The 113,362-nt window shown below is 45.9% G+C and overlaps 2 protein-coding genes across 6 annotated transcripts; one reads left to right on the top strand and one right to left on the bottom strand.

The window, feature by feature from the left end:
* The first annotated feature begins 19,786 nt into the window (after positions 1 to 19,786).
* Positions 19,787 to 70,882, top strand: LOC128560111 (solute carrier family 23 member 1-like). Of its 5 annotated transcripts, none has more exons than XM_053553612.1 (12): positions 19,787 to 19,936; positions 26,684 to 26,827; positions 29,486 to 29,643; positions 45,509 to 45,668; positions 56,640 to 56,821; positions 58,556 to 58,673; positions 58,872 to 59,028; positions 59,741 to 59,994; positions 64,677 to 64,841; positions 65,092 to 65,200; positions 65,279 to 65,374; positions 66,975 to 70,882. In XM_053553612.1, exons 1-12 carry the CDS (start codon positions 19,895 to 19,897, stop codon positions 67,211 to 67,213), a joined length of 1,824 nt encoding a protein of 607 aa, XP_053409587.1. In that variant the 5' UTR covers positions 19,787 to 19,894; the 3' UTR covers positions 67,214 to 70,882. The 5 variants fall into 5 exon arrangements, with proteins under 5 accessions (XP_053409587.1, XP_053409588.1, XP_053409591.1 ...); XM_053553613.1 differs by having other exon boundaries at positions 26,687 to 26,827; positions 66,975 to 70,881; XM_053553616.1 differs by having other exon boundaries at positions 59,741 to 59,824; positions 66,975 to 67,168.
* A 7,196-nt stretch (positions 70,883 to 78,078) lies between these two features.
* STRA8 (stimulated by retinoic acid 8) lies at positions 78,079 to 107,382 on the bottom strand. The gene is made up of 8 exons (XM_053553977.1): positions 107,185 to 107,382; positions 105,415 to 105,490; positions 104,827 to 104,911; positions 100,481 to 100,717; positions 99,347 to 99,614; positions 83,112 to 83,185; positions 80,429 to 80,540; positions 78,079 to 78,147 (listed from the first exon to the last, which is right to left on the bottom strand). The coding sequence occupies exons 1-8, from the start codon at positions 107,374 to 107,376 to the stop codon at positions 78,079 to 78,081; spliced, it is 1,113 nt and encodes a 370-aa protein (XP_053409952.1). The 5' UTR covers positions 107,377 to 107,382.
* Positions 107,383 to 113,362: the final 5,980 nt, after the last annotated feature.

The following is a 113,362-nucleotide window of genomic DNA, read 5'->3' as shown; positions in this document are numbered from 1 at the left end:
CTCTAATGTTAAAATTAGACTACCATACAGTTTTGGAGGTTTTTTTGAGACAGTGTCTCACTTTTTTGCCCCTGGTAGAGAGCCATGGCATCATAGCTCACAGCAACCTCAAACTCATGGGCTCAAGCAATCCTCTTGCCTCAGCCTCCCACATAGCAGTGACTGTAGGCAGCTGCCACAACACCTGGCTATTTTTAGACACTAGGGCCTCACTCTTGCTCAGGCTGGTCTTGAATTCGTGAGCTCAAGCAATCCACCTGCCTTGGCCTCCGAGAGTGCTAGGATTGTAGGCATGAGCCACCGCACCCACCCCACCATACAGTTTTAACTCTCTATGTAGAAACAACTTTGTTTAATGTTTTTGGAAAGTTGCAAAAATAGTACAGAGAATTCCTACCTATCCTTCCCTGAATGTCCCCCAATGCTAACATCTTATCTAACGTCCCCAAATGTTAACATCTTATCTAACTACAGGACAATGATCAAAACCAGGAAATTAATATTGGTACAATATATATACAATTATATTTATTGGATATATGTTTATATACTGTATATTACACACAAATGTGTGCATATATTTTCTAACAAAATTATTGAGAACCATTGTACGTAATTTGCAGTCATTTGGATTTTCTTTTCATGAAGTTTTGTTTGGGTTGTTGGCCAACTTTTCTCTTGGATTGTCTAATCTTTTTATAATTGAATTTGTAGTTTCCGTATGGTCCTTATTCACTGAGAATTGTTGTTAGGATACAATAATAAACCTGAACGTTTTAGTGCAATTAATGTATTTGATGAGAAATACCTATATTTTACAGAAACAAGGATCAGTGTAGAAAGTGACATTTCTACATTTTTGCAGGTTTCTTTAATGATGGAGGATAAGTGAATCCTCATGCCTGCTTCCTTATTCGATTTGTTTTGATATGGTTTTTGCTTTTCTTTTCTTTTTTTTTTTAATAGAGTCTCTCCCTGTTTCCCAGGCTGGAGTGCAATGGTATAATCCCTACAGCCTCCAACTCCTGGGCTCAAGTGATCCTCCTGCCTCAGCCTCCCACGTAGCTAGCATAGAAGTACAGGTGCGTGCCACCCATGCCCACCTATATGATACAGTTTTTTTTTTTATTTGACTGGTATTCAGTGGTGTCCTGGTACCAGAATTTATTCAGCCATTTTCCTGTTCATGGGCATTCACTTTGTTCCCATTTCTATGGTTTTTGTGTTGGTTTTGTTACCAGACTAATGGTGAAAGGTTCATTTACATGTTAAGGGGGGGAGTGAATGGGAAGTGAAGAAATGGAGGGAGTTAGAAGAGACTAACCCTTTTAGGACTTGAGAGTCTTCGTCTCCTTTGCAAATAGCACCAGAAGTTTTATTATTAACCCTCATTCTTCATCCCTTCATGTGTTCGCCCTCACAGCTTCCGCGGCAGTAACTCTGACTTCTCCCATTGCTTGTTGTTATCTTCAGCGAAACCGCTTACCTGTTACGCTCTCCATCCCTCTTCTCCAGTCTAAATGTGAGAGTCTTAAACTAAAGAATACAGAAAACCACAAACTCGAATCTTCTTTTGTAATTTTAAATGGATTGTACAGACGGCAGTGGGAGGCACGCTCTGTGTCCTTAAAGAATTCTTTCAGTGATGCCTGTGATGCCTCCCTCTTCGTATGTGGTGATGACCTCATTTCCTTCCTTCCTTCCTTCCTTTCTTCCTCCCTCCCTCCCTCCCTTCCTCCTTTCTCTCTCTCTCTTTCTTTTTTTTGAAATAGAGTCTCACTTTGTCTCCCTTGGTAGAGTGCTGTGGCATCATAGGTCACAGCAACTTCCAACTCCTGGGCTTAAGCGATTCTCTTGCCTCAGGCTCCCGAGTATCTGGGACTACAGGTACCCGCCATAACGCCTGACTATTTTTCGAGACAAGGTCTCGAGTGGTGGCTCACACCTGTAATCCTAGCACTTGAGAGGCTGAAGCGGGTGGATCGCCTGAGCTCACAGGTTCGGGATGATTTTCTTGCCTTGCCATCAGGACTAAACTTTCTGTGTCCAGTAGTTGCCCTACTCACTGTGGACAGGGGGAACTCTGGGCATTGGCAAACCTGGATCCAACTTTTGTTGAGCCTCTAACTGCCTGTGCCTGAAAAAGTTATGTCATTTTACTGTCTGGACTGTGATTTCCTCATCTATAAAATGAGGGATTAGGAGTAAGTGATTTTGAAAATTCTTACTTGTTAACCGGGCGTTGTGGCAGGCGCCTGTAATCCCAGCTGCTCAGGAAGCTGAGGCAGGAGAATCGCGGAAGCCCAAGAGCTAGAGGTTGCTGTGAGTCCTGTGACATCATGGCACTCTACCGAAGGCGGTAAAGTGAGACTCTGTCTCTACAAAAAAAAAAAAAAAGAAAGAAAATTCTTACTTGTTCTGGTACATTCCCATTCTGATACTTGTGACAGTGGCACTCATTTGTGGTCAGGGCCACAGGAGCCAAGTATGACCAGGGAGCGTGGCAAAATAAGCTTGCCCACATTGAGATATGGTTTGCAACTCACCAACACAGCGTGCTACTGAGGCCTCCAAGACCTCTTGGCTCAGCCCCATCTCCTAAGCTCTTTTTCCAGGCTGCTTTTTAGGACCCCAGCATTGGTTTATGGATGAGTTAAGGTTCGGAGCTGATCTGGAAAGTCTGGGATTGGGGATGTGGGAGGAAGATATGGAGCCAAAGAGCCCTGAAGAAGTGAGGTGAGGTTATTGCACAGAAAACATCCCTTTACTGTGTGATCGACAGTGCCCCATTCAAGTCGTGCACAAGGACAGGGTGGCTGAATGGCAGGTGGGTTCCTGTATGAGCCCCTAAAATTAGCAGAGGTAGGGCTCCACTCCAAAACTGTGACAGTATCAGCAAGTTAATTAAGAAATCTGCCAGTAACGATGAGAAACCTGGCCCATTGCCCATTCAGATCAGCACCGCTAAAGACGAACTAGAGGGTGTTTGTTGAGAGCTGAGCTAAGTCAGACGGAGAGAACAGCTCCCCAGACCAGCCCTCAAGTCAGATATTCAGAAAATTTCTCTTCTTGCTGCATATGCTCTCAGATCAGATGACATTTCAGTGGAAACGGTGTAGGATTTCCATTTAAGTATCCAATATCACCAGTTTGCATCGTGCCTTTTAATTTTCTTTTAATTCAGCCCACTTATGTTTCATAACATTTAATTCTGAATCTGGTCCTTGTAGGTGGATACTGCCATATTAGGTTTTAGATGCTGAAAGGAACGGTGATGGCAGAAGAAAGGGGAAGGATGTGTAGGGCACTAGTCAGGGAGGTGAGCAAGTGGGGAAAGGAAGAAACTGGGTAGGGAAAAGCAGTTGGGGGAAACGTAGCATGTCCTTCCTGGGAGGTGGACAGCGGGCCCTGGCCAGCTTCTGTTGGGACAGGGGTAGTCCTGTCCCCGCGCCAGGCCTCATACTCAGGGATGAGGAGCATGTGAATGGCATTTTTCTCTGGGCTAAACTGCTGCGTATCTGGCTGCTGGCTGGCCATTTCCACTCAGATGTCCACTGTTCCTTCACAACTAACACGCCTGAAACCTTCCTCCATTTTCCCCTACCCCGTTCCCTGACCCTATCCTGTTTGTAGGCTGTGTCAGAACTGGAGAGATGCGTGAGTGTGGGCAAAGCCACTCCGGGGAGCAGGCCTGGCTTCAGTGTGAGTGTCCCTGGGACGCGCTGCTGTAGCGCTATCCGCGTGACCACCTGGCACAGCAGCGGACATACTCCTTATTGTCACTCGTTGTTATCAAGACTTCAGTTTTGATTGGTAGTGACAGCACACTCTGTTCACACATGCCCACCTGTCATTTGCTTTGATGATTTTTGTCTGGGTCACTATTTGGCGGCTGTGCAGAATATTTTCCAATTACCCTTCTCCATCCTGGGCTCTGCCCCAGGAGGCCGACCTGCTGGGGCTACATCAACAGGTTCCTGTGCACCTGGCTTCGGTTGGAGCCAATGGGGAACACCAGGAGAAAATCAGAGGGAGGAAGGAGAGTGAGACTCTGGTCTTTAGTCTCCTGGGTTCTTACCTGGGAGGCACTTCAGGATCCCTCCAACCAGAGGTCACACACTTGCAGTCATCTTCCTCAAAGCAACTCTTTCCTCCTAAGAGCCAGTACCCTTCTCTCTCCTTGTCCTTGAGCCTAAGGGTCATTCCTCCACTGTTACCAGCCCTGAGTTATTTAATAACCATTAACGATCTCCTGTATTCTACCTCCCCCTCTGTAAACAATCTGATTCCGTTGTGCCATCTGTTTTCTGTTGGAGTGTGAGTGGGGGAGCATTGGAAAACAGGGGCAGGGGGCTTGTAGCCTACAGAATGCCCAGGCTGGCCTGAAACTCCAGGCCTTAGTGATCTTCCACTTGCAAAGTGCTGGGCTTAAAGGTGTAAGCCACCGTATCTGTATTACTATTTGATTAGTGTCTGTCTCCTACAGCAGATGATAAGTTCCATCAGGGCAGAGACCTGGGTGTCAGTTTTTGCTCACTGTGATGTGCTCATCAACTGGCAGAATGCTCAAGTCATACTAAGTGATAGTAAATGCTGCATAATGTGTTGAATAAAGAAATGAGTGGGGGGCAGGAGGAAGGAAGGCTACAAAGAAGGAAGACAGGCCTCTTTAATAAGCAAGCTTGAAGGCAGCCTCAAGCTGGCATTCTTTTTTAGATTCCTGGTATTAGTTGATGGGGCTTTGTGGATCGAGAATAATATTTTTTCTCTCCTTGGAGGAGAGAAGAGGAATACACCTTTTGATTAAGGCCAGGATTTGGTGCTAGCCCAGAGAAATAGCATTAGAGGCCTGGGAGGTCACCTGTGGTTGGCAGCCAGGTAAGCCAAAGCCTCAAAGCCCCTGAGATAGCAGACAACTGAAGTCAGGCCTTCCCTGGCCAGCCCCGGCCAGCCCAGCCTGCCTTTCCTCCTGCCCTAGATGTCAGCACCATGGACAGGACTCCCGGAAGGTGGGTCTGTTGAGACTTCTGGTGGGGCAGAGTACAGGTGATGCCTGTGACCAGGCAGAAGGGAGCTGGCCTGTGTTTCTCCAGTGAGAACTGCTGCTTTGTTCTCTAGCACCTGTGGCACTGGCAGGCTGCAAGGGGATGAATCAAAGGACCTCTCCTCCTACTTCCCTGAGATCAGCCTAGAGAATGCTGGCTGGAGGCCCAGTCATGGGTTTTAGTCTTTAAGTGCTACTTACCATGCAGTGACCCCCTGACCCTAGTGGGAAGACTGGGGTGGGGGAAAGCTGTCTGGTGGAACTCTCTGCAGGGGTCTCCTGCAGCCAGGACTCCTTCAGTTCATGTCTACCTATCATCTCCCCGTCATTCCCAGCAAACATCTGAGCCACGAGGGGTCATGTACACTCCCGAGAAGCAGAAGGAAAGCTGGGGGCTCGCTCTCCTGCCTTCCCCCAGGCCCATCCACACAAAGGGTCAGCACGGGCTGCTCTGTGTCTTAGTGTGACTTGGGCTGTCAGCTTCACAGAGCCAGGGCGGGGACACAGAAGGGGCAGCTTCAGAGCTGCCCCTTGGCATCTTCTCCTGAAGGAAGCACAGGTGAAGAAGAGGGTGCCAGCCAGGATGAAGGCCCATGGCCTGATCTGTGGAAGCCATCCTTGGAGGGCTCAGGGGTTACCGGACAAAACTGCTTGAGAAAGTTGAGGGGCATCCCCTGTCATGGTTCCCTGGAATTGAGCCTCATGGTGTGTGGCATGGTGAGGGCTCACCCCCTCGGACTCTGAACGGCAGCCTTGTCCTACAGGGACAGGTCAGCTGTGCTGCCTGTCAGCTGACATTTCATCTGCCCCCAAAAGGTGACCCTAGAGTCCAGAGAGTTCAGGTTCAGTCCCTGAACCTGCCATAAATGTTCTTGGAGCTGAAAGGGGGAGGATAGAGACCTGCGGACAGGGCTGCTTTAGCACAGCTCAGGGGAACTGGCTGGAACTAAGAGAACTAGTGCCAAAAGGGAGCAGCCCTCCACTACTGCAGAGCACATATTTCTGGGCAGAAAACCCCAGGAGGGATTCTATTACAGAACATCCCAAATGATCTCAACGATGTCACACTCCATACCCACCGTCACCAACATGGAATATAGATCTGCCCCACCTTCCCTTGCCAGGCCTAGAGTTCCCTCACGTCTGTGCTGGGAAACAGTCTGGGAAGAAAGTGTGGTGTAAACTCAACAAAAGGACCGTGAAATGGTCACCCACAGAACCATGCTTTGAATTGCAATGTGAGCACTTCAGTGAGACATGCGAGGGTGATCCGCGGGGACAGCAAGCGCTTAACCTGTCTCTGCACCGTCAGCACCGCCACACCCAGGTCTTCCACTTCCAGACCTCTGCCTCTTCTTTCCAGCCTACTTCTTTTTAAAGCTCCCCCTGTATGAACAAGGGCCAAGCGTAAGTACAACCTCCACATAGCACATTTTTCTTTGTTTTCTCCAACTATGATTTTTGTGGGGTGGGGATGTCTATTTTATTCTCTAGTGTGCTAAGTGTCCTAGCTGGGTTTGCTGGAGTGATCGCTGGTCTGGGAACAAGTCTTCTGCTAATTATTGGAGGCCTGGTGACGATCCCGAGCGCAGGGCGATTCACCTTTCAGTGTGCAGGAGCTGGATGTTCTGTTTCATTAGAACAACTGACTTTGGATTCAAAAGATAAAGGGGTCAGGACCTCTCAGGAGGGATGCCTTGGGAAGGATGGTGCTGCCACTTCTGAGACAGGAGGCAGAGGAGAGCTGAGCTGGGGCTCAGGCAGGAGGCACTTACTACAGAGGGTCACCCCAGCCTGGGTCTTGGCTCATTCATGTGCTTCTGCTTTTGACTTGATGCCAAAACAAATACTTCTACTTCCCAAGGCTTCTAAACCTCCACTTCCACTTGTAGAGGGTGTGATGTAAGTTTGAAATTTAACATGCCCTCAAAAATGCTTACAGCTGAACCTGATATTACATGCATTTAAAGTTCGTCATTCTTTCCCACCTACACACACACACACACACACACACACACACACACACTGCACCCCACCAAAGACCCTCTGGTCAATGAGGATACCTCGGCCAGTGAAATCACTTTTACAAAGTCTGTCTTCGAAAAAGCATGCTTGACCTGGTACGGTACAGAGCTCTCAGGCTCCATCTTGGGAGCTTTGACTGTGCTCGAGACATCCCTCAGAGCATCGTTCTGGTAAGTGGGTTGCTCAGGACACTCATGGTCATGTCTCCTGCAGCAACTGATGCAGTTTTTGGACTTCTCCAGGACATCAGATCTGGGGCAGGTAAAGATCCAGCCCCCTGCACCTTCATGGTCCTGGGAAATAAAAACAAAAGTAAGACGGTACCACAGGAAAGTAGTGTGTGCCCTCATGCAGGTGTATGCATGTTTCCCGCAAAGAAATTTCTAGAAGAAATTCTCTGAGGGGCTATTTCACCTTTTGAAATGGATATAAGGCAGGCCGGGCATGGTGGTTCACACCTGTAATCCTATCACTCTGGGAGGCTGAGGCAGGTGGATTGCTTGAGCTCTCAAGTTCGGGACCAGCCTGAGCCAAAAATCGAGACCATGTCTCTACTAAAAAAAAAAAAAGAAAAAGAAAAACTGAGGCAAGAGGATCGCTTAAGCCTGAGTTGGAGATTGCTGTGAGCTATGACACCATGGCACTCTACCCAACAATAGCTTGAGACTCTGTCTAAAAAAAAACAAGAAAAGAAAAGAAAGTGAGATTAAAATGGATAAAAGCCTTCTAAAATTTAGAGAAAAGCCAGTCCTGTGACTTCCCTGATGGCAATGGCAGTGGTAGCTCCTGCTTTGGGGGTCTGCACATCAAGCGGCCACACTATCAATCCTGAGCTCAGGCAGAGAAGACCTGGGCTGGCCTGTTCTTCCAGGGATCCCTGCTGTTTAACAGCCGAGCCTCCGACAGTGGAAGGAGGATATTGAGGCCCATCGTTTTATGGACAAAGACCTGGCCCAAGAGATCAAAGACACAATATAATGGCTGAGATATGCTGAGTAACCTTGAGTAGTAATCTGAGTCAAGTCTGGTTGCTATTGGCTGTGTACCTCTTGTGCCCACCAGACACTGTGTGGCAGGGGAGTGGTGAGCAGTGAGACTTGGAGAACACAAATCTCAAAGGGCATTAGAGAACATGCCAAGGATTAGTTTCACTTTATCGTCAGGGCATGAGGGAGTCAGGAAGAGTCTTCAAAAGGGAAGGACATGACCAGATTAGTTTTTTAAGATGTGCATGGTGGCATGCTGGCACCTGATTGCTGTGCATAAAATCAGCTGGAGGAAGAAAATAGGGTGTGATGTGACACGGGGAAGACCAGCATAGAATTGAGAGAAGAACAAAGAAGTGGCCGAGACGGGATTAATAGAGTTGCTACCATTAGAGAGAATTGGACACACACGAAAAATATGTAGAAGGCAAATTTGGTAGCATATGGAAACAATTGCGTATGGTGGACCAGTTGACAGGCTGTGCCCAGGCTGTGGCGGGTGGGTTGTGGATGTCCGGGTCATTCACTGAGACAAGGAAACTGATCACATGGGTTCCCTCCTTCTCGGGGCCTTACTTTCTTCTATAGTTCCTTTCAGCTTCATAGTCTAGATTTCTACTTTCCAGGAAGAATTTGTCTGCAAGAAGGCAGAGGTGAAAAAAGGGCGAGGAAATAAACACTAGCAGGCCCTGAGGTCAGCCCTTGAACATCTTGTCAGGCTGGCATTCAGTGGAGGACGGAGGACAGGTGGGTCTGGTCAAACCACTGCTGGGAACCATCTGTGTGCCTCGCAGGAGAGGCAGTGGGCTGCTCTTCAATGTGCAGCCGGGGGCCCCGATACTGCTCAGCCCCCTTAGAAGTGACTGAAGAGAAGATGAAGATGCAGCTGTGTGCAAGATGTATTTAGGTCAAACTCCTACAGAGAAGAATTGAGCAAAAAAAAATTAGAATTAAAACAGGACAGAGGCCAAAACCACTATTCTCTTTTTACAAAGCCCATCCTAGGAATTCCGTATATGCAATAACTTAAGAGTGTCTCTGGTCCTGGCTGCCACACTTCTCAGCTGAAGCTGATTCAGGAAGAGGAGCTGGAGCTGCACTCTGCACTCTGCTTTCTGGGAGGGCATGCAGGAGCCGGAAGGACATGGAGAGCTGGGAGGACATGCAGGAACCGAGAGGACATGGAGAGCTGGGAGGACATGCAGAGACAGGAGGACTTGGAGAGCTGGGAGGACATGCAGAGCTGGGAGGACATGGAGAGCCAGGAGGACATGGAGAGCCGGGAGGACATGGAGAGCTGGGAGGACATGCAGAGCTGGGAGGACATGCAGAGCCGGGAGGACATGGAGAGCCGGGAGGACATGCCAAGCCGGGAGGACATGGAGAGCCAGGAGGACATGCAGAGCCAGGAGGATATGGAGAGCCGGGAGGACATGCAGAGCCGGGAGGACATGGAGAGCTGGGAGGACATGCAGGAGCCAGGAGGACATGGAGCGCCGGGAGGACATGGAGAGCCGAGAGGACATGGAGAGCTGGGAGGACATGCAGAGCCGGGAGGACATGCAGAGCCGGGAGGACATGGAGAGCTGGGAGGACATGCAGAGCCGGGAGGACATGGAGAGCCGGGAGGACATGCCAAGCCGGGAGGACATGGAGAGCCGGGAGGACATGCAGAGCTGGGAGGACATGCAAAGCCGGGAGGACATGGAGAGCTGGGAGGACATGGAGAGCTGGGAGGACATGCAGAGCTGGGAGGACATGGAGAACTGGGAGGATATGCAGGAGCCGGGAGGACATGGAGAGCTGGGAGGACATGCAGAGCTGGGAGGACATGCAGGAGCCGGGAGGACATGGAGAGCTGAGAGGACATGCAGGAGCCGGGAGGACATGCAGAGATGGGAGGACATGGAGAGCTGAGAGGACATGGAGAGCTGGGAGGACATGCAGGAGCCAGGAGGACATGGAGCGCCGGGAGGACATGGAGAGCTGGGAGGACATGCAGAGCTGGGAGGACATGCAGAGCTGGGAGGACATGCAGAGCCGGGAGGACATGCCGAGCCGGGAGGACATGCAGAGCCGGGAGGACATACAGGAGCAGGCACTCCAAAGACGGGGCTCCACCCCGCCCAGCCACATTCACTCTCTGGATGGTGAGGGACTGGTGCCAGCGTGCCACTATGTCATACATTGGGACAGTGCCGTGAAGGGTCAGACCTTGGCATCCTCCTTGCGATCTGGTCCTCATGTGGCATTGAAGGAGGCAGCATGTCAGGAAGACACACTCTGATTCTGTTCCTTCTGTGCCACGTGACCACAGTCACTACTGGAGAACTCTCCACGATCCAGTGGCTCCTTTCGTCTTGAGGTGTCCAGAACATGTATATATTTCAGTCACAAATGCAGGTGGACAAAAAGTAAAAACCATTCATTTTTATATGAGCCTCCATTCTGCTGGGGTGGTGGCAGGTCTTGCCGCTCATGGGATTGATGTTCCAGAGGACTTGGGTAGTGCCAAGACCTTAGAGAAGGTCCCCAGTCCTCATAGGTGTCCCCGAGGTGTCTGTCATCTGTGTTCACATGTGTCCCTTCAGGGCCATCAGCCATCCTGACCACCTCTCACTCAGGCTTGAGGACCCAGGAATTGTTCAGCAGCTTCAGCATCCTCTAGGGCTCTGTCTGTGGCCCTGGCTACCTGGACTCATCACACAGATGTCCCTTCTCTGGGGTCTTCTGTCTCATCTAGACTGTCACCCAGGTTGTGGAGCACAGGCTCCAGGGGGGACACCAACACCTTGCTGTCTCCATTTTCCCTCTCACTGTTCACCCCTCCTCCACCTGCCAACCTAGTACCTGCAGGGAGAAGCCCTGTCTCCATAAACAGTGCGATTGCCAAGGCGTCTGACACTAGATTTTGCCTTTGCCCTGCCACACTCCTCCTCTGAGGCCACGATCCCAGGCCTCACTTTCTTCTAAGAGAAAGGAAGGTAGGAAAGAGGAAAATACTTGCAAGAAATTAGTTGTAATTTCTAAACATCATTGTTCCTCAGTCTTCTTCCTAGTAAGTCTTGCATCCCTGCAGAGAAGGGGAAACGGGGCTCTGCCCAAACTGAGTCTCTCTGGTCGCTGGCTGTCCCACTCACACTCCAGCTCTGGGATGAGACTTTCCTGGGACCTCTCAGGACAATGAAGGAAGCCTGAACACTGGGCAGGATTCTGTCCTCCTTCCTGGCCTGGTGCCCGCCCCTCTGCCCTCTCTCACTCTCTCCCACCTTGCTGTGGGTTCACATTCCTCCCCAGTCAGTCTGCACTGGCCTGGCCCCCTGGCTGTTTGCTGCATACTGGGGACCCTTAGTCTCAGCTGATAAGCTAGAGGTGCCCCCACCTGATCACCAGCGACACCACTGTCTCTAGGCAAGAGTGTCTGTTGTCCAACCAAGGAGTCCATCTGCCTGTCACCTAAGCCGATCAACAGAGAGGTGGATGAAAGATCAATAGGTTGACTTTTATTTTCAGAAAATTCAGCAATTCTGGAGAACAGCAAGGCTACTCCTCGGAGATCTGCTCTTCTTTGTTACGGTCATACTCTCACAGTGAAAGCAAGCAGCAGCTTTGTTATTATTCATCATAGTATAGGTGAAACAGATTGTCCTTCATAGATTACAAGGTTACACAGCATCTCCCTATCTTCAATAGTTATATCTTCAAAGCATTCTGACTCTAGATTAAATCTATAGTTAGTCACTACTTTATTAAGGGCATTACTCAGTGTACTTTGTACACTGGGTCCTTCACTGGGACCATGGTCCTTGGAGCATCCAGTCTCTTACCTTTATCTATAACAGAAGGTCTCATACATGAACAAACCACCCCAGATGGCGGCTCACTGGCTCACGTGGCCCCAGCCGTGCTAGTCCAGCAGTGCCCTGCCTATAATGGTTATTTAGGATATCAGGGGCCGCCATCGGGTTGGTTCTTTTAGAAATTCCCAGTTTGGGGCGGCACCTGTGGCTCAAAGGGGTAGGGCGCCGGCCCCATATGCCAGAGGTGGTGGGTTCAAACCCAGCCCTGGCCAAAAACCGCAAAAAAAAAATTCCCAGTTTGGCATAGAAGGCTTAAAAATTGTCCTTCATGCCCTTCTCTTTCTAGATATTTTTCTGGGAAATCAGGAATTAATTTGGTTCACAGCCTCTAGCAGTCTCCACCCTGCCAAAGGCCCTGGGTCTGCTGAAGGCATGTGCGGAGTTCCGGGGGACACTGTCCCGGGAAGCCCGGAGGCATACGCTGAACCCGGAGGTACCAGATGGACACCATTCTGCCAGGTCCCCATTGCCACAACAGCATGACTATTTCCACTGGGGACCAATCGCTGCTGAAGACGTGCTGTTTTTGAGGGGTCTCCACCAAGGGAGTGAGTCCCTACACTGAAGGGCAGGACTCTCAGTCTCCAAAACCAGGGGTGTGGAAAATTAATCCTTGCTCTTAAACTCAAAAAATACAGGTTCCTGTCAGCTTCCCTTGAAGGTTGTCCTATGGGACAGGTGGGGAGAAAAGAGGAAAACATGCATTGATAGTTCAAAATTAATGTCCACCAACGCCCCTACGCTCCTGTTTGTGGGAGGCAGCAGATAATCATCTTCCTGGTTTGTGATTAGCAGGGGAGGCAGAGGTGGAAACTGCCTCTTGGGCAGCCAGTGACGAATACAAAGCAGATTCACGCCACCATCGTGGTTTTCACTGACCACGCAGCTGCTCCTGTTACTGCACAGGATTTGCATGGGCAAACAAATGTGCTGACTCTTCCACCCAGGACGCTCCCTGTCATGGTCACTGCGGGGAGTGACCGCCTCCTGCATCCTTCCCCTCCCTTTCCTCTGGGAGAGCTGCCCCTTCCCCAGTCTATGTGCTCCATGGGGAGCTGCTGCTCACAGGAGCCCACTGCCCACTCAGTCCCTGGTGGCTGCCTGCAATCGTGGGCATGTAGTCCAGCCAATCAGCTCCTGTCTTCTTGGAATTTGACTTTTGAGTGATGGCAAAAGGAAGAGAAGATGGATGGATCTAAGTCACCTGAAAGTAATATCCAAGAGAGAAACTCGCAGATTCCTGCCCCATGAGCTTTAGAGCCACCATCTCCATCCTTCCCAATGCCTTGTTCAGCTCATTCCACCATGAGTGGGAAGGGGGTAATCTCCAGAGAGCGCAGGAATTCCACCACCTTGACCAATCAACTTGTTCTGCAGCCTTTGCAGGGAGGCCCGTGGCTACTAGGCTGGCTACATGTAGCCCCTAGCAGAGGAACTCAAGTGAACTCTCCTCACTGCCAAGCTACAATCCTCATCCCAGGAGGAGCCATAGCTTCGTTACCATAAGATGAGACCTGGGTAGGTCAGGGAGACTATGTCCCTACACACAAGGACACATCTTCTTTCTCTGGAGACACTGCTTTGCAGAATACCACCCTGCTCTCCTCACTTGCTGCAAATGATTAGAACTCCTACTGCTTGACATCTGCATTCTTTTTCATGGAGAGTCATTACTTGCCTGATTAACAAGTCCTGATGTTTGGGGGGACCCTGTGAGCTCCCCGTATTCTCCAGATACATGCCCAGAGTTTGCTTGAGCTGGTCAGAGTCAGTGTCTCTAGCCTATAACCAAGAAGCCCGGCTCATATCCTCTGGTTACACCTATCAGGTGCCCTATGATTTCCAATTTCTCTGACATGCAGGCAGAAGCTGGGGGACACGAGGGTTGCCAAGAAATCCTCTAGGCTACTGCCCTCTGATGTGGGTAATGAGCTGACAAAGCTGGCTGCAGGCTGGTGCTCAGGCCCTGGTGAACATGAAAGGGGCACGCCCTCGGACACCTTCAGAGTGAGAGGCCACGCCAGCTGTGTCTCTACATAAGAATTCATTCCCACTTCCCCAGGCGCTGCTCTGTCCTGCTCACCCTCTACTCTGAGACTCAGTGACCAGTGTGGGGAACCCTAGTAGGCCACACAGAAGAGCTAGAATCCTGAAGACACCAGAGCTGGCCATAAGACCTGCCTCTGCTGAGAAGGAGCAGCTTGGAGCAGCAGTGAAATTTTGGCAACCCATTCATTTTCCAACTTTGGAATCTGCCTGATTATATTACAGTACTGATTTTCAACCCTACATACTCATTAAAATAATCTGGGATTTAAAAAGAAAGCTGCTGCTATGTGTATGGGGCCAATGAAGTCAGAACCTCGCGGGGGCAGGGGGCAGGGTAAAGCAATAAGTGGCAAGAGAATCCTTGGGCTGGGACTTCCCACTCATTGAACACGGAGGAGCTGATCCCAAAGCGTTGGTAGGAAATCCCCCCGGCTCTACGTCCTGGCCCCGGGGAGCAGTTTGTTGGTGCCTCTCTCTGAATTTCTCTTCTGAGTCTGCTTGCTCTTGCCTGGGGTCCTCTGCCACTGTCCTGAACATTTGCTTTTGGTTCCTGCCTTTTCTAAATGAAGCTTTGCTAAGATGGATTGGGTGACTTTGCTCCATAAGCTGACTTCAGACCTCAGTTCCACACTTACCATCGCTTCCTGGTATCCATGCCAGGCTTCCAGGACCCCACCTGGATATTTATTATTCCCTGGACCCTGCTTGTTCACCAGAAGAACTCGCAAACACAGAGACACAGACAAGCTGAAGGGTTAGCAGAAGCAGTTACACAAGAGCAGAGGTAGGAGATTATAAACGGCAAATTGCCTATTATGTTTCCTGCTGAATGGCCCTAGAGGAGCATCTGCACTCAAGGGATTTGGACAGGCAATCCCAGGTTGCGAGTAAGAGATAGGCTCTATAGGTTTGTTCTTAAGTTGAATTTGTATGTAAGTTGGAACAGGTACATTCACCAACTAACCTGTAATAGCCTTCCTTCATAAGTGCAAATTGTTAGTCAGAAATGTCTGTAGTATGTTTAGAACCAAAAGAGAAAAGCAAAGCTGATATCAATTGAAGAGGAGAAAATATAGAATTTAAAAACTACTTAGTTATAGTAGTTTCTATTTACTTAAATCATAACTACATTGTATATTATTCAAGGCTAACTAAAGATGAAAAATTACATGCTAAGGGTTTTAAAAATTGAGTTTTTATTTTTAAACCCATACTATGTTAACTATGGACTTTGGGTGATAATGGTGACTTTTCACTCGTTTTTGCTGTGAAACTAAAAATTTCTCCTTAAAAAGTCTGTTAAAACATAAGTTTTTGGGGTGGCGCCTGTGGCTCAGCGGGTAGGGCGCCGGTCCCATGTGCCGGAGGTGGCGGGTTCAAACCCAGCCCCGGCCAAGAAAAAAAAAAACATAAGTTTTTGGAATGGTGTTTTAGAACAGCAATCGGCAAACTTTTTCTGTAAAGGGCCATGTGGTAAATTATTTTAGGTTTTGTGGTCCTGTCACAACTGTTCATCTCTGCTGGCATAGCACAAAAGCAGCCATGAAATTATGTAAATGAATGGGCATGGGCGTGCTCCAATAAAAATTTATTTACAAACATAGGCAGTGGGCCAGATTTGACCCCTGAGCCATAGTTTACCACCCACTTTCTGTAAGCTGAGATTCAATTAAGGACGAAGGTGAAAATTATAGCCCATGGGGCGGCCTCTGTGGCTCGAGGAGTAGGGCGCCAGCCCCATATACTGGAGGTGGCAGGTTCAAACCTGGCCCTGGCTAAAAAATGCAAAAAAAAATTATAGCCCATGAAGACATAAGTCAAGCATTATAATTCACTTAAGGCAGATTTCCCAAGCTGTACATATCAAAATTTGAAGTAAATAATCTTGCAAATACAAATCTGAAATTCCACAACTCCTTTTCTGGCGAAACAAGCCAAAACTCTAAGAAGCTATTTGGAAACCCCACCCTTCATGGCTAATGATGATTTCTTGACCTTTCAGATCAAGAATATGTCAAGTTGGGTATTCATTTGAATGAAACTTCATACAGACAAATGGCCTTTAAATTGTTTCCCTGATGATTATATCAATGTGCACAGCTATGATTTAATAAAAAAAGAAAGAAAAAAAAATAATAAATTGTTTCCCCAGTATCCTCTTGGTTTTTGTCACATTTTAGACAAATATTTGTGTTGTGGGAAAATACACTGAGGTTGTCAGCATTGTTTATTTATTTATTCATTTATTTATTTATATTTGAGACTGGATCTCTCTGTGTCACCCAGGCTGGGATGCAGTGGCACATTATAGCTCACTGTAACCTCTAATTCCTGGGCTCAATTGATTTCCCTGCTTTAACCCCCCAAAGTGCTGGGATAACAGGTGTGAGCTACCCTGCTCAGCTATTTATTTTTTTTTTTTAATTTAAGTTATTTTTGATGCTCTTGGAGTTCAACAATCATTGCTGGTAAAGGGTAAAAAAAAAAAAGCCAAGTGCTTTGTAAGTAATTCTACACAAAAAGAACTGTCTAGGGTCAGATGTCAAAGTGTAAGTTTGTAGATTGTTTTTTCTGGTTGCCAATAACAACAACAACAACAAAATCAAATTGGCATAAGCGAAAAAGAAAATTTACTTACAGATGCATACAGCTTGATGGGTCCAAATAGCACTGAGATCCAGACTGCCCTGTCTCGGCTCAATTCTCCATGTTTGCCTTTGTGTCATGGGGAGAGGACTCCACAGAGCTATAGGGAAGCATCTTCCAGGTTCAAGCAAAAAAGAGAGAATCCCTGTCTCCCCAGAGTGCCAGCACACGTCTCTGCATCTCATCAGCTCTCGGGGCCGCGGCCTGGAGACTGCGGTTCTCTAAACGCACCCACCCTCCTTGGATCTGGCAGTTCCAGAGGTGGAGATAACTGTGCCTCAAGCACATGGAGTCATTGCTGCAGATCAGGACGGTTGTCCAGAGGAAAACGAGAGAATGGATTCTTCAGTGGCAAAACCAAGAGCTGCCACCTATAGCTTAGTGACTTACTATTGACAAACTCTGCTGGCTCCTTCCATCTTGTTGTGAGATGCGATTTGCCCCATGGTTGTCTCCTGGCAAACACCTTCCTACAAGAGCCAAATACCGATGTATCTGACCTCAACAGTGAAAAGGTCTAGGCCAAGCCTTGCTGCTTAGCCCACCCCGCACGTAAAGCTAATGCATCCAAAAGGGCTGTCGCGTGTCATCTATGGGGAGGGCCCTTGGCTTTCTTCCTCCACAGTGCATAGCACCTAAGGAACTGCTTCAGATTTGGGATTATACATTTGTACGCTGTCTTAGTTCTAACTACTGTAACAAAATACCATAGACTGGGTGGCTATGGATAGCAGAGGTTTATTCCTCACAGTCTGGAAGCTGGAAATCTGAGATCAGGGTGCCAGCATCGTCTGGTGGGGGTCCCTTTGCAGGTTACAGACTGCCGACTGTGTCACATGGTGGGAAGCGGATGGGAGAGCAGATGGGGTCTCTTCTAAGGACCCTGATCCAATTCATGAGGGCCTCACTCTCAGGACCTAAGACATCTCAAAGGCCCCACTTCCTAATATAATCACATTGGGGTTTAGGACTACAACGTATGAATTTGGGGGGGGGGTGTGTGTGCAAACATTCAATCCATTGCCTATGTGAAAATACAATGGAAGCATTTTGACTCCTCCCAGTGTTTGTGGAAAGATCATGGTCTCCCAGAGGGATCACCTATTCTGAAATGCCCCTTGTTCCTTGACTAACTACTAGAACTAGATTTCTATCACTGGCAACACCAGAGTCATAAATAAGCTCGTGTGACTGTGTGAATGCACACTGTCGCCTCACAGCCGTGTGTGCAGGGGTGGCAGGATGACTTCAGCTGGGGAAGGATGGTGAAGCCACCAGCTAGGCAGCAGAGACCGAGAGAGAGCCATGAGGGACGCGGTGGCTTTAGAGTAAGAGAGGGTGGCAGAGGCCAGGCCGGGCCACTGATGAAACCACAATCTGCAGAAATGACTTCTGAAAGGGGAAGATAGAGGGGCAGGAGCGCCAGCCTGGCTGGCGGGGTGAGGACTGGGAAGGACAGCAGAGGTGACCACGAGCCAAAGTGTGAATACAGAGAGGACTTGTAGAGAGAACCAGGTGAGACAGGAGTGGTAGGCCTCAAGGAGAGGACTTGAGGATGAAGAAGGGGAAGGTTCTAGAACACACCAGACAGTGACCAAATGACATAGGTAGCTGGACACTGTCTTTAAGACTTCACTCAGTTGCATGCAGCTAGCCCTGCCCCCTTTTACCTCATGCTCCAGGGGACTTAAACCAGAACCCTGAGAATGGGTGAGCAGGGGAGGGCGCAGAGCTGAGAGAGGCAGGATCATACATGTGGAGAGGGCAGGTCTTTGAGAAATCCCCTCTTCCACATCACCCTTAAAGGTGACAGGGACAAGCAGTATCAGACATGAACGCAGGTGTGCCCATGCTGGCAGGTCTGTGAGTGGTGGATCATGGCAGGTCCTGGCCCGGGGGACTGCACACCTGCCATATTCAGGGGACTTTGCTGCCTTCCTGTCGCTCAGCAGGCTCCCTTTTACTTCGGAGGTGAACTTGGGGCCCTGGACACCGTCACTGAAGGAGCCACGTTTCCATGGTGCCTGTGCTTACTGAGTCTGAATCTGAAGCTACACGGAGCCCTTCCATCTTCAGACCCAGAAGGTGGGATGTCTCCATAGCTGGCACCCCACGGTCTGTGGTCTGTGACTGCCTGGGTTTGAATCTCAGCTTCTGCATTTGCTGTGAACCTTGGGCAAAGTGTAACCCATTAACACCTGAACTTGTAGGTCTGTAAGCTGCCAATGCTAGGTTTGTCGTGAAGATGAGAGGAGAGGACACTAAACAGAGGCACAGGGCACGTAGTTAGGTGTTCAGGAAGCGTCAGCTACTTAGTGGCTTCGGACTCTGCCATCTTGGCTTTTCTGCTGCAGCCCAGGCCAGGTCTGTCTTCTTCCCCTTCATATGTTGCATTGTCCTGTTTGCCAGGGCTCCCTGGGGACCACCTCCCACTGGCTTTTCTGTGGGCCCCACCATGTGTTTCCTGAACCTTGGGAGCCAGTGCCACTCATTCCAGAACATTCTCTTGCTTTGGACTCTGTGGAGTACCGAGTGCCCTGTGTGGAATAACAGCAATGCTACACCTTCCTGGATGTCTCTCTAAAAGGTGACTTATCAGACGTTTCGGAGTCTTCAGGAGACATGCACAGACGGGTGGAAGCCTTTTTTCTCAGGCTCTCACCTGAGCCCAGAGCCCGTGAAGCCATTGCCCCACCGGGAGCCTGAGCCATGGCCACCAGGGTGGCAGGTACTTAACACTCCTGTCCTCATTAGTTGTGTCAATAGCGCAGCTCTGGGGACAGGCTACTCAGGCAATTTTGCAATAATTTCCATTCCAGTTCAACCAGTCACCAGGAATCAGCTTAGAAAACTGAAAAGCCTCTATGTTCAACCCGAGGCCTCACCCTTACCCCCCTCACTTTCTGCTCCCTGGAAGCCGGTTTTCAGACCATACTCTCACGCCACACCCTGAACCGGCTGTACTCTGAGTTTTTCCTTAGAGCCAGGGGGGCTAACTTCTCTGCACTTACCCTTTTAAACTTATCGACTTAGGAAACATTTGCCACAGCTGAATGCACTTTGGTCCCCTGCAGGACAGCTGGAGGCAGGACTCGTTACAGACGGGCATGCAGGTGGGACCTGGAGGCCCCTCCCCAGGGCAACCCCGGCAGTCCCCGCCCTCGCTGCCCTCGGCCTTAAGTCAGCCAAGGAGAAGTTAATCCTCCTCTCCAGAACAGCTTCACCCCTTGTTCTGCGTTCTTGCTGCCCCAGAGGAAGCCAGGAGGTTGCCCGTCCCAGTGTCCATGAACTCTGCCATCACTAGCAGTGCGCACCCCGGCCCCTCGGTGAGTGCTGCTGGGACAGGAGGGACGAACTTGGGGCAGAAGAGGGTCTTGGTGTGGAGTCCCCCGGCCCTGGCTGCTCATTAGTGCCAAGGCAGCCCTCAGCTTTAGATGAGGGTTCAGATCGTGGGGAGGGGGGCAGCTCCCTCCACCTCCACCTGAGCTTGTCCCCTCTTGGGCACCATCAATGGACAGAATCTGCCCTGAGTACTTGACCGAGTGAATTACTGTGGAACAGGGCAGAGTTGGAAGGTTGGACTTATGCATTGGATCTCAGTCGCTTCCCCTGTCTCACAGGCTGGTCTCTGCTGAATCCACAGTCCAGCTTCCAGGTTTCCCCCCACTGGGATTTCTCTTGTCTGAAGCCCTTTCTGAACCGCAGTAAAGGGAGAGAGAGAGGGAAGCAGGAACTTTTACTAGAAGACCAGTAGCCCTAGGAACTTGGTGAACTTGATTTTGTTCCTCACAAGCCAATGAAACAGGCTGGTCTGTTCCCATTTTGTGGGCCAGGAACCTGAGGCCCAGAGAAGTGAAAGTCACGTAATCCACCTGGAGGCCCCTCCAGCGAGGCCTTTGGCCCTGGCCTCAGCACTTCCCTAGCCTACTGTGGCCACCAAGCAGTAACAGGGTAGACTGAGTGCCGGACTCTGTTCTTGCCCCTACTCCTGCAGGGGGAAAGGGCCCCTCGCCTCCCGGCCCAGCCAGGTGTTTGGGGACAGAGGCTGCCCACACCCTGAACTTGGTTCCCTGGACCCCAGCTGCCGGCCCCAGCTCAGCCCACTTCTGCTCAGCTTTGCAGCCGAGTTCCTAGCAGTCTCTTCCGTGAAGTGTCTAAGGTCACATAGTGCCTGGAAGAGAGGGCAACCAAGTACTGCCCGGGTCACCTGGGGAGTGGGTCTGGGCATCTCCACCCCTCCTCAGCACCTGTTCAGCACCCAGATCAAAAAGCTGCTGTTCTGAGGTATTTCTGGTGTAGCTGCGCTGGAGCCCCTCAGGGATGTGAACGTGTGGAAGAGCTTCCCAGCCCTGAAAGCATGTGGCCTGGCTATGTAAAAATGGGGGGTGTACAAAAAAACATTTCTAATACGAGGGAGAAAATGGCAGATGACATCCCAGAGAGAAGAGTGTGCTGGGGTGCCAGACAGAGAGGTCACCAGGCGTCGGGGAGTCTGGAAAGGCGACGGGAGGCATTTGAGCTCTTCCCTGGAAGGAATGGCTACAAGAAGCAGGTGGTGGGGCTGGGAGGGGTGAGCAAAGGCACCGAGGCAGGATCTCTGAGGCCACACCGGGAGACCCCACTGGGGAAAGCCAGGTGAATGGGAGTGTTAGGAAATGACCTAGGCCCCGTGGCGCCTTGGAGACCAGAGGGAATGGAAGGCTGTGTAGGGTACGAACGGTGGCAAGTACAGGGGTCCCCCGGGGGCCCCCAGCCTGGCCCCCACTGCTCTCCTTGTGCTGTTTATCTTCTCCTGAAGCTGGAGGATGTCCCTGCATGCTCAGGGCCATACTTGCAAGTAACTTCCCTGGACACCACAAGAGAAAGGTTCCCCTCTATTCCAGGTACTACGTGACCTTACACAAGACAAACCCTGTGACCTTGCTAAGCCTCAGTCTTCTCATCTGCCAGTGGGAGGCAATGAGCTGGTGGTGAGACTCAAACAAGAAGGTGCCCTGGAAGCTCTTTATAAACTGAACAGTGCTATCAAATGCCAAGCCTCAGCAGATGCCTCTTTTGATTGTGAAATTACGGTCTGCACATTGAGTGGATAGACTCACCTCCAACCGGGAGAGAGGCTGGTGGCACCTACCACCTCAGTGCTGACGCAGTTCTCCCTGGCTGGGAAGGGGTAGAGAAGCCAGGCTTTCTAGCACACCTCTGGGACAGTGTCTGCCACCCTACAGCCAGCTGCTGTGGGACCAAGTCTTAAGCAACTGATACAGTATTCTTGGCTGGAAGTTATTCTGTCCCAAAAATGGGACCCCAGTCTCTCCTGGCTTGTAAGGTTTCTGTGGAGCAGTCTTCTGTCAGTATGATGATTTTCTTTGTAAGTTACTTGATGTTCTTGTCTTACCACTTTAGGATCAACTCCTTCACTTTTACTTTGATTAGACCAATGACCAAAGATATCCTGTTTGCAATGGATCTTTCAGGAGTTCCTCAACCTACTTACACCTGGATGTCTAAATCTCTAGCAAGATGGGGGAAATATTCCTCCTTTATTCCCTTAAATTGGTTTTCACACTTGTTTGCTTTTTATTCTCCTTTAGGGAAACTTGATTCTCATGTTTGGGTGTTTTACATAATCCTATATTTCTCAGAGATTTTGCTCATTTCTCTTGATCCTTTTTTAAATTTTTGATTGGGTTAATTTAAAATACTTGTCTTAAGCTTTTCAGTAGTTTCTACTGCTCTGTTTAATCTGTTAAGATTTTTCACCACATTTTGAAATTCCCTAAGTGACTTTTTCATTTCCAGAAGTTCTGATATATATATATAATATTTATCTTTTTAGTGATTTTTTTTCATTCATATCCTGAATTTTCTGTTTGTTTCTTTGTGTTGATTTTCAATTTCTCATTGATGCCATTAAGCTTGCTCTTGACCCACATTTTGAATTCCATATCTGCCATTTCAAAAATTTCCTTTGAGTTCAAGTCCATTCCTGGAGAGCTATGTGATCCTCTGGGACGGTGTCAGAGGAGGCTGTTCTTTCCCATTTCCAGAGATCTTCTGCTGGTTCCTTCCCATCTGGTACTTCTTCACCCAGTTCAAAACTGACAGCTTTGTGGTTCACCTGTTCTCCCCTACTGGGACCTCTGCTGCTCAGGGTAGAAAGACAGAGGTGTGCTGCCTTGTGGCTCATGTAGGGAGGTGCCCACGGTGGTATTTCTGGCAATTTGGGTTAGTTGAATGTCAGACCCCTGGGAGAGTGTTCAGGTGCCCATGGTCTAGGACTAGGTTAGGTAATAATCAGACCCCAGGCCCTGGATGGTTTGCTTGAGAACTAGGGAAACCAGGCTGAGAATATGCCGGCAAACCTGCCTCAAGCCTCCTTGAGTTCAGGCTCTGGCTGTGAAAGTGAGGAGCAAGGTGATCTCTGGCTCTGGAAGAATGCTCAGGGCTGTGACTGAAATGCTCGGAGGAGAGGTGTGGTTATGCCAGGAACTTGCCTCCAGGGAGAGGCTCCTCCCAGAGGAGACAGGCAGTTCCCGGAAAGCACTGCTAGGCCTGCCCTCCCTCCATGGAAGTGGTAGCATTTGTTCTCAGGGCATGCAAAAGCCGTTGCTGTGGCTTTTTAGAGGGAAAGGAGTGAGCCCCAAGCTCCATGGAATCCTGGGTGTGATAGGGGCTCTCTCAGGGGGGAGGGCAGCTGCATGAAGTGCCCTGGTATAACATTCCCCTGTGGAACCCTCACTGTTCCCAGTGGAGACAGCCATGGCTGCCTCTACAGCAGTGGACAGGGAAGGGAAGGAGGAGGAGAAGGCCCTAAATTGCAGGGAGCTTGTGCCCATGTCCCGTTTGTCCTTAGGGGCCCTCTGGGGTGCTGCACTCTCATCTCAGTTGGAAGCAGCCCACCGGGGTGGAGGAGGGCATGTAGAGAGCCAGGGGTCAAGATTCCTGGGTTGAAACAGCTGCAAAAATGCTACCTGTCTGTGATGAGAGGGGAATGAGCCGTGCCCTCCAGGCAGAACAAGGCACAGTGAGCAGAGTACCATCAGGGATGCATTCCCCCTGCAAGCCTAGAACTGGTTGGCCTGCAGCTCACCTGCACCAAAATCTTGTACTTGGCAGCAGAGGCAGCTATGTGGAGGCAGCTTGGGTGGCTGGAGGAGGGGAGTTCCCCATCTCCATGACCCTTCCTGGAATGCCCAGCTTCAAACTCTCAAAATGGTGCTTTGGGCCTGTCACTGACAGTGCGGAGACCTCTTCCAGGCAACAGCTTAGGGAAGATGCTGGGTTGAATACTGTCTGCTCTCACCCTGTGGGTTGTATCCCCACCACAAGAGATAGGATAGTTGGGCTCCCCTGTTCCTCTTGAGCAAGGGCTGCAGCTCAGCCCCATGGTAGGATGGTGCCTTGCCTTACACTCGCAAACACCTTGGGCTTGTGACTACAGAGGGTGGGACTCCCTCCAGGCAAACAGCATATGCGAGATGCAAGGGCCAGTGCTGGCCACTCTCAACTTGGTTCCATAGCAGCATGTAGCAGGAGGATGGTTGAAATTGTTCTAGATGTGGGTAGGAGAGCTTGGGGCTCCCTATTGCTCCTTAGCTGGGCACGACTGTGTCTACCAGAATTCAGCTCAGCTTCAAACTCCCAAAATGATCCCCTGGGCCTGTGTATACATTTTTTGGCACCCTCTGTGCCAAAAAGGGCAGGGTCCTTTTCAGACAGGTTGCACTGGGAGGAAACTGTGGGGAGTACAGTTTGCTTGAGTTGATCCCACAGCAGCTGGCTGCAGGATGGTGGGCATTGTCCCAGAGGTGTGCTGGAAAGCCTGGCTTCTCCCCAACCAGGCAGGATGGAAAGCCCCTCCCCAACCAGGCAGGAACTTCATCAGCTTTGAGCCCATCCTGAGAGCAGGGCAAAGATCAGTGTTAAACCCTCCAAATGGTACCTTGGACTTGCAACTAAAAAGACTCAGCAAGGATGAGAGACTGTGGGCAGTGATGTATATCAGTGGCTCAGTCTTCAGAGTAGCCCAGAGCAGGGCTGTGGAGACCCTCCAAGAGATTCATGGGAGGGCCTGGGCTCCACTGTCTCTCCTTGGAGCCCTGCACGGGCTTCAGGCACACTATGGTTCTCTGTTGCCTAGGCTCTCAGAATGGCACCAGCTGAAGCTGTTCTAGGCTTGGAGACCTTGGCATTCCATATGAGTTCCCCTTCTGGAACAGTGTCTCTGTGTAATCTCTGAGCAGCTCCCTGTGTTAGTCCAGAGACCTGCCTGGGCAGAGGGTGTTTCTAGATTGTAAAAGCTCCTTTACAAAGCGGGACCCCAAGGGCTTCTCTCATTATTTCACCACATCCAGGAACTTTGCCCGGTTGTGAGCCAGTCCCTGGCTGGGCGCATTGCCTCTTCATACCCACTTTTTGTTTTTCTTATCACTTCCCTGGTGAATCCTAAAATTCTCTCCTCAGTGATCTGCTTGAAATGTGAGAAATGCTTGCGGTTCTGGCTCCTCTCCATGGTGGAGGCGTGGGCTACCTGCGTGTGGTTGGCCATCTTGATCCTGTCTCAGTGATCTAATAGGCAGAGGGTGCTAAAAAAATGTATATACAATTTAAGAAAGGGAAAAATCGTATTGAAACTATAATAGACGAGTCATATTTGACCTCTGCGATTACAAGAGGTGCTCAACTGTGAGTTGCATTCATCTTTTGTTATTAGTATATATTATTACAATTTTAATATAGTTTTAGTTTTTTCCTTTCTTAAATGTATGTACATTTTTGTGACTATATTAATATTTCACATTTACTCCAATGTCGTCCCAAAATATAATTTTGAGTATTTTTCCTGTGGAGGAAGGAGCCCACAGTGCCCGTGAGTGTTACCATGTCACCCCAATCCAGAAGTGGTTCTGAGCGGGGACACTTAGCAAAGGACACTTAGACATGGAGCGGGTATTACAGTAGTGACTTCAATATCCTTTCCTTAACTGTCTCTGTGACAAGACCAGAATACTATCAGGGATGTGTCATTGGACAGACCCTGCCCTCTGTGGTCCGACCAGGCCCAGGCCCCCTGGGGCACATTGCACAGAGTGGCCCGATCTTCCTACATGGCCTGGTCACCTTCTGGCCACACTGGAGATATACTCTTATGTTGTCCTCACCCATGCACACATGTCAGCCATAAGTGTATGTTTAAAGCCCTTTGAAACCATGGAAATATGAACACATATTGTAATTATAAAAGCTAACATTTCCTGGACCATTACACCGTACCAGGCACTGAACTATGTGCTCCAATTTAATTCTCTCAACTATCTGTCAGGGAGGTTCTATTAACATTTCTTTTATATAGATTAGAGAATTGAGACTCAGAAATATTAGATGTGCCCACGGTTAGTAAATTATACTGCCTGTAAGATGGAGGAAAAGTCTGCAATTCAAAGTCAATTTGGGTTAAACTGGGAGGAATGCTTGTGGCTTGTGGCACTAGGTCATTCTATATGTGCTGCGCTCGTTGACATTAGCCTGTTACATTCCTTCACTCATCCACTCCCTTGGTCTGCAAGTCTGCACTGAGCACAGGGGCTGCACTAGCAGCAGGGGTGAGTGAGGAGAGAAAGGCACAATCCCTGCATCCTGGCACCTGAGAACCCAGCAGAAGAGATGGATAAGGAAACCATCCATTATGATAAACGTACTGTGAGGAGGCCTTTGGCAGGTGGCAACACAAGTCCGCGTGGGAAACCTACGCATTTCAACTTTGGGGTTGGTCCCCATCTCCTCCCCCGCACAGCTGCTTCTCTGCCAGGGCTCAGGGTAAGGCGCCCACTCCCCTGGTGTGGCCCTATCAGGGATGTGTCTTGGAAGTGGTAGCATTCCGAGGCTCTGCTGCAGAGCAGAACAAAGAAAGTCACTGGCCTTTTCAGTCTGGACCTAAAATTCCCCAGCTAGACAAGAATTTTCCTATCCCACTGTCTCTTGCCTCTGGAGGGCCATCCGTCTGTCCAGTTGAAGTCAAGAGATCCACTTGATTCCTCTTGAAATGCCCAGAGATGTCCTTCTCCTGTCCCCAGCAGATGGCTGATGGTGTGCTCGGCTCCCACACTGATGACCAAGGCAGGAAGAAGGACGAGCAGCCCGGGAATCCCACCAGCAGCCTGGCCTATAGCATCTTGGACGTCCCTCCGTGGTATCTCTGTATCTTCTTGGGGATCCAGGTAATGCCTTCTCGGTGTGGAAAAGTAGGGGGTCCAAACAGGCTCTGCCCCCAAAGCCATATCAGCACGCAGCCAGGTCGGATCATGGACGTCAACACCTTTGGCGGCTGTGACTGTTGTTTCCCATGTTATTGTCCTCCAGGAGAGCTCAAAGCTCCTCCAAGGGGCAGTCTCTCCCCAGGGGGTTGGGGATGGAGGCAGAGGATTATGGGAGGGATTTCCCCCCCACTCTAAGCTGACTGGTCAAATCAAGGACACTGGCTAGGATGTTGTTCTCCCAGGTGGGGTCACTGGGCTAGTTAAAGGCCCAGCTCACTTGGGTCACGCCAGAGAGGCCCAGGCCACCTCTGCTTCCTTAGGGCAAGTGCTGCCCTCTGTAACTGCTCTTTCCAATTCAGCTCCCATCAAAATGCCTGGAATTTTATAAGATCAAGAGATGTATATGATAATGAGAGTTCACCTAGAATTATATGTTTGGTTAGCCAAACTTAACTTAACATGGTGGGCATGACATGAGATAGAAAATAAAACATAGGTAGATTTGTGGCCTAGAGAATATAATGGCCTGTACTGAACTCGCTGGTGGCAGGTCAAGGCAGCGCTCATAAGAGATTAGGAAGGATTGTTGGAATAATAGCAAGAATTGTCCAAGTGCCCCTACAATATGTAGGCATTTCTTCTCTGAAAACCCTCCCCTGCTGTCTTGTCCAAGGGGGGCATCTAACCCCTGGCTGACCATAGTTCATCTGTTGAACCTGCTGGATTAACCAAAGAAAGGATAAAACATGGGGGACTTTGTCTTCTAGTGGGAGTTCAAGATCTCTCCTGCCTCCTACACACATCCCTGCCCCCTTACTCTACTGCCAAAGAGCAGAGCTGATCATATTGGTCAGATTATTCCAGGACATTCATTGAGGGGATTAAGCACAACCCCATGGTCCTCTTGAGACATTGCTCAAAGTGGTAACAGGAGCTGCTACTGTCCCCTTAAGGAAGACCTGGCCATTTCTCTTTCGCTTTTCTGCAACTTTGACCCACATGGCTGGAGAGACAGGGGAACCCAGGCCTGTGGGCGAGATGTTCTCTTGCTTTCTTCCTCTGGCCTGGGAGTGGGGTATGGTCCTCTGTCCCATTAGGATGGTACATTTTGAGACTGAACTTTGCCTGGGGGTGGTGTGGAAAAGCAAGGCTGTGCAGTGCATGGATAACTTTTAGGTTTAATTTTCTTAGGAAAAACAACTTTTCCAGTGGTTTAATTTTGCTCACATTGAGGTTTGGGATCAAAGTCCTAACTATCCTGTTTCCCCAAAAATAAGACAGTGTCTTATTTTAAGGTGTGCTCCCAAAGATGCGCTAGGTCTTATTTTCAGGGGATGTCTTATCTTTCCTGTAAGTAGGTCTTATTTTCAGAGGATGTCTTATTTTCGGGGAAACAGGGTAGATAAGAACTTAATTTCCCTACTTTGCCTTCTTTGAGTGTAGATCTCACTCAGTATTGTGGGGGGGAGGGGTGTCTGGGACAAGTCAGGAGCAGGTATTCTAGGTCTTATGGCCTCATTCCATCTTAATGGACCTGATGGCAATTCTTGTCTGAGCAACCCCTTGTGGTCAATGAGCTTTTCATTTTCTTCCTTCTTTCTTTCCCTTTCTTCTTCCTTGTCTCCCTCTCTTCCCCCCCACCCCCCACCAGATGCTCTCCTTTTTTATTGTCTTGATGGACTGAGCAGCCTGGCTGTCCTGCTTGGGTCATGCCATGTGATTGCAGGATCAGATGGAGAACCTCCATTATCAGGTGAACCTGCAGGGGTACAAATCAGAGTGCTTCTGTTAGCACCAGGAACACGAGGCTCTGTGGAAATGCTGGCAGAGGTATGATCGAAGGTGCCAGAGAGCAGGTTGGATTGGAGCAAAGCAGAGAAGCAGGTGGTTTCACGTGTCTGTTCTCAGAATGGTTGGTTCCGTGGCTAGATGTGTGGGAGGGCTGGAGCCACATACTGGCCTTGACCCATGAATGTCCTCTAGACTTGGCCAAACTTTCAGCTCTGCAGCTAGAGAATATGAGGTGGTGACCTATTCATTTATTGATTACTTGATTCCTGATCTATCAATTGATCAATCAATCAATCTATCTATCTTGTATATCTAATTTACCCCCTTTGTAGCCAAGGCCATCTGCAGAGGATTCAGCCCTGCCCTGAATTCTGGGTCTAATTCTGTCCTGTCCAGGGGAACGCAAACAGTCTTTGGCCAATCGCTCCAAGCTACTGTTCAGGTCTTACTGGTCAATGGTCTGCTCCTGTTACTCCTTTGACGACAAACCTCCTGCCTTGTTCTTGCTCTTAAGGCCCCAGCTTGGTTCCTGTTGGGCCCTCCTGTGCTTGTGTCTTGGCCTTGGTCTCTTCCCTAGGATATCAGTTCAGAATGCCAGGACCCTCCCATGAGCCCAGGCCCTCTGGCTGGGTCTCTGCTTCTTGCTGCCTGGCCTTCCTAGTCTTCCTAGGTTTCTGCCTGTGGGTCATGGTTAGGTGTGTCTGAGGGGGGATGGGGAGCTCTAGCCTCTGGCAATAGGAAGCTCCTCCACCTCATTAAGGTTGGGCGCATACTCATCTGTGCAGCCCCAGAATCGCACACCCGGATACTCTCATTCTCTGTCCACAGCACTTCCTCACGGCCCTGGGGGGACTCGTGGCCGTGCCACTCATTCTGGCCAAGGACCTGTGCCTGCAGCATGACCCCCTGACCCAGAGCTACCTCATCAGCACCATCTTCTTCATCTCCGGTATCTGCACTCTCCTGCAAGTGCTTTTTGGGGTTAGGTAAGTAAAACCACTCACCATGTATTGTGACCATCACCTACCAGGGTGTTGCCAACGTTTGTTTGACTGGTCTCTGGAGAGATGTTAGGAAGCTGGTGTGGCATAACTGGGGGAGCATAAGGATAGGAGTCAGGGCCTGGGTTCAAGTTCCAGTGCCATTGGTTACTAGCAACATCAGTTAGGATTCTTGATGGGAAGTAACACAAATCCAGATTAGTTTAGGCCACAAGTTATTGTTTATTAACGTATAAGATTAAACCAAGAGGAATAAAGGAGGGTGTCCATGCCTCTGGAGCACAATGAACCAGGCCTTCAATGCTGCTGGACTCTCTCCCACTCTTTTCTCTGCTCAGGCCTGACCCTGATATTTGCAAGACCCTCAGCAAGAGTACAAATAGAGACCTACCTGCCCCATGTGCAAACACTGAAAAGTTATAAATCCAGCTGACAAACTCTGATGTGAAACATGTTCTCATCATCCCACCCAGAAGGCCAAGTCTGAGTTTAGAGTGCTCCAACTCCTTCAAGTTTTGCTTTGGGACTTGGTACCCCAGGGAAGGCCAGCCCAAGCCTGTGGCCTTGTTGCTTCGCTCCCCACCTCAACCTTTGCCCTCAATCACAAGTAGTCTCATGCACGTGGATGTGGACACTCCAACCTGCACACCCAAGTTCCATTTCCTGCCCCCATGACAACAGGTTCTCCACACAGCTGCCCTACACAGCTGGCCCATGGCCATCCTTCAGGCCTGGTGTGTGCACACACTTGCATCATTGTCTGCCCTCAGTGGAGTGGACCTGCAGAAGATACCCAAAGAGATGCAGGGCCATTTTGGCAGAGAATTTTAAAGACTCAAGGGGCGTGGGACACAGACTTCAGGTGGGCGCATCCTATAGACTCCTCCCCGAGGAGACAGAGTGGCTGCTCTAAGGCATAGGGCTAAGAGTTGGGGGCTCTTTTCTCTGGCTGGAGGGCAAGACTGTCTCTTCATTACTCAGCCCGTACAGACACGCTTCTTGTACACGTGTATTGTCAGTGCTCTCCAGAGAAGCAGACTAGTAGGATATACAGAGATACATATATAAGAGGATATTTATTACAGGAATTGGCTCACAAGGTTATGGAGGCCAGAAAGTCCCATGATCTGCTGTTTGCAAACTGGAGAACCAGGGAAGCAGGTTGTGTATTTCAGGCTGAGTCGGAAGGCCTGGGTATAAGATGGGATGAGGGGTAGCAGGCCAGTGGCATAAGTCCCTGTTGAGTCCAAAAACTTAAGAATCAGGAGTACCAATGTCCAAGGGCAGAAAAGATACAAATCCCAGCTCAAGGAGAGACAGAGAGCAAGAGAGAGAGAAAGGGAGAGAGAGAGAGAGAATTTGCTTTTCCTCTGCCTTTTTGTTCTATTTATGTGGATTAGATGGATTAGATAATGCCCACTACATTAGTGACAATGATCTTTACTCAGTCTACCAGTTCAAATGGTAACCACTTCCATGGACACCCTCACAGATACACTATGTAATGTTTTACCAGCTAACTGGGCATCCCTTAGCCCAGTCATGTTGACACATAAAATCAACCGTTACAATATGACTATGGGCAGGGCTAACACTTACCACCCAAAAGCAAGTGAGTGCTGTTCTGGCTAGTCACTCACTGCAAGATTCCAGGGAAGAGCTTTGAAGCCAAATACCCAGCCCTGGACCTGCCAAGGCAATGAATATGGCAACTCCCATTCCTTAAAGTTTCCCAGTGAAACAGAAGGTGTGTTCTGTTCCAGGTAGAGATAGATATGTGGTTTGGGACTTGTCAAATAAAGCCAGTGTATATATGTGCCCCCACTCCCTTACAGTGTCATTGAGATGATCAATGGGTGTCATCAGTAGAATCACTTTTTTCTTTTTTTTTAACTATCAAGTCCTTTGTGTTCGTTCATATGTGGGCTGCTAAAATTAGCCTGAGTAAAATGGAGTCCCATTATTCTGGCCTGGGCAAAATTGTGAAGCCTGGGAAATGTGTCTTTGGAGCCGTCCCCCTCCTCTTCCACGTATCCTCTCTTTTCTCATTCTCTGCCTCCCCTCTTGCCCGTGGCGACTCCGTAGAACCCCACAGTTACCACGTTATCAAGAAATTCTTCTCTGAAGGGTTTTCTGGACCTTTTCTATTCGTCCCTCTCACCTTCTTCTTTTATATTTATTTAGCATCTAGTCCAAAGACAGATACAAGTTTTGTGCAGCCTGACCTGTATACAGTGTTTGGTGTCCCCTTTAAGAGAAAGAACAGATAATTATGAATATAAAATCATGTACGAATGAGAATACTTAGATTAAAAAAGTAATCACAACAAATTGCGAATTTTAAAAAGCCAATAAATACCACAAATTTCAAAAACCATCACAGCATTTTAGTTTGTCTTGACAGTCACCTGTAATACAACTCCCCTCCACAGTTTATCATTTCTTACTCTTCTGTCACCTCATTTTGCAGAAAGAAAGGAAAGATACTTCAGGATGGGTGAGTCCCAAATCATGCTAACGTCTTTAGCCTGAGGTGCGGGCAGAAACAAACTTGAGTTTGATTCTGCCCCTGCCAATGGGAGTCCCTTTCAGATTCTGAAGGGTAACTGCCTGAGACAGGTTGTAAAACCTGACTGAAAGCTTATGAATCAAAGGCCAAGTAGATCTGATTGCTGGTTATCTGCTAACCAGTATTTAAAGATATGCAAAATGCTGATGTTGCAATAAGGTTTCAGAAGACATTAGCAATTAAAACCATGTTGAATACTCAGAGGGGGATAATGAGAAGCAATAATCCTGCTTTCGGTATAAGAATGGACAAGTGCCTTGCCCAATGTGGCAGGCAGGTGTAACTCTTGACAGCACGGACAGCTGCCTCCCTGGTATGATTTTAGGGGTTTTAGGTATATATCTTAAAGGCCTTCCTCACTTAGGTGCTGACTTCTGAAATTCATGCTAGGAGATGCATCACCATCCATTTCAAAATAAGGCATTAAGTTTAAAAGGCAATCACAAGAGGGAATAAAATATTGACTCTATGTAATTCCAGATTTTAACTCATCTCTGGAATTATTCATGGTTTTTGCCTGGTAATTTCTTTTTCTGAAGTGACCCCAGGCAATATATCTCCCTTTTCATTATCCCTAGAATAGCTCAAATGGGGAGCAGGTATGCCCGGCACAAAGCGATCCCGACGTCTTGTGCTCACTTGCATACAGTTGTGCCAGAGCCAGCCCTGGCCCTGGTCCTTTCATTCTCTTCTAGCTAAGCCCTGCCTTGCCCCAGCTCACCACCTGTCCCTGGTTCTGCAGGAAGGCCATGCCCATCACTAGGGCTCTGCAGCCACATTGCCCTGCCTGCTCATGGTGAGGTCACCGGGTGCACCCCTGGAGCTCTGGCTGCAGCAGGAGAGTGAGCCAGTGATCAGCCACTTCAGAGGAGCTGGGGCTGATGTGACTCAGAGGGGCCAGCTGGGTTTCAGCCAGGTGGTTATCAACAGAGCAGGTGTAGGATGAACTTTCCTATAATTTATCAGGTCCTTGCTTGATGTGGGGAGCTCGGTGAAAAAAGGAACCCAATAGTTATGTTTTACCATTTGTATGAATGTCTAGGTGATTATATATTGGTTTCATTGTAGTATTGAGTACATTGGATACTTTTCTTCCATTCTTGAGGAGGTTGAGGGATGGGGAGGAGGAAGGCTGGGAGGAGGGAGGGTATTTGGGGGACCTCTCCTAATGTACATAATGCAAAGGTACATTTCAAAACTATTAAGAATAGAGTATAAATGTCTTAACACAACAAATAAGTAAGCAAGGTGATGGTTAAGTTAATCAGTTGGATGTAAGCCTTCCACATTATATATCAAATCAGCACATTGTACCCCACAAATGCATTCATGTACACAGTTATGATTTAATAAAGAAAAGAAAAAGGAACCAAGTACTTTGTCCAATGGTGAAGTAGTTGGGGCTCTTGGGGTGCCCAGGATTTCTGATGACACAGTGACCCTTTTACATTTGGGAGGAACTAACCAATCCCATCTACGTCCCCGAGGCTCTGCTTCCTGACCTGTGTCAAAAGAAAGTTCCAGTGACATTACCCTTTGCCCACGTGCTGAGTTGGCTCCGAGAAGGGAACATAGTGATGATAACACAGCTGAGGCTGGATTGCAGCAACTCAAGTGCCAGATGCATCTGTCCTCGACTGGCGACATCTTCCCCATTTACTCACAAACCTCCCAAACTTCACATGTCCCAGCGCCAGACCTCATGAGTTTATCCTCTCCAAGTTCCCAGGTGCTCAGAGCACGTTCCCCTACCTAGTGATATGTTTCATGTTCTCCCCACCCCCGACAACAGTTCGATTTATTTTCGCTCAGAGACCTCAGGTTTCTGTAAGGAGAAACTATTGTTTTTTATTTTTCCAAAGCCTTAAAAATTAAATTAGATAAAGTGCTTAGCTCTTTGCCTGGCCCTGAAAATTTATTCATTTATTCCATTATATATATATATATATTGAGCCAGCATCTCACTCTGTTGCCCAAGCTAGAACACTGTGGCATCAACCTAGCTCACAACAGCCTCAAACTCCTGGGCTCAAGGGGTCCTCCTGCCTCAGCCTCCTGAGCAGCTCAGGCACCCGCCACAATACCTGGCTAATTTTTCTATTTTTAGTAGAGACAAGGGTCTCATTCTTGCTCAGACTGGACTCCAACTCCTGAGTTCAAGCAATCCTCCTGCCTCGGCCTCCCAGAGTGCTAGGATTATAGGCTGAGCCACTGTGCACGGCCAGAAAATTTATTTTTTGCACTAAAAAAAGTTTTTACTATATATACACTTTTGTATCTTTTCCCCTCTTTAAAATAATATTTAAAATAATTTTAATTGTGTCAAAAAACCATAGCTCCCCCTCTTTTTAAAAAACATAGCCAATGCATTATAAATATCTATCCATATAAACAAACACATTTGTGCAATAGCATTTTTTAAAAGCTGGTCATTTATTATAGTAGTCCATAGAGTAAATATATTCTAGCTTATTTAACCATTTCCTAGTAAAGGACATTTAAGCTGTTTTGAGTTTTTCACTATTGTTACAGTGACCAATGTAACTCCTGATTATGAGAGACATAAATTATTTATGTGCTGATACACATTTATCTAGTTAAAGACAGAAAAAAGGCTAGAAAAAATGCTAAAGATTTTTTTCTGGGTAATATACTTTACATGCATATGTGTGCAATAAAGTTTATCAAGCAACAGATAAAAAGAAGCCTGGAACAAAATGTTAATTGTTCTTTGTGAGTTGTATAATTAGAGGGACTGAAATTTATTCTTTACATTTTCCTTTATTTACTTTTCTTCAAAGTACACATATTTTATAACTGGGAAAAATCTAGAAAGTTTCAGGGGAGGCCAAGTGTGGTAGGCTCATACCTGTAATCCTAGAACTCTGGTAGGTGGATTTCCTGAGCTCAGGAGTTCTAGTTTCAGACCTGAGCAAGAGAGAGACCGTCTCTAAAAATTAGCCGGGTGTTGTGGCGGGCACCTGTAGTCCCAGCTACTGAGGACTGAGGCAAGAGAATTGCTTGAGCCCAAGAGTTTGAGGATGCTGTGAGCTATGACACCATGGCACTCTACCAAGGGTGACAAAGTGAGACTCTGTCTCAAAAAAAAAGAAAAGAAAAATCTCATGTGGTATGAGCCATACTCTTTGAATCAGTGCCTAGGAGGTCTAGAGGGCACTGTTTGTGACTACCTTGGAGGGGGCTCGGAGACAACTGCCCAGGCTCTGCAAGATTTGTAACTTCACCTGCTGTTTACCCTCATCTCCCCAGTCTGTTTCTGTGTGGTGATCAGCATTAAAGCCCATGGAAACAAAGGGGCAGGCGTGCTCATCTTTGGTTCAGAACAGAAGGGAGGGCCAGAGCAAAGGCTCCCACTCTAGTGCCAGTTTGGGAGGGGTGGAGTGACAGGGACACTCAGGGTAGCAAGCCGTGATGAGTTTGAAGAGGTGTCCACTGCCCACTGCCCACCAGAGATCTTCCTCTGCTTTTCTTCTAAGTGGAGACAAGCACTCTCACCCTAGGTGATTGTCTGTAAATCAAAGAGGCATTACTTGCGTTATGTAACAGAAGTAACATATTACTTACATAACATTAGGAATGTTAGGCATTACTTATGATGTGTCAACATGATCCTTATGATTTCATTTTCTTTCACAACCCTCAGTCCCACCACATGCTGGCATACTTCCCATCCTCCTGTCTTCCCACCCTCCCAGCAGAATTCAACATTCAGTGTTTACATAGAACACCTGAAATGCTGTTTGGAGTGGAATCACCAGGTTCCTTTCCTGCCCAACTTTCTGTTTTCCCTGGAGTTAACATCTTTCTTGCATTTACTATACAGTAGAACCTCTTACATTGACCACCCAAGGAACTGTGGCAAACTGGCCAACGTAAAAAGGACTGATACGTACATGGGGTGCATGTCTGGTCTATGAACATCAGGTCAACTTAAGGAGCTAGTCCATGTAGGGGGGGGGGGTCAACTATGGAGGTTCTACTGTATTTAATTTTCTGCATACTTACTTATAATTCAATTTTAAATGCTCTGCCTATTGTCTGCATTGCATGTTAAAAATTTCATTCCCATCAGGAGAATCCACTTCATCTTCTCGATGAACTACCTCCTGGTGTTTTCTTACTTGCTGCAATCTGGAATGCGCGCTGTCTCTTCCTGGTGCTCAGCCATCATCCTGAGATGTTTCTTCATCTTTGTCCTGGGAATTCCCCGTAGGCCAGTTGTCTGTTGGATCTCTTGTTCCCATGTCTTCCTCTTTTGCAGGGTGAGGGGGGCATATAATCCAATAGCTCACTGAGAGAGAATGCTCGAGAACTTAATTTTGCGAGACTCTGCATGTGTGAAAATGTCTTGATACTACTCTCTTGATTGATAGCTTGGCTGGGTATAAACTTTTAGGTTGAAAATAAATTTCAGAATTTTTGAAAGCATTATTTCAGGGTCTTCTAGCTTCCAATATGATTTTAAGAAGCCTTAAAAAAAGCCTTATGTACTGTTTATTCCCACCACACATACACACACTGGAAGCTGGAAGGATTTTTTTTATAACTCCAGCATTGTGAATTTTTAATTATGTCTCATGGCCTGAGTTTTCATCCATTGTATGTTATATTCACAGGCCTTATATGAAAAATGCTTGTCCTTCAGTTTTTTTGAGTTTCTTTCTGAAACCCTTATTATTCACATGTTGGACTCCCTGGACTAGTCCTTTAATTTTCTTATCTTTTCATTCCTATTCTTGCCCCTGTAGAGAGATGAAACTACATCAATTTTATCTTCCAACTCTTCTACTGAGTTAATATTCCTTTTTATTCATCCTGTTCTTATTTTTTGAATGCAAAATTCCTTTCTTGTCTTTCAAAGATATAAGTGAGAGTGATTTTTTAAAAAGTTATCATCTCCTTGCAGGAGAAGTTACCTTTATCTGTCTCTTTATGTGGGTCCCTGTCACCCAACATTCCCTTGATTGTACAGCTGTGCATTTTTAAGAGTGGGATCCTAAACATTTGACTGGAAGTTCTGAGCCTGAGAATGGGTCTTGTTGACCTTGGGCTTCACTGTTGCCTGATCTGTAGGAATGCCCCACAACCAACTGCAGAAGTCACAGTTCACAATGCAATCTTCAAATGGTGCTATGATCTAGCTGGGGAGACCCAAATCTCAGCATCTTTACACTTTTCCGCTCATACTGCTGCAATCTCAGAAAAGGATCTTCCCATCTATTGCCTGGAAGGTAAGGCCTGGCTGAAGTTTTCTGGAAGGTGAATGGGAAAGTGAGCTGGAGGTTTTAGTGTTCAGTGTGCGTACATTAAATGAATTACCTGTCTTCAGTACGGTGTTGCTTCTTCCAACTCTGCCTGTTTTCTTGCAGCCCAGAGACCCTGCGTTTTGCCTTTTCTAGAGAATAAACTCCTCATCGTCTGCCAAGAAGTCACTGGCCAGTGCTTAAAAAGGACTGAAACCTCTTTCAGCTTCACATTTATCCCTACTTTGAGAACCAATTCCTGAAACTATGTGTTTTTCAGAATATTGCCATCTACCTTTTGCTAGCAGAGGATTCTGCTTCTCCAGGGATGAAGCTGTCACTTTCAGTTGTCACTTTCCATCTGCTTTTCAGCTTCCAAAATTCTGTTGCAATTGTCTACTGCTTGATTCTCTTTATCCTTGTGATTTATGCCTCTAAAATATATTCTGATGTTAATTTAGTGGACTTTTAAGAGGGGGCAAATGTGCAACATGAAATTTTTATCCAGAAATCAGTGTTTTCCTTATTTTACAAGGAAATCAATACAGATAAAGAATGTTAAAACTTCATTTTTATGAATTGGCATAAACATTTTGTTGTTGTTGAGACCGAGTCTTACTTACATTGTTGCCCTTGGTAGAGTGTCATGGTGTCACAGCTCATAGCAACCTCAAACTCTAGGGCTCAAGTGATTCTCTTGCCTCAGCCTCCTGAGTAGCTGGGACTGCAAGCACCCACAACACCACCTGGATGTTTTTTTAGAGATGGGATCTTGCTCTTGCTCAAGCTGGTCTCCAACCTGTGAGCTCAGGCAATCCACCCACCTTGGCCTCCCAAAGTACTAGGATTATAGGCATGAGCCACTGCACCTGGCCTACCATAAACATTTTTAATGTGTCTTTAATTTTGAATAAGCTACTTTTGTCCTACAAAAGGTTTTTTTTTTTTTTTTTGAGATAGAGTCTCACTATGTCGCCCTCAGTAAAGTGTGGTGTCATCACAGTTCACAGCAACCTCCAACTCTTGGGCTTCAGTGATTCTGTTGCCTCAGCCTCCCAAGTAGCTGGGACTACAGGTGCCCACCACAACGCCCAGCTATTTTTGATGTTGTTGTTGTCATAATTGTCATTGTTGTTTGGCAGGCCTGGGCTGGGTTTTAACCCGCCAGCTCTGGTGTATGTGGCTGGCGCCTTAGCAGCTGTGTTACAGGCGCCAAGCCAGGTTTTATGTTTTTATGGCATTTATGGTAAAAATTGATCACTGTTGCCTTTTCAAACTTAATCTACTCGTAGGCTTAGAAATTCGTTCTATATCTAATAGATAAGAAAAATATTACCTTATTAAAAAGAACCATGTTAATTAGATTTTTAAAATTTATTCATTGAATTCATCTTGTATGTCATGAAGTGAGGTTTTAAATTTATTTATTTTTCCTCCATAAAAGGCAATTTCCTCAACATCATCTGTTGAATAAATATCCATTTCTCACTGAGAATCATGACTTTATTTATCACACATTAAGTTCTCATATATTATAGGTTGTGTTTCTGAGCTGCCATTTTCCCCATTAATCTCTTTGTTATGTCTTCAACCAGTGCTGCACTGTTTGGAAATTAATAACTTTCTAGTGTACTTTGTCTGGCTAGGTATGACTTTCCTTATTACCATTTTTCTTTAAACATCTTTCTAAATTATTCTAAGTTTTTCATTCTTCCAGATTAATTTGAAATGCACTTTATGAAATAAAACACTCTTGTTGTGATTTTGATTATAATTGCATTAATTTATTGATTAACTTGGGATAATTGGCTTCTTGATAACATTGCGTTTTTCTTTCATGGAACATGATATATGTCTCATTTATTCAAGTCATTGTTTTGTCTTCTATTAGATTTTTGTTAGACAGTGTTATCCTACGTTAATCTATAATGTGGCTGTATCCTTTTTAATAGTTTGTTAGCATACCTGATAGTTTTCACTAGCTTCTTGCAGAAGGGGTCCTCAAACTTTTTAAACAGGGGGCCAGTTCACTGTCCCTCAGATCGTTGGAGGGCCGGACTATAGTTTAAAAAAAAAACTACAAACAAATTCCTATGCACACTGCACATGTCTTATTTTGAAGTAAAAGAACAAAACGGGAACAAATACAATCACATCCCCTCATGTGGCCCGCGGGCCGCAGTTTGAGGACTCCGAGAGCTTGCCCTTCCGGTTGCAGGATTTTGTACAGGCCTGAGGGTGGGTGACTTCCTGTTCCAGCCACTGGCTTTTCAGTCTATGCTACAGAGTCATTGTGTTTGTAGTTCTTCTTTGGACAGTGTGATTTGTAAAGATCACTTACTTCCTTCATCACGAACAGTTTCAAGCCCTTTTATTCTCTCCACCCGTTTATGCTTCTTGTAAAGTGACTAAAAACTTGAGAATTCTAGGATTCCCAGTAGCTTCCCCTTCCTTCTTGTCTCATGAGCCAACACTGTTGTCTTGGAAAGAATGTTTGCGGTTGTGGGCCCTGGACAGCCTGCATCTGCCTTATCTGGAGTGCTGGTTAAACATGCTCTTTTCTGGGCCCTCTCCCAGACCCTCTTAAAGATCAGAACTCACCAGGTTCTGGAAATGTTAATAGAATCCCCAGGTGATTCTTGTGCACATTAATGTTAGGGAATCAAGAGAGACTAAGACAGGCTGGGAAGGTGGGTGAATCAGATGACGGCCTCCTGGCAGTGTAGCCATGGACTTGGGGAGATAATTGAGGAGGTCACCTGCCAAGTTCTGTTTGGGAGGGTAAACCATGTGGCAGGTAATCAAGAATATCCTCCTCAATCATTCTCATCAATGATGTAATTAGTAGCAATTATGCCTGAGCCTTGGTTTTGGCTTCAGAGGGCTGTACAGATGTTTGTGCGTTCCCCAGGGGTTCTAATGACATCTGGAGGAGGCAGATCTGACATGTGTAATCATCACCAAGTTGCCCTGAGAGCGCCCCAACTCTCCCGTCATTTATTAGGCCTTTCCGACCTCTGGGAGACGTGCAGGTCCAGCCAGAGAAGTCCAGTAGGTTTCACTTTGTGTCCTCTCAGCGGCTGTCCAAATTCAGTGGGCTTATTTGCATTTGATTTTCTCATACAATCGCTAAACTGTCAGTGACAAATGGTGACGAGGAAAAGCCCAGGTGAACTTCAGGATTCACCTTAAGTGAATTCACCTCACCTGAACACCGAGGCCCAGCCTGGGACCTGATCAGTGTCTCCCTCCTGTGTGGGTGATACATGTATGAGCACTGCCTGGCTTGGAAAACATGTAATTCTCAAAACACTGTTGGAAGCAGGTATGCTTATTCGGCTTATTGTACAGAGGAGGAAACTCAGGCATAAGAAGATTAAGTAAATCACCTGTTTTCCATTAAGTCTTGTTTGCTAAATGTCTTATTTTATTTAGGCTGCCATAACAAAATACAATAGACTGGGTGGCTTCAACAGAAATTTATTACTCTTAGTTCTGAAAGCAGAAGTCCAAGATCAAAGCACCAGTGCTGCTGGAGTTTCCAGTGAGGGCTCTTTTCTGATTTGCAGACAGCCACCTTCTTGCTGTGTCTTCACATGGAGCAATAGGAAGCGGGGAAGTGAGAGTCTCTTATCATAAGGGCTCCAATCCCATCATGGGGGCCTCATCCTCATGACCTTGCCTAAACCTAATCACCTAAAGGCTTCATCTTGAAATACCATCACCTTGAAAGTTAGGCTTCAACATATGAATTGTGAGTATGTGTACATGTGTGTGTTGGTGGGGTACACGAGCATTTGGTCCATAGAAGTAAGTGACTTGTACTTCCCACAGAGGTCAGCAGTTTTGGTGTGTTGGTAAATGGAGGCAGTGTAGCAGGTATTCCATTCTGAGAGTAACTCAGGTACCTGTCTCCTAAGAGGAAGATTTCTGGTAGGTCAGAGAATCCTTGGGTCTCCAGTAATTGAAAGGCCTGAATGTAGTCAGTCTTCTATAGTCACAGCTTCCTCCCTGGATGCTGTGGCATCATTGGCTGAAATCAGAGGTACTAGCAACCTTTCCCTCAGTGCCTCAAGGTCACCTGCTATGAGTGGGCACTGACAGTCATTGGTGATTCTTTTCCTCAAAAAGATGAGAGTCTCAAACGTAGAATCAGATATATGAATAAACAATCACAAAACAGCATAGCAAGTGCAATAACACGGTTACAGTCTCAGTGACGTGATAGCCAGAGGCAGGGGCAGTTAACTTTGCTTAGGAAGTCAGAGAGCTGTGACAATTGAAAAAATGCCAGAGAACCAGCTGGAGATGGGGGCCGGGGTAGAGAAAAGACATGGAAGATAGAGGCACACCCATATGTAGTGGGCACCTACCATAATTCTGGCATGATGGATACCGTGGCAAGTGAAGTCAGACATGGCCGTTCGACATCTCTGGTCCAACATCCCTTCCTCATCCCCATCCTAAGCTAGGACAGTCCTCTCTGTTATATGCTTACAAAGCACCACGTAACCTTCTTCCACAGCACTTAATCGGAGTTAGCAGTGACACACTGCCCTTCTTTGCTAGAGAGGAAGCTTCTGTCTGCAGGAATCATATCTGACTTTCCTTATCCCCTATGCCTGGAATGTAGTGTGCACCTCCCAGAAGCTGAGGTCAGGCTGATGTGCATGATGGATGGGGTGGGGCTTTTTGCCTAGTTGCCCCCAGCTCATCCAATCCATGTCACTCTTTCTCTCTCACAAAGGAGTACATGAGAGCTCAGAGGGAAGGGTGGAAATATAACTACTTGGGATACTTCCTGAAAGTTAGATGTTCCCATTGTATGGGATTATGATTATTTCATAATCAAATGGATTATGAAATGTCCTATCTAATCATTGGCATAGATTCAAATCTTTAAGTAGTTTGTTCTAACTGCAAATTCTGTTATCAGTTTTCTTACAATAAATTCAGTTGCAATTTGGCCCATGATTCAGACTTTGTGGTCAGGGCTCTGCCACTTGCTGCTGAACCCCACCTGGTGCCTCTCCCAACACCAGTTTCCTCAAACACCAAGAATGTGGTATTGCCTCGCCCACTGGGAAGGGTTCTTAAGATAATGATATGAAAACCCTGTATAGCTTTAAAATACTATGTAAACTGAGAGATGAATATTATCCCCAAAGACACATTTCTGTGGCTTTGCCAAGCCAAACCCAGACTTAAGATACATTCCTGAGACTCTGGATGGTGACTCTGCCTCTTGTAAGAGAACACGCAGGGCCTTGTTGTAAAGGAAAACGCTGTTTCCTCCTCTTCAGATGTGAGCACAAAGATGGGATGGTAGAGGGTGGAAGGAGAAGTGGGGTGGATGTGGAGAGTCTGCCCACGTTTTCTACGGGATATTATAGGGGTGACAGTGGAGATTTGTACCCAGATCCCAGGGCATCTGCGCCCAGACCAGCTCTTCTATGGTGGTTACACCAGGGTGTAGGTAAGATGGGGTGGGGACATGGTGGCTCACGCCTGTAATCCTAGCACTCTGGGAGGCTGAGGCAGGTGGATACTTGAGCTCACAAGTTTGAGATCAGCCTGAGCAAAAGTAAGACCCCATCTCTACTAAAAATAGAAAAACCGAGGCAAGAGAATTGCTTGAACCTGAGCTGGAAGTTGCTGTGAGCTGTGACACTATGGCACTCTACCTAGGGCAACAGCTTGAGACTCTGTCTCAAAAACAAACAAAAAAAAACATAAATAAAAAAAGATGGGGTGGGGAGCGGGATGGAAAATGAAATTGGGGGAACTGAGTATAGAGTGGCAGGTCCTTGCTGTATCATGACATTTGTGAGCTCCTTAAATCCTATTTGGAACAATACAAAGTATAAAGAAATAGCTAAAGCTAATGTATAGGACTTGTCAGCAGTTGTGAGATAGTACCCAGGGCACTTCTTCCAAATTGAATCTAACAAAACAAAAACAGAATGAAAAACAGAAAAGGTAGAGAGAGAAAGAGAGCAAAAGATTTGAAATAGACCCAACAACAATACTAGAAAGATAATTTTCAAAAACAATTAGTAGATTAAAGTAAAGTGACTCCATCCCAATTAACACATGTGGTGACACCACGGGGAGAGCCAGGCATCAAATGTTGGACCTTCAATATTAGCATTAGCACTCAGAGCACTCAGAGTAAGCAGATCCTGCTACGTTAAGGGCTAGAACAGAAGAAATATGGTGACTAAAGGGAGGTAAAGCTAACACTGTGAAACACGGAAGGGCTGAGTGGATGCCAGACCAACAAGTCCTGATGCAGCCTCAGATCATTCTACAAACACAGAAGAAAACCAGGAACATGAAGACAAATCTTAGAGGACTGACCTGCACGACATGGAAAATGTCTAACGACAGGAAAAAAGGTCCATGTTTGAGCAGCAGTTATTTGGAGGGAACATTTAAGAAAATGTCCTGACATTGAACCTTCTCAGGAAGTACCCACACATTTCAGGAAACAGTAAAATAAGGAACATTGCAGCTATCTACTGAGCTCTTATATGCCCTAGACATGGGGGTAAGCATTTATACATATTTAATCTTCATAACAATGTTTGGGGGGAGCACTAGTATCTTTATTTGATTGAGGCTTGTGGCAGTTGGCAACATGCCAAGGTCACACTAAGGAGAAGAGGGAGAGGCCGATGGAGACCCCCCTTTAGTTCACACCATGCTCTTCACCAGCGTCACAGGGCACTGAAAAGCCCAGCGTGCATCCTGATTCTGCCACCTGGAGCTCTGTGGCCTTGGGCACCACATCCCTTATCTAGAAAATGACAAGGCTAGGCTAGATAAGTTTCCAAGGGGCTCTTCCAGGCGAAAATGCTGAGTTTCAAGAGAATATTAGTGAATAGTGATAAATAGTGCTTGGGCACATTTAAAAAATAAGGGTTGCACTCATGGTCGCAGACGAAATCAATTATGCCATAAAAAGAACACTGAGATATAGTCAAGGTCACCACAGAAGTTAAGTGTAATGAACAAAGAAAGCCTCGGAGTGCAACTTGAGTGTACATATCCCAAACTTGTAACAGAGAAGGGCATGAAAGAAAAATGAGCAGAAATGCAAGAAATATCAAGAGTTGTAGTTAAAGACTATATCCAGACTTGGAAAATATAATTGGTTAAGATATAAAAGGGTACAGAAAGGAGGTTATGGGAAAGAAAGGGAAATAGCTAACAAAAGGGATGGGAGAAGGGAGAGGAATGAATGGAAAATGAAATTGGAAGGTCTGAGAATAGAATAATGAAGGAAGAATTTATTGCTACATTGTGAGATCCTAAAGATAGAATATGATAATACATTGAAGCAAATAAATGGAAAGAAACTCATCTTGCTCTTGAACATAAAAGATATTTAGCAATTATGAAATGGCAGAAAGCCCACATATCACATTATCCCAACCACATATAATAATCTTGAAGGAAAATAACACAAATGAGTTAGAAAAGTGCTCAACTACTTGAAAATTTTGGAATATCCCCTTATATTTCTGGGTTGCAGAAAAATCACTGCATACAATAACAAAATATTTTTTAAATGAAAATGAAGCTTGCTATCCTAAGTAAAGAATTGTTGTAAATCAATTTGACAGTATCCAAATTCTGTGTAATGAGTAGATAGCTTATAGACAAGGAAAAACAGATATAAAATCACACGAGTGAATGTACATCATTCACGGCTTACAAATTAACACTTGTTAAAGTTTCATTGCATGCCCATAAAACTAGAAAAAAAAGCCAAAATAAAACTCAACATTGCTAGGATTTTAGTGGCACCAGGTTCAGTGCTGGAGTGTTAGAAATGAAAAAGAGTGGATCCCTGCCCTTGTGGAGCCCCGTAATAAAGCGATGGTTAAGACGACAGGGACATACGAACATACATGGTGGATGGTTTGCTTTTGATCCCACATGCTTTGGGGCCAGTGGCAGGCTGGTGCTAGAAGGCCTTGTGGGTAACAGCATCCTTTCTCCCCCCCGCCAGGCTGCCCATTCTCCAAGGTGGAACATTTGCGTTTGTGGCACCCTCTCTGGCCATGCTCTCCCTTCCTGACTGGAAGTGCCCCGAGTGGACGCTCAATGCCAGCCAGGTGAACACCAGCTCTCCAGAATTCACTGAGGAATGGCAGAAGAGGATACGAGAGGTAACAGGGGTAGGGGTGTGGGTGGGAGAAAAGGAGGGGTACACAGCGGGGACTGCTGGATGGAGTCATCTGTTCAGCGTTCATTGTCAACTCCCTGCCAGGCAAGATCCTGGGCTTTAAGATACTGTCATAGACAAGACAGACAAGGATCCTGCCCACATGGAGCTAACGTCCTAGCGTGTGTCTGTGGGAGGGTGGAAAGAGAGCGAGAGAGAGAAATACCCCCAGGAAGGAAATGGAAAAGGCAAAATTCCAGGAGAGTTATAAGTGCAATGAGAAAATAGAACAGGGTGATAAGTGAGAGGGAGTAGGCTGCTAGGGTGGGAAGGGTGGGGAGTGAAATGGGTGTGCTTGGAAGCACACTGCAGATTTCTAGCCAGTCCTGGGAGGCAGAGAAGGCAGGGGGTAGTAACACTGTTGTGTTTTTTTTTAAGAGACAGAGTTTCATTTTATTGTCCTCAGTAGAGTGCTGTGGCGTCACAGCTCACAGCAACCTCCAACTCCTGGGCTTAGGTGATTCTCCTGCCACAGCCTCCCAAGTAACTGGGACTACAGGCGCCCGCCACAACGCCTGGCTATTTTTTTGTTGCAGTTTGGCCGGGGCCGGGTTCGAATCCGCCACCTTTAGTATATGGGGCCGGCACACTACCCACTGAGCCACAGACGCCGCTCTAGTAACACTGTTTAATATTAACTTCTCAAACATCATTAGGTAAATATCTGGCAGATGCCAAGCACCATGCTAAGTACTCAAACTACAAAGGGGAGAGAAACACATTATGGTGGTGGTGACAATGGTGACGATGATAGGTAGCAGGAGCAGATGACGGTTACCGAGCACTTAGAACAGCGGTTCTCAACCTATGGGTCGTGACCCACAGGAACTGCACTAAAGGGCCCCGACCTTAGGAAGGTTGAGAACCACTGACTTAAAGTCTCTCAGGCTGTCTACCGCCAGTTTTTTGTACATGCCCTGTGCTCATGAAGCCTGACCCTTGCTAAATTTAACTGTATCATCAGGGAGAGGCCTGGTGGCTTTGAAGAAGGTTCTCAAATTTGGTAGAGTTCCAGGTTGGTTCATCTAGATAGTACAGAAAGAAGTGAGCACTCAGGATTCTTAGCAGAGAGATCAGCCACACCCTTGGGGCCAGCAGACTCAATAGCTTCCAGACTCCAACATCCTCACCTGAAGTGAGTGGGTGGAGGGGTGACTCGTGGGTGGGATACAGTTGTAGGAAATCTTGTACGAGAGAGTGAGGATCACTTGAGATCTTTAGGGAGTGCAACCATCTACTTTTTAGCTCAACCTGAAACACAACACCTCGGCCTGCAGCATCTGCACATGGGTTGGCTTAGAACTATGCCTGGGACCACCTGCTCTGGAGCATAAGTAGCATTGCACAGCACCATGTGCTGATGGGGCTCCAGGACACTGTAGTTTGCCCAGGCTTCATTTATAACCTTCACACCAACTCCCCCAAGATCACTGGAACTGGGAGAAGGACATTGTTGTACAGAGAGCTATGGACCTAGAGCTGGGTGGATTCCCTGGATATCTCTGGGAGTCAAACTAACAAGTCTTAAACAAGCCAGGGCCCATCCTGCAACCCACTTTGACCCATATGAAATTCAAAGGAGGAAGATGGAACTCGGAGGAAACAATAGTGAGATTCCTATTCCTGCCCATATTTGATTAGTGAGAAGGGGCAAATTTTACAAAAATCTCAGTGTGTAGCAATACTACTCTGAGCTTGATGATACTGTTCTATTTTTATTTTTCCCCCTTGCTTCCAAAGTTTCAATTGGTGCCTTTTAAAATAATTTTATTTTATTTTTTTTTAGAGACAGAGTTCCACTTTAGTGCTCTCAGTAGAGTGCCGCGGCGTCACACAGGTCACAGCAACCTCCAACTCCTGGGCTTAGGTGATTCTCTTGCCTCAGCCTCCCGAGTAGCTCACCATAACACCCGGCTATTTTTTTGTTGCAGTTTGGCAGGGACCGGGTTTGAACCCACCACCTTTGGTATATGGGGCTGGCGCCCTACTCAGTGAGCCACAGGCAATGCCCTAAAATAAATGTTTAAGTCTAACAAGCATACAGAAATGAACACCAGAAATTTCCACGTCCAACTTACCCATGTCACCCAGCTCAGAAATCAGGATGTTACCAACACCCCAGAAGCTCCCTCACACCTCCTTCCATTCACCTCGCCCACAGAGTAACTGCTATCCTGACCTCTAAAAGCATGGATTAGTTTTGCCTATTCATGAACATTGTATGTGGAACCATGTAGTACATTACATTTGCAAGATTCTTTCATATTGTTATGCGTAGTGCAGATACATTTTCTTTGGTGAATAATGTTCCATTATATGAATGTACTACAATTTATCCATATTTATCCATCTGTGTTATCTAGTGATTTTAAGGGTGACACTCAGTTATTTGCTGTTTTAAATAGTGTTGCTATGAATATGTGTGTTCTTGAACATACAAGTACAAAGATACATAGGTACTTCCACTGAATACACACCTAGTAGTGGAATCACTGGGTCTTGGGGTGTGCATGTGTCCATTTGGTGTGTTTTATAAGCACTACCAAATACGCTGCCAGAGTGGGGTTTCCAATTTATCCTCCCACCGGCAGTGTATGTGAGCTCTAGTTATTTTACATTCTCATCAACATTTTCTATCTTTTTCCTTTTAGCCATCCTGGTGATAAACTTGCATCATTGAGTGATTTAGAGGTAACCATCATTGCTCCTCCAGCAGGTAGTTCTACTTGACCTCCTTAGGCCATTGTTCCCCAGGCTTACCACATTACCTGGTGACTGACTTCAATATCATGATACAGACTTTATTAGATACCATCATTTCCATAATTTTCATTTCATTGAGTATCACATCAATGATCTATGAACTCACAATTAGGACCATGAGCCATCACAGTCTAACATCAAAATCCAAGGAACAGACCGTGTCCCAGAGTGCCAGCATCACAAAGCTCCGTCTTCATTGTCCATTCAGCGCAGCTAACCATACTCTGGCTGCAGTTTTATTAATACGACAACATAGGCCAGGTGCAGTGGCTCATACCTGTAATCCTAGAACTCTGGGAGGCAGAGGTAGGTAAATTGCTTGAGCTCAGGAGTTTAAGACCAGCCTGAGCAAGAGCAAGACCCCATCTCTACTAAAAGTAGAAAAACTAGCCGAACATTGTGGCTGCTGCCTGTAGACCCAGCTGCTCGGGAGGCTGAGGCAAGAGAATCACTTAAGCCCAAGAGTTTGAGGTTGCAGTGAGTTATGACACCACAGCACTCTACCCAGGGTAACAGAGTGAGACTCTATGTCATAAAAAAAAAAAGAAAAAGAAAGAAAAGAAAAAAGAAAAAAAAAAGACAACAGCATTACATGTGTTCCAGTTTGGTAGAGTCAATTCTGATGCCAGGAACTTTTGTCCCAGATCGAAGATATAACAAGAAATACTGCTTAGAAATAATTTTATTGCCAACTTATTTTAAATGTAAAGGGCAAAAATAGCATCATTTGGCACAGGAATTTGGTGGCTCCAGCTCTTTCTGCTACTGTCTTTCTTTTTCCCACTGGGAGCTCTTGACCCATTCCCTTGCTTCTATGACAGGAGGAGTTTTTGAGTCCTTTCCTGCAATAGTGGACAGCAAAAGCAACACTGTTAAACCTCTTCACGTGTCCTTCCCCAAGGTACTTTCAAAGGCCTTACTTAATATGTATACGTAAGTGCATTGTAACTGGGTCCTCTCCACTGGGTAGGACGTATCTTGAAAATACCAGATTTTCCAGTCCAGCCCATAAAGGCCATCAACGTTCCAACAAGTGAAATCAAATGGATTTATATTATTCCTACCCTAGGAAAGACAATCAAATCCCCAGTCTGGAAAAGTAGGGTTTCCTTACCACCTTATTTTTCAAAATATCCCCGAATGCTCCACTGGTGGCCCTCCTACCCTACAAAGCCAGCCCTTTATGCTTTCGTCACCAACATTTAATTGCTTGAGGCACACGTTCCCATTTTTCAAAATTTACTGCTTTGGGGAGATGATAGGAAATATGGCAAGATCACTTGATATTGTATTTCTGGTCCACTCTTGCCCAGATCATACTGTTGAGAAGTAACCATGAGATGCTGATATCCTGATATTCGTGTTGGTGGGCAATCTGGGTTGCCAGTGTTTTTACAAGAGTCTGGGCCAGGTCTTTAGTTGTGGAATGGCCAAAGTCAAACCAGAAACACTGTCAGTACCAGTTTTGTTTTTTTTTAAATTTTTACATTTCCCATGTTCTATGATGTGTCCAGTGTAGGCAGCTCTATGGTGGGCCATATACACTTAAAGTATATTCTCCCATCAAAGGCACATGAGCCTGCTGCTGTTGGCAATCTGAGCCCTCCTGGGCAACATAAGTGGTTCAGATGGAGATGGGGATTATGGTCTTTGTGAGCCCAAGGTGTCATCCCATGGACTCTAGTGACTACCCTCAAAGTCATACATCCCTCCTTTTGTAAAGACAAAGGAGCATTGGCATGAACAACCAATATCTGAGATTTAACTACAAAGTCCTATCCCACAGAGGGAGGGAAAATTAGATAGAGCCTTCTGTGATTTGCTTGCCAGATTAAACAGTTACAGCCCAAGAATCTCTGTAATTATAGAGGGGATAATTTATGTGGGTAGTGTTTATGTGTGCACAGTCATCACATCACCCATAACTTGGTCCATTAGTCTGCCTTAGACTTGCCATACTTCTCTCATTGGGGTTTCTGCTGGCTGGGCAGAATGTCTCACATTTCCAGGCCCAACCTTTTTCAGTTAATTGAGTAGCACCTCAGTAAGATGCCAGTTAGTGCTTTGGAATTCAAAGATTCACACAATGGGACCCAAAGCTCTTGGTGTAAGGTTGTGTCTGCTTTAGAGGACAGGAACTACCACTTGCTCGTGGATCCTAAGAACCTCTCCTGTGTGTAGCTGTTTTTTCTTTTCCTGAAGATAACTATTTCCCTGAAATCAGCAAATTTTTTTGATCAGGCCATTCCTCATTTGAATGTCTTTCTGACATCACTCAAGACATAATTGGGAACTCTGAACTTAAGTCATTTGGAGCCAGTCAGTAGTGGTCTAATCCAAAAGAGTGCCCAGTAGTGGACTTCTTAGTAATGTTCTGTCAAAGAGAGAGAGGTCCAGTATCTTCCTTAGCCCACCCCTGCACCCAAAGCCCTGTGGCAGTGCTGAACATGAAGCTTTTGCAGGGCCATTCCCACTCAGCCCAGACTCTGTCTCCTACGCTTTCAATAGCTTGGGGGCACTGTGTCTGTAAGGATGTAGTAGACCAGCCTGGGCCCTAACTTGTGAATTTCAGACAGAATCTTCTGCCATTCTTCTTTGCTTTGAGAAATGGCCTTTTTGCATGAGCCTGCACTATGACACACAGCCCAAAAGTGCGCCTGGATGTGGGTGGACTCAACTAATATCATCAGATCTCTGCGTTTCCTTTTTATCTCAGGGTGGACCCAAAGATAACAAGGTGTTTTAATCTTTAAAGAACCATTCCATGCAATTGCAGACTAAGATACACCCAAAAGTCTTCCCTTATTAGACTGGCAGGCTGTAGAGTTTTGCCACATTGATTGGCCAATCTCAGAATGGCATGTGTTGTAACAACTTTTCCAAATCAGTACAAACTTCTTCTTCAGTGAAGCCTGTTCCTATTATCTCATCAAGAGAATGAATCACAGCACACATGTGGTTTGTGGGTTTGTGGGTTTTGTTTTTTGTTTTTCTGCTGTTCTCCCATGGGAGCCTTTACTGGGCTTTGGAAAATTCAAATGAAAACCAACCTTCTGCTCTGCTTGATGCTGGGGCAGGGTTTCCCTACATTCAGCCCTAGTTCTTTACACAGGTCTGTTGCCTTCATACTGTCCAAGAAAGATCCAGCAAGTTAATTTGTCTTGATTCCTACCTCACCACTGCCACATCCCACATCTTCCCTGTGTTCTGATACAGTCTCTGCCTCCCTGCAGTGGCTCCACTCACAGACCTTCGCTGCATTCCAAAGCAGTTGTCCTTTGTTTGAGGACAGTGGGCAACAGTTATAGAAAGGAGTGTCCCTGGGGGCTCTGAATAGCATAGCCCTGGGTTCCAAGTGACAGAGGCATTCATATTGTCTTCAATATATTTACTATTTACTTTTGTGCTTAGAGTCCCCTAAAACAGGAGCCTGCAAACAGTGAGTTTTGGAACAAATCCAGCTGGTGGCCTGTTTTTTAACTGCTTATGAACTAAGAATGATTTTTATATTTTTAAGTTTTTTAAAAATTACATTAGAAACCACACATGGCCCACAGCATCTAAAATATTTTCTTTCTGTACTTTTATAGAAGTAGGCCCATCCCTGCTCTGAAACTGAGGGGGCAGGGCAGTGGGCTCCTCTCTCCCAGGTTTGAGGGTGTCAAGGCCACTAATTTTCTCCACATCGCCCCCACATGTCCATCATGGTGAACTACAAACCTAGAGTTTTGTCTGTGGTATTTTAGCTCCCTCTGCTGGTCCACTGGTTTTCACAGTGCTATAAACAAGAGAAAGTTCTTAACAAGTTGCAGTCTAATTTTCTTAATTGATTGACGATTGGTTTAATTCACAGTGTCACCCTATTGGGACGGAAGGCAGATTCTCCATGTTTCACTGAGTTCTGTTTACCCACATGTGTCTCAAGGATTGAGACCATGGATGGCCAGCAGACCATCCTAGTCACAGGCATGAAAGTGACCCAAATGCGAGTATAGAAACAATAGAAATGTTATCACTCACTAGGATACAAGAACTAATGGAGAAGTCAAAGCGAGCTGTTTTGAGGAAATGGTGGTAACAGAAAAAGTAGAAAACTGTGGGAAGAAATGGAAAGTTCAATTTTCAACATATTTGACCAATTTTTTTTTTTTTTTTTATTGGGGATTCATTGAGGGTACAATAAGCCAGGTTACACTGATTGCAATTGTTAGGTAAAGTCCCTCTTGCAATCATGTCTTGCCCCCTATATTTGACCAATTTAAACTTCACTTTCTAGTATCATGGTCTGAGCCAACTTAGACCCCACTCACATGACCAACACATGAAAATGATGGACCAACTATGTTTTTGAATTTATGCTCAAGCTCAAAACGAAAGGAAAACCTCACTTTCTAGAAACAAAGATAGGAATTATAGTCAGAATCAGTTTATGATGGTAGGATAAAAAGTCAGACGCAGATACAGGACCAAAGGTAGGAGTTTGGGTTTTAATGACCAACAAGATCCTGAAAGAGCATCCCCTTTAGTGTATAGGGGCCTATGATAATCCCACCCTCCTAGGGAATCAAGAAGGAAACTTTTATTCTGTCCAAGGATCAATGGGAGGAGTTAGAACATGGAATCACATGAGAGAAAAAGACTTCAACTCTGTGACATGGGTGGGAAGGGTAGAAAGATTCTTAAGCTCAGAAATTAAAGTAAAAACTGATCTTGTTAATTAAATACCTTTGGTTTTCAGCAGAAGAAAATGTAAATTTTTTCTTTAGTGATATTTCCGCATTCTAAGGCACATAAGACTCCCACAAGAAAAAAACAAGCCCCCTGAAGATGAGCCCGCAGACATAGATTTTATCATTTCACACAAGGCAATAATGTACTATGCAAGAGAATAAGTAGAAATAAGAGATAATAGAACAGTTTAAATGGGAATATTAAATCAGTACTTTAAAAATAATTAATGAGGGCGGCACCTGTGGCTCAGTGAGTAGGGCGCCAGCCCCATATGCCGAGAGTGGCGGGTTCAAATCGAGCCCCGGCCAAACTGCAACAAAAAAAAAATAGCCGGGCATTGTGGTGGGCGCCTGTAGTCCCAGCTACTCAGGAGGCTGAGGCAAGAGAATCACGTAAGCCCAAGAGTTAGAGGTTGCTGTGAGCCATGTGACGCCATGGCACTCTACCCGAGGGCGGTACGGTGAGACTCTGTCTCTACAAAAAAAAAAAAAATAAATAAAAAATAATTAATGAGAGGCCAGGCATAATGGCTCATGTCTGTAATCCTAGAACTTTGGGAGGCTGATGCAGGAGGATTTCTTGAGGCCAGGATTTCAAGACCAACCTGAGAAAGAGAAAGAAAAAAGTAGAAAAATTATCTGGGCATGGTGGACGTCCTTGTTGTCCCAGATACTCCAGAGGCTGAGACAGGAGGATTGCTTGAGCCTAGAATTTTGAGGTCACAGTGAGCTTGTGATGATGCCACTGTACTGTAGGCTGGACAACAGAATGAGACTCTGTCTCAAAGAAAATAAAAAATAAAGAGAATCGAGAAGCAATAGAACCCCTAACTAGAAGATAAAATGAAATAAGAATAAACAAATTTGAAAATAGAACCAAATAAAAATTTAATAATAAAAAGTCATTGTAATAAAAAAATGTAATTAACAAGTTAAACAGCATTTAGACACAGCTGAAGAGAGACTAATAAACTGAAAGATTATCTGAGGAAATAATCTTGAATACAGCCATTAAAAATAAAAATATGGTAAATATGAAATAGAAGAGGGAAATGTGAAACAGAGGTTAAGAATCATGAAGCTATGCTTGTTTGTGCCTGTAATCCTGGCACTTTGGGATGCCAAGGTGGGAGGATTGCTTGAGTCCAGGAGTTCAAGACCAGCCTGAGCAACATAGCAAGATCCTGTATCTACAAAAAATTAAAAAAATTAGCTGGGCATGGTGTGCCTGTAGTCCTAGCTACTCGAGACGCTGGGGCAAGAGGATGCTTGAGCACAGAAGTTTGAGGTTATAGTAAGCTAGGATCACACCGTTGTGTTCCAGCCTGAATGACATAGCAAGATCTTATCTCTTAAAAAATGTGAAGGTAGAACGAGAAGTCCAACTTGCATCTAATAAGAATTCTTAAAAGTGTAATGAGAAAATGGAAAAGTGGCAGCACTGGAAGAGATGTAATGGCTAATGATATTTTAGGACAGATGAAAGATATGAATATTGAGATTAAAAGCAAGCACATCAAGTCCTAAGGAGAATAAATAAAAGTAAATCCATCTTTAAACACATCATAATAAAGCTAGAATACCAACTACAAAGAGAAAATCTTAAAAATAAGAAACAAAAAATTACCTATGAAAGAATAGCAATTGGACATTCAGCAGTGTTCTCACTAGGAACAATAGACACTGGAAGGAATGGGATATTTTCAAAATGCCAAGAGAAAAATTGTTAGTTTAGAAGTTAGTCCCAAATGTAGAATTCCACATCATGCAAGATTGATGGCAAAATAAGGACATTTTTGGATCAACAAAGATAAAGCGAGCTTATCAGTGATAGGCCTTTTTTGAAATAATTACTAAAAGATAAACTTCAAGAAAAAAGAAATGAAATCTCAAATGAAAGAGTGGTAGAAAAGAAGCTATAGTGAGCAGAGGAATAGATGGGTACAAACATGAGTGTAAGTGTATTCACCAGCTGCCATAACAAAATAACACGGCCAGGCATGGTGGCTCATGATTGCACTCCCAGCTACTTAGAAGGCTGTTACAGGAGGATCACTTGAGTGCAGGAGTTTGAGACCACCCTGGGCAGCATAGTGAGACAAGAACAAAAGCAAAAACCATAGACTGGGTGGCTTAAACACAGAAATTTATTTTTTCACAGTTCTGGAGGCTGAAAGTCTGAGATCGGTCTGTCAACATGGTCAGGTTTATAGCGAGCACCTTTCCTTGGTATATGGAAGAAGGGAGAGAGAGGGAAAGAGCATAAATCGCCCTCTTCTTATAAGGGCACTGTATCCATGTCTCACCTTCATAGTCTCATCTAAATATAATGTGGTTCCAAGTTTCCATCTTCAAATACCACCACTTTGTGGGTAAGAGCTTCAACATACGAATTTTTGAGGGGGACACAAACATTTCCTCAGTAGCGTTGGGTAAATCTAGATTAGGATTGATTGTAATAAAATATTATACAAATGTAATAATATAATAAAAATGTAATAATTACCAAAAGCAGTGGAAAAATTAAGAAATATTTGTCAACAATAGCACGGAAAACAGAAGAATGGTGGTAGAAGTTAAAGATTTCTAAGGTCATTGTATTATTTGAGAGGAAGTTACAAATCCTTTGTTAAGCATTCACTTCAGAAAGCTAAGAAAGGCTTCTAGAAGAATAATATAGAAGATATAACATCCAAACTAGTAAAGTAAAAAGAGGAAATAAAGCAAAATCAATCCAGCGGATCAGAAGTTGGCAATCCACAGCTTAGGAGCCAAATCTGGCCTGTCGCCTCTTTTTGAACAGACAGCCTACAAGCTAAGACTGGTTTTACATTTTAAATGGTTGAAAAAAAAAAAAGAAAAGAATATTTCATGACATGTCAAAATTATATGGAATTCAAATTCCAATGTCTATAAATGAAGTTTTATTGCAACACAGTGACATTTATTTGTTCACATCTTGTCTGGAAAAGTTGTGGATAGAGCCTGGATGGCCTTAGGGCCTAAAACAGTCAGTCTATGGTTCTTTACAGAAAAAGTTCTTTACAGAAGAATGTAGGAAAACAGACAAATACAGCCTAGAGATGTTGAACACACTACTGAGCGTGCTAGTGTTATAAGTCATCACCATAATTCTCATGATGACCATGATCAATAAGTAACTATGAAAGTAATTGAAAATTTTCATGTAAAATAAAAATGCTCAACAACCAGCTGGAAAAAAAAGACTGCACAGAACAGTGAGATGGGAGCTCTCTCCTTTCCTCAGCTGCTTTGGGGTCCAACCTTCCCCTCCAATGCTACCTAGGGGTGACCAGATTTAGCAGAAGGCAGGAGCATCTGGCTGGTGGGGTGGCCTGGGCTGGCTGAGGCCCACACTTTGCTGCAGGCTCTGAGGTACCTGAACACTTCCTCTCCGGCAGTTGCAGGGCGCCATCATGGTGGCTTCCTGTGTCCAGATGCTGGTGGGCTTTTCAGGCCTCATCGGCTTTCTCATGCGCTTCATTGGCCCTTTGACCATTGCTCCGACCATCTCCCTGGTGGCCCTACCTCTCTTCGATTCTGTGGGCAACGACGCTGGGATCCACTGGGGGATTTCTGCCATGTAAGTACTGGTGGTGAAGGAAGTACCCTCCAAGCTCTTTCTGGTGGAAGATTACCACTGACTATATATATATATATATACACACATATATTTATATATATTTTTTTTTTGAGAAAGAGTCTCATTTTGTCACCCTTTGCAGAGTGCTGTGGCATCACAGCTCACAGCAACCTCAAACTCTTGGGCTTAAGCAATTCTCTTGCCTCAGCCTCCCAAGTAGTTGGGACTATAGGTGCCCACCACAATACCCAGATATTTTCTTGTTGCAGTTGTCATTGTTGTTTAGCTGGCCCAGGCTAGGTTTAAACCCACCAGCCTTGGTGCATGTAGCTGGCGCCATAACTACTGTGCTATGGACGCTGAGTCACCACTGACAATATTATTGTCAAACTCTTGTGGTTTACAAAGTCTTCCATGAACATTATCATTCCATAAGAAGCATCAAAGTTGCTAATTATAATTCTTAATGCAAATCATTTTTATCTTACTTGTACTCACAGACAATGAGTTAATCACTGGCAGTGTGTGAGGATACTTAGTGTTGACTAATCATAGATCTTACTGGCCTTGCCATCTAGGTTTTTGTTTGTTTGTATGTCGCCCTTGGTACAGTGCTGTGGCATCACAGCTCATAGCAACCTCAAACACTTGGGCTTAAGCATTTCTTTTGCTTCAGCCTCCTGAGTAGCTGGAACTACAGGTACCCCCACGACACCCGGCTATTTTTTGGTTGCGGTTGTCATTGTTGTTTAGCATGCCCAGGCTAGGCTCCCCACCCGCCAGCTTTGGTGTATGTGGTCAGCACTCTACTCACTAAGCTACTGGGCGCCAAGCCTAGGTTTTTGTTAAGCAAATGTCTTTGCACCCTGGAAAAGGTGTGAAGATATGACCCCAGCTCTTAAGCATGTGAGAGAAATAAAACTTGGAGACCAGCACCTATAATACCAGGAGACAGCCATAAGAGTCACAGGGTGCTGCCATGTGAAGAGGAAGGTGTCATGCTGGTCAGCCGGGCCTCGAGCAGTACACTGACCTCTTTTAAAAAAATTCTTTTAAATTTATTTTTATTATTTTATTTTAGAGACAGGGTCTCTCTTTGTCATCCATGCTAGAGTCCAGTGGCATGATCATAGCTCACTGTAACCTTGAACTTCTGGACTCCAACAATCTTCCTGTTTTAGCCTCCTGAGTAGCTGCAACTACAGGCAAATAAAACCACGCCTGCCTAATTTTTAATTTTTTTTTTTTAGAGATAGGGTCTTGCTATATTGCCCAGGCTGGTCTCAAACTTGTGGCCTTAAGTGATCCTCCTGTCTTGGCCTCCCAGAGTGTTGGGATGACAGACATGAGCCACTATGCCTGCCTGCACTGACCTTTGGAGGGACTTGGGGATGGTTCTCTCACTCTGCCCCTTGTGGTCTGAGGGGAGGTGTGAGGACCCAGATGGTCCCTGACTAACCAGCCGCCAGAGGCTCATTTCCCATAGACATCCCGGAAAGATGAGTGTCCATTCCCATCACTCCTCTTTAGCCACTAGCAGCTTCCGAAAGGGAACCGCCCACCTTTTCAAGAGGGCAGGACTCCGCCTGTGCTGCAGAGAAGGGTCCAGATGGGCACTCTCCCCGCGGGGCCCTTGGTGGCTCGCTTCCTGGACCACCACCCAAGCTCAGGTGCCTCTCCTCAAGGCGTGCCCCAGCTCGCCAGGTTGAATATGGTCATTTCTTTCTGTTTTAGGACCATCTTCCTCATCGTGCTGTTTTCTCAGTACCTGAAAAACATCGTGGTGCCGCTGCCCGTTTACGGAAGAGAGAAGTGCCACACCGCCAAGTTCTACCTGTTTCAGGTGTTCCCTGTAAGCAGCAGCCCTCCACTCTCTTCCACTCGCTCATTTCAAGGCTTTCCTGGAAACCCTCCTTTGCCCGCACCTGGGTGTGGCGCGGTGTGGGCGGGGCCGGGCGCGTGCGTGAGGGGCGGAGCCGGCGCCTGCGGGGCGGGGCGGGGCGGGGCCGGCGCCGGCGAGGAGGCCGCGTGTGAGGACGGCTCCCTGCAGGTGCTGTTGGCCCTCTGCATCTCCTGGCTTGTCTGCTTCGTGCTCACGGTCACCAACGCCCTCCCCACGGTCCCCTCAGCCTACGGGTACCTGGCCCGCACTGACACCAAAGGCAGCGTCCTGAGCCAGGCCCCTTGGTTTCGCTTCCCTTACCCAGGTGATGAGAAGAACCAGCCCCTTCTTGCTCGGGACACAAGTTTGTTGGAAGTGTCCAGGAGCCCAAGGGTCTGGGTGGAGAATTGAACAGGAATGAGAAGAGAAAGGATAGGCCCCAGCGAGTCTGTATGGGACTTCTGGGAAAGGAAGGAGGCCTAGTGCTAGGAGTCCCCTGGGAGTGGGCTCAAAGGCTATAGCTGTCAGGCCTAGCTCAGAGCTGGGCGTATCCCTTGCCTGCACATCACTCAGAACCCAACCACCTGAGGGTGGAGGAAAGGAAGAGAGAGAGGGCCTGGAAGCCTAGCCAGACTTTGGGTCTCCTGGATCTGGCGGCCTAGGAGACCTCTTCCTGTGGTTCTTGGCCCAGGCTGTATAGGTGACTGGGTTCCAGAAGAGACAGTTTTGCTTTCTGTACTATGGACCTATGGCTCCCTTAAGACTCTCAGCTCCCAAAAGCTTTAAGGACCTGCTAAAAAGAGACCCATTGGAGGCTCTTTCTGTGCACAGTGACCTCAATTTCTGGCCATCCGACCCACTCTTAGGGAGGAACAGTAAGGCAGGAATCTAAGCCAATGCTGTGCACATTTGTGAGGGTTGAAAGACACACTGCCCAGTCTTAAAAACCTTCCAGGTGCCCTCTGCCAAAGAAATTGTTTGGGCCTCAGCATCTTCTTCTGTTATGAATGAACAATTCCTCTGCATTGCATCTGCAGGACAGTGGGGCGTCCCCACCGTGAGCCTGGCAGGGGTCTTCGGGATCATTGCAGGGGTGATCTCCTCAATGGTGGAGTCAGTAGGTGATTATTATGCCTGTGCCCGGCTGGTGGGGGCCCCACCCCCTCCAAAGCACGCCATCAACCGTGGCATTGGCATTGAAGGCCTTGGCTGCCTCCTGGCAGGAGCCTGGGGGACAGGGAATGGCACCACCTCCTACAGTGAGAATGTCGGGGCTCTGGGCATCACCAAGGTAAGCCTGTTGGGGCGGCTGGGTGCCTGAATCCTCCATCCCATGTGTTGGTTTCCTATCACTGCCATAACAAATTATCACAAACTTAGTGGCTCCAAACAACCCAACTTAGAAGTTGGATGTGGGTCTCACGGGGCTAAAATCAAGGTGTTGACAGAGCTGCATCCCTTCCTGGAGGCTCTAGGGCAGCGGTTCTCAACCTGTGGGTCATGACCCACGGGAACTGTATTAAAGGGCCATGGCATTGGCCCTGAGAACCACTGCTCTAGGAGAATCTGTTTCCTAACCTTTTCCATCAGCTAGAGGCTGCCACATCCCTGGGCTTTTATTCCCCTTCCTCCATTTTCAGAGCCAGCAACATCGCATCTCTCTGAACAGTATTCTGAAGTCCTATCTCCCCTTGCCCACAGCCAGGAAGGGTTCTCTGCCTATAGGATTCATGTAGTTAGACTGAGCCCACGTGGATCATCCAGGATTCTCTCCTGTGTCCAGGTCCTTAAGCACTTCTGTCAAGTCCCTTCTTCCATGCAAGGTAACATACACATCTTCACAGGTTCAGGGATTAGGGCCTGGCCCCTTAGAGGGAGCCAGGGTTCTGCCTTCCACATTCAGCCTCCTTGGGTTGTGGAGGTTCCACAGACAGAACTTCTACTGGCACTGGTAGGTGACAGTGGCTTTCTGAACCCTGAAGAGAAAAAATCCTTGCTTCCTGAAGTTTAGGAGAGGGATTTTTAATTTTTTTTTTTTTTTTTTTGAGATAGATTCTCACTATGTTGTCCTTGGTAGGGTGCCATGGCAGTCACAGCTCACAGCAACCTCAAACTCTTAGGCTTAAGTGATTCTCTTGCCTCAGCCTACTGAGTAGCTGAGGCACCTCCCACAATGCCTGGCTATTTTTTGTTTTGTTGTTGCCATTGTTGTTTAGCAGGCCCAGAGTGGGTTCGAACCTGCCAGCCTCAGTGTATGTGGCTGGCGCCCTAACCTCTGAGCTACAGGCGCCGAGCTGTAGATGGGAGATCTTTTAGCTCAGCCCCCAGCCCCAGGTGTTATCCAAACCTGCATATTCAGGAGCACCTTGACCAGCTCCACCTGGTGTCCAAGGGCTGCTCACACTCAGGGGCCTCTATAAAGCGCAGCACATGTCCTATCCTGTCTTCTCCTCCTGAAACCCTTGTCTTAGTGAGTCCACACAGTCACCCATGCCACCCATACCGTCTCATGGTCCTGGGCCCTCGCCAGTGGATTCTGTTTGCTCAACATCCTCACCTCCCTTCCCATTCTCTTTTCACCATTCCCAGGTCCACGACTATATCATCTCTTACCTGGACACTGCAATGTTCCCTAACATTCCCTTTTCCTAGGATCTTATTCATCTCCATCTACCACCACATGACTGCCCAGGGATCTTTCCAGAACCCAATTCTAGTTAGGTTAGTCTCTGCTTAAAATCTCTTGATTGGTTTCCATTTTCCACATAAAAGTTCCATGAGGTCATCAGAATTCTTCAGGATGGCACTTTCCAATGTGACTTAGAAAAATTAGTATTACATAATATTGCTTTTGGCTGGGGATGGTGGCTCATGCCTATAATCCTAGCACTCTGGGAGGACGAGGTGGGTGGATTTCCTGAGCTCACAGGTTTGAGACCAGCCTGAGCCAGAGAGAGACCTCATCTCTAAAAATAGCCGGGTATTGTGGTGAGTGCCTGTAGTCCCAGCTACTTGCAAGAAAATCGCTTGAGTTTGAAAATCGCCCAAGAGTTTGAGGTTGCTGTGAGCTATGACACCACAGCACTCTACCGAGGGCGACAAAGTGAAACTGTGTCTCAAAAAAATATATTGCTTTCCACATGCCTCAGTTTATCTTTGCAGTGGTTCCCAGCACAGGTCCCGTGAGCTTTGGCAGAATAGATTCCCATCCAACACACAGTCCACTTTGCATTTCCCATAGCTCCTCCCAGGGTTCCGAAGGGCAGTCTGGTAGCATTGCACCCTCCCAAAATCAGCTCTGTCCACCTCTGTGTCCTGTGTGACCCCTGTCACACAGGAGAGCTAAAATCTGTGAGCAAATAGCTAAGCTATTTGATACCTCCCCCTGTATCAAGTCCTGTGAACTCTTTGATACATACCTGAGGGTTCAGAGCCTTTAGTGCAGGTGTCTGGAATGTTTTCCCATAGAAAGGCCACCAAATGACACAGAAATACAGCAGGAGAGGACTATATCAGTATAACACGGCAAATATTTCCTTTCCTGCTGAAAAGGGCAAATCCCATGCAGAACAGAACATTATATTTCAATAAACAGAACAAACATTGATTTCATGTATCATTTCTAAAGTAAGCTCCTTTAGAGGGGAGGGAAGGAGTAGGAAGGAAAGATACTAGACACAGACAGAGCAAGCTACAAATTAAGTAGGAGACCTAAGACTGACCTGAAGGATGCACAGGTGCAAAGACCACTTGCTTTTGTGGACTCACACCTCCCCCTTGTGGCCTTTCAGGTATTGCTTCATGTTGCATGTCTGCAAGGATGAGCTCCAGTAAGAACCACTTACTGGTTCTCCCATGTAGAGGAGCCAATGGGGCTGAAAGCCAGAGATCTCCTGTCACCTCTCTAGGCTGTCATGACTTCCAGCCCAGATGTCAGTCCTGAAGCCAAAAGAGGCCCAGGACTGCATGATAAGTGCTTGTGGCAGCAGGAAAGGGGGATGCCGGCCAATCCTTATGAGACTGCCAGCATGCTTGAACCTGACAAATTGATCTGTTGTGCTTGTAGTCATGCCTTGGTTCCAATAGTTGATTGTTAGGGTTGTAAACAAACAAAACACATTCTGTGGATGTGGTAAGAATTTCTAACAAAGACAGTTAAGTAAATAAGCTCTTATGCTGGAAAGAAAAAACTAGGCAAAAGCCAAATCTGTTAATTGATTGCTGCATTAGTGAACTTTAGTTGACATTAGAGTATCTTTTTACAAAATGCTAATTGTGGTAAAAGACAGCTAACATAAAATGTACCATTGAAACCATTTTATAGTATACAGTTCGTAGTGTTAAGTACCTTCACACCATGTGCAACCATCACAACCATCTTCGGAGCTCTTTTTCATCTTGTAAAACTGAAATTCTGAATGTATAAACAATAGCTCCCCATTTCTTTCTCCCCACAGTTCTTGGCAGCTACCATTCTGCTTTCTGTCCCTATGAATGTGACTATCCTGGGGACCTCCTATAAAGTAGACCCACAGCATCATTTCACTGAGCATAATGTCTTCCGGGTTCATCCATATTGCACAAGTGTCAGAATGTCCTTCCTTTTTAAAAGACTGAATAAGATTCCATTGTATGAATACGCCACATTTTGCTTATGCTTTGCCTTTGGATTTGATTCTAACTCCTTTCCGTAGTCCGCAAGGCCCTGTAGCTGTCCCGTCTCCTCCCCCGCCCCAGTGTCACTGTGCTCCAGGCACACTGATTTTCCTTTTGCTCTGAAGCCAACCCGGCTCCTCCCACAGCAGTCTGTATTTGCTGTTCCACCATCTTGGAGTACATCTCTTCCCTTGGGTTTCAGCTCAACTCTCAGTTCTTGGGTGGGCCTTCCCTGACCACCCTCCAGGGAGCCTCCCTTCCCAGCTGCCTTTTATTATCGTCTTCATAACATGTTTCTATGACAAATTATCTCCTTTCTTTATCAGCTTACCTGTTTGGTATCTGTTCTCCTGCTGACACTCCATTTACAAAACAGGCAACATGGAAATTGAAATGGACGTGGTGTGAATGAAACACCCACGTGTCTGTGAACTTGCAATGCTATTTACAAAGCCAACGGAACTGAATGCCAGGCTGGCCCCGGAAACCTGAGCCTGACTCAAGCTTGGCTCCGTGTGGCCTAGGGCTCTGTGTCTCCCCATCTCTGGGCTTCGCTTTTCCCTTCTGTAAAATAAGAGGTTTGAACAAGGCTCTAGGTTTCCTTCCTACCCTGGCCTTCTATACATTAAACATGCATGTATCAAATACTGGATGCCCACACGAGTGCTGTGACTGTAGGAGGTGAAACGAATGAGATTTCTGTCTTTGGGGAGTATGTGATGTGAGTGGACAACAGCACAAGCCACACATAAAGATGCAGCATCGTGCAGTAAAACCTCACACCTCTGCCTCTTGCAAAAAACTTCAGTCCTTATTGAGAGTTTATTATTCTCAATAATTACTATTATTCTAAGCATTTCACCTACTTTATCTGATTTAATCTTGTGAAGTAGGTGTTATTCAGCCAGTGTGGTAAATGTGGAGGCTGATGACATGCGGAGAGATTAGGTAATGAATGTGCCCAGGGCACTCAGCTAACTGGAGCTAGAGCTGGAATTGGCTCTCACCCCCCATGTGTTAGTGTTGGGCCACTGTGCCTCCCCGGGGGAACTTTTCGCCTCCCCGGGCTTCTTAGGAAAGGAGCATTTGGGCCAAGATTTAAAGAAAGGTATGAAAAAAGGCCCCAGAGTGGAGAGATAGGGGGCAGAGGACACACCCTGCTCTTTCCAGGCCCCATTTGGGACAGAGGGAGCTGTTGCAGGCTTCAGGGGCACTGCTCCTATGGGTCCACCCAGTGATGTTCGAGGTCCTGGGTGTGGGGCAGAGGGGCGCTGGCCTGACTGGCCCCCCTCCTTCCTCATCTCCCTGGCACTGCAGGTGGGGAGCAGGATGGTGATTGTCGCCGCAGGCTGTGTGCTGCTCCTGATGGGCATGTTTGGGAAGATCGGGGCTGCATTCGCTACCATCCCAACCCCCGTGATTGGAGGCATGTTCCTGGTCATGTTTGGAGTCATCACTGCTGTGGGCATCTCCAATCTGCAGGTGAGGGGGGTGCGGCACCCTTAGACATGTAGCCGTCACCTATCTTGAGAGGAGCCATTGGATTGAGGTGGATGAGGCAGGGCTGGACAGAGGACAAGGGGAAGAGAATCCTTGGTCCCAGACACTATGCTGGCTCCCAGATGGAAGAAAGAAAGTCAAAACCATCCAAACCATATGAAAAGCAACGGCCTGCTTGTGCAGTAAAGGTGCTGGTAGCCCTGTGCCCACCCCTGGGTCCTTTCTCCTGCAGTATGTGGACATGAACTCATCCAGAAACCTCTTTGTCTTTGGCTTCTCCATCTACTGTGGGCTCGCCATTCCCAACTGGGTGAACAAGAACCCCAGGATCCTCCAGACAGGTGATTTTTGTCTGCCCTCAACACTGGTATCATCAGGAGCAAAGCTGGTGCAAGCTTGTCACCTTGTCTCCACTCTAGGGATCCTCCAGCTGGACCAGGTCATCCAGGTGCTGCTCACCACAGGCATGTTTGTCGGTGGATTTCTGGGCTTTGTCCTGGACAACACTATCCCTGGTAGGGGCTCTCTTTGCACAGTGAGCTAGTGCTATGGGCAGACGGTCAGCATCTGGGCCACACAGAGAGGTCCCCCTGGCCCCAGTGACTGTGTCAGGCTGGTCACAACTTCCCTGGGACGGGTCCTGGGTCTGGGTGAGGTATAAGGCTTACATTAGTTTTCTATTCAGATTGGGTGGATTAACAACAGACATTTATTTTTTCACAGTTCTAGAGGCCAAGATCCAAGGTCACAGTCCAAGGTCAAGGTGTGGGGAGGGCTGGTGTCTCCTGAGGCCTCTCTCCTTGGCTTGCAGAAGGCCACCTTCTTGCTGTGTCCTCACTTGGCACATCCCTGGTATCTCTGACAGCCTAGGCTCCTCTTCCTAGAAAGCTTCTGGTCAGATTGGATCAGGGCTTACCCTATTTCTCATGTAACTTAATCACTCTTTAAAGTTTATATTTCCAAACACAGTCACATTCCGAGGTATTGGCTTCAATAGGAATTATAAGACAATTCAGCTGATAATGGGATGCTAAAGTGGGAAATAAATCAGAAACAAAAGAAAAAAGACTCAGTCCCGGCTGTTTTACAGACTGCAATCTAATTGGAAAATGAGACCACACAAATATTTATTCATTCATTCACACAAAATCCAATCAATCAAGCACTTGTGATCTGTGTCCCAGGTGCTATGTACTGAGAATACAAGAGAAATAAGATAAACCCCTGCCTTCCAGAAATCCATGGGCTGATGGGAGAGAGAGGCAAGATGACAAACACTCACATCATCGGGTAATAAGTGCTGTGATGAGCAGATGAGTCTGCAGGTGCTGACACTGGAGGGAAGAGTGTAGAGACTTCAGTCACGATGGCTTCCTGAAGAGCTGTCCAAGCTCACCTCTTCTGTTTTCGAGATCCTTCCACAGCCCTCATTAGGTCCTCTGTGATAGCACCCACTTCATGCTGTTCTGTTTTCCACATTGCTTCTTTCCACTAACTGTAAAATGCATCTGCATTCCAGAAACATTAAATGTGAACAGGCCTTCTCCCTGGAGGTGAGGAAGGCTCTGGGGTTCCACACAGTCGTACCCCTGTGACTGGAAAGTGTCAGCCACACAGTAGAAGCTGAGCTGAACTGTGATTCATAAGATGGGGTTAGAGGAAGAGGAGGGGTAGGGGAAGCAGGAGGGAGAGGAAAGGAGACGGGAGGGAGGGGAGAGAAGCTTTTCAGGTGCCCAAATGCTGACCAGCTCCCTGGCGCTGCAGGTGGGGAGCAGGATGGTGGTTGTTGGCGCAGGCAGCATACTGCTCGGGGTGGGTGTGTTTGGGAAGATATCCAGGAGGAAGAGGAGTAAAGGGGAGGAGGAAGGGGAGTAAGGGGGAGGAGGAAGGGGAGGAGAGAGGAGGCAGGAGGAGGAGCCGGATGAGAAAAAGGAGGGAGGAGGAAGAGGCAGAGGAGGTGGAGGAGGGGGAGGAGGAGTGAGGGGTGCACCGGCTGGGCTTGGAGAGGAGCCCCTCTGACAGCCTGCAAGGGCACAAGAGGCCTGCTTCAGTCATCCCTTCTGTGTGCTCTCTCTGGGCCCAGTTCTGACTTCTTCTTCTCCTTAACCCCCTCAGGAAGTCAGGAGGAGCGAGGCCTCCTGGCGTGGAATCAATTCCAGGAGGAGTCTGAGGAGACCCTGAAGGCCTCAGAGGTCTACTGCCTCCCCTGGGGGATTGGCACCAAGTTCTGCACATCTCCCTGCACCTGGCACCTGCCCTTCTGGCCCACCAAAAGATCAGGAGGAGGGACAGGGGAGGTGGGCCAGAGCCAGCACAGCCTCTGTTCCCGGGAATCCTCAGAAACCGGGATGTGAGAACGATCCCTCACCACAACCCACCCACCGGGGAACAGGCTGATCCGTGCCCTCCACACCCACACGCATGACCGCCAAAGAAGTGCAAGATCAGCCAGCGCGCTCCCAGCTGGCCGCGGTCCCCATGCCCAGCCTCAAGCGCAAGGTGGCCAGGTGTCCACAGGCAGCCCTCTGTCCCACATGCCCTGGGCAGTATTTTGATGTGTTTGGAGGAAGAGGTCTGCGCTAGGGCAGAGGTGGGGACAGGGATGTTGGCTGAGAGAGGATGGTTCTGTGCTTCTACCAAGGGTCAGGGTCCCTGCAGCTGCTGTGTCCCCTCCGTTTCTGGGCTGGGAAGTGGTGGAGAGCCCCTGCTGTTCCCACACCCTGAGTTGTGCTGCAGCCCCCTCCATGTCCAGAAGCTGCAGTCTGGTCTTGTCTAGCATGAAGGCCAGCGGTCTGTGTGTTTCCATCACACTCTGCTGTCCCTTAGCTCCCCTGGTCTCCCCAGTGCTCTGCTGCCTGTCCTTCAGCAGTTATGGACCAGGGGACTTAAGACCCCTTCCAGGGAGGGCAGGGGGCCAAAGTCCAGGTGTGGTAGGGCTGGACTTCGCATGCTCAGACCCCAGACTCTTTGTCTACCAGAGTGGACTGCAGGCTGCTGGGAAGTTGAGCCAAGTCTGCTATCCTGGGCTTCTCCAGAAACTTTTACTATTTCCCTAGGGGACTCAATCTTATGACTTCAACTTTTGATGGGCACCGTATTGAACTAGCAAGAAAAAAAGTCCATGGTGTTTCTCAATACCTCCTTCCATCAAGAACTCTATCCTTGCTTGGCCAAACTCTCTCCTTCAGGAGAAGGAAGGGGAGACATTTTGCTGGGGGTGGGGAGGGAAACAGTTGACATTGTTCCAGAGGCTCCTCTGCCCTCCACTCTGAATGTTCACTCATCTCTGCGTGGCATGGGGGAAGTTGACCCTCTGACCTACTTTTCAAGGCTTGTTGATTCTGTCTGCCATCATGTTTGCCAAGAAGTGTGTGTGTTTTGTGTGTTAAAAGTAGGGCTGGTGTGTGTGTGGGGTCCACCAAGTACATCTGTCACTAATACGGATATGAGAGCTACGCATCCCTGCTCTGAGTGCACGCATGGTAGAGATGGGTGTGTGCTGGGAGGCTGAGCAGGGTGCACACACTGTGCTCTCAGCCTTGTTTCCTTCCCTCCCAGAACTCCTCCATTAAAAGCTTCCATCAGCCTTTCATGCCACAGATGTCTTTTTTTTTTTTTTTTGGAGACAGAGTTTCATTCCATTGCCCTTGGTAGAGCACTGTGGCATCACAGCTCACAGCAACCTCCAGCTCTTGGGCTTAGGCGATTCTCTTGCCTCAGCCTCCCGAGTAGCTGGGACCACAGGCACCCACCACAACATCTGGCTATGTTTTGTTGCAGTTTGGCTGGGGCCGGGTTTGAACCCACCACCTTTGGTATATGGGGCCGATGCCCTACTCACTGAGCCACAGGCACTGCCCCACAGGTATCTTTTAATACCTGCATGAACCCGAAAGTGGGAGGGGTCACTAGGTGAGCAGGAGGGGCCTACGACCTGGCTTTGGGATAGGGAGACAGAAGTATTTCTCCCAGAGGGGGAATACTAGTGAAATCCGTTAGACCAATGGTTCTCAATCTTCCTAATGCCATGACCCTTTAATACAGTTCTTCATGTTGTGGCGACCCCAACCATAAAATTATTTTCGTTGCTACTTCATTACTGTAATTTTTGCTACTGTTATGAATCATAATGTAAATCTCTGATATTAGGTGACCCCTGTCAAAGGGTTGTTTGGGTTGCTACCCACAGGTTGAGATTAGACCTTGGATTCCCCTCAGTTTTTCTGTGTGGTGGGAACACAAGCCCATGGGGAAAAGACTAATAGAGAAGAAGGAGATGACCTTCAGTGCATGCAATTACAGGCCCACACAGGTAGGGCTATATAATTCTGACTTTATTGGGTGATGGGTTCAGAGTGGCCAATCTTAAAGATCATTCCTGGGGCATTTTGAACCAAGGCCCTGATGTCTCCAAAACTGCTTGTGAGGCACCCTAAGGAGAACAACAGACTCCACCCTGCCTCCTGGGACAATTCCAATCACTGTCCTTTGAAGTACAGTGGATCTAGAGAGGAAGGACAATTGCCACTTAACATGAGGAATTTCAGTCTTGAAGGGGTTGAGGAGGTGAACTGGGGGGTGGACTGTGATACAGCTGAAGTCAGCTGTGAAATGGACCATCGTGATCATGATACCCAAGGACAACCCCGAATGATGCCCCATGATGGAATTTGCTCAGCCAGTCCTGGAGTACTGTGGGGGAGTAGTGGCATCCTGTGTGCTTGGAAGCTGAGTGATAAGTAAATAAAAGGAAAGAGAAATAGAGAATATCCTAAAACATATTTCAAGCTGAGAATACCTTTAAAAGCTTCTAACTCACGGAAGAATGCTAAAGGGAAGGGAGAATCTTGTAAATCTTCCCCTGACCTTGAAGCTTAGCATTACTGTGGCCCAGAAAACACCCCTGGCTCTGCCCTGGTGCAGCCATCTATAGGTGGTCACAGCCTCTGAATGCCCTGTGGAGCCACACATGAGATTGCTGTGGAATTAGGCAGGGTCCTTTTGGCTGCAGATGAGAAAAGGTTAACTAAAAAGGGGCATGGGATCTATTGGTTCTTGCAACTGGAAAGAAAGGAAATTATGGAATCACAGACCCATAGGAGGAACCAGAGGAGACAGGGCCTGAAGGATGAGAACTGAGGCTTCTCTCCCCTTTCCCTCTCTCTCCATCTCCCTGTGCTGCTTCTCCTTGCCCATTTCTCTCCTCTGCATCTGAGGGTGATGCCCCTGTCCCACCAGGTGTACAGCCTGCCACTGTGACTGCAAAGGCTAAAGAAAAAGACAGTCTTCCACACCAGCTCTGCCAACACCCTCCCAGGGAGGACTTGTGGTAGCACAAGGTACCACATGTAAGGAAATTTAGTAAGTGCTGAGTTTGAGGATTTTATTCTTCCTGTAATAGTTTCTTATGGCTGCTGTAATAAATTAGCCCAAGCCAGGTGGCTTAAAAGAACATAAATTTATTCTTTTACATTTCTGGAGGTCAAAAGTCCTAAATCTTCTAGAGATAAAACCAAGGTGTTGGTGGGGCTGCTTCCCCTGGGAAGTTCTAGGAGAGGACCATTTCCTAGCCTTTTCTGGTTCCAGAAGGAGCCTGCATTCCTTTGTTGATGTCCCCTTCTCTATCTTAAGAGAATAACACTCCAACCCCTGTGTTCCTTGTCCCATCTTCTGTTCCCTTTGATCTTCCTGCCTTCCTTTTATGATGACCTTTGTGATTATATTTGTGACCCACGCAGTTAATCTAGAATAAGCTCCTCATCTCAAGACCCTTAACTTAGTTGTATCTGCAAAGTCCCTTTGTATATAATGTGACATTGATAGGTTTTGGTGATTAGGATATGGATCTCTTTTGGGGCCATAATTCAACCCACGACATACATTCTCTAGTTAAAATACTGTACAGTAGTCCCCATTTATTCTTGGTTTCTCCTTCCCTGGTTTCAGTTACCTGAAGTCAATTGAGTTTCAAAAATATTAAATGGAAAATGCCAGAAATAAGCAATTCATAAGTTTTAAATCACATGTTGTTCTGCGTAACCTGATGAAATCTTCCCTTGCTCTGTAGATAAAACATGCCTGATAGTCACTTAGTCACCTTCTTGGTGATCAGAATAACTGTCATGGTATCACACTGCTTATGGTCAAATAAGCCTTGTTTTATTTAAAATATAATGTTGAATTGTTCTACTTTATTATTAGCTTTTATTACTCTCTTACTGTGCCCAATATATCAATTAAACTTTACCTTTAGGTCTGAATGTGTAGGAAAAACAGTGTGTATAGGGTTCAGAACTATCCTTGATTTCAGGTATCCTCTGGGGGATCTTGGAGTGCATTCCCTGCACTCGAAAGCCCTGATAAGGGGGATTTACTGTATTGGTTACAGTCTCAATCTGTTTGGGATGCTACAAAAAAATACACTATCCTGAATGACTTACAAGCAACAGAAATTTATGTCTTAGAGTTCTGGAGGGTGGGAAGCCCAAGTTCCATGCTCTGTGTTGGTGTGACACAAAATAATTAACACATACTTAGTGTATTTTGCACTGGGGGGATCTGGTAGGCCAACACCTACAAGCTCTCTGCATGGAGAGAGATGTGGGGAACAGGCTGTGAGATGGCAGGGCTGGGGAGACACTCAGGGAACAACCCCCAGCTGCTTCTCCTCCTTTAACACCAAACATTCTTTCCTCCTCTGCCCGAAGTCACTCAGCCCCTACATACTTTCCTGAGTATTGGCAAGCACACAGCTTTTCTTCCTTAAAGTTAATCTTTACTCCAGGTGTTAACATTTACCTCGTTAAAGATACTATATAAATAAAGCTGTTTCCACAGTTCAGTGCTGGCTGCAGTCATCAGCTGCACCAGTCCTTCTGCTCCCATCTTTTGCCTTTTGTGTCCATCTTTCTCATTTCCCACCATTCCCACTCAGGTTATTTCTCCTTCTCCGAGCTGCTTCCTGAAGGAGAGATAAGGGTGCCCCTCCCAGTAATCCTCACAGGCTTTTATGGAAGTCAGGCATGAGAAAATACAGCACAGTGGCAAGCTTCAAAGACAGAGTCAAGGTTAATAAACAAGGAGTTTTTGTTTAACTGTATGATGGGATTCTTAACACATTCTGTTTACCGCACTTCTGTCTTGCCTTACCATCACTACTCAATATGACTTAGGGTTGGAACAGTGTGCTGTGTCTAGTGAGTATTATTTTTAGTGCTCAGGGCTGCAGTGATGCTTGGATTTTGTCCAGATCACTCTGTCCCTAGTGCCTAGCACTTTTAACCCTATGCTCTATCCCACGGGTCTCAAAAATTAGTGCCTGGGATGGAAGGAGGAAGGTCTTCTTAGTCGGATATCTTCTTAGTTGGATATCTGTGAGGAAGGTCTTCTTCCTCACAGATATCCAACTTCACATGCCAGAGGAGAAAGAGATCTTTCTGGGGCCTCTTTTATATGGGAACTAATTCCATTCATGAGAAGTCCATCCATGACCTAATAACCTCCCAAAGACCTCCCCATACCATCAACTCAGGGGTTAGGATTTTAACATACAAATTTTGAATAGACATAAACATTCAGATCACAGAATTTACTTTATAGTATGGCAGCTATGCCTGAAGAAAAACAGCCATAGGCTGGGCTCAGTGGCTCCCACCTGTAATACCAGCATTTTGGAAGGCCAAGGTGGGAGGACTGCTTGAGCTCAGGAGTTTGAGATGAGGCTGAGCAACACAGCAAGACCTCATCTCTACAAAAAAAAATTTTTAAAGGAAGAAAGAAAATGAGCCTGAAGATCTTCCATACTTTGGGAAATTGATGTGCTTTTAGAACTAACTATAAATTTTCACCCTGTGAAGCTGAGTCAGCTATTACTGATAATAGGGGTTTCCTGGTTACATGTTCGCTTCCACATTTCTCAATACACTGCCCAGAGTCCACATCGTCCTCACTTTCAAGGAAGATGTCTCTTTGCAGATATGCCCTTAGTTGGTGAAGGATCATGGGTTTGTTTGTTTTTTCATCATTTCTAAAGTGAAGTTTCCTAACCAATTCTGCTCTTTTGAAAAAGTTTTTCATTTCTAATATAAGTACTTTGTGCTGATTTTATAATATATCTACTCTTTTCTTACAAGATATTTTGCAATCTTAGCCCACAAAAAAAGTTGACAATTATTTTCATGTGACTTGTGATTCCTCTAAACATTTTAATTTTTGTAACCTTTGAAAAGGTCTACTGGAGGTTGATGAACAAATTAACACTTTAATTCAGGATAGTGAGGAATGAGTGAGAACTTTAATTCCAGGTCCTACAGGCCCTTTTGTATCTGCTTTTGCTTTGAACTTCACACCATCAGATTTTCTACTTACGCACCTTTTCCTTGTTGGCATCTACACACCCTCCTTCCCTGAGGATGTTTCCGTCCCTCTCTCCAACAATCCTGTCTTAAGAATTGGTGACTTCGTATCCACAGAGCTCATCATTCCCACCCCCAGCTCTGAGTTCCTTGAGCTCCATGGTAATTGGTCTTTCGCTATCTCAATTCCTCATTCTGTGGTCATATCTCTATGTCTAGGCTTTGGGAATACCAATAGCCACATCTCCTATAATCCTTGATTTCAAGCAATTCTCTGACACCACCTCCTATTTTTTTGAGCTCACTATGTCTAGTCCCCCAAGTCCAGTCCTTTAACTTTCCAGGATCTGAATCTATTGTCCTCCCACCTCACTCTTATCCTCTCTTTCCTCTTTACCAAGCCTCAGTTCTATGGTCAGTTGACAATCACCTTGCGTTCTTCTTCTTCCTCTTTTTTTCTTTTCTTTTTTTTTTTTTTTGAGACAGATAGAGTCTCATTATGTTGCCTTGAGAAGAATGCTATGGTGTCACAGCTTGCAGCAGTCTCAAACTTGGATTCAAGTCATTCTTTGCCTCAATCTCTTGAATAGCTGGGACTACAGACGGCCACTACAGCACTTGGTTAACCTTGCGTTTTTTTTTTTGTTGGTTGGTTGGTTTGTTTTGTTTTTTTGTAGAGACACAGTTTCATTTTATTGTCCTCGGTAGAGTGCCATGGTATCACACAGCTCACAGCAACCTCCAACTCCTAGACTTAGACGTTTCCCTTGCCTCAGCTTCCCAAGTAGCTGGGACTACAGTTGGGACTAAAATAGCCACGATGCCTGGCTATTTTTTTGTTGCAGTTAGGCTGGGACCGGGTTTGAACCCACCACCCTCGGTATATGGGGTCGGCGCCCTATCCACTGAACCACAGGCGCCGCCCTAATCTTGTGTTTTTAATGCCCTTGGTTCACTCTCTCTTCATCACAAAACCTAGACACAGGTGAGCATCAATTGTCCATTGTGTGGCTACTCCTGTGCCCCTGAACATCGCTGGAGAATCCACACAACTGAGCTAACTGGTTTTAGATTCACGATCACGAACTTCACATGGGTGGGCTCTCAATGCTGCCTGGTAGGCAGGCCACCTTTTCCACGCCCACTGCTTACTGTCTTCTGTCTACTAAAACCCTTTCTACCTCCATCCTGATTCTGATTCTCAGTTTCTTATTTCATAGAGAAATCTGTAGAGAAGCAATCAGAAGAGAACTTGGGCCACCAACTGCACCTCTCCACTTCCAGCTTCTGCGCCTATCCTTAGCTTTCTCTCCTATTAGGTTAATGCACTGCCTAATTTCTCCTGAAAGCTGCTCCTCCTTGTGTTCCAGAGACTGCTCCCCGATTCCCATCAAGGATTTTGCTGTAACACTTCTCTCCTCTTGCATCATCAGATTTTCTCTTTCCTTTAATAATTTTTGCCAGCATAGACACTTGCTGTTATTTCTACTAATTCAATAAAAAGTGTGATCTTTGTGTGTGGCATGGCGGGCTTAAAGGAATAGAGTCTGGCCTGTATAAAATGCTAAAATAAAGATGTTGCAGACCCAGGACCTGGGCTTCACTGCTCTAGAAGAGCCAGATAATTCAAGAGCAGCCCTGTCCTCCCTCCTGCGCCATCACTGTCCTAGCAGCTTTTCAAAGTCTGTCCAGTTCTGCTCTTTCTTTTCCTTTGGTTGACACCCCTTGCACTTCAGAATGCTCACTATGTTCTCTCCAAACGGCTGCCAGCCAGCCAGGCTCAGTTTTCCTGGTGTGTTTTTTGTGCTTTATTACTATAATGTGCTGTCACCAGGGAGCCATAGCAGGATGGACAGTGGCAGAGGAGAGCTGGGTCCCGGTCCCAGACAAGACTTCCCAGCTTCTATGAGATGTCCTTTATCCTGTAAGAACTCGGGGTTTCAGAGTTTTAGGGACAAGGCAGTTTTGTGAGAAGCATATGCAAAAGGGACAGATTTCTGACATTCCCATAAAAGCACAAAAGCTTGTTTTGTCCAGAGTCTGCATTGGAGAATTCTCTCCCTTTTCTTCCCAGTAGCTGGGAGCTAATTGACAGGCATGGAGTAATTGGCTTGATGCAATCAGCATGATGTGAAACCAAGTTATCCAAACCAGAGCCAGGCTCAGGCCAGGCACAGCTCTGCCCTCACAGTCACACAGTCCGCACTCACTACACACCCATCTACTGGAGCTCAAGGCTTCCATGTACTCCGAGGTCAAACCTGTGTGCCCCTCAAATCTGCATGCTCCTTGCAGGTAAAGTGGTGCCGGGCTGCAGCCTCCCAGCTTCCCTCCTCCAGGCCCTTCCGTCTCTTCTGCCTCCACCTTGACCTCCATGGGCCCCACACCCCAACTTGGATGACCGGCTTCATGTTTCTGTGTCCTAATTCTAAGGAAGTAGGACAACTGGAACTTTTTGTGTCTTTCTCTTTAAAACAACAGACATGCTCCCCATTCATTAACTTACTGGCTGGAACAGATTAATAGTTGGAGGTGAGAGGATGTGTGGTTCTTTTCTGTTAATTTGTTTTGAGCTTCAGCCAAGTTTGTTGTTTCTTCATCTGCTAAATGGAGGAAACACTGCCTGCCAGCTTCCCTGGGGAGCTGTTATAACAACAACATAAAATTTCCCAAGGGGTGTTCGTCAAGTTGGCCAACTACCATACCCAGTTTTCTTATCAAGTACTTATTTATGGGGGTACTGTGAGGCATTTTTATACAATAGATGTGTAATACCAAATTAAGGAGATTGCCCTCAATAATGTGGGTGGGACTTGCTCAATTACTTGAAGGGAGGCTCAGAGGGAGCTGAGGTTTTGGGAGGAGAAATTCTGCCCCAACATCGCAGCATCAACTCCTGCCTGAGTCTCCAGCCTGCTGGCATCCCCTGCACATTTCAGGCTTGCCATCCTCATAGTCATGTGAGCTAATTCCTTAAAATAAATTTCGATGTCTCTTTACCTATTGGTGCTGTTTCTCTGCAGAACCCTGAGTGATGCAGCGCTGACTGAGAGAGAAGAGATGCGTCACGGTACAGGACTCTTGCCTGGTACATGTTGGGGGGGCGAGAACCTGGGAAGGTAGTTTTCTGCCATAAATACAGCCAGGTACCAATAGCCATCAAGACCCGCTGGAGTTGGGGAGGAAAGCAGAGGGCTGCTGAGGTCTGGAGGTGGGGACATCACCCCAGCACAAGGCTGTGGGGAGCAAAGGCATCTCCCTGTCCTGGTGAGGTCCACTCTGATCCGAGGACCCTGGCACATGCTGCTTCAGCGATAAAGTCACAGCCTTAGACTTATAGGATCGGGGTGGGGCATGGCGCAAAGAGGGGCTGGCTAGAGCTGGGTCAGCTCGCTGAAGGTCCCTCTATAAAGACATGCCACTTTCTAAAGCCTCATTTCTTCTTTCCCACTCAGTTGGGTTTGTGGCTGACCAGAGTCCCAGAGTTCCTCTTTCCTTCCTTTCCATACCAATTCAGGCTACCCCTCCTCAAAGAGTCCTCACTTGCCCAACCGTTTAGAAAGCCTTTACCGGCCCCGGGTCTGGGCATACTTAAGCTGGGAAGTGCTGGCCAAAGCTCTAGTCCTCACCTATCCCTAGGGAGAGTCTTGGAGAGTCAGCTGGGCTGGTATGTCACAGGACAGAGAAGTAAGAGCTGGGGCTTTGAATCAGACAGGACTGGGTTTGGGTTTGGGTTCTGCGATGTAATCTTCATGTCAGATTCTTACAAGGAGTGAAACAGGCCTGGTATTTGGGAGGCCTTCTGTGGGGGTGCTGCCATGTTACTATGACTTATACACTGCAAAGAGCCAGGCAGACCCAGATCCCTCTGCACATCCAGTGTGTTCTTGGGCTTCTCTAGAGAAACAGAACCAATAGGGTGTGTGGGTGGGTGTGTGTAGGCGCAGAGAGAAGGAAATATTTAAGGAACAGGCCATGCGATTGTGGAGGTGCAAGTCTAAAATCTTCAGGGTGGGCTGGCAGGCTGGGGAGAACTGCAGTTTGAGTTAGAGGCCGTCTGCTGGCAGAAGTCCCTCTTCTTCTGGTCAGTCCTTTTCTCTTAAGGCCTTCAGCTAATTGGAAGCATAAGGGAAGTCATCTGCTTTACTCAAGGTCTACCAATTTAAATGTTGCTAAAAATTTAAAAATACCTTCACAGGAACATCTAGAATAATGTGTGACCGTATTTTTGGGTGCCATGGCCAAGCCAAACTGACACGTAGAACTCAACCCCACACCCGCCACTGTGCTAGCCCAGAGATGATCAAGCACCTTTTGCCCAGAAGCCTCACCAGAAAGTGCTTGGAACTTTGGGATCACACTGTAGTCTCATGGAGGTGTCTTTATCACCAGGAGTGGCAGACGTATTTGGTTCCACCCACCTGTCCTATAGCACAGGGCGGAGGTCAGCACACTCTTGGGCTTCTAGAGTAGGGAGCTCTAGAACTCTGTAGAACCTACCAGGGAAATGCCCTGTGTCCAGGACATGCTGAAAATATCTGGTGTTATGTCACCTCCAGGGATAGATCCTGTCTCTCCTCTTCCTATGACCTGGGCTTCAGCTCACTGGTGCACCCAATAGAAGCTCAGTGGGGGCATGCCCGGGAGCAGGGTCAACCCCTAATACCGAACAGCCCCCAAAACTGACATGGGACCACACTTTTCTTATGCTTTGTAATAATCAGAAACTAAAACATCACAATGTTTCTGGGACAGCCCATTCCAAAGAGTCCCAGAGGCTGTGGCAGGTGCAACCTTAGCTGCCAATATTCAAACTTGGGAACTGGCCACTCTCCCTCGTGCCTTCTCCTCCCAGCTGTTGTGCTTTACAGGTCTTCATCATCAAAGGTCTCCAGGCACGTCAACATGAGCATCTCATCGTCCAGGGCTGGTTCCTGTAAAACATGGGAGAAGAGGTCTCCTTTCACCCCAGGCACACAGGAAGGCCCCCCAAGCTTGGGCATGCCCACCTCCCCCAGTCTCTTCCTCACATCTCTTTAGCTGCACTTTTTTTTTTTTTTTTTTTTTTTTTGCGGTTTTTGGCTGGGGCTGGGTTTGAACCGACCACCCACGGCATATGGGGCCAGCGCCCTACTGCTTGAGCCACAGGCGCCACCCTCAGCTGCACTTTTATCTCCAGCTTGAGATGAAATAAGCTTCTCTTCCTACCCAGGAGAAGGTCCCATTTCCATTTTACTAGACTCAACACTCTGTGACCTTCAGAAACAATATAACAGAAGTGGCTTTTTTCCTATCCCAGGGATTTGCAAGATCCCATAAGAAAGAGGAAATCTTAAAGCTTGATCCAAGTGCCCAACAGAAGATGGTGAGCTACATCATGGTGTGCCCCCCAGTGGAACACTATGCAGCTTTATTATTTTTTTTTTTTTAACAAGAAGATAGCTCTCTATCTGTGGGATATACTTTTTGAAAAGTGCAAAACACAAAGCAATGTGTATAGTAGGCTACTATTTGCATCTGAAAAAATAGGTCACTATCTGTAGAATATCCCTGGATGAGTGTATAAGGAACTGATCATGGCAGTTGCCTCTGGAGGAGGCTACCAGGTAGTACAGGACACTGCCTGGTAGGAGAGAGACTAAGTTTCCATTGTGTATCTTTTGAACACTTTTGAATTTTATGCCATACACAAGGGTTACCTGTTAGATTTTTTTTTTTAAAGAAGTGGCACTACATTTGTTTAGCAAATGTTTCTCATTCCCTTTATAATGGCCCCAGCCAACCACTTAGGAGTCTCCACTACGTCTCCCCCTAAAAGTATGTTCGTGGGTTTTTGCTCTGCCTGTCCCACCACAGCAGAAAATGACCCCTTCAGTCTGATATCCCTGCACATCAGGGTCAATTCCCATGGACCCCAGGCAGCATCCCTACTCCAGTCAACCATCTGAAGAATGTGGGACCTGGCCCCAAGGGTGACAGTCAGGTGGGAGGATGACCTCTGCAAACAAGGCTTTTCAGACTTCTCCACGCTTTCCCCATGGGAAGGGGGGGGTCAGAGAGGTGGGGTCAGGTGGTTTCTAGGACAATCACATGGGCCCCTGTTCAGGGAGAATACAAGAATGAAATTTCCCTCTTTACAACAGAATCTGTCCAAGCCCAAGATCTGTCCCAGAGCCACCTGCACAGCTTGTTCAAAATACAGATTCCTGGGCCTGGCTCTCACAGCACAGAGTGGGACTCTTGAGGCACCAGAAACAGGCCCCAAGGCGATTCTTGGGAGCGCTGATGTTTGACTATCTTTACTTTACAGGGATCCTCTATCCCCTGCTGGTTCGGTCTTTTCTGCCATATGTGGAGAAAGGAAGGAAAGAAAGCAAAGACTGTCCTTTTAATCTTTGCAAAGTCTTGGGAAAGTAGACTAATTGTGTTGGAGAGAAAGTGGGGACTCCTGCTCTAAGGAGCAGTCAGCCAAGGTTTGGTGGGGAGTAGGGAGCAAGCTGCAAGGAAGGATTCCTAACTGCAAAGGAGGGAAATGAAGAGTTAGTGAGATGAGGACCCAGTTATACTCAGCCTACTGAATAGGTGTCCTTGATTATTTTCAGACAAACATTTGCTACTATTATAGTTTGCCTTTAAAAATAAACAGTTGTGCTTTCTGCTAAATTAGTAGAGAAAATCCATGGCTATGAATCTGAAAGGGCCTGTCTCTTTGGTGGCTCAAGCATGAGCTGCCTCCTCCCATGAAAGCTTCCAAGAATAAACTCCCTAACCAAGACTTGCCACTACTCATGTCACCGTAAGTGGCACAGTCAACTTTTTGGAAGCAGAAAATAATACTCTTCAAAAGCCAAAGTAAATATTCCCCTAGGGTCTTAGAAGATGATGGAACAGCCCGGCCTTTTGGAAAGACGTCATCAAGGGTTCACATAACATTTACGAATGCCCGCTAAGAGCCAGGACTCTGGGATCTGGACCTTGCATTCCCATTCTAGGTCTGCCCTGAAGGACATCCCTCTGTTTCTTTCCTCAGTTTCCCCAGATGTCTTCTGTTCCACAGGATACCTCAAGCTGCAGTTGACCATCCAGGGAGTAGGCGAGAGAGAACAAAAGATCTCTGCCCAGTGGCCTCTCATGGTGTGACCGGGTGAAGTCCAGCGAGGGCCCATCCTAAGGGGAGTGGGCAGAGGTCTCACGACACATTCTGCTCTGTCCTACCTGTTTTAACTGATTGTTAACATAGCAAAGTCCTTTAAAAAAATCGATGATCTGCATATAGAGCTGAAACTTTTCCTCAGAATTTTCTGCATTGAAGGTAGCAAACATTGAACTACAACAAAAGAAGAAAGAAACAGCAAGGAGTCAGGCTCCTAATCTTTCACCTCTGTTCTCCACCCCCAAAATATTTGGATTACAGTGTGAGCTAAGCACTTCAAAATTCTCAAACAGCCCAGACCGCTTCTGGAAAGGTTTGCATTGCCTCTGCTCAAATGTCATGCCTGGAACCTTCTAGAAAAATTGAGATTATGGTGAGACTGGCTCTTGTCTCCTAATTTAGTATTCTGAGCTGCGGCCTCTGGAAATGGGAGCAAGATTTCCACTACCCTTCAAAGTCAATCTCCTGCAGAAATACCCTGTGGTTCTGGCCACCTGACACTGGTAGGGCCACTCAGAGAGACAGGTTTGAGCTCCGTCCCCTAAGATGTCCCAAATGTGGAACTCAAGCCCAGGTGCAGCGAGGAGTTTTGCAGAATTCTTGCCCAGCACCTTCCTGAGACAAGGGGGAAAGCCCCATGTGACTGGGACCTTGAGCACAGAAGTTGTGAGCTGTTAAGGGCAATCAGAGTTTTGTTTTTTTTTAAAGAGGCAGAGTCTCACTTTATCACCCTTGGTAGAGTGCTGTAATGCCACAGCTCACAGCAACCCCCAACTCCTGGACTTAGGTGATTCTCTTGCCTCAGCCTCCAAGTAGCTGGGACTACGGGTTCCCCGCCACAACACCTGGCTGTTTTTTGTTGCAGTTTGGCCAGGGCGGGGTTCGAACCAACCACCCTCAGTATATGGGGCCGGCGCCCTACCCAGCTGCCGCCCAAGGCGGTCAGAGTTTTAACTTCCCTTCCTCCTGGGAGAAGGTCCTATAATCAGCTTAGCAACGCTCTGTCAGCATTCCTGCCTTTTCTAGGGAAAGGAGAAAACATTTTTAATAGGTTGTTTTTTGTTCTATCAGCAGGGTAAGTAGTTCTCAATACTGCCTGGCAAGTACACTTTGGCAACTTCTTGACAAAGTTGTCTTAGCGGCTCAAGCCTAGCACAGAAATTGGAATGCCTGCTTCCACCCAGTTTCAGCAAACCGAAACTCCACACACAGTTTTGGAGGGGACAAAGCAATCCTGTCACTCCCACTTTTCCTCAAGTCCGTCTAGGCTTGGGTGGAGCAGGAAGAAGGGAGGGACAAATGCTGATGTCTGGTTTGCCTGCAGGTCTGCTGGAGGCCCCCAGGTCTCTCTGCACCATAGCCCAGCCTCCCATCCAGAGGAAAATGGAGATACTCACTGGGATCATAAGGACAATTGCCACCCTCACTCCCAAGGCAGAAAAACTAAATGTCCAGGCTTCCATAGCTATGACTCCAGGACAGGTATGTCCCTTGGGCATAAGACCATAGGTTTTCAACCAAAGTAGCAAGAAAATTTCAGTTCTAAACTAGTCCTCTCTCAGAAAACACCCCTTTGGGATAGAGTTAGTCAAACTGCTTCTTCTTTTGAACAATTCCCACATTCTATTCTGTGTTTTCCCACTTCCTGGGGCCAGCCATTCCCTCCCCTGCCCCCATCATACCCACTTGCCATCAGTGCTATGAACGGCAGCCTCCTCCAGGCCCAGGGCACAGGCCAGTTTCCATGTTGGTCCCAAAGCCCCTGCCTACTTCTCCTGCCAGATCCACTGCTGTGACCCACTCTTAAGCTGCCTGGCACTGGGTGCTACAGACCGTGTCCCCTCAAAACTGACACAGTCTGTAGCACCCAGTCTTAGTAACCCCCAAAGTGATGGTATTGGAAAGTGAGGCACTGGGAGGTGATTAGGTCATGAGGGTGGAAACTCTCATTCATGGGATTAATGCCCTTATGAAAGAGGCCCCAGAGGGCAGCGCCTATGGCTCAAGGAGTAGGGCGCTGGCCCCATATAAGGGAGGTGGTGAGTTCAAACCCCACCCCGGCCAAAACCTGCAAAAAAAAAAGGCCCCAGAGAGATTCCTTGCCCCTCCCACCAGGTAAGGTTATATCCAGAATATGCCATCTGGGAGGAAGCAGTCCTCACGAGACTCTGAATCTGCTGGCACCTTACTCTTGGACTTCCCAGCCTCCAGAACCATGAGGGATGAATCCCTGTTGTTTATAACCCATCCAGTCTATGATGTCCAGGGTAAGACTGGACTTAGAGCAGGGATAAGCAGGATAAGGCACTTTGGGAAGGCTGTGCAAAGTGACCAGAAGCATTTCCACAACTTGGCGCTGATAACCTGGGTGTGTCTCAGCCCTGCACCAGGATGGAACAATTATTTTTATTTTTATTTGAAAATTTCTTGTATAGATTCAGGGGGTCTGAGTGCAATTTTGTTACATGGATATACTGTGTGATGGTGAAGTCTGGACTTCTGGTATAACCCTCACCTGATTAGTGCACATAATACACCTTGGGTCATTTCTCATCGCCCCAACCTCCCACCCTGCTGCTCTTCCAAGCCTGTTATTCTACTCTCTATCTCATACACTCATTATTTAGCTCCCGCCTATAAGAAGAGTGAACGGCAGCCTCCTCCAGGTCCAGGGCACAGTGGAGGAGAGGCTCCTAGTCCCCCCAGCAGGGCTGCACACACACATTCTCACACCCTCTCCCTCACCTGGAGCTAGATGGACTTGCAGCTTCACTTTTGTCCAGGAAACTTGCCACATCGAAGGCATCTTCAAAAAGGATCTGAAAGAAAGCACAGAACTTCATGTGTCAGAAATAACTGACTAGGCTGCCGGGGGAGAGGTAAGTGAAAGGGCAGAGGGCACCAGCATCCCAGCTGGGTCCCAAGCCCAGGGGTTCTGCTCAATTATCTTCTCAGAGGCTGAATACTAAGCTGTACATTTCTGAGACAAACCACCAACCCCAGAGGTGGCTGAGACAGATAGGAAGCTCTGGGGACAGTATCTCCTCTTGCTAAAGCAGGTAGATGCTCAGTCAAGACTCAATAGCCATTGTTGACACATTGCTCTATTTCCCTCCAGTCACTTCCCCAGGCATATTTTATCATTTATTTCCAAATTTGGAATCTTGCTACTTAGGCAGTTTTTCATCCCGCTTTCCCCTAATTTGTTAAAGAATATTAAATATGCTATGGAAACATGATTAACCCTTAGGATTGCCAGATGTAGCACATACAAATACAACTTAACTTTGAATTTCAGATAAAGAATGAATAATTTTTAAGATAAGAATGTTCTGAACATTGCTTGGGATATTTTTGTATTAAAAATGTAACTGAGGCTGGGTGCGGCAGCTCATGCCTATTATTCTAGCACTCTGGGAGGCCGAGGCTGGTGGATTGCTTGAGTTCACAAGTTCAAGACCAGCCTGAGCAAAAAGTGAGACCCCTGTTTCTACTAAAAATAGAAAAACTGAGGCAATAGGATTGCTTGAGCCCAGGAGTTGGAGGTTGCTATGAGCTATGATGCCACAGCACTGTCCTCAGGGCAACAGCTTGAGAATCTGTCTCAAAAAAAAAAAAAAAAAAAAAGTGAGTGGGCATGCTTTACTTTATCTGATATCTCATTGATTTTGACAGTCATGCCAAGGAGAGGCGAGGGAGTTCTCTGGCCCTGAGTTAGCAGGTACTAGCAGGTACTAGCAGGGTCTCACCTCACCCCTCCCTGGGACACACTGCTCTTCCCCAGAGGTCTGCCCATTATGTCCTCTTTTCAGTTTGCTTCCCCAGAACCAACTCCCTTGGGACTCTGGTCCCCTTCCTAGTTTTCTGGACATTTTTTGGTGTCCTTCTACTTAAAATCTCTTTGGTCACTTCAAAGACAATGTAGAAAGGGGCCATAGAAAGGCCTGGGCTTCTGTGTCCATCAGCCCAGAAGCCCATTAGCTCCACATTTCTCCCCAGCAGGCCACAGACAGTGACCCAGGACATACATTCCTGTCCTCAACCAATCAGCTCACCAAAGATGTAGGGCACACATATGCAAAACCCTCTTACAGTCCAGCCTCTGTGGCCCTTTTGGAATGCTCACTACACTCATTGGGTCTTGCCTCTCAGAACAAACACAGAATTGTCCAGTGCCTTCTGGGCACACCTGACCTGAGTCCAGATCTGGCCTCTAACACAACTGCTCCACAGTAGAACCTCTCCAGATGGACCACAGCTGCAGCAGGTTCACTGCAGCCAATTTAGAAGCCACAGCAGGCTTCGTCCCTGCCTCAAGCATGAGCCCTTTCTGTCCCACCTACCTTATCACTCAGCTCTAGAGTGGCTCAAACCTGGGCACAGCTCCTGGGCAGGGCTGAGGGGATCTGCTGACAGCTTCCCTTAACACCAGAACAACATCAGCCCACAGCCTTCCCTGAGAGAAGTCCAGACAAGCTGTTTCCATGATTTGGGGACGTTAGATTCTATGTGTTTTCTCTCTGGATCTGCTCTCCCTTGAGAAAGTGTTCATGCTGGTAAATGCATACAGTCAGATTGGATAGAATTGCTCAGGCTTTTGGTATACATAGTCACGTGTGGCTTAACAAAGAGGATGCATTCTGAGAATGTGTCCTTAGGTGATTGTATCACTGTGTGAATGTTATAGAGTGTACTTACGCAAACCTGGATGGTATACATATTTTCACTTACATTTTTTATATGCTAAATGAAATGTCCCAGCACCATTACTGAATATCAATCATTTCTCCTACTGATCTGCAAAGCCTATGTTGAGTGCCATCTATCAGGTTTCTGTATGTTCCATTATAATCTCAGGGAACAGCCAGTGTACATGTGATACCTCATTGACCGAAACATTGTTATGCAGCATATGCCTATATTTTCCTTTAGTCTTCTTTGGGCGAGAGCCAGGGCAAGGCACTCTGGGGCTATAAAGATACACCAGGCCTGGCCACCCTTTCACACTTACCTCAGTCATGATGTCTTTATCTGCTAGTCATCTGGCTCTTCCTGAACCACTTTGGAGGAGAACTCACATCTTTTCTTTCTTTTTTTTTTTTTTTGTAGAGACAGAGTCTCACTTTATGGCCCTCGGTAGAGTGCCGTGGCTTCACACAGCTCACAGCAATCTCCAACTCCTGGGCTTAAGCAATTCTCTTGCCTCAGCCTCCCGAGTAGCTGGGACTACAGGCGCCTGCCACAACGCCCAGCTATTTTTTTGTTGCAGTTCGGCCGGGGCTGGGTTTGAACCCGCCACCCTCGGTATATGGGGCCGGCGCCTTACCGACTGAGCCACAGGTGCCGCCCAGAACTCACATCTTTTCAATGGTGGACCCAGCACCGGAGGAACAACAGATCAGAAGCCAAAGTCTGGTGGACTGATGACCGAGTGGGGGAGGAGCTAAGGCAGTAGCTGATTGACCTCTGCACATCTGCACTGAGAGTCCCCTTCACAATACCTGTATGCATCAGTCCCCTGGAGTGCTTATTAAGCCATAGATCGGATCTCAAGAATTGAAGAAAAAGTATCCAATGTACACAGCCCTACAATGAAACCAATTTCACAGCCCTACAATTGAAACCCAATTATAGCCCAAGAATACATGGGTGCCAGCCCCATATGCTGGAGGTGGTGGGTTCAAACCCAGCTGCAAAAAAAAAAGAAAGAAAGAAAAAAGAATATGGGAAAAGGGGAGGGGAGGAGAGGGGAGGGGAGGGGAGGGGAGGGCAGGGGCAACAATAAGTGGAGGGAGGGGTATTGGTGGGACCACACCTGCGATGCATCTTACAAGGGTACATGTGAAATTTACTAAATGTAAATATAAATGTCTTAATACAATAACTAAGAAAATGCTGTGAAGGCTATATTAACCAGTTTGATGACAATATTTCAAATTGTGTATAAAACCAGCACATTGTACCCCATGACTGCATTAATGTACACAGCTATGATTTAATAAAAAACAAAAACAAAAACAAAAACCACAGACTGGAAGGCTCCACTCTCAGGGATTCTAATTTGGTGGGTCTGGGGTAGGAACCAGGTACCCTCCCTTTTTACTGATCTCCATACCTTATACTGAGAAGCATGGGGAGGATGATGGTGGGCTGACCACCAACAGGGGACTAACGGGCAGAGCGATTTGAAAAATGTATGATGGATTGGCGCCCGTAGGACCTCCGGAAGAGCTGTGCCGCCACCTGCAACCTGCCATCGGCACCCGCCCGGACCCAGTAAGAGCTGCGCCTGCCCGGACTTCCTTGCTAGAGGTGCAACCCAAGACCCATGCCCCGTGCCCACCAGGCCTCCCCACGCCCTGACCAGGAACTCCGGAAGCTGCGCAACCCCGTGTCCTCCCTCCTGTACCCTCCCTGCCTCCACATTGGCCCTCTCATCTGACCAGGGACTCTGGTAGCTGCATGCCCTCCAGAGCCTTCCCTGCCTCTGCACAGAGCCCTTCTCCTGGCCAGAGACTGCTGGAGCCTTGGGCCCTCTGTGCCAAAGTCACTGGGAGCCAGGCACTCCCAGAACCGTGTGCAACCCCTGCCCCCGACCCCTCCCACCCCCACCACCCCCACCTTCCCCGACCCTCCCCCCTCCGCCCCACTCCCCCAGCCCTGTTGCTGGATCTGGGTGTGTCACACTCAGGGAGCTACACAGGGCCACTCCCTACAAGATCCAGCAACAAAAGAGTGATCCTGCTGGGGTCTAATCTTAGAGAGACACCTCCCCAACTCTGAGGACTGCCAGAGGCAAGTGAAAAACAATCATGAGGTAAAATCAATGGAAATACTTTGGCAATATGAATAATCAGAGTAGATCAACTCCCCCAAGGAACAATGGGGCAGACACAGCACAAGATCCCATGCACAAACAAATAGCCGAGATGTCAGAAATCGAATTCAGAATCTGGATAGCAAATAAGATCGAATTAGAATTCCAAGCAGCAACCCAAAAGAAGTCTCAAGAATTCAATGAATTCAAAGACCAAATGACCAAAGATTTTGACACCTTGAGGCAAGAAGTTGCAGCCCTCAAAGATCTCAGAAACACAGTAGAATCCCTCAGTAACAGAATGGAGCAAGCAGAAGAAAGGATTTCTGACATTGAAGACAAAGCTTTTGAATGCTCCCAAACTCTCAAAGAGGAAGAGAAATGGAGAGCAAAAACAGATCACTCTCTCAGAGAGCTCTGGGATAATCTGAAGAAAACCAATATTCGTCTTATAGGGATCCCCAAAAGCGATGAAGTGGCTTCACAAGGTATAGAGTCTCTTCTCCATGAGATTATAAAGACAACTTTCCAGACATGCCAAGAGATTCTGAAATTCAGATAGCACACAGTTTCAGAACTCCAGCACAACTCAACCCAAATAAGACATCCCCCAGACACATCATAATCAATTTCACTAAAGTTAATATGAAGGAGAAAATTCTGAAAGCAGCCAGACGAAAGAAAACCATTACCTACAAGGGGAAGAATATTAGAATAACTGCAGATCTCTCTGTTGAAACCTTTCAAGCTAGAAGAGGATGGTCATCGACTTTTAATCTCCTAAAACAAAATAACTTTTAATCTCCTAAAACTTTTTTTTGTAGAGACAGAGTCTCACTTTATGGCCCTCGGTAGAGTGCCATGGCATCACACAGCTCACAGCAACTTCCAACTCCTGGGCTTCAGCGATTCTCTTGCCTCAGCCTCCCGAGTAGTTGGGACTACAGGCGCCTGCCACAACGCCCAGCTATTTTTTGGTTGCAGTTTGGCCGGGGCCGGGTTTGAACCCACCACCCTCAGTATATGGGGCTGGCACCTTACTGACTGAGCCACAGGCGCCACCCTAATCTCCTAAAACTTTTAATCTCCTAAAACAAATAACTTTCAACCCACGATCCTGTACCCAGCTAAACTGAGTTTCATTTATGACAGAGAAATTAAATACTTTAATGACATTCACATGTTGAAGAAATTTGCCATAACTAAACCAGCTCTCCAGGATATTCTCAGACATATCCTTCATAAAGACCAGCGTAATCCTCCACCACAACAGTAAACCCACCCAGAAAATTTTGATCAAATTCCAACTTCCACAGTTGCAAAAGGATTAAAAATGTCCCCCGGACTCTCAAAAGGTTTATCAATATTATCAATTAATGTGAATAGTTTAAATCATCCTCTAAAGAGGCGCAGGTTGGCTGACTGGATACAAGAACTCAAGCCCGATATCTGCTACATACAAGAATCTCACCTTACATTAAAAGACAAATATAGACTCAAGGTGAAGGGATGGTCATCTATACTCCAGGCAAATGGAAAGCAGAAAAAAGCAGGCATTGCAATCCTATTCACAGATGCAATAGGCTTTAAACCAACCAAAATAAGGAAGGGTAAGGATGGATACTTCATATTTGTTAAAGGTAATACTCAATATGATGAGATTTCAATTATTAATATTTATGCACCCAACCAGAATGCACCTCAATTTATAAGAGAAACTAACAGACATGAGCAACTTGATTTCCTCCAGTTCCATAGTAGTTGGAGATTTTAACACCCCTTTAGCAGTGCTGAATAGATCCTCCGAAAAGAAGCTAAGCAAAGAGATTTTAGATTTAAACTTAACCATTCAACATCTGGACTTAACAGACATCTACAGAACATTTCATCCCAACAAAACTGAATACACATTCTTTTCATGAGCCCACGGAACATACTCTAATATCGACCACATCCTAGGCCACAAATCTAACCTCAGCAAATTTAAAAAAATAGAAATCATTCCTTGCATCTTCTCAGACCATCATGGAATAAAAGTTGAACTCAATAACAACAGGAACCTGCATACCCATACAAAAACATGGAAGCTAAACAACCTTATGCTGAAGGATAGATGGGTTATAGACGAGATTAAGAAGGAAATCACCAAATTTTTGGAACAAAACAACATTCAAGACACAAACTATCAGAGCCTCTGGGATACTGCAAAGGGAGTCCTAAGAGGAAAATTTATAGCACTGCAAGCTTTCCTCAAGAAAATGGAAAGAGAGGAACTAAACAACTTAATGGGACTTCTCAAGCAACTGGAGAAGGAAGAACATTCCAATCCCAAACCCAGCAGAAGAAAAGAAATAACCAAAATCAGAGCAGAATTAAATGAAATTGAAAACAAAAGAATTATACAACAGATCAATAAATCCAAAAGTTTGTTTTTTGAAAAGATCAATAAAATAGATAAACCTTTGGCCAACCTAACCAGGAAAAAAAGAGTAAAATTTCTAATTTCGTCAATCAGAAATGGTAATGATGAAATAACAACAGACCCCTCAGAAATTCAAAAAATCCTTAACAAATATTACAAGAAACTTTACTCTCAGAAATATGAAAATCTGAAAGAAATCGACCAATACTTGGAAGCATGCCACCTACCAAGACTTAGCCAGAAAGTAGTGGAAATGTTGAACAGGCCTATATCAAGTTCTGAAATAGCATCAACTATACAAAATCTCCCTAAAAAGAAAAGCCCAGGACAAGATGGCTTTACGTCAGAATTCTACCAAACCTTTAAAGAAGAACTAGTACCTATACTACTAAACCTCTTCCAAAATATAGAAAAAGAAGGAATACTACCCAACACATGCTACAAAGCAAACATCACCTTGATCCCTACACCAGGGAGAGACCCAACAAGAAAAGAAATTATAGACCAATATACTCAATAAGATCCTAGCAAACAGAATCCAACAACACATCAAAAAAATTATATACCCTGACCAAGTGGGATTTATCCCAGGGTCTCAAGGCTGGTTCAATATATGTAAATCTATACATGTAATTCAGCACATAAACTAAAAAATAAAGACCATATGATTCTCTCAATTGACACAGAGAAAGCTTTTGACAATATCCAGCATCCCTTTATGATCAGAACACTTAAGAAAATTGGTATAGATGGGCGGAGCAAGATGGCAGCCGAGTAACAGCTTCCTTGCATCTGGGCACCGTGAGTCTGGGGAGATAGGACTCCAGGCATCTCTGGCTGGTGGGAACTGCCTATCATCACTCCTATGAGGATACAGGGAGTCAGCGAGAGACTTCTGGACCCCAAGAGGAGGACTAAAACAGTGGAAAACCGGCAAGTGGTCGCGTGTGTTCAACCCGTCTAAACCCGCCCACAACTTCCACAGGCACAAGAACTTAAAGAGCAAGAGGAAGTGAAAGGAAAATTAGGGCAAGGAAACAGATAAAAGAAATCACTCATGAGGAAGAATCAGCAGAAAACTCCAGGCAACATGAAGAACCAGTCCAGAACAACCCCACCAAGGGACCATGAGGTAGCTACTGCAGAGGATTCCACCTATACAGAAATGTTAGGAATGACAGAAAGGGAATTTAGAATACACATGTTGAAAACAATGAAAGAAATGATGGAAACAATGAAGGAAACTGCTAATAAAGTGGAAAATAACCAAAAGGAAATCCAAAAACAGAATCAAATCAGAGATGAACGATATGAAGAATATAAAAAGGATATAGCAGAGCTGAAGGAAATGAAACAGTCAATCAGGGAACTTAAAGATGCAATGGAAAGTATCAGCAACAGGTTAGACCATGCAGAAGAAAGAATTTCAGAGGTAGAAGACAAAGTTTTTGAGATAACTCAGATAGTAAAAGAGGCAGAAAAGAAGAGAGAGAAAGCAGAACGTTCACTGTCAGAATTATGGGACTTTATGAAACGTTCCAACATACGAGTTATAGGAATTCCAGAAGGGGAAGAAGAATGCCCCAGAGGAATGGAAGCCATACTAGAGAATATTATAAAAGAAAATTTCCCAAACATCACCAAAGATTCTGACACACTGCTTTCAGAGGGATATCGGACCCCAGGTCGCCTCAACTCTAACCGAGCTTCTCCAAGACACATTGTGATGAACCTGTCCAAAGTCAAGACAAAAGAAAAGATTCTGCAAGCTGCCAGGAGTAAGCGCCAGTTGACCTACAGGGGCAAATCCATCAGAGTGACCTCAGACTTCTCTAATGAAACTTTCCAAGCAAGAAGACAATGGTCATCTACCTTTAATCTACTTAAACAGAACAATTTTCAGCCCAGAATTCTGTACCCTGCTAAGCTAAGCTTCAAAATTGATGGAGAAATCAAATCATTTACGGATATACAAACATTGAGGAAATTCGCCACAACAAGACCAGCTCTACAGGGAATACTTCAACCTGTTCTGCACACTGACCACCACAATGGATCAGCAGCAAAGTAAGAACTCAGAAATCAAAGGACAGAACCTAACCTCCACACTGATGCAAAAGATAAAACTAAGCAATGGACTCTCACCAAATAAGACGAATAGAACACTACCACACTTATCAATTATCTCCATAAATGTTAATGGCTTGAATTCCCCACTGAAGAGACATAGATTGGCTGACTGGATTAAAAAACACAAGCCATCCATTTGCTGTCTGCAAGAAACACACCTGGCTTCAAAAGACAAATTAAAGCTCCGAGTCAAGGGTTGGAAGACAATTTTTCAGGCAAATGGAATTCAGAAGAAAAGAGGAGTTGCAATCTTATTTTCAGATACATGTGGATTTAAAGCAACTAAAGTCAAAAAAGACAAAGATGGTCACTTTATATTGGTCAAGGGAAAACTACAACAAGAAGACATTTCAATTCTAAATATCTATGCACCAAATTTAAATGCTCCCAGATTCTTGAAACAGACCTTACTCAGTCTGAGCAATATGATATCTGATAATACCATCATAACAGGGGACTTTAACACACCTCTTACAGAGCTGGACAGATCCTCTAAACAGAAATTAAACAAAGATATAAGAGATTTAAATGAGACCCTAGAACAATTATGCTTGATAGACGCATATAGAACACTCCACCCCAAAGATAAAGAATATACATTCTTCTCATCACCCCATGGAACATTCTCCAAAATTGATCATATCCTGGGACACAAAACAAATATCAACAGAATCAAAAGAATTGAAATTTTACCTTGTATCTTTTCAGACCATAAGGCACTAAAGGTGGAACTCAACTCTAAAAAAAATGCTCGACCCCATCCAAAGGCATGGAAATTAAACAATCTTCTGTTGAATAACAGATGGGTGAAGGAAGAAATCAAACAGGAAATCACTAACTTCCTTAAGTATAACAACAATGAAGACACAAGCTACCAAAACCTGTGGGATACTGCAAAAGCAGTTTTGAGAGGAAAATTCATCGCTTTAGATGCCTACATTCGAAAAACAGACAGAGAGCACATCAACAATCTCACAAGAGACCTTATGGAATTGGAAAAAGAAGAACAATCTAAGCCTAAACTCAGTAGAAGAAAAGAAATCTCCAAAATCAAATCAGAGATCAATGAAATTGAAAACAAAAGAATCATTCAGAAAATTAATGAAACAAGGAGTTGGTTTTTTGAAAAAATAAATAAAATAGATAAACCATTGGCCAGACTAACTAGAAATAGAAAAGTAAAATCTCTAGTAACCTCAATCAGAAATGATAAAGGGGAAATAACAACTGATCCCACAGAGATACAAGAGATCATCTCTGAATACTACCAGAAACTGTATGCCCAGAAATTTGACAATGTGAAGGAAATGGATCAATATTTGGAATCACACCCTCTCCCTAGACTTGGCCAGGAAGAAATAGACCTCCTGAACAGACCAATTTCAAGCACTGAGATCAAAGAAATAATAAAAAAGCTTCCAACTAAAAAATGCCCTGGTCCAGATGGCTTCACTCCAGAATTCTATCAAACCTTCAAGGAAGAGCTTATTCCTGTACTGCAGAAATTATTCCAAAAAATTGAGGAAGAAGGAATCTTCCCCAACACATTCTATGAAGCAAACATCACCCTGATACCAAAACCAGGAAAAGACCCAAACAAAAAGGAGAATTTCAGACCAATCTCACTCATGAATATAGATGGAAAAATTCTCAACAAAATCCTAGCCAATAGATTACAGCTTATCATCAAAAAAGTCATTCATCATGATCAAGCAGGCTTCATCCCAGGGATGCAAGGCTGGTTCAACATACGCAAGTCCATAAACGTTATCCACCATATTAACAGAGGCAAAAATAAAGATCACATGATCCTCTCAATAGATGCAGAAAAAGCATTTGATAAAATCCAGCATCCTTTTCTAATTAGAACACTGAAGAGTATAGGCATAGGTGGCACATTTCTAAAACTGATTGAAGCTATCTATGACAAACCCACAGCCAATATTTTACTGAATGGAGTAAAACTGAAAGCTTTTCCTCTTAGAACTGGAACCAGACAAGGTTGTCCTCTGTCACCTTTACTATTCAACATAGTGCTGGAAGTTCTAGCCAATACAATTAGGCAAGACAAGGAAATAAAGGGAATCCAAATGGGAGCAGAGGAGGTCAAACTCTCCCTCTTTGCTGACGACATGATCTTATACTTAGAGAACCCCAAAGACTCAACCACAAGACTACTAGAAGTCATCAAAAAATACAGTAATGTTTCAGGATATAAAATCAATGTCCACAAGTCAGTAGCCTTTGTATACACCAATAACAGTCAAGAGGAGAAGCTAATTAAGGACACAACTCCCTTCACCATAGTTTCAAAGAAAATGAAATACCTAGGAATATACCTAACGAAGGAGGTGAAGGACCTCTATAAAGAAAACTATGAACTCCTCAGAAAGGAAATAGCAGAGGATATTAACAAACGGAAGAACATACCATGCTCATGGATGGGAAGAATCAACATTGTTAAAATGTCTATACTTCCCAAAGCAATCTACCTATTCAATGCCATTCCTATCAAAGTACCTACATCGTACTTTCAAGATTTGGAAAAAATGATTCTGCGTTTTGTATGGAACCGGAAAAAACCCCGTATAGCTAAGGCAGTTCTTAGTAACAAAAATAAAGCTGGGGGCATCAGCATACCAGATTTTAGTCTGTACTACAAAGCCATAGTGCTCAAGACAGTATGGTATTGGCACAAAAACAGAGACATAGACACCTGGAATCGAATTGAACACCAAGAAATGAAACTAACATCTTACAACCACCTAATCTTTGATAAACCAAACAAGAACTTACCTTGGGGGAAAGGCTCCCTATTCAATAAATGGTGTTGGGAGAATTGGATGTCTGCGTGTAAAAGACTGAAACTGGACCCACACCTTTCCCCACTCACAAAAATTGATTCAAGATGGATAAAGGACTTAAATTTAAGGCACGAAACAATAAAAATCCTCAAAGAAAGCATAGGAAAAACACTGGAAGATATTGGCCTGGGGGAAGACTTCATGAAGAAGACTGCCATGGCAATTGCAACAACAACAAAAATAAACAAATGGGACTTCATTAAACTGAAAAGCTTCTGTACAGCTAAGGTGACGATAACCAAAGCAAAGAGACAACCACACAATGGGAAAGGATATTTGCATATTTTCAATCAGACAAAAGCTTGATAACCAGGATCTATAGAGAACTCAAATTAATCCACATGAAAAAAGCCAACAATCCCTTATATCAATGGGCAAGAGACATGAATAGAACTTTCTCTAAAGACGACAGATGAATGGCTAACAAACACATGAAAAAATGTTCATCATCTCTATATATTAGAGAAATGCAAATCAAAACATCCCTGAGATATCATCTAACCCCAGAGAGAATGGCCCACATCACAAAATCTCAAAACTGCAGATGCTGGCGTGGATGTGGAGAGAAGGGAACACTTTTACACTGCTGGTGGGACTGCAAACTAGTACAACCTTTCTGGAAGGAAGTATGGAGAAACCTCAAAGCACTCAACCTAGACCTCCCATTCGATCCTGCAATCCCATTACTGGGCATCTACCCAGAAGGAAAAAAATCCTTTTATCATAAGGACACTTGTACTAGACTGTTTATTGCAGCTCAATTTACAATCGCCAAAATGTGGAAACAGCCTAAATGCCCACCAACCCAGGAATGGATTAACAAGCTGTGGTATATGTATACCATGGAATACTATTCAGCCATTAAAAAAAATGGAGACTTTACATCCTTCGTATTAACCTGGATGGAAGTGGAAGACATTATTCTTAGTAAAGCATCACAAGAATGGAGAAGCATGAATCCTATGTACTCAATCTTGATATGAGGACAATTAATGACAATTAAGGTTATGGGGGGGGGGAAGCAGAAAGAGAGAGGGAGGGAGTGGGGTGGGGCCTTAGTGTGTGTCACACTTTATGGGGGCAAGACATGATTGCAAGAGGGACTTTACCTAACAATTGCAATCAGTGTAACTGGCTTATTGTACCCTCAATGAATCCCCAACAATAAAAAAAAAGAAAAAAAAAAAAAAAAAAGAAAATTGGTATAGAAGGGACATTTCTTAAACTGATAGAGGCCATCTACAGCAAACCCACAGCCAATATCGTATTGAATGGAGTTAAATTGAAATCATTTCCACTTAGATCAGGAACCAGGCAAGGTTGCCCATTGTCTCCACTGCTCTTTAACATTGTAATGGAAGTTTTAGCCATTGCAATTAGGGAAGAAAAGGCGATCAAGGGTATCCACATAGGGTCAGAAGAGATCAAACTTTCACTCTTCGCAGATGACATGATCTGGAAAACACTAGGGGTTCTACTACAAAACTTTTATAAGTGATCAAGGAATATAGCAATGTCTCAGGCTACAAAATCAACACCCATAAATCTGTAGCCTTTATATATATCAACAATAGCCAAGCTGAAAAAACAGTCAAGGACTCTATACCTTTCACAGTAGTGCCAAAGAAGATGAAATATTTGGGAGTTTATCTAACAAAGGATGTGAAAGATCTCTATAAAGAGAACTATGAAACTTTAAGAAAAGAAATAGCTGAAGACGTTAACAAATGGAAAAACATACCATGCTCATGGCTGGGAAGAATCAACATTGTTAAAATGTCTATACTACCCAAAGCAATATATAATTTTAATGCAATTCCTATTAAAGCTCCATTGTCATATTTTAAAGATCTTGAAAAAATAATACTTCATTTTATATGGAATCAGAAAAAAACCTCAAATAGCCAAAACATTACTCAGAAATAAAAACAAAGCAGGAGAAATCACACTACCAGACCTGAGACTGTACTATAAATTGATAGTGATCAAATAGCATGGTACTGGCACAAAAACAGAGAAGTAGATGTCTGGAACAGAATAGAGAACCTAGAGATGAATCCAGCTACTTACTGTTATTTGATCTTTGACAAGCTGTCTAAAAACATTCAGTGGGGAAAAGATTCCCTATTTAACAAATGGTGCTGGGTGAACTGGCTGGCGATCTGTAAAAGACTGAAACTGGACCCCCACCTTTCACCATTAACTGAGATAGACTCTCACTGGATAAAAGATTTAAACTTAAGACATGAAACTATAAAAACACTTGATGGAAGTGCAGGAAAAACTCTTGAAGGAATTGGCCTGGGTGAATATTTTATGAGGAGGACTCTCCAGGCAATTGAAGCAGGATCAAAAATACATTACTGGGACCTGATTAAACTAAAAAGCTTCTGCACAGCCAAGAACATAGTAAGTAAAGCAAGCAGACAGCCCTCAGAATGGGAGAAAATATTTGCAGGTTATATCTCCGATAAAGGTTTAATAACCAGAATCCACAGAGAACTCAAACGTATTAGCAAGAAAAGAACACATGATCCCATCTCAGGGTGGGCAAAGGACTTTTAGAGAAATTTCTCTAAAGAAGACAGACGCACGATCTACAAACACATGAAAAAAAGCTCTTCATCCTTAATCATCAGAGAAATGCAAATCAAAACTACTTTGAGATATCACCTAACCCCAGTAAGAGTAGCCCACATAACAAAATACCAAGACTAAAGATGTTGGTGTGGATGTGGAGAAAAGGGCACACTTCTTCACTGCTGGTGGGAATGCACACTAATACGTTCCTTTTGGAAGGATGTTTGGAGAATACTTAGAGATCTAAAAATAGACCTACCATTAGATTCTATAATTCCTTTACTAGGTATATACCCGGAAGACCAAAAATCACAATATAACAAAGACATCTGTACCAGAATGTTTATTGCAGCCCAATTCATAATTGCTAAGTCATGGAAGAAGCCCAAGTGCCCATCGACCCACGAATGGACTAGCAAATTGTGGTACATGTATACCATGGAATATTATGCAGCCTTAAAGAAAGATGGAGGCTTTACCTCTTTCATATTTACATGGATGGAGCTGGAACATATTCTTCTTAGCAATATATCTCAAGAATGGAAGAAAAAGTATCCAATGTACTCAGCCCTACTATGAAGCTAATTTATAGCTTTCATATGAAAGCTATAACCCAACTATAGCACAATAATATGGGGAAAGGGCCAAGGAAGGGGAAGGGAACGGGGAGGTTAGGGTGGAGGGAGGGTAATGTGTGGGGCCACACCTACGGTGCATCTTAGAATGGGTACAGGCGAAACCTACTAAATGCAGAATACAAATGTCTACATACAATAACTAAGAAAATGCAATGAAAGCTATGTTGAACAGTTTGATGAGAATATTTCAGATTGTACATGAAACCAGCACATTGTATCCCTTGATTGCACTAATGTACACAGCTATGATTTAAAGATAAAATAATAATAATAATAATAATAAAAAAGAAAGAAAAATGTGTGATGAAAGACACACCATCCTTGAAGCGGAAACTGGGTTTCCTGGGCAAGTCACAGTACTTGCTAGGCCTATGAACTAGAAGGACAGGACTGAGTGATGTCTCTGTTGTTCTCCAAGCTTGGGCCTAATAGCTGTGGAAACTTCAAGACTGACGGGAGCATTCCAGGGTGTCCCCGAGGGTCAGAGGCAGTCTGAAGCTGTCTGGCCCTACGAATCCACAGAGAGACCCCGAGGACTAGTGTGACCAAAGGGACCACCTACTGAGGGGCATCTGCAACATAAGGGCAAGGGGGTGGCATTTATTAGGTGGAGACCATGGATGCTAAATGTCGCGGGAAAGCAAAAGACGTGCAGAGAGCAAAGAAATCACCTGCCTGGGGCGGTGCGAGAGGGGTGAGGGCAGCCTCAGCCTATGTAGTCTTCTGAGGCTCTGCTAATTCCAGAAGAGCAGCAGTGCGCCCGCTTTCATCTCACTGCAGAGCGACTGGAAATGCCACTTGACGCTCTGCCTGGAAGACCACAGTGGTCCCATCAGTGTCCTCTAGCCCCAGCCACAACCCATCACAGAAGCCACGCGGCCTCCTCTTGACTGAGCTGGCTCAATGCTCTTGGGGGCAGAACCGACTGCCTTTCAGGGACTGGACCTGATTGGTCCAGCTGTCTCAATTGCCAGTCATTGGTTCAGTGGGCTGGTAATCTGACCAGTTCTGGCCAATGAGAGGCAAAGAGGGGTATGGACAGGTTTCTGAAAAAGTTCTTCCTTGCTCCTTAAGAATAAGTTTTCAGAGGGGTAACTTTATCCGATGTCCAGGTGAAGGAATGAGGGCTGGACTGCTCCAGCTTCCCTTCTCGGGGGCTGGCGGAGAAGGCTGAGAGCACAGCCTTCTGCTGGAGAGGCCACAGGCCAGAGGGAAGGGAGGGGCCGAGCTGGGGTCTCCTCTCTGGATGTGAGCACTACATCTTTTCATGGTTTAATAATCAAGTCACTGGCTGCCGGAAGAATGCTGCGTAGATAACCTTCTAACCCTGTTGTAATACCCATGAAAAACCTAGGAGATTGACAGGAGAAAAGCAGTGGCATTCCGCGGCCATGGAGGTTATGTTGAAAAAATCGGAAACCACCTGTGAGCCGGAATTCAAACAGCCCCTCAGATGTCAACTGCAAACCCCTGGCGTCCCAGGCCGTGGTGGGAAAGGACTTCCAGGCCAGCCCGTGGGGCCTGCTCACCTCCTCCGGCGTGGAGACCAGCGAACAACTGGCGCCCTGGCTGTCCATCCCGCTGTCCTTCATGCTGCCCTCGGGATGGGTTGATTCCGGAGCTGCTCCTGCGTGTTTCTGAGCCCAGGCCTGCAGGAGGCTGACCTTCCTCTCCTCAGAAAAGTTCTGCCACAGGTGGGAGATGGCCGCGGAGACGATGGGCAGTGTCACCTCCTTGGAGGAGACGATCCCGTTGTCAGTCAGAAGGTCCATGGTCAGCTTGTAAAAGCTGAGATACCTGGAACAGAAGTGGTGCCATCTCTCAGGCTGAAGCTCAGGGGCGAAGCCGTCTCCTGAGAATTCCATTCCCAGGCTAGACCACAGCCCAGTCCTTGCCACAGCGCCCTGGCCTACCAGGAGCTTAACCTTACTAATCTGGGCAGGCCCCTGACCCCTGGAGAATAGAAGCCTTCTTAGAGGCCATGAAAGACATAGATTTGGGCCCCTTCCTAAGTCCTGCCAGGGTCTGGCAATGTAACACTCTCTGCCCTTTGGAAGAGGACAGGGGTGGTTGGCTCATGTCTCATCCTATGGGGAAATTCCTTAAAATTCTGAGCCCATGACTGTGCAGGCATGCTGTGACTCCTGCTTTACACTTCGTTGAAAATTCATTTGGGGCCTATAAGTTGTGCCTTCCAGCTGTGGAGTGGTCCTCCTTCTACTGGGCTAACACTGCGTAGTCACCACGGCTGCTATAGGGGCTAGAGTCTGTGGAGGAGGCAGTGGTCCCGATATCTGAGCCAGCTGTTTACTGTGTTTCTTACTACAAGATCAGGGAAGATGTGTGTGCAGGAGCTTGTGTGTGAGGAGGGTGTGGGGGTGTTGGGGGTGTTGGGGAGCTTTAGCTCTAGTAATCACCATCAACCCTCCTCCCACAAGGCACCCCAAAGAAACACCCAGTCTGAGTAAAAAACACTGGGTGCTGTACAAATATTTCTCTAGCACCTCTACCTGTCTCATCCCCAAGCCCCTCCTAGGTGAAAATTCTAGAGCTCCTATGATCCAGGGACTGGTCTGAGTCAGGCCTAGAGGCTGCAGCAGACCCCAGCTGGAACTTCTGACCCTTTCCCCACAGAAGGGAGCTCCCCACCCAGTTGTTCACACCTTTCAAATTCCATGAGGTCTGGTGACAAAGTGCCTGGGGACAGCAGGAGTTCCACATTTTTCTCCTCTACTTCCTCTTCCTCTTCTTCTTCTTCCTCCTCTTCCTCTTCCTCTTCTTGGTCTTCCTCTCCCTCTTCCTCTTCCTCCACATCCTCCTCCTCCTCCTCATCCTTCCCCAAGGCCTCAGCTGGGCGCCAGGAGCAGGAGCCATTTTGAAGAAACCCATTTAAGAACAGGCTAAGGAAGAAAACAGAAACAATATCTAATATCTCTCATAAATATGGGCACAGAAAATGTAATTTTGGCAATTACATATAATCCAACTACATATACAACTATATATACAGTAGGGCCCATAGTTGACCACCTCCTTAAACTCATCTAATTTTCATAGACTGGACATGCACCACATGTGTGTATCAGTACAGTAGGCCTCGTTCCTAATGTTGACCAACTCCATTGTTACAGTCCCTTGCATGGTCAATTTATAGACTATACTACTGTATATCAGAAAAAGTTAATACTTTTTTTTTTTTTTGTTTTTTGTTTTTTTTTTGTAGAGACAGAGTCTCACTTTATGGCCCTCGGTAGAGTGCCGTGGCCTCACACAGCTCACAGCAACCTCCAACTCCTGGGCTTAAGCGATTCTCTTGCCTCAGCCTCCTGAGTAGCTGGGACTACAGGCGCCCGCCACAACGCCCGGCTATTTTTTGGTTGCAGTTTGGCCGGGGCGGGTTTGAACCCGCCACCCTCGGTATATGGGGCTGGCGCCTTACCGACTAAGCCACAGGCGCCGCCCAGAAAAAGTTAATACTTTGTGACTTTATTCTAGGAATGCAAGGGCTGGTTCAGCATTTGAAAATCAGTGTATTTCACCATATCAACAGACTAAAGAAGAAAATCCATATGATCATCTCAATAGATACAGAAAAGGCAACTGACAAAATCAACTTCTATTCATGATAAAAACCCTCAGCAAACGAAGAATATTAACAGAAGGAAACCGTCTCAATCTAGTAAAGTATACCTACAAAACACCCTACAGCTAAAGTCATACTTAATTGTAAAAGACTATTTGTTTCTCCCTTAAGGTCAGGACATCCAGCCTTACTACGGCTATTCAAAATCATACTGGATCTTCAGGAGTAAAAGGCATACGTACTAGAATGGAAGGAATCTGTCTTCATTTGAAGAGCATGTAATTATGTAGAAAATCTGAAAGAATCTACAAATGTGGCTAAAACTAAGAAGGGAACTTAGCAAGGTTAAAGATATAAGGTCAATATATAAAAATCAATAGCATTTCTATAGATACTTGAGATGAACAATTGTAAATAGAAATTTTAAGTACTTAGGTTTGTACCAAAAGATCAATCTATAAAGGAAAAAAATAAGTTGGATGCATCAAACTTTTAAAATTTTGCTCTTGAAAAGATACTTTTTTTTTTTTTTTTGAGACTGAGTCTCATTCTGTTGCATCATAGCTCACAGCAACCTCAAACTCCAGGGTTCAGGTTCCTTCTGCCTCAGTCTCCCGAGTAGCTGGGACTATAGGTGCCCACCACAATGCTGGCTATTTTTATTAGAGACTGGGTTTCATTCTTGCTTAGGCTGGTCTTGAACTCCTGAGCTCAAGCAATCCTCTCACTTTGGCCTCCCAGAGTGCCAGGATTTCAAGTGTGAGCCACCTTGCCCAGTCCTCAAAAGACACTTTAAGAGAGTGAAACAATACAACATAACACAATTTGGAAAGTTAGGACTTATGGGTATATTATATGCATAAGCTCATATTATATATATAATTGGATTATATATTGTTGCTAAAATTGTGTTTAGTGATTGATTATACCTATAGGAATAATCCTCAAGATATCATGTTGAGTTAAAAAATGCAAGCTTACAAGAAGAAAACATAGGAAGATGTTTTTTGTTATTTTTTTAGAGACAGAGTCTCACTTTATTACCCTCAGTAAAGTGCTGTGGCGTCACAGGTCCCAGCAACCTCCAACTCCTGGGCTTAGGTGATTCTCTTGCCTCAGTCTCCTGAGGAGCTGGGACTACAGGTGTCCACCACAACACCTGGCTAAGGATTTATTTTTTATTTTTTTTTGCTAAGGATTTTTTTTTAAGTTCTATAGCAGAGAATGTTTAAGTATCTCCCCAAAACTCAGGTACCATAGTAGATTGATAGATTAAACTTCAATTTTACATGGCAAAAACAAAAAACACACAAAAAGTAAAAGCAAAATAATAAAACAAATGACCAAAGGAAAATTTTTTGCAAGTCATGTAATAGAAAGAGAGCTAATTTCTCTGTATATATAAAGAGCTTGTACTATTAAATAAGAAAAAGATTAGTAGCCCAAGAGGAAAATGAGCAAAGAATAGGTACAAACAGTTCCCAGGAATGGAAACACAAATGATCTTGAATAAAGGCACTTAGAATTCACTCATTTTTATTTGATGGATTAATATATAATAATTATAAAATACAGTTAATCTATCCCTATGTTGGTACCACAATTTTAATTGATGTAGTGAAAAATCTTCCCTAGGTATTATGATTGTAAAAGAAATGTAGCCATTTTTCTATGGACAAGTGATACAAGTATTGATAAGATTTTAGTATGTTAATAAAGTTTGTACCTCATACCAGTAAGGAAAGGAACATTTGTATAATAAATGGAATTGAGATCATTGGCTAACCATTTGGAAGAAGCAAATGGAGACTACTACACCGCTGAGACCATCTCCTTGGCTGATTGTGAGGTAGGGCCCAGCTACAAACACTCTGCCCCACACGTTCAACACGCACACACCACCTCTGCCTCCTACCCCCGAGACCTGAATAGTGATCAAAGCTGTTGGTATAACTGTTAATATATAGGTAGTTATTTCCTCCGTGACATTTTTTGTGAATTTTCACATTGTCTACAATTTGTTTTATTTATTTTTTAATAATTTATTATTTTTTCTGATTGTTTTCCTTAAGATATGATAAACATTCATTGTTTAAGAAATTTGGAAAATATGGAAAATCACAGAGAGGAAATTAGAAGTCATGAGTGACTTCACCAAAAACATTAGGGAACACCGTCGCGTCATTCAGGGAGGCTTTTGGTAGGCTCTGAACAGCAAGTAGTTTGTAATCCCCTTCGCATAGCTGGTAGAGATGGCTTGTGACTCTGTCTCATCAGAGGCCAACGTGGACATACACCATGTCATGTAAACTAAACGTGCCAGGGGTCCCGAGAGATGACAGGGGCCACTGTCACAGCAGCTGTGCATGAAGACGCAGTGCAGGGATGAGGTCATTCTCTGAGAGCAGAGCAAAGAATGGATGTACAACATCCACATAAAAATCCCAGATAGTGTTAAGTGTTAAATATGCACCATGACAGCACAGAAGTAGAAGAAAGACATTTCTCAAATCAGTTTCTCTTTCACAGTTTGAACGTGACATTATTAATCATATTCCCTCTTCAGTATCTGTGACACCTGGGTGTACTGTGATTCATTTTCCTCTCTGATGTCACATTTGGCTTTCCTTAGGTTCCCATGACCCTTGGTATACAGGCTGCAATTTGTATTTTTCCTATTTTTATATGCAGGGTGGCGGTAAAGTTCATGAGCAGTTTTAAATTGCACACTATTCTAAATTGCATACAAACTTTATGGCAATCCTAAATATCCTTTAATAAAGCCATTAGTTGAGGGTTTAAAAAAGATATATAGCTGGTAGGCCAAGTGGATGGATTGCCTGAGGTCATGGGTTTGAGACCAGCCTGAGCAAGAGAGAGACCCCCATCTCTAAAAATAGCTGGGTGTTGTGGTGGGCGCCTGTAGTCCCAGCTACTTGGGAGGCGGAAGCAAAAGAATGGCTTGTACCCAAGAGTTTGAGGTTGCTGTGAGCTATGATGCCACTCTACTGAGGGTGACAAAGTGAGACTGTCTCAAAAAAAAAGATACTTAGGAAAAACCACAATACAATACAAACACTATGATCTCCTTTCTCTAAAAAGCTATGTGCAAATTTTTTTAAACAACTAGATGGATATTAGAAAACACCCAGATTATATTCTTCAAAATTAATATTAATTTTCTTTGAGAGGTAAGATAATATGTATTTTCGGGCTTTTCTGTATTTTCTACATCTTCTATAACAAGCATGTATCATTTTTATAATTAGAAAAAATCCAATGCATGTTATCAGAATAAAAGAGAAAAAAATGAGACTTTTAAATGGTGAGCAGCAGCCCTGATGGCTCTGCAGGCTGGGGGGTGAGCTGCTGTCATTTGGCACAAGGTGGCAGGTTCCCATCCTCCTGTGGCTCCTAGGGTCTTACCTTTCATTTCCAGAGTACAGGCTGGCATATTCTTCCTTGACCTCCTCTAAGCTGCTTGCGTTTCCATCCTCCAGGTTGAGAGTTTCTGTTGGGGAGTTGAAGGCCAAGGTCACAAGGGGAAAGTCAGGCCTCTGTCAAGTCATTCCCACTTTTCTGGCCCAGGTGGACCTTGGCTGGGGACCTGAACATTCCCAGGGTCAGCAATGGGGAGCCAGAGCCCAGTTTCCACCTCTCACCGTAAGTGTGAAGGGAGAGCACTGGACTGGCCCATTTCTCCTCTGAAGGCGATATCGAGGGTCTTCAGCAGCACCCCAATAGGAAACTAATCAGAAATCAGGGACTCCTGCCTGTCCTGCCAGGCTGCAAGCTCCCGAGGACAGGGGCAAGTCTCTCTCGATTTTAACCCACCAACAGTACTTGGTACACAGTAGGTCCTCAATAAATATTTGTTAACTCAGTATAACCCAATCTCTCTGTTTTCAGTAAAAAAAAGAAAGAAATAAACAAACAACCCCCCCCCAAAAAAAAAAAAACTGAACTAACTTTCTCTGGGGATGGAGATGGAAGTGACAGGTAGGGATCTATTACCTTTCAGCTTCAGCAAATTATCCAGAGTTTGTTCCAGTTCCTGAATATGATTCTTTGCCTTATTCAGAATCTGCCACTGAGGACAGAGAGAGACAATGCTGAAAAGCCAGCCTTTCATGGCAGAGACTGGTTTTGCGGACCTAGAATCCCCTTCCTTGGGCTGAGGCTGTGCTTCCTCAGATGCAAATTCTCATCCACTGACCTTGTCAGTAAAAAGGATGGGAAGTTTTTTCTGATGCACAGAAGGCATGAAGTTTTGTTTATATCCAAAAATGGATTCTCACCAAAATGTCAAAATACTTGGAAACAATTAAGCTTCAATCAGCAAATTAGTAGTGCTGTACAAAGGCCCACAGAGGGTACTTGAAGGTGGAATAAAGGGAGACTGAGGGGGCACCGTCTGGACGAGCATCAACCCCAGGTTTGCACATAAGCCTAGAGTGAGCTCCCAGCTTGGTTATAACAATGTGCGGCTGCCTAGTTATTAGCACATTAACTGTGCTGCTCGATATTTTTTATTGGCTAACTGCATATACTCAGATAATCTAAAAACGTATCAAATGCTCTGTCAACTTGAGCTCTAAATTTCCCCCTTCTTCCTCCTTCCCTCCCTTTCTTCCTTCCTTGTTCATTCCTTCCTCCCTCCCTCTTTCCACATTTTCTTCTCTCCTACCTTCTTATATGTAACATTTAACATCAAGGTAACAACTGCAAGATTATTCAAAAACAAGAAACGTTAGTGGTTAGGCTGAGTGCTGACATTCTAACAGGGAAGACAAGCATGGAACCAACTCATAACACAAGATGGAACTGAGCAAGTGCTTTCACAGGGTAAAAGCAAAGCACTGTGGAAATGGACAAGGGGGAGGGAATATTCATCTGGACTGATCCAGAAGATTCCATGGAGCAGGACAGGTGAGCAGAGTGAGCCAAGCTGAGCTCTGAATTGTGCACAGAACCTCAAATGCAGAGCTAACTGCATGAGGCAGGCTGGGGAGGCAGGCCTCACTCAGGGACCTGCCACAGGGAGATGGGCCAGACTGTGAAGTGGGCAGTGGGAGGGGACCCCAAAGCAGCTGGGGGGTGGCAGCCTGAGTTTTGCCATTCTAGATTCCCAAGGATTCTGGCTGCTGCCCAAAAAATAGGCTTGAGGGGAGCTGGAAGCACAGGGCTCTGCCAACCCAAAGAAGGTGAAGGGAAGAGCTACTACATGAGTCAATTGCAAGAACACTCTGCACACTCCTTTCAGAGCAAGGTCCACCCAATGCTCCTACACGTTCAACTTTCCCTAGTTCTGGGCTCAGCATCTTGGGCTTGTTCTTAGGGTAAAAGGATGGATGATTCTATGGTCTGAGTATTTGTGTCCCCCCAATTCATATGTTGAAACCTAATCCCCAGTGTGATAGTAGGTAGGGCCTTTGGGGAGGTGATGAAATTATGAGAGCACAGCCCTCATGAATGGGATTAGTGTCCTTATAAAAGAGACCCGAGGGAGCTTGTTTGCCCACCCATCATGTGAAGACACAGCAGGAGGCCCTGTCTGTGAATCAGAGAGCAAGTCCTCATCAGACACCTAATCTGCTGGCACCTTGATCTCGGACTTCTCAGCCTCTAGAACCATGAGCAACAAATGTCTGTTGTTTATAAGTTTATCTGGTCTAAGGCATTTGTTGCCACTCACTGGGGTGGCAGCTCCAGGCCAGTCCCTACCTTGTGACATAGTCCTGCCATGTATGAAATTGTCTTCTCCCCACACCCAGGACCCCATACCTTTGAGGCTGTGAGATCAGACTGGGAGTAAATAGTCTTCCTGAGATTGCTGAAGAGCCCTGCCAAGGTGGCTCGGTGGCGGGCCTGGGACAAGCGTCTTCGGACCACCCGTGGCTCAAGCTCCTGCAGCTTTTCCGGTGGCCCAGGTGTTGCACTGCCACCGGGGTTACTGCCTTGTTCAGGAGTCGCCATTATGAGCTGTAATGCAAAATGGATTTTATTTTGCCCTAAATAATATAATCACAATACTAGAGGGAAAAGAAGATAGATTGAACATAGAAAGGAGGGATGTCTCTCAAGTAAAAGGTCCCAAACCAATGAACATCATCAATAACAGATACAAAATAAATCACTGATGGCACTGAAGCTTGACTCCTAAAAGCATAAGCGACCTAGATTGGATTTACATTTGAGAAGCACTGGGACTTATCTCAGGAAGCTTCCAGCGCATTGCAGGTACTCACCAGACACTCGTTAAGTTCAAGTGTAGCCAAGGAAAGCAGCCATATCCTGAGATGCTGGGCTTTACGGTATGTTCAAAGCTGGTAGGTATGTATCCCATCCTATGAGGTCTTTTCTAACTTTCAAAATTGTCCCTGTACTGCAGAACTGAGATCAGGGGAGGGTGGACCCTAACCCTAACCCTAAGCAATGGAGACTTCCAACTCTAATTCATCTGAAACCCCAGCACTGAGCACCTACTGGGGACTGAACTCTGGGGAAACCTCTTTGACCTGAGTAGTAGTTACACAGGTGTATACATATGAAAAAAATCCCTCAATGTATACACTTTAGATTTGTGAGCTTTTCTGTGAATATATTATACCTCAAAAAGAAAGAAGAAATGTACTTTACAATCTGTGAAAACAAGAAGTCACCTGATGAGAGAATGGTGGAACAGGGTTTGCCTTGTCCTGTTCCTAGGGGGTTCTGGAGATGATCACTATGTCATCTTTTGTCACATCTGAGCTTACAAACCAGGAGCCTTTCCAAGGTGAGATGATTCTGGGACTGACATGCAATAATTATTTAATAAGAGACAGGGGCCAGGGGCTGTTACTTGAGCCATGAACCCTCCATCAGGTGCTTGCCTTATCACGTGGATGAAGTCTGCTCCCTACTGCCCTGCCAGCTCTTGAACAGAGGGGCTGCATCTTCATCATCTCTGTTTCCCCAGAGTCCAGCCCCCAATAGGTGCTCAGTGCTGGGGTTTCAGACGAATTAGAGTTGGAGGTCTCCATTGGGTCCAACCTCACCTGAGCTCAGTTCTGCTTTATAGGGACAATGCATGGCCTCGGTCAGAGGTTTGTCAACTTTGATGTATGTCAGCATCACTTAGGGAAACACCTAGGCTCAAAAACATTAGGTCGAAATCCACTGGGGTAGGTTCAGCCCCCAGCATCATAGGTGATTCTCACACTTTCACCATTGCAGAGTCATCACTAAGGCACCACAGCTGGAAGCAGCTGGAAACAGAATCTCCTCCATAAAGAGAATATTGGGAAGAAAATGAGAGATTTTCCCACTACTTTTTAGTGGGGAGAATCAGCCAATGAGGAGGTGAAATCTGTAAGGTGGTGTGGGATTTTTAAGATGCTTTTTTAGACCAGAAAGCAACACCCATCATCAACAAAGTAGTCCTGCTTTGCTTTTCAGAACAACGGCAGGAAAATGGCAACTGGATGACTCTGTAATTATCGGGGCAGATCCCTGCAAGCCTCTGTGATGTCTATTACCAGGAGTTCCCCCTGGTACTTTCCAAGGAAGGACAGCACTGAATCGCTGAGGTTCCTTGAGCACAGCCCCAGGGCTGAGTTAGACTAGACTCCAGATCTTTAGAGCCTCCAATTTCCAGACACCAACTAAGCTTTATTAAGAAGCAAAATTCAAAACTGAGAAGGTTTTGAATTGCCCAGGGAAAAATGAGAAACTTTGAAATAGAATAATAGAGGTTTTCTTTACTTAAGAAACAGATATACCTGGTTACCAGGGAATTTAGGCTAACATACATAAAATGGGAAGCACCAATCTAGATGAATGGAGGTATAAAAATATCAGGGTCTTCCCAGGATTTCAAATTCTCTAATACTCTCAGAATACTAATACCAAAGGTCTCTGGGCTTGTGAGGGATCTGTTGCTCTCCCAATGCCAATGCTGATAGTTTGGGTCTCTGCCCAGGTTTCTACCCAGACACTCTGCTTGAAGTAGCTGGATGGCATGTGGATGGTTTCAGTCACTGGGTGAGGGTGCAGCCCTCTGCCTCCCCCATAGCAGGAAGACTTTCCCAGTCAATTTTTGCCTCTAGATGTAGGGACCACACCAGAGCACCCTGGCCTGCTGCCTAGAGCTGTGGCCTCGCCTTGCCCTGCCTGCCTCAGCTGCTCCCTGATCAGAAATGGGGAGAAATTTCTCCCCCTGGGGCGGGGAGGGGGACCCCCAAAGAGAACATGGGAAAATATCCTCCCTTTCTCCTTGAAGGGGAGAATCAAGTCCTGTAGGCATTAAGCTTAATTAGATTTTATGTGATTTTAAATGTCCTTCCCCCTGGATGTTCCCTCCTGCTCATCACTAGGAATGATTTTGCTGTGATTCTCGAAGGGCATTCTTTCCAAGTTATCTATTGACTTGGAATTTTGTTTTCATCTCTATGGCCCTGCATGGGTCTTAGGGAAATATTTTTCAGGCAGAGCTTTTTATTGCAATAACATAGTTGGGTCTGTCCTGTCAGTACCTGATTTGTGTTAAGGGGTGACTCACACAGGACAAGTGCCTCAGAAGTCACTTGGGGTGGGGGGCGGACAGGACCCTTCTCCACCTTATTCCAAGGTTAGTTCTTTTGCTAGGAAAAGGGGAATGGAGCATACTGCAAATGAAATTGACCTGTAATCCTAGCACTCCGGGAGGCAGAGGCCAGAGCATCCCTTGAGTTCAGGAGTCTGAGAGCAGCCTGAGCAAGAGTGAGACCTCATCTCTTTTAAAAACAGAAAAATTAGTCTGACATCATAGTGGGTGCTTGTAGTCCCAGCTGTTTGGGAGTTTGAAGTTGCTGTGAGCCAGGCTGATTCAAACACAGGAGTTTGAAGTTGCTGTGAGCCAGGCTGATTCCATGGCACTCTAGCTTGGGCAACAGAGTGAGACTGTTTCAAAAAAAAAAAAAAAAAAAGAGAGAGAGATCTAGCAGTGATCTTTTATTTAAAAACAAAAACCTTTTCTCCTAAAATCCCTCTACAGATGCATAATGTCTTAAGGAAACTGCTCCCAGCAGTGTAAGGAATTATAGCAGGGTAGAAAGTACAGTCTGGAATTCCATTGCTAGGGCCTGCAAATCTGCATTTTAAAAACAGCCTTGAAAATTCAGAATTTCTCAATCCCTTTCTTTCACTTCTGTTCTTTAACAATAGATACTTTTGCTCTCCTGCTCAACCTCTAGTCCATAGCTCAGTGCTTTCCCTCCCATCTAAAAGCTGCCCTCTTCCGCTTCCTTGGCCCCACCTTTGATAGATCTAGAGCCAAGGTGTCCTTCCATTCCCAGTTTAAGTCTCAATTCCTTCAAGCAGTGTCCCAGCCCCAAATCACACTGGTCTCTAACTTAATCTTGTTTTGCAAACACATCAGTAAGATTTTTGGTCAGAGGCCAGGTGCATCGGTTCCCACCTGTGATACTAGCACTCTGAGAGGCCAAGGCAGATGGATTGCCTGAGCTCAAGAGTTCAAGACCAGCTTGAGCAAGAGTGAGACTCCGTCTCTACTAAAAATAGAAAAATTAGGTGGGCATGGTGGTACATGCTGGTAGTCCCAGCTACTTGGGAGGTTGAGGCAAGGGGATCATTTGTGCCCAAGAGTTTGAGGTTGCTGTGAGCTATGACACCAGAGCACTCTAGCCTCAGCAACAGAGTAAGACTCTGTCAAAAAACAAACAAACAAGCAAAAAAAGTTCTTTGGTCAGGATTCATGTTATTGTGCATAGACCCTCCCAGGGGGAGGACCACAGGCAGGCATAAATGATGAACTCAAACACTCCCTTTCTTCGCTGCTTCTCCCAGTCATAAGCCACTAAGAGTTTCCTGAACAATTAAGACAAAATCTTCCAGGCAGGGGGATGGGCAGAGATGCTGGGTTGACTGAGCTAAAGGAAAATGAAGATTTGGAGAAAAATCTGAGGGAGAGAAGAAATAACATTCTAGTTCTACTCTAACCCCAAAGACCTTTCTGGATCCCTTGTGTTCATTATCTCATGAATTCAGTTCTCAACTACTCAGAGAAGTGATAGGTTTGAGAAAACCAAAAAAGTCCTTTAAGAATGATGCTGCCAAGTGCTACTTAAGAAAGGTAGGGAGAGATTACATAAGGGCATGAACCCAGACAGCCTACTCTCACTCAGGAAGTTGGCCATGCTTGGAGAGGTGCATGTGAATATTTGGGCATCTGAAACGTGAGAATCGAGGGAACTCAGTACAGAGATAGTTTGAAGGAAGCCAGTCTTAAGAATCCAAGGCACATGGGATGACACAGGATGAACCAGTGTAGAGAAGGGCAGGCTGGATTACAGATTGGCTCAGGGCCTGGATCATAACCCTAGTTTCCTGTTAACCAGCATATAACTTTGCATGAGCCAAGAATCTCTCTAAGTTTTAATTTCTTTATCTGTATAAAAGAAATGAAAAATTTTTAACTAGATTATAGTCTAACCCTTTTTACTTCCAAAGGACATGCTCATGATTCTGTGGGTATCTGGAGCAAGGGCAAATGGCACAAGCTGCTCACATTCCAACAGAAGTGGGGCATGGGGCACACAGCAGCCTGAGCAGCTGCATCTTAAGGGATTCTGGGGACTGCATTTCAGTGAACAAATGTTTACTGGGCACTTCCTGTGTGTAAAGTTATTCATTTTGCAAAAAACTAGGGCCCAAAATAACATTAGACATTTCAGAATGACCATAGCCCTAGCATATTTCCCCCTTTAAGTTGCTGTGTTCACCCTTATTCATGAGATCAGCTTGCCAAGCATAACCTTTTGGTCTAACCAAGTTAGGAGATGGCTTCATTGATATGTTCTTCTAAAGGGGAATTTTGTGACAATTCACACTGGCTCATGCCATATTTTCATTACTTCTCATCTATAAAGCAAAGCACATTTTCACTACTAAATATTTTCTTACTAAAACACCTCTTAATATCCACTTAGAGCTGACATTTTAAAAACTCCCTAGACTAAAGTTTTTAAGAATGACCTCAACCTTCTACAAGTTCCAGAGAAATAATCACTTTAAAGCATCAGTTCCAAAAACATTTGCATCAGCAAACACTTGGATAATGTACTGCAACCCACAGGCAACTTTCTTTGACTCCTTATGCATATCATATTATGTAAAAATCCCAAGTCATTCTTTGATATGTAGGTTGTCACCATGACATATACAAATGCCTCTATAAACCCAGACCTAAATGTTCACCTGCTTAGTTCCACTGCAATGAATCCACTTGCCTATACACGACCCAAAGGCACCTTCCTGGAGATGAAGGTGGACATCCGTGTAGACAACTCCCCCACTCCAGGGAGAGAGGCCACTTGGCCTCTCCGGCCAGAGTGGGATTCGTGGCTTCTGCCACAGGCAGAAAACAGACCTGGCACCTCGCGTCACAGGAGCAGGGACCAATCATGGCCCTGTCACTGTCCTTCGCAGCCAATGGGGACGCGTGGTGGCGGGCCAATGGGAGTGTGGGCATGGAAGAAAGTGTAACGAGTGGAGTGGGAAGGCGACAAGGAAGGGCAGGGCTGAACTTCTCACCTTGCGGGGTCACGAAGGGGACAGGGAAGGGATGCCTGTGTCAGTCATCAGCTTAGGGGCTTCTCACAGCCTGCATGTACCCACAGAGGACTACATGGACATCCTCTAACTCAGTAGTTCTCAACCTTCCTAACGCCGCGACCCTTTAATACAGTTCCTCCTGTTGTGGCGACCCCAACCATAAAATGACTGGAGAAGCACTACTGAGTCTAGCTGCTTACGCTCACCTGACATTGAACCCAGTTTCCCCATCTCTCAAATGGGGCAACGCTGCCACCTTATAGGGTTGTTCTGAGGGTGAACAAAGACAGTTGTCTCAAGGTAAAAGATGAGAAAATGTAGGTGTGGAGGAAATAGACACATAAAAAGGAGAGAGGGAAGGACATTT

This window comes from Nycticebus coucang, chromosome 11 (genome assembly GCF_027406575.1).
Source record: "Nycticebus coucang isolate mNycCou1 chromosome 11, mNycCou1.pri, whole genome shotgun sequence".
NCBI classification, from domain to species: Eukaryota; Metazoa; Chordata; class Mammalia; order Primates; family Lorisidae; genus Nycticebus; species Nycticebus coucang.
This window is presented reverse-complemented; position numbering and strand designations above follow the sequence as displayed.

Coding starts and splice junctions, on each gene's coding strand:
- LOC128560111 (XM_053553612.1), top strand. CDS start 19,895: ATGAACTCTGCCATCACTAGCAGTGCGCACCCCGGCCCCTCG. Junction 45,669..56,639: donor GGCAGAAGAGGATACGAGAG/GTAACAGGGGTA, acceptor CCTCTCCGGCAG/TTGCAGGGCGCCATCATGGT. Junction 59,029..59,740: donor GTTTCGCTTCCCTTACCCAG/GTGATGAGAAGA, acceptor TTGCATCTGCAG/GACAGTGGGGCGTCCCCACC.
- STRA8 (XM_053553977.1), bottom strand. CDS start 107,376: ATGGCGACTCCTGAACAAGGCAGTAACCCCGGTGGCAGTGCAACACCT. Junction 105,491..107,184: donor CTGATCTCACAGCCTCAAAG/GTATGGGGTCCT, acceptor CTCTGTCCTCAG/TGGCAGATTCTGAATAAGGC. Junction 80,541..83,111: donor GCAAGTCCATCTAGCTCCAG/GTGAGGGAGAGG, acceptor CTTTTGTTGTAG/TTCAATGTTTGCTACCTTCA.